The sequence below is a fragment of the Rhinolophus ferrumequinum genome, chromosome X (genome assembly GCF_004115265.2).
Source record: "Rhinolophus ferrumequinum isolate MPI-CBG mRhiFer1 chromosome X, mRhiFer1_v1.p, whole genome shotgun sequence".
Classification (NCBI taxonomy): Eukaryota; Metazoa; Chordata; class Mammalia; order Chiroptera; family Rhinolophidae; genus Rhinolophus; species Rhinolophus ferrumequinum.
This window is the reverse complement of record NC_046284.1, coordinates 46,950,109-47,094,287: the sequence shown is the minus strand read 5'-3', so window position 1 is coordinate 47,094,287 and position 144,179 is coordinate 46,950,109. Positions and strand designations below refer to the sequence as shown.

At 47.1% G+C, this 144,179-nt stretch overlaps 1 protein-coding gene across 6 annotated transcripts; it reads left to right on the top strand.

Annotated features, from left to right (window-relative positions):
* Window positions 1-56,481: 56,481 nt before the first annotated feature.
* Window positions 56,482-134,537, top strand: FRMPD3 (FERM and PDZ domain containing 3). Of its 6 annotated transcripts, XM_033118867.1 has the most exons (15): window positions 56,482-56,537; window positions 72,690-72,844; window positions 75,915-76,017; window positions 79,016-79,061; window positions 90,153-90,257; window positions 94,113-94,220; window positions 97,199-97,330; window positions 98,747-98,866; window positions 103,699-103,835; window positions 104,175-104,301; window positions 106,324-106,413; window positions 108,159-108,338; window positions 118,824-118,968; window positions 128,249-129,070; window positions 130,613-134,537. In XM_033118867.1, exons 2-15 carry the CDS (start codon window positions 72,697-72,699, stop codon window positions 133,648-133,650), a joined length of 5,301 nt encoding a protein of 1,766 aa, XP_032974758.1. In that variant the 5' UTR covers window positions 56,482-56,537; window positions 72,690-72,696; the 3' UTR covers window positions 133,651-134,537. The 6 variants fall into 6 exon arrangements, with proteins under 6 accessions (XP_032974758.1, XP_032974768.1, XP_032974771.1 ...); XM_033118877.1 differs by lacking the exons at window positions 56,482-56,537; window positions 79,016-79,061 and having other exon boundaries at window positions 72,817-72,844; XM_033118874.1 differs by lacking the exons at window positions 56,482-56,537; window positions 72,690-72,844; window positions 79,016-79,061 and adding an exon at window positions 76,547-76,594 and having other exon boundaries at window positions 75,912-76,017.
* The last annotated feature ends 9,642 nt before the right edge of the window (window positions 134,538-144,179 follow it).

Below are 144,179 nucleotides of genomic sequence, written 5' to 3'. Positions count from 1 at the left end.
CGATTGACGCTTAGGCGCCTCCGGGAGCCGGGGCCAGGGCAGGGGGCGCCGAGCGTCCGGCCGCCCGGAGTTTGGGCGGGTATGGGCAGCGGCCAGGTGCGTGCCCATGCCCCAGTGAATCGCCGGCTTGGCGGGCTCGCCTCAGCTGCCGGGGTTGCGGGGTGAGATGTCGAGCGCAGGGGAGTGCCGCTCATTATGGAGCCTTTGTGTGAGCGCCGGAGCCTTGGGCACAGTTGAGAGAGCTGGGGAGACGTGGGGCCTGGCTACTGGGAGGTGGCCACTTAACCGGTGTGCCCGGAGAAGCCCGAGCGCCAGGGCTGCCAGAAACAGCTGTCTGAAGCATGTGCGTGATTCTCGGGGCCATATTCACACGCGGACACCGACGCACAGCCGCACCATATACCCGGCGCTCAGCTACACAGTCACCCCCATCCAAAGACGAAACACACACACACACACACACACACACACACACACACACACACACACAGCTACACTTGCCCCTTTCCACCTGGATACTGATAAAGCGGTCACCCAAACGCATACAGCTACAGCTACACGCACCCCCTCCCCAGCGCCGCTAAACACTGTCTCCCCCCTCTACTCCCCAGCCTGGTGCTTTGGACAGTGTGTATATGAGTGTGTGTGTGTTGTCTCAGAGTGTATCTTAGAAACTACATGACAACTGCACATTACTGCAGATCCAGTACCTGCTGCCCCCAACCCACGCAAACACACAGCCAACCCTCAACCTAAGCTACCGTGGACACCTCCGCCAGGACCCTTAGGAACTCCATTCTGGTAAAAAGCGTTCCCAACTCTTGTAGTCGTGCCTGTCCATACCCGGGCTCCTGAGCCCCCCGGGCACACCCACACCCATACACACACACTGAATCCACTGCAGGGGCAAATGCTTAACACCTTCCCCCACAAGCAGCTGCCACCAAAGAGCCCTTGATTACAGTGCACACTGAATGCTGCCAGACCTGCCCCTGCCCTTGGCGTCTCAGTCAGCTGCAGAGCCCTGGAGTCCTCGGGTGGTCTCAGCCTCTTGCAGCTCTGATGGAGGGTGGAGTAGTCTCTGGACTCCTGCTCACTGGAGAAATTGCTGTAAGACCAAGGCTCCCTTGGGGGCGCCCTTCTGGGGTGGAAGGTGGGGAGGCTCTGCTGATCAGAGAGAAGCTCCAAGTGAGTTTTCCCCCCTGGAAGGCTGGGGTAAAAGGCGCACATTTTGGCCAGGAGGGCCCGGGTGGTGAGGCAGTTCAGCCACCTGGGCCCTCAGCTGGGAGACCCTGCCTCACCCTCCCCTTCCCTGCTGGTCCGGCTCACTGCAGGAGAAGCCGGGGGAACCCAGCTCCCAGCTTCCTGGTTGCTGAGAGAGGCTTCCGTGGAAGCTTTTGCTATTTCCACTGAGCTAAAGGCTCTCAGCTTTCCCCCGAGAGACTTCAACAAGACTTGGCCATGCCTGAGCAGACATGCCAGCTTCCACCTAATTTTATGGCTTATTTTTTTCATGTGAGAGAAGCAATTCAACCTCAGCAGTTTGGCATGAGGGTACCTCTGAGGTGAAATGACCCATGATGTGTGTGTGGAGGGGGAAGCAAGATTGGGGTGTGTGTGGCTAGTGCGTTTGACTGGTTTAAGTAGAGACCGGGAGCCAGACTGTAGCCCTTGGTAAAGTCGTGACAGAGATAGCTTCAACGTCAGAGCCCCTTTCCTGCACCCCTCCCGTTGGCTGCTCTCTGGCGCCTCTGGGTCCCCTCCCCCGCCCACTTAGACCGTTTAGGCGGGGCTTTGCTCCCTGCAGCGCTCACAACTGAGGACTGAATCCCACCCAGTCTAGCCAGTGTTAATCGCTGATAATTGTTGACTGCCTTCACCTCTCAGGTAACATTTGCATGTTTAGAGGAGGCAGAGGAATGGCTCTGTTGGTGGGGCTTTCAGGCACCTGTGGAAGGATCCTGGCAGGGACCTTTGTGGCATTGTCTGCTGTCTATGTCTGGCCCCAAGTTAGGTGTGATGTGTGTGTGGAAGTGTGGATGTGGGAAGGTGGGATGTAATTATGGAGGGCTTTGAGTCCCACAGACAGAAGGTTTAATTTGAGTGAGAGGCAATTGGGAGCCACTGCAGAATTCTGAGAAGGGAGGGGATATGATCCAAGCGGGAGAGAAACAGTCTTTTTGCTGCATGTGAAGAGATCCTCCCCTCTCTCTCCCACTGACACCCACCACCACAGTTGCCTTGCAAGTGTTGGCTGCTGGCCACCTGAGAGAGGAGGCTGGCCAGGATATAGTGGTGGGAGCCCCAGGCATCTTCCAGAACCAGACTGGCGGGGCTGGTGCCCTGAAGCCAGCAAGTGCCCCCATGAACACAAGCTAGTGGTGCTGTTGATATTGTGGCTTTTAGACCATACGTTGGAGCTTCTGCCTCTCTGGGTGAGGGAACTGGGGACCCCTAGGAGGCTGTAGTCCCATTTTGAATGAGTCAGGGGACCTTCCTCTTTGGTGAGTGACAAAGTCCTAGGGTCTTGGAAAGTAAGCTATGCAGCCTGGTTGGGGGATTTTGCCACCAACGAGGTCCTTTGGGATCAATGGTAGGTTGAAAAAGTGCAACAGGAAAGCCCTGGGATTGCTGTTGACAGCAGCAAGCTGGGCAAATGGTGGGCTGGGTGGGAGGCAGCTGCAGTCCTGGGGTGTGGGGGTGAGTACAGGGGGCTCAGGAGGAGAAGCATTTGTCGGGCACTGCCCCACTGCAGTAGTCTGTACTTAGCCCTTGGAGGGAGCCCGGGCGGATGCAGGACAACAGAAGCACTCTGTGCCCACCCACCCCCATGCTGCAGAAATGATTGGGCTCCATGGGCCAGCACTAGACAAGGCACTCTGAGAGGGCAGCACCAGTGCACTAGAAGAAGGATCCTTGTTCTGTCGGAACCTCTAGGCTAGCTGAAGCCATAACACACACACATACACACACACACACACACACACACACACAAATCACACACGCATGCACAAATTACACACAGTACCTACACACACATGTACACACGTACATATACACATGCACCTAGAGCAAACTGGGGGAAGTGTGGTGTATGCAGACAAACTTGGCTTCTGGAGGCTCATGCCTTCACAGAGGTCCTAGAAAACACTTCTAGGGGGACTGGGACAGGTCCCTGAGAGGAAGGCATACCCAAGTTAGCTTCAGCTGTAGACCAGCCTTAAATCTATTGGAATTTGCAAAAGAAAACTGTTCTGGCTCTTCTCTCAAGGACTTCTGTTTTCCTTCTTACCATAAATTCAGATAGAAAAACATTATCTTGCATTATCAGCAGCCAAAATGAAGCAGCCAACTCTCAAAATGGACTGGACCTTGCAGCTCTGCTGAGAAATCCAAGGGCTAGGGGCAGAGCAGGGAGGAGAAGGAGCAAGGGGAGGGAAGCAAGCCTTCTTCACTCCTTTGCAGTCCCCGCTTAGCTCAGCTGGTAAGGAGAGGGCAGGGATCTGGGGGTTCTGTATCATTTCCCACCCATGATAGGCAGTGTCCCCTCTTCTGAGGACACCGTCCTTCAGTGGTGGCACACTAATGCCTATTCCCCTGGGCAGTCAGAAAATGAGCTGGGAAATCAGAGTGTATGTATGACTGGGGGGGAGGGGGAGGAGAGAGAGAGAGAGAGAGAGAGAGAGAGAGAGAGAGAGAGAGAGAGAGAGAGAGAGACTGCCTGCCTGTGACATGCAGGAGCCAGTGTGTCTATTTGTGTTGATGAACGTGGGATGAGCAGCTTTCTCCGTATGCATGCCATAGCTAGTGACCTTTCCTGAGCCCCAACTTCACTTTGGCAGTAGCCACACTGCTAGCCATCCTGAGCTTTTTGAAGAGCTCTCTGCCTGGTTGTACTGTTTGGGTCCCCTTCTACCCCAGTGACTCCTATTTTCTCTGTTTTACTACACCTCAAATCTGGGTATTCTCTGGCTCCTCTTGCTTTCCACTTCTTCTGTTGGCTAGGACATGAAGCCCTTGTCATGGCTTCCCCTCCTACCCTTCTACTGGCCGTTCCCACTTCTCTAGCCCAAACTCAACTCCTCTCCTATACGCGTATTTCAGTCCTATATTTCCAGCTACCTGCTGACCGTTTCCCATTGGATAATCTGCCATCAGGTCAGACTCAGTGCTCACAAACTCATCTCATTATTTCTCAAAGACCTCTCTGTTACACAGGGCTTCTAGCCTCCCAGACTAGAAACCTCAGAACCCTCTCTGACTCTATCCGGGGCCACCCTGCCCCCTGCTACCACCTCATGTCTACACTGCACTCGTCTCTTTTTCCAGTCCACAATACACACACCTGCCAGATTAATATTCCTAAATATCCTTTATTCATGATACTTCTGATCAACATATTTGAGAGGTGATACCTAAGATTTACCTGTGGGATAAATTTCAGCCTCCTTAGCGTGGCATTCAAAGCTCTCCTTGAATGGGCCTAACTCTGTATTCTTCTAACTTCATTTCCTACTCTTTGTCCACATCATGGATTCTCAAAATTTAATGTGTCTCAAAATCACTTGGGGGAACTTATTGAAATGCAGATTCCTGGGTCCCTCCGCCTGAGCTTCTGCTTCAGTAGGTCTGAGAGCTGGAGTCAAGCAATATACATTTTACCAGGTTCCCTAAGTGACACTGATGTACTTGGTATATTTGAGAAACACAGTCCTACATGGACCCTCTACTCCAGCCAAATTTCTTTCCTCAGGGTCTCCTAAGCATGTCTTTTCTACATTTTTTTTTTGCACCTGCTCATGCCCTCTCTTCTCTGCCTATGCTCCCCTCCTATCCAATAACATTATATCTGTCCTTCAACCTTACATTCAAATTCATCTCCTCTGCGAAGTCTTCTCTGATCATTCTAGACTGAAATGATCTCTCTCCCTCCTCTGAACTCCTCCTGCTGCACTTACTTTCTCAAAAATACATTTGGCAAGTACATTGCTGATACACCCTATTATTATTGCTTGAATCATTAATCTTCACATACAAATATAGCTTCTCATAGGTGTATGCCTTATCTACATTATAAGTCCAATGAAGGAAAGAACTTGGTGTTTGTCATCTGTTTTTTACCCCCATAGCACACACAATACCTTACACATAGTAGGTGTTCAGTAAGCATATTTTGGGTCGGAATGAATACTTTTGTTGCTCATGTTAGACAGGGATCTTATCACATCTCCCCCTGCACATCAGTTCAACAAACATTCATTGAGCACCTATTATGTGCAAGGTGCTGTGCTAGTTGCTGGGGAAGATATGAACATAAAGGAGGCCTGTTGTCTTCCTCAGTCTCATCTCAGTCATCTTTTCATTTACAGTGCCTAGTGTGTATAAGAGGTCCTTAACAGATAAGATAGTTGCTGAGTAAATAAATGAATTAATGATTAAGTGGAGGGAATCACTTGAGCAAGGACATAGGACAGCTGTGTCATAGAGAAATGAGGTAGGAGTGGAAGATAAAGCAGGAAGGTACACTGGGGTATAGTGGGTGACTATTGTTTTTGTTCTTAATTATGAATGTTTCTCAAAAAATACAGAAAACAGTATAATAGCCCCATATATCCATTATCCTCATTAAGAAATTATCAGAGCTTTGCCATATTTACTGCATTTATTTTTTTTCTTTGCTGAAGTATTTTCAAATAAATTTTAAACGTCAATCATGTCATTTCACCCGTAATACTTCTCTATGCATCTTTTAAAAACTGGACATTTTCGTATACAACCAGAGCACCATTAATAAATGTAACAAAAGTAACGATAATGCTTTTATATTGTCCATTACCCAGTCCATAATCAATTGTCCTCAATTGTCTCAAAATATGTTTTACAGTTGGCTTATTAGACTCAAGATCCAAAAAAGCTCCACACATTACATTTGGTTGTTATGTCTCTTAAAGCCCTTTGAACAGTCCCCTCTCTTTGACTTTTTAGAGAATGCAGGTTACTTGTTCTGTGCACTGTCCCACATTGTGATCTGTCTGCTTCCTTCTGTCATTTTGCTTGTTCCACTATCCCCTTTATCTCTTGTGAGTGGAAGTTAGCTTTAGGCTTGATTAGATTCAGGTTTATTTTTCTTTTTTTCTCCCCCACTTTAGCAGATTGACTAAAAGGGGGTCATGCTGGAGGCATGAAGACCATCTAGGAAGCTGTTACAATAGCTGGATGTGGATAGAAAGGAGGAGATGAATGGAGGGATTTTTGAGGTAGAAGAAACCTGATTTCCCTAATAATTGGATGAGTGGGATGAGGAGGGAAGAAGAGTCAGAGCCTACATGATGGGGAGAATAATAATACCATCATATGTGAAGGATGGGTTTTTAATGAGAGCAGCAGGAATCATGGTTAGATTAAAAGAGGAACTTTCTCACATTAATAAGCCATCTACTCAATTTTTCCAGATAACACTCTTTCCCAGAAAATGTTTGATTAAATAGCTAGAAATTTGGGCCCTCCAGAAAAAATTCAGAAAAGGACTCGTTTTTTGTTAACTGCCAAATAATTGAATATCCTGCCCCAGAGCCTTGGGAGGAGACTCTGTACACGCATGTACCAAGAGAAGGCAGTGCTGATATCACCCTTGCAGATCAGCCAACTGTCCCATATCATCATGGATATTAGAGTCACCAGTCTGGGATGAAGGACTGAAGGGATAACAGAGTTTGGGATTTCTGTAGACTCAGCCAATGAGCATAGCTCAAAACCCAAATCCTTCTTTCGGGTTCCCTGAAGTCTCCATCCCACACCCACTTCTCTATCCAATATGGAGACTGCAGCTTCTTAGGCCCTCAGTGGACCATGGCAACAATGATCCTGCCAAGGTCAAAGATTGTCTAGTAGCCCTGGTATATTCACTGGGCTCTGAGAAAGCTCCAAGATTATTTTGTTGCCTCAGTAAGAACTTGCTTCAGCTGTTGAGTCTGATCAGGTGGAACTACTCTCAGCTCCATTCTAGGTATCCTCATTCATAAAACCTCTCCCTGTACCTTCCCCCAGCTCATCTTTCTTCCTGCTTTCTCTTCTGCTCCTCCCTCCCTGCTCTGTCTCTTCCAGCATACATTTATTCTCTGAGTTAATCAAACACTGGCCCCTGCAGCCCATTGTGTCTCAGAATGATCACTTAAAGCAGTATTATTGATCTCTCAGAAAGCCTTAGAAGGTGGGAGTGTATTGAAAACTAGAGATTCAACAGCTGATTGGCTGGCTAGGTCTCTCTGGGCAGCCTCAACTCCTCAACCACATGCAACATCTTTTGAGAAAGGGCAGAGAATGGACAGAGAAGATCCTCAGGGGGCCTTCATTCACCTCATTCTTCCTTCATTTTGGAGTTAAGGCAAGGGAACAGGAATCTATTGCATATTCCTGAGGCTAGTCCAATACCAATGTTATGGGGAGAAGGGGAGAGCAAAGGGCCTGCTCTTTAGAAATTCATATTTTATCAGAAAAAAAATACTTGTTCATATGAAGCAACTAAAAATAATACAAGTTGGGAAACAATTACATACTGCATTATATATGCTAAACAGTAAGCACTGCAGGGGTTCAGGGCACAGAGAGAGCCAGCAGCATGGGCTGGAATGGAGGAGAAGACTTCCCAGAAGAGGTTGAACTGGAGTTAGATTTTGAATAATGTGTGAGGTTGCGATTGTTGACTAGAAAAGGAGCAGGCTTCCAAGAGGGAGGCATAGTTAGGGCAAAGGCCGGAGGTGGGAATGGTCATGGCATGATTGACCAAGAGTGAGAAGGAGGTCTGGCTAGAGGAGGGGCCATGTTGTGGAGGCACAGTGGGGGAAAATGACCTACTGGGTAAGGGGTATCTGTGTTTGGAGGGCCTTTGTTGTCAGCATGAGGAGTTTGGACTTGAAGACACGTTGGAGGGCTGCTGGACAATTAACGCAAAGTGTTTTAGGATGGTTAGCCACACGATAGGAAGCAGACTTGATTCAAATAAGGAGGGATTGAGACCAGCTTGTAAAATACTACAGCAATCCAAGTGAGAGGTAATTGGGGTGGTGGCAGTGGGCATAGAGAGGAGGGTTAGATCCAAAAGGCACTAAAGGCATTGGCCTGGCTGTTAAACCACCAAGTAGATTATCTTGACTTGTTTTTGTCTTATCCCCCCACCCCTTCTCTTAGCCTCAATACTTACACATTCTTTGTCCCTTGTTCTCAAGGCCTTCACATGGTAGAATTTCACTGTTGCTAGGACAATGTGTTAATCAGTTAACCAGAACAAGTGCAGTAAATTTGCACCAGGGCCTTGAATGCCTTCTTATGCTAAGACCTAAAGGAGTGAACAATGGGGAATCTGGCTGCAGAATCCAGCTGACAGCTGAGCTGGAATGCTGAGTACTACACCCCCAACAGGGAGGCTGGAGGCTGGAGCTATGTGTTTCAAGCTCCCAAGACCTCTGAGAGCTGCTGAGAGCAAGGAGCACCTTTCAACTTCCCCAGTAGAATCCCTTTAAAACTCTTCTCAGCACTTGGGATTGTCCCAGTGGAAGTCACACCTGTGCCAGGGCATGGCCAGAGCTACTACAGCACTTTAATGCCAGCTGGAACCCCTGTTATCTGGTAAGAGAGAAATAAGTGAGGAGTCCACAGGTGAGTGGAAGGGTGATACTAGAGGCCTCAGCCTGCTCATTTGCTTCCCCCACCAGCTCTCCCCTCTCTGCCCAGCCCCCTGAATTTCGGCCCTGGGCAGAAGTCTGGGCCAAGAGCCCCATTCCTGGGTTGGAGGAGGAATAGAGAACTGCTGCTAAAGGGATATCTGTGAGATTTTTAGCCCCCTTCTTCTTAGTGGTTCTTCTTGTGGGAGGGAATTGTGCCTTCTAAAGATGAATGAGTGGAGAGTAAGTCTGCCCAGACTGTGGGCTTCTAACCACTAAGGGAGCTCAGTTCTGGGGGCAGGACCACCCAAACAGGCCTCTCTTTCCTTGTCATCCAAAGCTACTGGGAAAAAAGGAACAGATGGCTAGTCTGTGGATGAACACACGTGTATGTGTGCATGCACCCACATGTGCACGTGCACGCACACACACACACACACACACACACACGCTGCATAATCTGTCGACCAGTGGTCTCCAGCATTTCACTTCTGAAGATCTCTGTTCTGATTTCCGATCAGTCTTCTGTTGCTGGTTTGAGGTCAGGGTGATGGTTGGAAGGTGGGTGGCTGAGAAATGGACAGGTGTCCCAAATGGAAGATGCCTGTGGAGATGGTCAGGATTGGGAAGAAGGATTGCAAGTCACTGACTAGGACAACTGTCCTGGTTACAACCCTTGGCATGGAAAAGCCCATTGAAAGTGGAAAGAAGAGGGCACGGTGGCGACAATTGGCTTAGGAGTCAACCAGGTAAGTGTCAAGACCTCTCAATTTGGAAATCCTGCTGCAATCTGCTCTCACTGCTTCTCTCCCAAGCTTTGTCTTGCAGCTATACACTTTTCCCTTCAGTAATTGTTCTCTTATCTTCCCACTTCTAACCCACACCCAAGCAAGTCAGTTACAGATGCTTTTCCTGTTGACACAGGGGTAAACTGAGGTACCCAGATTAATTTTTAATAGGACTTGCCTGCGATCCTATGTCAAGATAGCCAGAAGTCTGGACCTGCTGTTGTGGGATGGGACTCACTCACAGGGCTGGCGAGGGTGCTGTGTGTCACACTGCTTCTGTTGCCACCATCAGTGAAATCACAGAGAATGCAGATATGATTAACAAAGTGAGTGTTGTTTCATATTCATCTTGTCACCTACAGTCAAGCTGTAATCTTTCTAATACGTAGGGAAATCACTCACTGATAGAGAAAAAGGAGGGGGATTTTTAAACAGACCCACCAGCCTGCTGTTGCCACACTGTTTGGAGTCTGTCACCTGCAAAGTCCAAATCAGAATTGGCTGTTAGGCTTGCTACTTTCCTTTTTTTCTTTTTCTTCCCTCTGTAGAGGTTTCCACATTCAGTCTAAATACAGCTTGTCTTGCTTTGGAATTCTGGGTGATTGCTAGAAATAATAACACCTGGCCTTAAACCTGAACTCCACTTCCATTTCATTATTCCCTTTAAAGACATTTCCTCTTTGAAGTTTACCATCACTTTAAATTCACCACAACTAAAACTAAACTCAGGATCTCCTCTCCAACCTTATCCTCCACACTGATACCCAGCCCTGAGCCCTTTCTTGAATCTCTGTCTCTCTTAGTGACACCATCACACTTTCAGTAGCCCACGAGCTGAGCCTTGGAATCAGTCACCCGCCCCATCAGTCACCACTTTGTCTTGGCAGTTCATCTATCACAAGTGCCTCATGAGTCTATGCTTTCTTGACTATCCCTCTGCTGCCATCATAGCCCATGCTCTTCTTACCTCATGCCCGAATTACTGCAGCAGCCTCCTACCTGGTCTCTCTGCATGCTGCCTCCCCCTCCCAGCCAAGTGATCCTTCAATGTTGCTGCCAAAGAATTTCCTTAAAACATCTTTCATCATGTCACTTCCCTGCTCAAGAGCCTATAATAGCTCCCTTTTGCTTACGATATTAAATAGAAACTCCTCTCCCTGGTCTCCGAGACCTGCCTTCCACAACAGCTGAGCCTCTCTGACCTATTTCTTCCTGACCCCCAACCTCCACTAGTCGCCTTATTCTCCCTGCCCTGTTGTACCCCACTCAGAGTTTGCTCCTCTCTGTGTGTACTCATCTTCCTGCTGTTCCCCAGCTTGCAATGGCCCCTTTTTCTCCACCTCTGCAAATCCTTCCATCACATCCTCTAACAAGCTCAAGTCCAGCCTCTGCTGTGAAGCCTTTCCTCATCATTTTAGCCCTCATTGGCTGCCCTCCTGTTTTTAATTATCAATTTTCCCTGATTATGGAAGTAATACCTATGTACAGTAGACAACTTTGAGAATACAGAAAAACAGAGAACAATAAAACAGTTGCCCACAATCCTTCCTCTTCCGTTTTGGATTTCAGACTGTTTTTCCACCACAATTTAGCACTCGACTGCACTCCTAGAGCCTTGACTTCCTCTGTATTCATCTTTTTCCTCAGTGAAGGAGTAAGTTCTTCAGCGGCCTCTTGAATCCATGTGTGGTGCTGGACACATGGACACATTGTAGGGGCTCAACAAACACTTGTTAGTGGATGGACGGGAGATGAGCTGTACATCGACATGAGTACACCGTCTGTACTCATTGCCATGGGGAGAAGGGTGCATGCCTGGGCAGCCAGGGCTCTGCTACTTCCTCTTTCAGGTGAGGGATGCACCCGGAGAGAGGGGACTGCACTTTAAGAGAGAGCAGAGAGTTCAGGGTTCATAATGCCCTTGAACTCTGCTGCCTCTGATGACATAACCACTTGTGCTGTGCTGATTTTCCCCCCTCAGAAAGCCTCTGGCTTTGAGGTGAGAGCTTTAATTCATCCTGGTGGCCAGAATGAGCTTTTTGTAATGTGTTGGCATTTATTTGCAAGAATCAATAATTGCCCCCTTTTGCCCATCATTTCAAATCAAAATCTCTCATGCTGGCCTTTGAAGACCATCTGCCAGTTCACTTTCCTTCCCTTTCCCATCTCACAAGGGATCTCTCATGTTTTCCCTAATTAACCCCTCTGCTTGAGCCAAGCCAGCCAGTGTGCCATATACTCAAAAATTAACTTCCCTAATGTAAGGGTGCCTGATGGAAAGTTGTTTGCTACCTACCATCCTCCCACCTTAGCCCCAAGCCCTATGTGGCTTAGACCCTCTACCTTGAATCCTGGTCCTTTCTCTCCACCACTGAGGTTCATGTCCCCATCAACACGTGCTGCCATTGACCTCAGACTCTGTGTAACTTTCTTGGTTTTTGTGGAATCATTTTGTATTAAAATATCAATATTTGCTTTCAATTATATTATTATATGAAAGTGTTCCCCAGCTAGTTCCCATCTGGGTTCTGTGTGAAACACATTAGGCACTGTGTACTCTCAAGCCGGCCTTACCACTTACTGTATTTCATGATTTCAAAAACAGTCTTAACATTCTTAAGACTGAAATGCTTCTTACAATTCATGGTGTATTGTAGTTTAGTTGGTGGCTTCTTTTTTTTTTTTTTCTCAAGAAACCTAAGAAATTGTTGCCTCTGATATCTAGAGTCAGTGAAATTAAGTACTAAGTTGCTTAACCTCTCTGAGGCCCAGCCCTTTTCTCTGCAAAATACTTGCATCGGAGGGGTGTTGTCATGAGGATTCAAAGATAATATTTATATAGCACTTAGCATAGGGCCTGACACTTTGGTGGAGGCTCAATAAATGTCAGCCATTGTAATTCCGCAACTTTATAAACTATAAACCCCTCAAGGGCAGGGACATGTGGTGTGTTTTTTTTTTTTTTTCTCTTCTAGCAGATAATATGATATGAAGTGTAGGAAAAGGTTCTCTTTCCAAAAATATCTCCTTTACTAGAGTGTCAAATCGCTGAAATTTCAACATTAATCACTCCTTTGAGTTAAGGCATTATCTCCTAAAGACCTCTGTTAAAATGCAAATATATCACTTGGGCAGGTAACACATTAACTCATTAGCAGTCATGATCCCATTAGTGCAGATTACTTTGTCAGATTAACTAGCTGGCACCAAGAAAACCCTGAGAGCCCTAGTAAGGGGGCTAGTAAGATACATGACATAGGGTGGGAATGGAGGAGTGAGAGGGTCAGGCAGTCTGGAGCTTGCGGCCACCTCCCATTGCTCTCGCATTTTGGGGTTTGTTTGTTGGCAACATTGTGACTCTGGTCTGTGATAAACTATGAAGGATCTCAGTGACAGAGACAAATACATGAATGGGAGGAAATGTTAATTTGGGAAGAAGGTTGGTCCTTAAAGATCATCTAATCTCCTCAAATTTTTAATTCTCATCAACAGGGCACTCACTGCCTCCTAAGGTAGCCTATTCCATTGTTGAACAAGTCTAATTAGAACACTTTTTAATATTGGGCTGAAAGCAGTCTTTCAGTAATTTCTTCCCTCCTTCTTCTTCTTAGCAGCCACTTTAAAATACAGTCATGGGCCACGTAATGACAGGGATACTATCGTTAAGCGATTTTGTCATTATGCGAACACGATAATGTGTACTTAACACCAACCTAAATGGCAGAGCCTACTACACACCTAGGCTCTTATGGCATAGCCTGTTGCTCCTAGGCTACAAGCCTGTACAGCGTGTTACTGTACAAAACAACATGAAATTAAATCAAGTGCAAGACAGAATAAAAATCAAGCACAATCAGGAGACACAGTCAACACGAGATGTATGAGGCTGCTGCCAGCATTAGACAACATACTGTTTTCCAGCAAACATTTTTTTTTTGTAGGTAGAAAGAGTACACTCTAAAATAATAATCAAAAGTCTAGTATAGTAAATATATAAACCAGTAACATAATTGTTTATTATCATTATCAAGTATTATGTACTGTACATAGTTGTGTGTGCTATACTTTTATATGACTGTCAGTACAATAGGTTTGTTTATACCACAAATACGTGAGTAATGTATTGTGCTATGATATTATGATGGCTACAACATCACTAGATGATAGGAATTTTTCAGCTGCATTATAATCTCATGGGGCCACTGTCATATAATGCCATCCATCATTGACTGAAACGTTGTTTTGCGGCCCATGACTGTATCTGAGTATAGCTATCACATTCAGTTCCTCAAGTCTGTCTGTCTTTTTACTTTTATGTTATTTTACTTTTTTGGCTAAATCTACCCAATTTGTTCAATGATTCCTTTTGTGGTATGATTCCACAGCGGAGCTTCTTAACTTGGAGGTCCCTGAACTTCTGGAATTGTATGTAAAATGTTGGTTAAGTGTACCTACGGGTCTTCCCTCAGGGTTCATAGATTTCAGCAGTGGTCCAGGGACCTAGAAGAGGCCTTGGGCTATTGACCTTATAGCACCTTAGTCTCTTTCCTTTGGTAACACTCCAAATTGTGAAGAGGCCTCCTAGGGGTCCTGGCCAGAACTGAACACAGGTCTTCTGGAGTGCTCTAACCAATATAGAGTACAGTAGACACAGTGCTTTTATGAACAGCTTGGTATTGCACAATTCTCAGTTTTGGAGAGCTCTCAGTTTAATGGGTGGATGAAAACATCTTGTTCTCAGGTAACCAACCCTCACCAAGACTAAGTTACCTTTTTCTAAAGAGCAGTTTGCTGCCTACCCCTCATTATACCATACTGTAGAGCATCTCAGTTCTTTCAACAGGAGCCAGTAAAGACCCCTTGTGGGGACTTGTCTGTCAGGCCACTTAGAAGGCTCGCAGAGCAGCAATGTGACTGAGCACAGCCCTTGAGTTCTCTCCAGTGCCCCCATTTTCCAAATTCTGTGCACTATAAAGAAATGCTTGGTCTACACACATATACCATGTTTCCCCTGAAAATCAGACCTAGCCGGACCATCAGCTCTAATGCATCTTTTGGAGCAAAAATTAATATAAGACCCGGTATTATATTATATTATATTATATTATATTATATTATATTATATTATATTATATTATATTATATTAATGTTATATACCCGGTCTTATATGATAGTACAATAAGAGTGGGTCTTATATTAATTTTTCCTCCAAAAGACGCATTAGAACTGATTATCCGGCTAGGTCTTATTTTCGGGGAAACACGGTATGACACAACCCAGAGAGAACTGGGACTCACAGCTAGCCCTTCTTGAGGCAGCAGGCCCAGGGGTCTTTAGAGGATAGAATTTGGGGGACTGGTGGTATCAGCAGAGAGCAAGGTCACAAATGTTAAATGCTTTAAGAAGGACCAGATCCTCAACATGAGTATGCTAACATGAGAAACAGATACTTCTTGGGGAGATATGCTCTCCTCTCTTCACTCCATACTAGTCACTCAGACACAGCACAAAAAGGCTAAATATTAAAGGTACTTGGGTCTGTATGGGATAGGAGCAGGCCAACTGGTAAATAACAATCACCTACAATGTGTAACATGAGACGGCCATACCACCAGGGTCCTGTGGGCAAAAACATCTCCCTTATAGCTTGGTGGTTAATCCATGCTAACCAACTTGACTGCCTCCACAAACTGTCGGCTGCCTACTTTCCCACCATCACAGTCACTCTTTTAGGTGTAAGTATTAAAGACTGTTGTGAAAATGCAACTCTGTTATCTGAAAAGGGAACTACATCAAATAAAACAGTAATCCTGTAAGCTGCTCTACAAAAAGGGGGGGGGGGGGATTGTGTGGCCAAATACATTTGAGAAATGCTATAACCCCCTCTTAGATCTTCACAATGCACATTAGCATATTAAAGGCTCTGAGAAGAGCTGCAGTAGAGAAACCTGCTAACATTTTTTTAAGGTTTCCAATATGTATTTGATCACAGATCACCATTCTTCTCTTTTCCTCCTCAAATACAATCTATTAACATCCTCACAACAGCTTTGGAGAACTCAATTTTCAGCCGTGACCCACCATTTCATACCTGGGTGCACAAATGACTCGATGCACCCAAAGTTCTGCAGAAGTGAGACAGGGATGGGTGAATTTTGTTGTGGGGGAGTCTGTACTAGACTCTTGGGACAGGGAGAAAGCACTGGGATTCTGGGGGAGGAGACCTCAAGATGGGGAGGAAAAAGAGACAGGGGATGCTGGAGACCAGCTTTCCCCCACCTCACAGTTTTTCCACTGACCAGCCCTGATAGATGCCGTCTGAGCCAACAGTGAACAAAGCAGAGCAGCTTTGGCTGGGCCAGGACCCTGCAGTGCCATTTGTGGTCATTGTCTTCTCACCTGGGGCTTTCCACTTTCATTCCCTGCCCGCTGCTCTCCATTTCTTCCATGGGCCACTGGCACAGTTTCAATTTCTCGGTCTACTAGTTGATCCATTTCAGATGGGTCTTGTTCTTTTCTCTTCCCTTCAGTGAGATTGAAGAGGCATTTGAGTTTTCTGCTGCCAAAGGCAGGAATGAGAGAATGGGGGTGTGGGGGGAAGGCAAAGAAAAGAACATGGCCTCTTCTGCAGGACTTGGGGCAAGTCTGTATTTTCCCTGCACCCACAGAGCAGGAATGGGCACTTCTATAACCATCACTGGACCTTGGGGAGGTGCCAAAGATGCCTCTGGAGGCAGAGAAAACTCCTACCTTTTGCCAAGAGAAACTAGGAGGAGTTGAGGGTCAGAAAGCCAGGGGGTGCCCTCTGGGAACCAGAGGGACATAAGGGTGAAGGAGTGCAGCCGGTATCTGTTGGAAGTGGCTCAGGTTGGAGACAGAGAGAGCAAGAGCAAGAGCGAGAGAGAGCGAGAGAGAGAATGAATGAATGAATGAGAGAATACGTGTAGAGAAAGTACATGGACCACCTGTGTATAAACAGTAGTTCCTTCTTATCCGAGGTTTTGCTTTCCATAGTTTCAGTTACCCACAGTCAACCACAGTCTGAAAATATTAAATGGAAAATTCCAGAAGTAAACAATTCATAACTTTTAAATTGCACACCATTCTGAGTAGCGTGCTGAAATGTTGCGCCATCCTACTCCGTCTTGCCTGGGACGTGAATCATCCCTTTGTCTAATGTATCCGTGCTGTACATATACTCGTAGTACAATAAGATATTTTGAGAGAGAGAGAGACTACATTTACATAACTTTTATTACAGTGTATTGTCATAATTGTTCTAGTTTATTATTAGTTGTTGTTGTTAATCTCTTACTGTGCCTAATTTGTAAATTCATCTTTATCATAGGTATGTATGTGTAGTAAAAAAACATAGACTATAGAGGGTTAGGCACTATCTGCATTTTCAGGCATCCAGTGGGGTTCTTAAAACATATCCCCTGTGGGTAAGAGGGAACTACTGTATGTACATGGCTGTGTGTGTGACTGTAAATCTGCAAAGTGTTGAATCTTTCCTGGCTGAAGAGGCCTAAGGGACACCTGGACCTTTGCAGGAGTACATAAGTGCCTTGTCAGTAGGGAGAAGGGATAAAATCCCTGTAGTGTCATAGCCCTTCCATCATCAATGAAACAGACGAGATGGAGCAGGGTCATTTCTCTCCATGCAGGGTGCAAGAGTGTGAGTATGTATGCTGTTAGTGCATACAGACGTGGTTGCCTTTGAGGACTGACTCTACAAAAGGCTTCTCAGTACATCCATTTGAAACCCCACCTCCTCCCCTACTGCCTGCAGCCAGGAAGGGTTTCCTGGTACTGATAACCTTCCTAGGAGCTGATCTCTTCTCCTTTGAATGCTTGTAATGCCAGTGACTCAACCTCCTTGCTAGGCAGTTTATTCCAATGCCTAACTTCATTAAGGTTAGGAAATGGGCTTTTTTCCACTCACTAAATTCTTTCTATTTTTAGATATGGAGACCCCAGGCACTCTCTCAAACACTCTCCCTCTCCTTCAGCCTTTCCCTCTCCCTTTCTCTCTCCTTCCCCACTCCCTCTCCCTCTCCCACATTAGGTCATTGAGGCTGCAGTAATAGTCCACGTTCCTACTCACACAGAGACCCCCGAGGATTTGCTTTGAAGCCTCAAAATGTCCTGACCACCTTGCAGTTTGGATATTGAATGCCACTTCCTGCTTTAGGACCAAAATTTCCTTTATTCTGACATTTGGGTTTCAGCTTTTGGCCTGTTAGGAGAGCCCCTTCCATCTTTCCTTTTGACTTCGCTGTACCTTCTCCCCTGGAAAAACTCTCTCCACTACCCAGAAACTGCAGAAAACCTGCCAAACACCACACTCCCACCTTTCCCCACCTCCCAGATCACCCCTTTGGAAAGTTCAAGACTAGAACATCATGCAGTAAAAAAAGTCGATGTCTGTTCCACATCTCCCCATCCCAGCAGCCCAATAAGGGAGGGTAGTGTGGTTAAATGGATGAAAAAACTGCGACATGGTGTTCCAACAACTTTATAAGTATGGCCTCAGGACTTGCTTGCATCTAGTGCTATGCTAGATGCCATGGACAACTGAAGACTATGACATGGGCTTTGCCCTTAGGACACTTATTCTCTAGCTAGGGAGAAGCACACAAAGGAACTTCCAGGTGAAACTTCTTTTTCATTCAAGCAACAAATATTCAATGAGTACCTCTATGTGCCCAGCCCTGTTATAGGCACTGGGGACGCAATGGTGAACAGGACAGACAAAATCTCTGCCCTTGTGGAACGTATGTTTTCATGGGAACACATGTTTAAAAAGCAAACAAATACATTTTCACTACTTGTATTAATAAGTGCCAGGAAAGAAATAAACAAGGGGTTGGGATGGAGAGTAATAGCTATTTCAGCTGAGGCAGTCAGGAAAAGCTTTTCTGCAGAGGAGACATTTGAGCTGATAATTGAATGGCCTGAGGACAGTCCACACTGCATGCCTCAGACAGAGAAATCACTTGGGCAGAAAGAAGTGGGAAGGCTTTCAGGAGTAGATGGGGTTTGGCTGGATAAAGTGCATGGCACAGAGCTTTGACCACTACCCTCGTGACAATGGTTTCACTCTGGCAAAACTCAGAGACGCACTTCCACTCCAGTAGCAGAATCATAGTCTTCTGCTTGGAATCGGAGATGACCATTGTAAGAGGAAGGGTCTTCAGGGTTTCTCCAGATGATCTGAGTATAAAACCCTTTCTATGTCACACCCAGTAGTTTCCAATTAGAAACAGTAAGGCCTTCCAGGTAGGACAAAATCAGGAAGACAGCTTAAGGGTGTGGGAAATCAGGGGATTATTGTACACTAGAAGTAGAAGTTACGTGGTAGAGAATAGAGAAAGACATGTAGGTGAGGGCCAAATTATGGTAAGGTTCATGAAGAGGGCTTTGGACTTCTCCAGTAGGCAGCGGGAAGCTGCTGTCAGTTTTTGAGCAAGGAAATGAAGACAGAAGGAAAGAAAGGAAAAGTCCTGACAACTTTTGGTAACCAGAATCCCTCCTTCTGCCCTGTACATGTGGGCTCCCATAGAGGAACATGGGCTCAAATCCCAGCTCTGCATACTGACTCTGAACTTGGACTAGTTACTTAGCTCCTTTGTGCCTCAGTTTCACCCATAGTAGAATGGGCTTATTGTGATGATTAAATGAATTAATCATTGTAAAGTGCCTGATAGCTAGTTAATACTCAATGAACTTTAGTTACCATTATCCAAGGAGGAAACTGGTATAAGGGGGTACAGTCTGGATACTGCTATGAACCTTGAGTTATTCTGGTCACAGTTTGGTCAGCTGGGGCTTCCAAGAAGCTGTGAACATTGCCTGGGCTCAGGACTCAATGTGTGCAAACTAAGTGTGGGCCCTCTGCCCCAATATTCAATTAACCTTCTACTAGCATCTAAAATCCTCATTGTTCTTTAGTGGTAATCCAGAGACTCAAGCATTTTTAACTGAATTAAGGTGTCCTCTTATCTGGCTGTTAAAAATATTGACCATTAGGTCATTGACCATTGTTACCTGGTGTGAAACAGAGCTTTGAAGGAGTAGAACACAGAATGGTATATTAGTTATTTATTGCTGTGTAACAAATGATCCCGAAATTTAGCTATTTAAAACAACAAAGTTTTATCATCTTACGTTTCTGTGGGTCAGGAGTCTGGGTGCATCTTAGCTGGGTGGTTCTGGCTCAAGGCCACTCACGAGGTTGTGGTCAAGCTGTGGGTCAGGCTGTAGTATCTGAAAACTCAACTGCAGCTGAAGGATCTGCCACCAAACTCATTCATGTGATTGTTGGCAGGCTTCGAGGGTTTCAGTTCCTTGCCATGCCATGTAGGCCTCTCCATTAGGCTGCTCACAACAAGGCAGCTTGCTTTCTCCAGTATGACTGATCAGAGGGAGAGAGAGAGAGAGAGAGAGAGAGAGAGAGAGAGAGAGAGAGAGAGAGAGCACGAGCACGTCTGTGCGACCAAGAGAAGGCCAGCCCAAGGCAGAAGCCAGTCTTTTTATAACCTTATCTTGGAAGTTACTTTCCAACACTTCTGTCATATTCTATTCATTAGAAGTGAGCCACTAGGTTTAGCCCAAGCTCAGGAGGAAGGGATACACAAGGGTGTGAGTATCAGGAGGTGGAGGTTATTGGGGCCATTTTAGAGGCTGTTTACCACAGATGGATAAGGATTGATGGTAGATGATAAAAAGACCCTAGTGAAGTGGAAACTAGAAATACCCTGGGTAATCCGGGTTAGCATAGTTACTAGACTTAGTGGTAGCCAAAGATATTGGGTATGAAAATAGCAAAGAGAGGAACCAAAAGGTAGGGGGGATGGTAGCTGGGAGGTGTTTGACCCACATCTGGAGTTGCCAAATGTCCTGGGACACTACTCAGATGCAGGTCCGAATTTTTACAGAGGTATCAGCCTCCCCTGTCCTTGCCTACAATGCCCAATCCTGTCTGCATGGCCAGAGAGAGAGGAGGGAGCTGGGATGAGGATCTGGAAGCCCAGTGGCAGCAAAAGCAAGAGAGGGGAATGCAGGTTCAGCAACTGCATTTGTTTGCAGTTGGGAAAGTTGTTAATTTTAGCTTCACACAAGGGGCTGAAGCAGGAGGGTTTGTCATTTCTGCTGAGCTAGCCCTTGGCTGCCTCCCACAGGCCACTGCCTCCCCATCAGCTCCAAGCCGTTGTTTGCAGGGTGGTGAGTTTGGCTAACAGTAAAGAAGGGTTGTGTGGGCTGTAGGCTCTGATGGGCCTGATGGGTCTGAGGCCTTGGGGAGGGAGCCCAACCAGAGCTGGGTAAAACAACGCTGTGGGCCGGCAAATGCATGCTGGGGCCTCCTCCTCCCACCTGTGTTCCCATCCTGGCTCTACTACTTGCTGATTTTGTGACCTAGGGCAAGTTGCTTTATTTCTCAGTGCCTCCATTTCCTCCTTTGCAAAATGGTGATAAATAATCCCTAGCTTTACAGGGTTGTTGTGAGGAATTGTGAGCTCATGTAGGTAAAGCACCAATAAACAGTAGCTGTTATTATATACCCAGCTCTGACTCAGGGCACCCAGCCCAAATGAGGCAGGTCCCTCCCAGTGCAGGACTCTACTTCCTAAACCAATCAGAAATCCTCTCTAAGTGTTAAGTGTCTTCTCTTGCTGAGGGCTTTGCATAGATTTACATGGGTTAGGTGTTAGGCACTCTAATGATCTCCACCTTACATAAGAAGAAACTGAGGTTCAGAAAGGTGAAGTGATTTGCTCTGTGGCACCCAGCTAATAAGTGACAGAGTTGGGACCATAACCCAGAAATATTGTGGTCCTAAATCTGCCCTTTTCCTATCTTACCCACAGTCGTTTGGACCTGAGTATTATCTCAAGATGCGATGAGGTATAAGGTGGAGCCAGAGATTGGCTACAAAGGTAGAAGGCTTTGGGTCCAGATCACACAACCTTATAGAGCCCCACACACTTGACTTTGCAGTACAGTTTCTACTGCATCTCCACAGGGCTGAGCCAGGAGTAGAGGTTCCAGTTTATTTTATTTATTTTTCCAACTTTATTTTTTTATTAGTTTCAGGTATACAAAACAATGTAATAGACATTGACACCCCTCACAAAGTGATAAACCCCCCTCCCATCTATTACCCCTCTGACAATTCCATTGACTCTATTCCCTATGCTGTACTCCATGAGGTTCCAGTTTATATAATGACACTCTCCTACCCTCACCCCCAACACACACACACACACACACACACACACACACACACACACACACTTTTCTACCAAATGGCTCCTTTCCTTTTGAACACATTTCTGAGATCAAGAAACAGGGAAGCTGATGTGTTTGAGGACCTGTTCAAAATGCTAAGGTCTGAGAGCACAGTCATCCTCCCAGAGATACAGATACCCTCTACTCATTACCAAGGGAAACCTTGGTCCCTGCAATAGGAAGTGGGGATCTGGGTTTGCCTCAGCTTTCCCTGGCCTCACAGCTTAGGGCAGACTCACCCTCTCCTCCATCTACAATAGCTGCAGAGAGGGAAAAGCTTGAAACCCTTGGGGCTAGAGGCAAGGAATAAGGAATCGAGAAGATTCCAGAATTGAGGGTTGGTCTGGAGAGAGGGAGGCAAGGTGAAGAATAGTATATAGATTGGAGAGGTCAAAGAGGTTAAAGAAGAAGAAGCACCAGGATTGCAAGGAAGGCTAAGGGAAAGGGAAGAGGAAATCAAGGAAGAAAGGAGTTTGAGAGATACGAAGGAATGGAGGAAAGATAAGAAGGGCAAACTCAGATTGCAAAAGGCAAAGAGATAATGGAAGGGTGGCCTCCATAATTTTCATACAGGAAGAACGTAGGGGCAACAATGTCCTTAGTTGATGGTTTAGGAGATTTATCTGGAAGCTGCCTTTGCACATGGTTTTTACTTAGGCTGCATATTTCTTGGGGGTAGCTTACAGGGGGGTAGGTGCTTATTAAGAGATTAATGGAGGAGGGTGGTTCTTCCCCAGCCACCGTTTGGTACCACTGCCACGAATGAGCAACATTTATAAAGCACCTACCTACTGTGTGCCAGAGGAAATGACATTGAAGAAAATCAGATAGCAGGAAGTAAAAAGGAACAAAGGGTTAATGAAGGCTACAACAGGTTAAACTGCCCCTGAAAGGGGGTAGGAGGGCAGGATAGAGGCTTTCTGCTCAGCACCCTGCAGAGGACAAGTTGGCTAAATGAAGGCCAACTCCAAAAAGAGAATGGGTATATATTTCAGAATCTTATTTTAGGGAACTATCAGGCCCACCTCCACCAACAGCAGGACGAACTCTGAATTTAGGGTAAGGATACCAAATGTGTCTGAATATATACACGTGCATAAATATACATATGTATGTGTGTGTGTGTGTGTGTGTGTGTGTGTGTGTGTGTGTGTATCTATCTGTGTGTGTTCCCAGAGAGGAACTTTTTCTCTCCTGGTACACAGATGCATTGAATACCTGTGGATAACATACACAGTGTGTGTGAAAAGGATGATGCTGTCTGTCTGCTGTCCAGGTGGCAGTGGATCTTCCCTTGGCTTGTGAAGGCCCTTTAATCCCAGCTTTCTTCTTCCCTGAGCTCCATTCAAGTGTCTGCCCTGCTCTGTGGAGGAGGGGCCCTGGATGGCAATGTGTTTTTGTCTTCCACGTTTCCTTTTTACTTTTCTCCAACCTTAGCCTGAGCTGCTATTTCCTCAACAACATCTGAAGGGGGAATCGATCATTGGTTGGAGAAGAATCTCCGAGCCAATGAGATGTCAGCTCAGCCATTGTTTCCAAATGCCTAAAAGAGAATGGTTCATAGATAGAACGAAACCTCTGTTGAGCAGAATTTGGCAGTTATAATGCAGTTTTCTGGATGATATTTTCATTTCAATTCATTGTTGAAATTGTTTCTAAAGTCTGAGGCCTCTTTCTTGCCTTAGACTATAAGGCCCAGTGAAATGGATTCTGTGTTTGATGACTAAGGACCTTGCTTTATAAATATCAGCCCCGATGTTGAGGATCACAGGATGATGGTAGGCTATATATAGAAATCAGAATACTGAATTCTATAAGTCAGAGAATGTGGGTTCTACTTTCATTTGCAGCCACATACAAACAATGTGACTTTGGATGGTGGATTATTCTTTTTAAGCCTTGATTTCCTCATCTATAAAATGGAGTGGTATTATTTTTTATAAGATAAACTATAGGTGAAAATGTGTACAAAACCCAGACTATCTCCTGAAAATTACTTATTGGAATTATTCCGTCATGCAGGCTTATTTCATTATACTTTGCCTCTTTCTCCAAACTGCTGAGTGAAGAAAAAAAAATGTATCTGATCAACTGATGAATCAAAAGATTGCACTTTCAGTGGCTGAAATTTCACCATTTGTCCCATTTCTTCACCAGAAAGTTAACCCATGAGGACACACTGTGTCCACCCCAAACCATTGAAACCCTTAGCTCCCAGTTTAGTTGTGAGCACCTCACCGAGGCTTAGTCATGTTTGATGATGGTGCCAGTGTTGATGCCTTTGTCGCTCCACCACTGGGCCGGGCCACAGCTTCAGACAGGATCCCTGCTTTGAGACTTCTGGACAAGCACAGGGTCTGGCATTCCAAGAGTGCTTAATACCTGGTGGCTGCTGGTCCCGGTATCATTATTCTTCCGGGGCTACCTAGTCACTGGGGAAGACAGTAGAAATGAACACAAGGTTTTCAATGGCATTGTCAAGACTGCTAGAGTTGTATGCATATTCATGACAAGGGAATATTGGAGCTGGAAGAGACCTGACAGATGAGGAAACTAAGGTCAGAGACTCCTAAATCAGGCAGTACACCAGAAGCAAGTCTAAGCACTCTCTTTTTGGGAGCAGGTAGGAGAAAGGGAGGCAGAGACGCAAAAGCTGAAGAAGGTTGTGGTCTGGGCTCAATCCCCTCCCCCAGCCCTTTCCAGTCTACCCATTAGCTGGAATTACTTCAACTGGTTAGGCTGAGGGTTTGGGATAGAGGAAGGGTAGGAGTCCAGGCTTAGCTGACTTGGGGACATTTGTGCCCTCGAGAGAGGAGAGCAGGGATGAGTGAGGCATGCATGCTAGAAAGACAGCCAAAGGACATCTAGCCAGAGACTGGGGCATGGGATGGCAGCAGTGGCATACATATTGCTCCTTAAAGACATCCAGCCTACTCCCCAATTTTGCCCGAGGATACCAGAGGTATAGGGTGCTGGCCTTGCCCTAGGGAATCTCTTTGGAACCCCTAGTTTGGTGATTCTGCAGAAAGTGCTGAGCTGTGGTGGTGATGGGGGCAACATCTACTGCAGAGAGAACTGTGGGGAGAGACCAAGCCACCGGCTCACCCAGGATACAACTGTCATATAGAAATATTCCCATCTGGATAGTTCTAGATAAGCAAGTCTGGGTAGTGATAAACTATGAATTTTATGCATGAGCTGAACATTGAAAAACTTCAGCCCCAAGCTCCTGGCTAGCATCTGAGCCAAATCCCACTCGCACAGCATTTAATCAGCTTCCTGACAGATCCCAGTAAAAGGGAGATGAATTTATGAGATTGATTAGCTAATACCCAAGTGTTATGCTTACTCTGTGATCCAAGAGCACCAGACTGAGTCCTCTAGACTTTCTACTGCTCAGATTCTGCAGCTATTGCCATGGCAGGTGGGCCTGGGGGCTACCCCTGGGGAGGGGACTGAGCTGAGCTATTCCTGCTCTCAGGGTCCTCAGCCTGGGATGCCCTCCCCCTACCTTCAATCTCAATGCATCTGCTCCTTGGGAAAGAGTTATTCTCCTCTTTGCCCTACACCCCCTATTGTGGCCTCAGCTAGTTTATTGCCCATTTCCACCTCATTCTAACGATGCCCTCTTCTTCTTCCTGCTAATCCGAAGCATGCTAGTCCTTCAAGACCTGCCTGGAGTCTCACCTCCTCCAGGAAGCCTTCCCTGACTATCAGAGCCCTCATTGTGCGTTCCCTTCTCTCAACTCCAAAGGCTCAGTATTATCTGAATTACGGATAAAAACAGACCATGGTGAGAGCTAAACCAGAATTTAGCTAATTCCGTCCATCCCCACTTGTAAATGTTAGATTTTTTTTTAAACCACAAAAGTAATACGTGCTCATTATAACAAGTCAAAAATACAGAGGCTTAAAGAAAAAAAAATGTATCTCCTTCTCAAGCCCCTCTGATCCCATCCCCTCAGAAAACCAATATTACCAGTCTCTCCAATCTGTCTCTGTGCTCATACAGACATATACATGGCCCCTTTGTTTCACCTGTAAGAAAACTGAGGCCCAAAGAGGTGATGTGACTTTTCCAGATTCACACAGATGGCTAGTGGCTGAGCTGGGAGTCAGAACCCAGGTGTCCAGGCTCCCAATTCCCAGACAAGTACTGTTGTGGTTTAGTTGCCTCCTAAGAGAGTCTTGTGTCCCCAAGTGAATTGTAATCTCAACTGAGTGTAAAAAAAGCAAAATAAAACGTGTTCTCTCTTGCATTTCCCACAACACCTAGCATGGTTTTGAGCATCTGGTCCAGGGTGTTTACTAAATGTTTGTCTCCTCGTTTTAAATCCTTTCTGAAACAAGACACGGTATAAATAAAGAAAAAGAAAATGTTTGACTCAGTGCCTGGTTGAGCTAGACTGCAAAGCCGAGCCATGCAATCATACAGAAATTGATTGTTAAGATGGCTGGGGAGAAAGCAGCTGAAAACTCAAGTGATTGGTGACAGATCCAGCGACGAAGGAGCTCAAATGTTTGAGCCAAAAGAGCTGAGAACCTCGTTTGGGACTGGGCAGGGGCAGTGCTGGATGTGGGGAGGGAGGCCCCTTGGCACCCCACTTTCCTTTGCACCTGTGAATACCCCCACCCATGGCCACATTGGCTGCTGCCATTCTCCACATGCTGACAGAGGCCCCCTTGGCTGTGGCCAGGTACTTTTAAGGCTCCTTTCTTGTTTCGAGTCTCTAGAACCTACTTTGTGGCCTTTTAACTTCTTCGTAGTGCCACTAATGGGTTTTGTATAGATTTATTTGATATATTTGTTTATTGCTGATCAGATGTGAGGGTAGAATAGTCTGGGCTGGAATTAAGGGTCCCACCCAGAGGAGTTGAGAGGCACCTCTGGTACATCAACTGATCTGAAGGCAGAACCTTCTGGAAAATCATAAACACTAATTGAATTTTAGAACCAAAACAAAATTTCAAGATTATCTAATAAGGTTATTAATACCTCAATTTATATAGCACTTCTTAGTTTATCAAATGGCTAAATGTGACTCATTCCCCTTATTTTTGTATGTAGAAACCTTTGTTTATGTGGAGAAAAGGGAACCCTTGTGCACTGTTGGTGGGATTGCAGATTGGTGCAGCCACTATGGAAAACAGTATGGAGGTATCTCAAAAATCTGAAAATGGTACTACCCTATGATCCAGTAATTCCACTCCTAGGTATCTATCCAGAGAAATCCAAAACTCCAATTCAAAAATCTTTATGCACTCCTATGTTTATTGCAGCACTATACACAATAGCTAAGACATGGAAACAACCAAAATGCCCATCGGTAGATGACTGGATTAAGAAACTGTGGTACATTTATACAATGGAGTATTATGCAGCCATAAAGAAGAAAGAAATCTTACCATTTGCAACAACATGGATGGACCTAGAGAACATTATGTTAAGTGAAATAAGTCAGACAGAGAAAGATAAGTACCATATGATCTCACTTATTTGCAGAATCTAAAGAAAAGAATAAGTGAATGAACTAATCAGAAACAGTTTTGGAGACAAAGAGGAAAAACTGAGGGTTGCTAGATGGGCGGGGGGGTGGGGGTTGGGGGGAGGGTGAGGGGATTGGAGGGCAGTCAGTAACCACAAGATGGCCACGGGGTTACAAAAGTCAGTTTGGGGAATGTAATCAATAACGTTGTAAAGATTTTGTAGGGTATCCGATGGACACTTGTCTCATTAGGGAGACCACCTCAGGGAAGATGTAGATGCCTGATCACTGCACTGTACACCTGAAGATGAAGCTGAACAATAATGAATGACAACTACAATTATATATATATACACACACAAAATTATATATATATATATATATATATATATATATATATATATATATATATATAGTTACAGGAAGCAGAGTACAGCATTAGGAATAGAGACAATGGAAATGTAACGGGTGTATGCGATGTCATAGGGATAGTGGATGGGGGGAGAGGGGTTGTCACTGTGTGAGGGATATAAATGATAAATGTCTATTACATTGTTTTGTGAAACTAATAAAAAAAAGTTGTTAAAAAAATAAAAAGAAGACCCTGAAAACTGGGTAGTAGTAGATTGCTGTTAAGTGTCTTCGGTGTGAGAATGGCATTGCTGTTATATGGGAATGTTCTAATTTTTAGGAGATGAATGATGACGTACTTGGGAGTGAAGAGTCCTGATGTTTGAAACTTCTAAATGGTACAGTATTTAAAAGGACAGAAGTAGGGGTTGGGGCGGATGGGGAGTTGTTTAATGAGTATAGAGTTTCTGTTTGGGACGATGAAAAAGTTATGAAGATGGATAGCAGTGATGGTTACGCAGCAATGCGAATGAACTTAATGCCACTGAGCCACACACTTAAAAAACAATTAAAATGGTGACTTTTGTGTTGTGATATTTTACCACAGTAAAATTATATGTAAATATGCACACAGAGATAAATGAAACAAAAGTAGCAAAATATTAAATTAATGTTGAATCTAGGCAATGAATATAAAGGATATTATTGTAGTGTTTTTAAGGCTACTCTAGCAGCTCTGTATATTTGAAAATATTTATAATAGAACATAGGGAATAAAAGAAAATTTTAATGTGAGCAGGCTTGTGGAGAAATGGACACATGGCTGTCTGTATCAGCCAAAGATTGTACCAAAGATGAGTCATGGGACCCATCTTTGGGCATGTGGAAGATGCATGATGGAGAGGAGGCAACAGAGAGATGGCTGTGTGGTTGGACATTGTTGGTCAGTTGACAGGTAAGATGGCAGAGCTGAGACAGTTGTCCACTCTGAATGTTATCTGGGGTGGGTGACAGGAAAGTTGTTACGTGGAGGATCCTTAGTTTGTAACATAGCACAGCTCATAGTTAGGGGTATCTGAAGGGCTCTGAGTTACTCAGAGGATGACTGTCTAGTTTGTGCCCCACACCTCTGCGGGGCCATGGTGATGCTTGTCAGTTGTCCACGATTGAATGAAGCAGAGAAGTAGAGGTTGCCGAAACTCTTATCAGTTCATTTGGGTTGGCTTTGTGCCACCCAGCTCCACTCTCGAAACCTTGTCAAATTGCACATCCTCTGGGTGGAGTCAGAAGGGCTCTCTGAAAGGTGACCCGTAATGGCCTGATGGTCCAAGGTTTGGTGAAAGGAGAAATCAAAAGGAAGTACCCGTGATTCAGTCACCCGGTCCTACCTATGTGTGTTCTGTTGGCCACTTGAGCTTTTGCTTATTAGAGGGATGGGGGACGGGGGTGGGGGGCTCTGGCCCAGTGCTGGGGCCCTCCAGATGTCCTTGCCTGGAGTATGAAGGTACCATCCATCTCACTGCTGGCAGGGCCTGAGGGTCAGTTCAGAAGTCAACGAACAGAGCCATTATGGTGTAATCCACCCCCACCCCCTCAACTACACAACAAGCTGTAATTTGTGGGGATCATTTTGTCCCTGCTATTGCTTTGTTAGTCCTGCCCAGCTTCAGTCCCACCAGGGCCTCATCTCTCTCCTCAGCAGACAGAAGGGCTTTTGACTGACCCTCCCAGTACACAAGGGAAAGGGACAGGGACTTAATTTGCATTTTCCTTTGGCCAGCATTTATTTGCCTGGTGTCTACATTAATCACCATAAGGGATAAATACCACCAAGAGAATGGAGCAAGCTAGCAAGATGGAGAGGGAGATGGAGAGAGAGTGGGGGGAGGGAGAACGAGAAAGCTAGAGAAAGCAAGAGAGAGAGAGAGAGAGAGAGAGAGAGAGAGAGAGAGAGAGAGAGAGAGAGAGAGAGAGAGAGAGAGAGAGAGAGAGAGAGAGAGAAAATGTGCATGAGCAAGCAGTGGGGCCTAATGGGAGGGGAACTAGTTGGTATGGAAAAGAACTGGCCAAAATGAATCCCTGGTGAGCTATCTCTTCATCTCCTGGGTCTCTGGGACTCCAGCCTCTTGAAAATTAAATCTCCTTCCAAGTCATGTTTGATAGCCATGTTCCAAAATAATATAGTCTGGGGCTAAAAGAAATCAGGTTGTGAGCAAGGCCTAATGCAGTGTAGCATAACAAATGAATGCAGGTGGGAGACCGGGCAGACGAGCCTAGGATAGAATGTTAGAGATTATTTACTAGTTCAATTTCCTTCCTAATTTCACACATAAGGAAACTGAGACTTGTGAGGGGAAGTTACTTACCCAAGGCTACCCAGCTAATTAGTCCAGGTGGAGCCCCTGAATCCTAATCCAGTTCTTCTTTAATAAATCATAACACACATTGTGCTGGCAAGCCAAAACCCCATGAGCTGAGAGTTCTTTTTCTCTCAAACACCTTTGGAAGGTGGCACTGACAGAAACTCGGTCTTGGAAAAGGTTTGCCCCTCCTCCCTCCCTGTCTTACCCAGCAAGGTGGCCATGCTCTGGAGTCAGGCCAAGCTCCAGTAGGTCCTGGAGCTATCTCCAGTCCACTCCGCCTCCTCCTTTGTCAGCAGAGGCTTACTGAAAGGCCACTCTGAAATGAAGATAATGTCAGTGAAGTGCTTGTTAGTAGGTAGCCGCTGGCTGACTACAGGCTTGGCCATCTCCCCTGGTCTTGGTCCGAGGTTCTTGCTCAATGCTGCACCTGGTCCAACTCTTCTTACCTTGACTCTGAGCAGAGGACTACCAGATTCTGTCCTGGGGCCCATCTTTTCTCCCACCCCAGCTTCCAGGGCCACATAATCCAGTGTTGGGTTGCTGGAGAGGCATAGCGAGGGAGCAAACCTGGGGGCAAAAGTTGTACAGGCATTTTTTCAGTCACAGAATCTCAGAACAGGAAGGGACCTTGGTCTGCTCTCAGTGTATAGATAGGGAATCTGAGGATCACTGTCACAATAATGTAGCCTAGGTTCCACTTTAGAGCAGACCATGAGGGAGCAGGGTCCCTTAAGAGTCTGTTTGCATAGGAGTACCCACTCCTATGCAAAGGATTGGGCAGAGTGCCTGCTTATAGGCAGTCCACCGCAGAGGTAGGTTGGGGGATGCATAAAACATGAGTATTACTTACTTTCATGACAGAATAAAACACAGTAAAAACAAACAAAAAAAATTTGCAAAGTTCTCGATGGGCAGAAGGACCTGGAAAATAACTCTTTCAAAAAGGAAGAGGCATCTCCATCTCGACCTCACAGTGTAGCTTCCTGTTTGTTGGTGCCCCAGCCGGTGTCACCATTGTCCCTATCTAAAGACCCAGCCCTTTCCTTACTTCTAAACCGATGAGGATAGGATTCAGACAAGGCTTTCAGCAGCCCAACCTCCCAGTTATTTTCTGTGGCCACATACAGTTGTGGAGGTTATGAACTGCATAAAGATGCTTGGCCAATGGCGTAAGCAGAGGCAGAAATCCATCCTATGCTCTGCTCCCCAAACCAGGTGCCCCGATGCAGGGCTGAGTCCACGTAGATGAAGGGGTACATTTTTCATCTGACAAAGCCATGCTGTTCATGGTGCTGCGTTCACCCAGAAAGAGTAGCTTTTTCTAAGATTTTTACAGAAAGGCACTCAATAGAGTACTTGTGGCTCTGCCTGCCATCAGCCATGGGCTCTCATGTTCTGTGGTGACCCATCCCTAGGCTCCTGAGTTGCTCACTGAGGCTCTCGCCCTCCCTGTGTACGCCCTGGTCCCAGGCTTTTTCTTCTTGCCGGTCACCTTCTGAGCACAAGGGCAGGAAATCCAGTGAGGTGGGTCTCTTTGGGCCTGGGGCCCACCTCACGAAGACGCCACAATTTCTGAGGTCTTTCAGCCCTGCATCTTCTGTTCCTGTGCTCTGCCCACCTGTTTGGCTCAGCTACCACATCTTGGATGCCCGTTCCCTTCCTGGTAGTCTGGTGCCAACTGTTTATCTGAATCGTGACTCTGACTGCTGTGTCCCCTGTTTTCTGTGCCCTTCTCTTCCAGCTGGCCCTCTGTACTCAGTTGTTGCAGCCAGAACACAACCCCTAGGCCTCTAGGGCCCCAATGGTAGGGGGTGCGAGTGGGGGGGCGGTTCACCTGGAACACACGAACTCTCTCTCGCTCTCTGCCTGCCCATCTGGATGGAGGCCTCCTGTTGGTGCTTTTCACTGCAAAGGAACGAATGTGTGAGGTGGGCAAGGAGGACAACAGTGGCCAGGGACTCTGGGCTGCAGCACTTTGTCATGTCCACAACTGGCTATGTCAAGACCTACCAAACACACACCCTGTCCTCCTGGGCTGTAGGGGAGGGGCTGTGGCCAGGACCAGGTAGCAACCCAAGCGGCATGAGGGGGAGAGGGACAGGCTGGTCCTTGGGATCAAGTAGCCACTTCTGGCTATTCTTAAAGCATCCCCCCCCCCACTTCCTGAGGCTTCCAGGTGAACTCACTGGGCCCTCTCAGAGGCCATCAAATTATGGTGCCAGATGGGCTTGAAGCAAACCGCTCAAAAGTGTGCTGCTGGAGTAAATAAGGGCCTCAGATCAGGACCCGCACTGGGCCAGCCAGGGAGAAGGTGACAGGGAGGGAGCCATGTTCCCTAAACCTCTCTACTCTAACAGGGAGGTCTGCATCTCAGCTGAGCCCCTTAAAGTTAGGACTGGCAAAAGCCCTTGAATCGAGAAGAATGTGAATGGAACAGCTAAGCGGTTTCCCTCTCTACCTCCTCCTTCCTTTCCAAATCCCAGAGCTGGAAGAAGCCAGACAGTGGAAGAAGGGGCGGGGAAAGAAAGCGGAGGGCCTGCCATCAATCTCCTGCCCTGGTGAGCTGCGTCATTGCTGGCTCCAGCTGGCTCTCCTGGGGCAAGGGGGAGGGGAGCTGGGTGTGGGTCCTGGCCAGGAGGAGTAAGGGACACACATGAACACACACGTACTGCAAACCTGGACAAGGACCAGGCAGAAGGCGGGGGTGCCCATCCTTAGAGAGGCCCAGCAAGAGAATTTACAGACCAGGGCATGTCCAACTGCAAATGGATACAGGACAGGGAGCCAAGCTTTGTGGAGTCCAATAACCATCCCTCTCCTGCCTTTCAGGGAAGAGAAGCTGCTGGTTTTCCCAGTGCCTACTTCACCACCACCCACCACCTCTCACTTTTCACACCACAGTCCACTCCCCAGAGACGGGTGCAAATCCCAAAGGACAGAGTTAGCTAATTGGGAAGATCTGGTCATGCTAAGATGTGAGGGTTATAATGAGGAAGGAACCCCAGATCAGTTTGCTCTCGGTCAGAAATATCTGCTTCTTGGTTCTTTGAACTCTCTTGGAAAGAACCACACACCCTGGAAGAATGTTCCAATTTAGTCACGCCAGTGGTCTAAGCCAACCAAGTAATTGGGTGGCAGGGAAGAAAGGGGACATCTCCCTGGAAGGAAAGAGATTCCTGTGCCATGGAGCTTGGGTTCCTCTTATGGTAAGGCAATTCTTCTTCAGGAATCTGGTTTAGGACTGGGTGGGTTGCAGGGCCCACACTGCAGGAACTTGTCAGTTGGGATTTTTTTGGGGGGAAGAAACAGATGGGGAGCAGGGGGAAAGGTTGAGGCAGAGGAGAAGGTCCCAAAAAAAGCATCTCCCAGCCTCTGAAAAGGATCCTAGACCAACTTAAGTGTTTAGTCCTGTCATGTGGGGCGGCCTGTGGGGTCTCTGGTCCCACTCCCCACATAAGAACGCAGGATATGGTGAGGCCAAAAAGGAACACCCATGGAGCCATAGGTAGGGGAGCCATAGGACTGTACTCTCGCTGGCGGCTAGATTGGAGACACAGGAAACCGGAGTCACAGAATCCGCAATCCACACTCTGCCACACTCAGCCGCTTGCAGACTCAGCAACCATCTTCTTGCTAGCCCCCCATTTTCTGCTAGCATAGCCACAGCAGTTATATTAGTGGCCAGTGGCTCACTGGTTACAGCTGACGGCCAACTAGCCACAGCTGATGGCCATCCAATCACAGTTGATGGCCATTTACTACCTGAGCCAGCACTTTTCCACGTGAGGCCAAGAGCCTGGAAACTGCACTCCTGGCTCTGTCCCCACACTCCACCCCTACAGGGTCTCACCTCACAATCTACGAGACAAGCGTCTTCTGTGGGGGGGCCCTGTGCGAGGAGCCTGGAGGTGAATGCAATATCCTGGACACTGCCAGGGTTTCTCAGGGCACCACCTGTCCTTCTGGGCACAGCCAGACTTCCTGGGCTTCTTAAGGTACCACCAGTCTCCCCGGGCACAGCCAGGGCCTTTCAGGGCACTGTCACCGTCCCTGGGCATAGCCAGACTTCCTGGGTTCTTAGGGTACCACCAGTCTCCCCGGACACAGCCAGTCTTCCTGGGCACAGCCAGTCTTTCTCACATATTCTCCATGGCGGCTGGTTGAGACACTAAAGCAAACATCCGCCAGTTCCACTACATGGCGGTACGTTCCCAAGCAGTCAAGTGGTCCATCAAACAGGGATGGAGCCAATTCCCCATAGTCCACAGTCATTCGCGAGAGCTGTGGCCTCACAATGTGTGCCCTCTCCGCAGGGCGAGGGCTCCACGTCCTCCCCAACCTGGGGGTGAGGGCCTCAGCAAGTACTTCCCAGCCCACAGGGCTGCAACGACCTTCGCTTTCTCCGGTCTATGCTGGTTAGGGAACCCTCCACATCTTTCCACCTCTCCACAGAGGTCCAGCTCTCCGGCAGCTGCTCCTCCTGGTCTTCCTGAGACTGAGTGTTCATACGCACAAACTGCTCCACCGCCCTTCGGCACTGTACCCTGCTCGCTGCACCATGTGTCACTCAGGGTGTCATGCGGAGTCTGTGGCCCCGCTCCCTACATAAGAATGCAGGATATGGTGAGGCCAAAAAGGAACACCCCCGGAGCCATAGGTAGGGGAGCCATACCACTATACTCTCGCTGGCGGCTGAGTTGGAGACACAGGAAGCAGGAGCCACACAATCCGCAATCCACACTCCGCCACAAGTCCTGTTCAGATACCGTTGCCTAAAATGTAGTTTTAACTTTTGTTCAATAATGTTAGTAAATATGCAGGTTCCTTATTGAGTTTAATTGGTTTACCGGATTTAGAAAAGCAGCACCCTAGTTCTGTGTTCAATAAGAAAGGAACCTGAGTGTCGTGCAGGAGATCCTGCCGACTACGCCATGTGTCGTGCGGGGCGTCCGGCGGGGTCTCTGGTCCCACTCCCCACACAAAAACGCAGGATATGGTGAGGCCAAAAAGGAACACCCACAGAGCCATAGATAGGGGAGTCATATTACTGTATTCTCGCTGGCGGCTGGATTGGAGACACAGGAACCAGGAGCAACACAATTCTCAACCCTCACTGTGCTGCTTGCAGACTCAGCCACCATCTTCTTGCTAGCTCCCCCTTTTTTTGCTAGCGTAGCCACTGCAGTTATATTAGTGCCCAATGGCTCACTGGTTACAGCTGACGGCCAACTAGCCACAGCTGATGGACATTTGATCACAGTCGATGACCATTTACTACCTGAGCCAGCAACTTTCTATGTGAGGCTGAGAGCCTGGAAACTGCTTTTTGGGGCTCTGTCCCCACACTCCACCCCTACAGGGTCTCGCCTCACAATCTACATGACAAGCGTCTTCCGCGAGGGGCCCTGTGCGAGGAGCCTGGAGGTGAATGCTATTTCCTGGACACAGCCAAGCTCTCTGGTCACAGCCAGGGTTTCTCAGGGCACCACCAGTACTTCTGGGCACAGCCAGACTTCCTGGACTTCTTAGGGTACCACTAGTCTCCCCGGGCACACGAGGGCCTCTCAGGGCACTGCCACTCTCTCTGGACACAGCCAGACTTCCTGGACTCAGCCAGGGCTCTCAGGGCACTGCCACTCTCTCTGGGCACAGCCAGACTTCCTGGACACAGCCAGGGCACTGCCACTCTCTCTGGGCTCAGCCAGACTTCCTGGGCTCAGCCAGGGCTCTCAGGGCACTGCCACTCTCTCTGGACACAGCCAGACTTCCTGGACACAGCCAGGGTTCTCAGGGCACTGCCACTCTCTCTGGGCTTCTCAGGGTACCGTGCTGGAACAACAGCGCTCACAGTCAAGGTGCTTACATATTCTCAATGGTGGCCGGTCAAGACACAAAAGCAAACATCCGCCAGTTCCACTACATGGTGGTATGTTCCCAAACAGTCAAGTGGTCCATTAAATTAGGGATGGAAGGCAATTCCCCATAGTCCATAGTCATTTGCCAGGGCTGTCCTGAGAGTGAGGGACGACCTTGACCTCACCCTCATCTCCCAAGGAGGACTCAGCAAGTGTTTCCTCCTGGGACTACAAGTCCTGCATCCGGCCTGCCTCAGCAAGCACTTTCCAGCCCACAGGGCCGCAACAACCTTCGCTTTCTCCGGGCTCCACTGGTTGGGGAACCGTCCACGTCTTCCCACCCCTCCACAGGGGTCCAGTTCTCAGGCAGCTGCTCCTCCTGGTCTTTCTGAGACTGAGTGTTCATAGGCACAAACTGCTCCACCATCCTTCGAAGAGCTTTGGCCGACACCATACCCTGCTCGCTGCGCCATTTGTCGTGCGGGAGATCCTGCCGACTGCGCCATTTGTCACACAGGGCGGCCTGCAGGGTCTCAGCTCCCGCTCCCCACATAAGAACACAGGACATGGTGAGGCCAAAAAGGAACACCCACGGAGCCATAGGTAGGGGAGTCATACCACTATACTCTCACTGGCGGCTGGGTTGGAGACACAGGAACCAGGAGCAACACAATTCTCAACCCTCACTGTGCCGCTTTGCAGACTCAGCCACCATCTTCTTGCTAGCTCCCCCCTTTTTTTTGCTAGCGTAGCCACCGCAGTTATATTAGTGCCCAATGGCTCACTGGTTACAGCTGACAGCCAACTAGCCACAGCTGCTGGCCATTTGATCACAGTCGATGGCCATTTACTACCTGAGCCAGCACCTTTCTATGTGAGGCCGAGAGCCTGGAAACTGCTTTTTGGGGCTCTGTCCCCACACTGAGTTCTGTGAGGGAAGTGCTCAGCAAATGAACAGGTTTCATTCTGATTTAGAGTTCGCAGTCTACTCAATTCAAGTTCCTGCCCCTGAATAAGTTATCCTGGGAAGTGGGATCTGGGACCACTACCCACTGGTAGCCTCTGGGGCCTCAGGCTCTTCCAAGCCTCACCTTATCTCAGGCTAATGCCTTATCTCAGTGTGGAGGGCAGGAGTGCAGGGAGGGAGGAGTACAAGGGAAAGAGAACTGTTCTTTCCTGGTTCCATCCTGCTTAATGGTTTTCCCACTGAAGAACACTCATTTGTCACATTTAGCTTCAGGAGCTGTGACAGGATGGCCCATCCCTCGAGCCTGGGCCTGTACAAACCAGGGAATTGGCCCCTGCAATCTGCCTTTCCCTGCCTTTGCCTTCTCTGGCTGTGGCTAAACTGCCTTTAAAATGCTGTCTCCTACCTTGTTCGTGATGGAGTAAGCTTTAAACAAGGTAGCTTGGCCTGTGAAGCTTATTTTATTCAGAGCTGCATAAAACAGTGGAGGGGTAAAGAGCTTGAATGGCCTTGGAAGAGTGGGGACCAAGACGCTGGTAGCTGGAGGTGAGAAGAGTCCCATGAGCCTGGGGTATGCCTGGATCTTTCCTAGGTGCCATCTCACCCCTGAAGAATGGGCCTAGCTGTTCCAGACATTTCTCAGATGTGGACTTCGATTATTCAGCTTCATGGGTAGCCGTCTACCCACATGGTGTGCTTTGAGGACCTCCACAGATCCGTTTCACCACAAAATATATTCTCATGCTTTATCATTATTGCTGTGGGTCAAGACCTTGTCCTCCGAAGACCCTTGTTAAAATGTACATATTTTTTGGTCTGACAGAAATTTTCATACATCGGATCCATTGTCTTTTACCAGTCAAAAGCAGGTTCACAAAGAATTGGGATTCAGGGCAAATAATGTCGCATGGGAAGGGGAGAGAGGATATGTTTGCAACAAGGTGAAGCATAATGGGCTAGCTGGGAGAGAGGACTGGACAGCCGAGGGGGGAAATCACAACTGACATCTGTTAGATCCCTGTAACCTGAGTGTCCATGTGGTCACCCTGCAGATTGAGATAAAATTATAAAATTCCTCCCCAATCTATGGCCTCCCAAATCTCCACATTCCTGGGAAAGGCCTCCCTTCTCCTCCTCCCCCACAACCAACTGCAAGCACCTAGTTCTCCTGAGAGAGTTCATCTAGACCAGTCAACTGTTCTAAACCTTGGCTGCTCCTTGAGAATCCCTTGGGGAGCTTTTAGAAGCATTGATGCCAGCACCCACCCCAGACTAATTACATTAGCATCCCCCTAGGGACATCTCAGGTTTGTTTTTTATGTTTGTTTGTTTGTTTGTTTGTTTGTTTGTTTGTTTAAAAAGCTCCCTCAGGTGATTCTAATAGTAGCCAGCACAAACATCTTCAAATGGAAAGTTAGGAATCCTGGACCTAAGGAAGTCCTGTCATTTTCCCAGTCAGGCTCTAGCCGCCCATCATGTTCCCCACTTCCCCTCTCTCTCCTCCATCTACTCCTCTCCCCTCTGCTCCTCCACAGCCCCAAAGTTCTGATCATTTTCACCGCCCAACGTTAGGCTTTCTCCTCTGTTGTCTTGGCTCCTGCCTACCCATGCTGTCGAGGCAAGCAGCGTATCAAAACCTTTTCCTAAAGACAGTCCCAGTTCTCCACTTAAGAGAGATTCTGGTGCCAGCTGGTGAGATGATTGAAAATTCACCTCACATCCACATGGTTTTGACAAGGACCCTGGATGGCCTCATTGTTACATCTCCACGGGCTCTGAGAACCATCACAGACGCACTCTATTTCCATCCAAGGAGCCAGGGCCCACATCTTGCAGGGGAGGCCCAAAGTTGGCAAAGCATTTAGAGAGTGCCTGTTTGTGTATCCACTTGCGGAGTCTTTGTGTACTTGTGGGTGTCTAGCCCTTATGGCCGATATTCAAAGTTGGCCCATTTGCAGACTGATAGGACTTTCCTAAGTGTAGAGAAAAACGTCCTTGATGCATGACATATATATATATATATATATATATATATATACACACATACATACATATATATACACACACACATATGTATATGTATATATATACATATATATGTATATATGTATATGTATATATATATGGATATATATACATATATATGTGTATATATATACACATACATATGCTACAAAACTACTTTGAGATGGAAACATGACGTTTTATTCAGTGGATATTTCTTGGGCACCATCATATGCCAGCTACTGGGCTAGGTGTTTTGGATTTGATAGTGACCCAAACCTGCATGCCTGGTACTTCTAGTGGGTTTTAGTAATCTCTTTTTTGAACTCCTTTTGTTGAGCTAAAAGGCACTTTGGGGAAAAAAAACAAAACAAAACACTGTAAGCTCTGAGCCAAGAAATTTTATGCACTGGAAATTCTCCTCTGCAAACAGGTGGGTTTCTGTATAGGGACCTGAACACATTATTTCCCTTTTGTATGTGTGAAATGGTAATGTGTGAAAAGGCACATGGTGCATATATAAGCCTTTTCTTGGCCTATCTGTGATCCTCAGAAAAGACTGTGAGGGCACCTTGACTCCTGAAATGTTGCTGCCCGGAGCTCTCTAATTCTCAGACACTGGACCACTAGCTACTTGGCTACCAGCTGTTGGTGCTTATAATGCACCAGGCACTGGGCTTGCTACTTCACATGCATTATCTCATTCCATCCTCACAACGGTGAGCTAAATAGCATCATTATCCCCATTTTACAAGTGGGAAAACTTCTCAGTAACTAGTCAGTAGCAGAGTCAGGATTTAAACCCAGGAGTATTTGACCCCAGTGCCTTTCAAAGCTTACCACTTCCTGATGTCAACCGCCAAAATAAAGCTCAGGTAAAGCAACAACATCATGGTCGTCATGGTCATGGTCATTGTCATCCTGTCATCATCTCAGCAATCATTTGTCAAGCACTTTCTTTGTGCCAAGCAACTGTACTAAAATGCTTTTCGTAATAATAAAAAAGAATACAGTGACCCTACCGCCTTATCCACAGTTTTGCTTTCCATTGTTTCTGCTACCTATGGTCAACCACCGTCTGAAAATATTAAAAGGAAAATTCCAGAAATAAACAATACATAAGTTTCCAATTGCATACCGTTCTGAGTAGCATGATGAAATCTTGTGCCATCCCATCCCATCCTGCCTGGGATGTGAATCATCCCTTTGTCCAGCGTCTCCACACTGTGCACGCTCCCCGTCCGTTAGTCACTTAGTAATCATCTCGGTTATCAGATGAATTGCCTCAGTGTCACAGTGCTTGTGTTCAAGTGACCCTTACTTTACTAAATAATGGCCCCAAAGTGCAGGAGCAGTGATGCTGGCTATTTGGATATGCCAAAGAGAAGCTGTAAAGTGCTTCTTTTAAGAGAAAAAGGATGTATGTATAGGAAAAAACCATTACACACACACACACACACACACACACACACACACACACACGGTTGACATTATCTGCAATTTCAGGCATCCACTTGGGGTCTTGGAATGTATCCCCTGCAGATAAGGGGGGACAACTGTAATACTAATAGCATTTAACAGTTATTTAATTCCATTATGTGTCAGGCACTACCCTATCTTACCAGGATCTCCCTAATCATTCCTTACCACGTTGCTATGAGGTAGATCCTATTCTTAACCCTGTTTTATAGAGGAGAAAACTGAAGTTTAGACAGGCTAATTTACCCCATGACCTCACAGCTAGTGAGTAACAGAGCTGGGGTGTGGTCTCTGTCTAACTGCAGAACCTGAACTTTTATGCTGTACTGCCTCCCACGTCAGGGGTTCCCATCTCTCCCCCACCTTTTTTTCTCCAGTTTGGGAGCATTGTCTACCACTGGCTACTGATAATTGGAGAGCTTTCTCGGACCCATCTGCTAACTGGGATAGGGGCTGGAGTGACAGGCCACCATGAGTGTCAGCAGATGCCCTCCTACATGACTGACAACCCAGGCCCTTTCCATCTGGCAGCCAATGCCATGAGAATGAGAAATCTGCTCAGAGAGGGCCTCCTGGCCAAAAAATTTGTACAGCAGAACTTTGGGAAAATACGTAGCTGAGACCTATACAGGCAGAGGCCAGGTAAACAAGATGACTCTTCTCTTCATGTTTTCTTCCTCCTCATTCTATAGAATTGGATTTTATAGAGTATTTATTTTCTCGTCATTGCACTTCCCTGCTCACTAGCGTCTCTCGCTGATGCCTCCTGCTTTTTCCTCGCCCCGACTAACCCCTGAGTCCTTTACTTCCTGCCTACTTTCAGTGTCATTTGCTCATCATCTCATTTCATTCCTGTTTTGAAAATGCCTGCTCCTCTCTGCTCCAAATCTCTTAATTTTTCCCTGTTTTCGTTTCAGCTCAAGCTACATTAAGGTTGTAAAGCACTTTGGAAAGTGGTGAGTATAGCAGGATGGTAAATAGAGTTTTATGGTATTTTGCTGTCATTGAGCTTGGAGTCTTTGAAAACCAATGGCAGTTCACAGCCCTGGCAAACCTTTGTCTCTGCAGGGCTATTAACTAGCCCTAGATGAGGTCTATGGCCATGATCCAAAATGTGTACTTCTCAGATGATGCGAAGTCATTCCAGGTAGAGTAGTATTAGCTTGAGCAGCACTTCCCAAATTGGCTTCCACAGTACCCTGAGTGTGAGGGATTAATAGGTACCATGGGGGAGAAAAAGGTTTCTGGTTACAAATGAGTTTGACAAATGCTGAATTAGATAAGCTAAACTTTACTAAAGGGTTTCACGGAGGCCTTAACATACTAATGAGAATCGTGACTCTCCAAGAGGATGTATAAAGAGCCTTGCCACAAAAAGTGTGGTCTGAGGATTGGCAGCTTAGACATCACCTGGGAAGTTGCTGGAAATGCAAAATCTCAGGCCTCCACTCCAGACTTTCAGAGTCAGAATCAGCATTGTAAGAAAATCCTTAGGTGATTTGTATGCACATTAAAGTTTGAGAAGCACTGATTTAGAGTACCTGGCATTTTCAAAACTTTTTTTTAATCCATGGGACCCCTTTATGGAGACTCTTCTGGGACTGGTATTCCCTGAAACATACCTTGGGGAAATACAGTCAGCACTCCATATCCAAGGGTCATGCATCCATGGGTTCAACCAACCATGGATTGAAAATATATATATATATATATATATATATATATATATATATATATATATATATATATATATACATGCATATATATGTATATATATGTATATACATGCGTGTGTATATATATGTATACATATATGTGTGTGTGTGTGTATATATATATATATATATATATATATATATATATTAAAATCCCAGAAAGTTCCAAAAAGCAAAACTTGAATTTGCCACTTGCCGAGCACTATGCTGAATTCACTCAAATGAAGTGATGTGTAGGCATACCCTGCTGCAGCCCATATGCAAAAATAGGTTATATGCAAATACTATGCCATTTTATATAAGGGACAGGAGCATTTTCGGATTTGGGTATCTGTAAGAGGTCCTGGAACAAATCCCCTGCAGATATTGAGGGACAATCGTACTAAGGCTGCAAAGCCCTTCCATAGGAATTTCTCGTTGTCCACAGATGCCATAGAAAGACTAGCCAAAACAACATTTAGAAATTAAGGGGTAGATTCGTTATACTTTACCCAAAGCCTCACTTTACGGAAGTTTCAAGTCTTCTGAATCTTGTGTTACCAGAAAGTCTTCCCATAACACCATCCCCAATTAACTCATTTCCTGGAGCGTTTTTAAGCAGTGCCACGGCTGTGCTCCTTCATCTGTTCTCTGGCCCAGATCAACCTGTTTGTTTCCTAAATCCAGCAGTTTCTCTAGAGCACTAGAGCTCAGGATCTGAGCCTTTAAAGAATGTGGCATGGTCCCCTGCGGTAGACCATTAGAAAGGCAATTTTATAGAAGCTGGACAACTTTTCAGTCCAGTATGTTCTGTTCTCTTAAGCTGTTGTTTTTCTTTTAGGCCTTTAAGCTATTGTGCCAAACATCACAATAACACTAGCTATTTTGTATTCAGATCTTGTGACTCATTTGGCGGCATGGTTAATATTTTATATGTAAATTCTCATTTTTTTCATTCATATTTGTGATTTTCAAGTGTGTTACTACATTGCATTCATAAACACATTTTTAAATTAAGTCTCAGGGCCCCATTTTTTCCTCAGAAAAATACATCTCCAATTTTATGTTAAAAGTTAAATGGAAAATAGGCTTTGGTATGTGAAATTTGATCTGCAAGAAACTTGTCAGAGATGCAACTATTCTGTACAGGAAAGTATTGACATGCCCAAGCTCTGTTAGGACATGGACGAAGCTCTCATCAAGGTTTCTTGGAGGTTGTCACTAAACACCCTCTCAGTGGCCACTTTCTGAGGCTTACCAGGGTTGTCTGCTCTGAGTGCAGGGAGAAGTGGTGACATGAGCAGAAGGGTGTTGTTGAGAGTTATGTGAAAGTGAAAAAGACATATGCCGTTAGGCCCCTTGGGCTAGCAGGCCTGCCAACCCCAGAGGTTGCCCATTCTGGGTTTGGAGCTGTGATTTTGATTTCTCTCACACTCCAGTCAGAGCAGAAGCAGCAGAGGAAAGAGGAAAGGAGACCCTGGAAACACTCCATGCTGGATCAGAAGATCCAAGGTTTCATTTGAATTTCCCACCTGCTCAATGATGCTGGCAATGCCACTGTTCAGAGCCCATCAGTTTAAAGCTAAACGCAAACCCATTAATGCCAACAGTTCCTAGCTTTTCTAAGTATCAATACCCATTTGTAATGTTAAAAATTTAGGACACTCCCCCAACAGTGATTCTACTTGCATTTTTTTTTTCTCTTAACGGACAACCCACAACTGGTGTATTCAGGAACTTTCCTTGCAAGAAATCCTTGCCTTTCAGGGCACCCAATGCATGTTGATTGTTCTCTATAGTTTCTACTTGAGTATGAATGAATAATATCAGCTACCATTTCCTGAGCATTTACTATGTGCCAGGCACTAGGCTCAGCATTTTACATACATTATCTCATTTAATTCTCCCAAAACCTGATTATCTCCATTTTAAACATAAGGAAATTGAGGCTTAGAGAAGTAGGTGGTGTACCCAAAGAAAGTCACACAGCTAGTAAGAGGCAGAACTGGGAGACAAGCTCAGATCTGTGGGATTCCCAAGTTGTGTTCTTTATTCCTTAGGCTGGGGAACTGGCTATGCTGGCAGAGGGCACTGGAGAGGCCGCAAATTCAGGAATAGGGCAAATAGGTTCCCGAAAAGGCAAAAGGAAGGGCTAGGGGGGTTGAAGAGTGGCAGACACACATGTTTGCTTCAAAATTTTGCCTAAAGCTAGTCCTGTAAGCCATCCAAAGTTAAGGTGGCCCTCACAGGCCACTTGGATATCTAACGACAGAGCCCATTCCTAAATCCACCTCTAAACACACAACCGTTCATACATGAGGTGTGACAATTAAGTTCGTGAACTTGTTGCAGTGATGCTGCTAACCTTTTTTGATATCAGAGGGATTATTCATTATGAATTTGTACCAACTGGACAAACAGTTAACCAAGTTTACTATTTGGAAGTGCTGAAAAGGCTGCGTGAAAAAGTTAGACAACCTGAACTTTTCGCCAACAATTCATGGCACTTGCATCACAACAATGCACCAGCTCACACGGCACTGTCTCTGAGGGAGTTTTTAGCCGATAAACAAATAACTGTATTGGAACACCCTCCCTACTCACCTGATCTGGCCCCCAATGACTTCTTTCTTTACCAGAAGATAAAGGAAATATTGAAAGGAAGACATTTTGATGACATTCAACACATCAAGGGTAATACGATGACCACTCTGATGGCCATTCCAGAAAAAGAGTTCAAAAATTGCTTTGAAGGGTAGACTAGGCACTGGTGTTGGTGCACAGCTTCTCAAGGGGAGTACTTCGAAGGTGAGTATGAATGACTAGTGATATTCAACAATGAGGTATGTAGCACGTTTTCTAGGATGAGTTTGCGAACTTAATTGTCTGACCTCGTGTGTGTGTGTGTGTGTGTGTGTGTGTGTGTGTGTGTGTGTGTATAAATTTTTACTGGGGAATATTGGGGAACAGTGTGCTTCTCCAGGCCCCATCAGCTCCAAGTCTTTTTCCTTCAATCTAGTGGAGGGCGCAGCTCAGCTGCAAGTCCAGTCGCCATTTTCAATATTTAGTTGCAGGGGACGCAGCCCACCATCCTGTGCGGGAATTGAACCGGCAACCTTGTTGAGAGCTCGGGCTCTAACCAATTGAGCCATCTGGCGACCCCCCACCCCCGGAAGCTCGTTGTCTTCAATTTACCGTGTTTCCCCGAAAATAAGACCTAGCCGGACGATCAGCTCTAATGTGTCTTTTGGAGCAAAAATTAATATAAGACCTGGTATTATATTATATTACGTTATGTTATGTTAATTATATAAGACCTGGTCTTATATTATAGTAAAATAAGACCGGGTCTTATATTAATTTTTGCTCCAAAAGAGGTATTAGAGCTGATTGTCTGGCTAGGTCTTATTTTTGGGGAAACATGGTAGTCACTGACCCATGTGGGAATTGAACCGGCAGCCCTGTTGTTCAGAGCTTGCGTTCTAACCAACTGAGCCATCCGGCTGTCCCTGACCTCGTACATTCTTAGAGACAAACTGTTCCAACAACACAGGCCTCCTTTACAGTCTTTAGTCATTCCAGGCGTACTCTATCCGTGACCTTTGCACATGCTATTCCTTGTGCCTGACAGGCTCTTCCCCCAGATAGCTGCGGGGCTCATTCCCTCCTTTCCTTCAGGTCTTTGCTTATTTGTCACCTTATCACTGAGGCCTTCCACGACCATCTTATTTAAAATTGCAGGCACTCATCCCCAATCCCCTGCTTCATTTTCTCCAAGCACTTATCGTTATCCAATATCTAATATAATTTTACCTATTTATTTATTTATTGTCACTAGAATGCAAGCTCCATGAGGACAGAGATTTCTATCTGTTTTGTTCACTGCAGCATCCCCGGTGTCTAGAACAATGTCTGGCAGGTAGTAGGAACTCAATAAATAATGTGTTTAATGAATGATTGAATATGCAGATAGCTTTAGACATGGCTCCCCAGACCTGTCATATCTACAGAGACAGATAGGTCTTTTGAGATAAAACGGAAGGTGAGCAGATAAGGGAATGAGTGCCTTCGCGGGTGAGAGGACATGGGGTGGGAACACTCTTTGCACAAAATTCCCACGGTTCTCAATCTGGCTAAAACCAAGGACCTGTATTCTAGAACCCTCTTGACAGTAATTTTACTCTTAGTATCCACTGATTGGGAAACACATAATAACCACAAACTATTGTGAATGTATGATGTTTTAAAAACGAGTTTTGTTAATCATTATTACATCTGCCTAACGTTTGGAAAATAGTGGTACATACGTGCATAAGATTTTTTTAGGATAGTGTTTAAATGCCTAGTCTCTGGCACCTGTCAGCCAAGGTTTGATTCCTGGCATTACCACATATTACCTGTATAATCTTGAGCAAGTTGCTTAAGCCTCTGCCTCAGTGTCCTCATCTGCAAAACACGGCTAATAATAGTACCAAGCTCACTGGGTTATTATGAAGAATCAATGAGATATTCCATGTCAAGCTCATGTAAAATGCCTGGCACGTGGTAATGCTCCCCACATAGGAACTATTCTCCTCCTCCCCCTCCTCCTCTTCCCCCTCTTTCTCTTCCTCCTTTCCCTCCTCCTCCTCCTCATCATTGTATCCTCATTATGGTGGGATATTGACTGACACACCCACAGGCAGTGTTTCAAAGTGGATGGATGTGCATCACTCTTGCAGTGTGCTGCAGGCCCTGGGGTCCTGGGCCCACAGTTCCAGTATGGTGGCCAGTGTGGTGGACACTAAGTGTTGTTGGCAGTCAAAGAACAGGGGTTGGCAGCTGCGTGAATAGGGGCTTGGTGTGGTGAGAAGGGAAGGTAGACAAGAGGGAAACTGGCCACAGACATAATCTTGGGATGGTGGCTCTGTGCACGCATTCAGAGAGAAAGCCACAAGAGGCCTTCCAACGCTTCTAAAATCCTGATTTAGGTAAAGGTTGCTCAGGAAGACAGATAAAGATAGTTATCACCAAATGGCCCTGGTATGTTTCAAGTGTTTTATCACTTCTGAGTGTTAGCTCTTCAAGAGTGGTGAGGCTGCTGTGATTGTCACCCTGTTTGGCCTTGCATTCTGGAGAATTCTGAGTTCCAGATGGTAGCCCACTAGTGGCAGGTTGGGAATGGGTGACCTGAACAGTTTCTCTACATTATTTCCCTGCTCTTCCCCCATTCCCAAATGGGGGCTCCAGAAAGCTGTTTCTGAGATAATCTGTGGGGATGCAGCACCAAAAGTAACTATCTAAGGTACTGGGGAGAGCTGAGCTGAGAGCAGTAGTGGGTGGGCCCAGTGGGCAATGATCCTCTCCTCCATGCACATCATTATTGTCCCCTGCAAAGCAGGAAGCACAGGGCAAATTAACCAGGGTGTTCAGTGAGCCCTGCTGGTTCAAGAGATCAAACAGGAAGGAGGTCAAGAATGGAGGTCCTTGGGGGTGGGGTGCAGAGGAGTGACCACCCCCTGAAGCTAAACATTATTACAAAGTAACCAGTCCACCCACAGAGAGAGGACACAAGTTGTGCCCATAGGTCAATTGATTTGATGAGGGAGTTGAGTACATTCTGTGATTTTTTTTTTTTTTTTTGCTCAAAATTGGAAATAGAGCCAATTAAAAAACTTCATCTTCCCTGGGAAGAAACAGGGAACCCCAGCTTTTGGTTTTATTTTAGGAAGCTGATCTTTCTGGAAAGACAAAAACTCCAGTGGCACTTGGCAACATGCCACAAGGAGGCTGCTTCTTCCTGACCTTCAGTTGGAAAGCTCAAACTCTTGTGCAAGTCAGGAATTTTTGCCCTCAAACCAAAGGATCTTAAAAAAGTAGCTCTGTCAGTCCTGTGCAAATTGACTGAGACCCAATTCCCGTTTCTCCTGGACGCCTTGACTCCATTCTTGTCACCATGCAAGTGGACCATTTGTAACTGTCCATTCCCTTTCTGAACCTGATGAGGAGTTCTGCTCCGGGGCCTCATTTGCATAGACAAATGTAGATTGGCATCTGTCAGCTTAGCACCTCAAGCCAAGGAGCTGGAGTGGTGAGGGGCAACCTTCTGGGCAAATACCCTGGATATTGGATTCAAAAATGACAGTGTCATATTGGGGCTAATTCGCATAGGCTTATCAGGTTAATTACTACAATGTCTCCACAAACTTGGCAATCCTTGAATTCTTATGCAACCAGAATGCTCAAAGTCTGTTGCTATGAAACCTGGAGTATAAATTACCATGAATACCATTAATCTGTTCACTAGGAGGTTAATTTGCAATTTGTTGGCAAATCACATGTGGATCTTATAGCAAGAGTGTGGGTGGTGTTTTTGTGCCATGGTTTGGCCCCACCTGTGTCTCTGGGTGTGTGTGTGTGCACACGCGCATGTGGCATTGGGATTGGCACTCTATGGGAGCTCACATCCTGGGTTTTCTCATTGCTCCCTGGCTCTCACCTGGCTCTTCTGGCACATCCTAGGCACTAGGGCATGTGTTCTCAGAGTTGGAGGGCTGCTGTACCAAGCCGTCCTTGGCTCAGTGCCAGCTCACGAGACATTAGCTCCTCCTGAGATAGGATTGAAAAGATGTCCATTAATGCTTTAGAATCATCTGGCTTTTCTGAAAGATGTTGTTTTCTGTTAATGGCGCTCAAGTTGTTTTTCGCACACAGGCAGGTTGCTCCTGGCAGAGGAACTCAGATTGTCTACTGGAAACAGGAAATGGGGCGGAGGAGTTGCACTGGGGCAGGACATGGCGACCTGTACCACACTGGTGGAAGTAGGAGGAAGAAAACTGCTGAGCAGGGCTGTGGGGCTTCCATGGTTACCCTGTGTTATTGTTAATGGAGGGTGGCAGGATCGATGATACAAATCTCACCCCAGCTGAGTTAGTCTGCTCTCCCGTGAAAGACTCATACTTATAACAAAGTGAGAAAAATCCACTCCTGTGTTACGGTACAGGCTGTGGGATGTTACTGAAGGGGTGTTAGAACCCTACTCACCCAGAACAGCTCCCTAGCTAGCCTCCCAGGGCTGGGAATCCACTTTGGGTGGAAACATCGGAGATAAAAATATATTGTCTGGGAAGGAAGACCTAGTGGGAGAGCAGGGCCTGACAGAAATGGGGACACGAAACATCTCAGTTTTAATGCTCAGAAGGGATCCCCAAAGGAATGGTCAATGCTTTGGGGGGCCCACTGAACAGCCTGAGGGATGGAAGTTTGTGGGTCCATTACAGTGAAGCGTTGTTCAACAGTGAAAGGACATAGTGAAAGTTGGAAAAGGCTCCAAAAAGAGTCACATTCACCTACCTTACAGGTAAGCCTTAGAGTAGGCCTGGGAGGGGCAGGGATAATTTGTAACATTAATTTGAAGAACTTGGGGGACCACTCAGATGCAGACTTAGAAGGTCTGCTGGAAGCCAGAGAGCCCCAGAAAATGTGGCTGCTAGAATGTGCTCATGAACCTTTCTCTTCCCCACATACACCTCCTCCCAGTTCATTCAACCAACGTTTATAGGGTACCTATTCTCGCCCCAGGCACTGGGATTACAGTAGACAAGACTTCTGCCCTACCCTGCCCTCCACAAATGCACATTCTAATGGTAGGGTAGACTTTTAAATTAATTCTGCCTGGGGAGGCAGATGGGGCTCAGAGAGGGTTTCCCAGTGAAGGTGACTCGAGCTGAGTCCAGAAGGATGTGTAGGAGGTTTCTGGTAGACAAGGTAGCTGAGGGCATTCTGGGTAAAGAAAAAGCAAGTGTAGAAGTATGGAAGTGTCAAACAGCTTGGTGTGGTTCCCATGAGCAAAGGCAAGACTGCCTTCTCCCTAGAGTAGGAAATGTTGTCTTCCTTAATAAAGTGTCCCCCAGGACCTCCACTACTCGCCCTCGAAGGAGACCATTTCTCCAGGAAGAACTAAGAATCTGTAAGATTCACCTCCCCCTGTAACACTGACCCATCACAGAGGTCCTTTAATATTCCACACGATTGTTTAGATCAGGCTGAAACTTTCAAAGAAAACCATGAGTTAAAGGCTAGGAGATAACAAAATAGAAACCAGCATGGACAATAATAATAAAAATAGCTACCATTTGTTGAGAACTTCCTCTAAGCCAGCCACTTCTAAATGTATATGTAATATATATTAATTTAATTAATCTTCATAATAACCCCATGAGGTAGATGTGGTACTACTATTATCATTATGCCCATTTCACAGATGAGGACCAGGAAGATAAACTACACAATCGGCCCTAGAAGGCATCACTCAGTCATATTTCCTTGCAGGGGTCCTTGGGGACCCATTCCCCTTTCCTAACTCCCAGCCTGCCTCCATGGGCCAGAGACCACCTAGAGTCCCAGCCACCAACAGGTGCTCTCCCAAATGGATGCCCAGCCTTCCTTCTCCTTATGTTAAAGAGGCAGTGGAAAGGAATGGAGTAGAGGGATCATAAGCTCAGATGCCTACAGGGCCAGACCCAAATGAATAAATGTATTCACAAGGGCAAAGTCAGATGTATGCCCAAGAAATGTTTCGTTCTCTTTATTATCCTTTAAAAAGAAAACAGCAACACAACAGTAGAAGGACAATATTAAATGACAGGGGACACTTGGCCCCATGATGACGGTACAGAAGGAGTGGTGGGGTCTGGGGTGACCTGGAGAGCCCATCCCTCATCCAGAAGGGGCACTGCTACTTCGTTCCAGCTGATCATTGTTGGATGGGACTTTAAGGCCCAGGGTGGCCAGCCAGAATTTTTCGAGAGAAGCCAGAAATATGGATTCTTATATGAAATCTGAGGATTTTAGATGTTAGCAATGAATTTTTCAAAAAAATTGAAAACACTCTGCAGGTCAAACAAAACACATTTGCTTACTAGCTGGGTGACCTTTGGGCAAATAACTTCACCTCTTGGGCTTCATTTTCCTAATATGTAAAACAGGGATAATAGCAATACTTACTTCAGAGAGGGAGAATAAGGATTAACGAGGTCATAGAAGTGAAATGCCTGTTACATAGTAAGTGATTAATGCATGACAGCTATTAGGATGATCATTATGTTCCAGTCTCTTACCTGAGGAGTATCTCTTTCCAGGTGACTGAAATGAAAGAATCTACCCTTCACCTCCAGAGAGACCCCATGCCTTATTCAGGGGAATTGAGCTCTACTCTTGCCAGCAGAAGACACTAAAGATAACGCTTACAGAGCAATTGGCCAGCGTGTGTGTATGGGGAGTGGGGTGCGTTTCTTTCTTTATACCCCTTCACACAGCAAACCCAGTGGTGACTGATTTACAAAGCCAGTCCGGGGCTGGGGAGGGGCTGAGGAGGCCTGCGGAATATTTTCCTTTAGGCAGAAAGGAGGAAACTGAGGCAGGGAAGCTAGGCCAGAGTTCACATTCCAGTCTACCTTCAATTCTTGCTGGGGATGCCCAAGCTTTTTAAGAAAGTTCTCGGCTGCTAACGTGTTTACGCTCTCATCTCTTCTTTTCACCTCTTCCTTTCAAGCAGTGGTTCTCATCCCTGGCTACACATTAGAATCACCTGGGTCCTTTTAAAATAATACTGTGCAGGGGCCTGACCCCAGGGGTTCTACGACCCCTCACACAGTCATAACCAAAATTGCAATTGTGTGTGCACGCGTGCACTTTTCTCAGGACTTGGTTGGGGCCTCAAAGAGCCGTGCCAAAGGTAAAGATGAGTGTCATAAACGTGTGGTTACTATGGGAAAGAGCTGTGGTTAGGCCCACTCGGCCAGCACACAGTATCTATTCTCGCAGGCAGGCCTCCTCACCTCCTGGAGCCCTGGTTTCCTCACCCATCTGGTAGGGATCAGTAATCACGCCCACTTCCTTTCCGATGGAGGTTGTGAGGATGTATTGAACTACTAAAGCAGGTACAAGAAAGGGCTTTGAAAAAGCCCAACCCCCTCTCCACAGGGGAGGGCCCATTATTACAAGGTTAAAAAGGGTGTGGGTGGGGGAGGTAACAGAGGCAGCAGGGAGCAGCACTAAACATCTAGGAAAGGCCATGCATGTTAACAAAGCAGCTCACGAATGGGAGCAAATTAATACAGGGCCCAGCGAGAACAGAACATTTGCACCGCAGGGGCAAAGCACCCATTGGAGCAGCTAGGCCTTGGCAGAGAGAAGGAAGTAGAAGAACAGAGGGAGACAGGAGCCAAGGGGGTGGGGGGTGGTTTCAATGCTACAGAGGATTGCTCTGCCTAAGAGTAGAAAGCAAGGGGTCAGCCATGAACGAGGGAAAGAAAATGGTGGTAAGTACCCCCGCGGGCCTGGGGAGCAGGCAGGAGCACCTGACAGCCCTTGGAAGCGCGGAGCCAGTGGGGGTACAGAATCAGTGACCGGGTCAGGTAATAGTGGGAAGGAGGGTCCCTCCAACTTCAACACATTTGGTGTCATCCTCTGGCAACTGGATCCAAACTGCAGGGCAGAGGGTCATGAAGACAGTGGCTACTAACTACAGAGCCAGCTCCCCACCCCCTGCTGCCTTCTGTTTTTTCCTTCTGTGAAACAACCAGGGCCCACCTGATTCAGAGGCAGGGAGTGGGGCATAACTCAATTCAGAAAGCCCTTGACAAATCATCAGGGACAAATGGTCTGGAAAGAAATGACTCTAGAACTGGAACAGTGTCCTGGAGGGCCCCAGCATTAACCCTTTGATTGCTGGATCGGAAAGCGGTGGGGACAGTTGGAGGGCACTCGGGTTCTTGGAGTAGCAACTGTTTATTGATCACTAAGTCGGGAATATCAGATCTGAGTAGTGTGATGGTGGTAGAGTGCTCACTGGTGGAATGGCAGCCTAATCCTGGAGCCGCTGGAATCAGTCCTGGAGGACATAGGGGATTCGTGGGCAGAAAGCTATTGCTGGGCAACGGAGGGGTCCTGTCCCCAAGATGGGGTGGGGGACAATGAACAATTCTCCCTTTTCTCCCTAGCAGAGGTAGGTCAGACACTGGCTACATTGTTGAATAACAGTGCCAGGTTCATGCCCATGGTGCCAACCTTTCATACCCTTCTAATTTCTGTGCATGCACAGAGCCATGCCCAGTGTCCTGGAATGAGGGCCCATTCTAGAGAAAACATCAGCGTGTTTCAGAGCCATATAGCCTAGAATCTGAGCCTGTTAGAACAGGAAGGGACCCTGGCAACCAGCTAACCGAGTGCTCGCTATTGACATATGGGGAAATGAGGCCTAGTAAAGGGGAAGTATAGGGTCATAGATCTAATTAGTGCCAGAGCTGGGATGAGCAGCAAGATATATCCGTGTTCCTAGCCTGCTGTATTTCCTGTTGCTTTCTATGCTATTATTCCAAGTCTTCATTGTAGTCGAGGGAAAATGCCAGAATATCCTCAGGGCCAGCCTTACACATAGGTAAACACAATGTGATCAAATATGTCTCCTCAGTTGCCTGTCATCGTGCCTGAAATTTCACCATCAGTGATTCATTCCTTTGGATCTTGAAGCTTTCTAGTCTTTCTAGGGGATAGAGATGGGGGATTTATTGACAATCATTGAGAGAAAGGCACTGCAAATTGGACTCGGGATATATAGCTGGGAGAGAGCAACAGCAGCTGGCCCAGGGAAGAATATGCAGGCTGAGGTGGGCATGGGAACTCAAAGTGAGAATCTGAATCCAGGGCCCCAGACCACCCAGATGAGGCAGGGAAGGAGTATTTGATACACGCACACCCAAAACTTCTGTCATGCCCTGGCTGGGGTGCGCACAGGAAACTGTCCTGTGACCTGGGAGGCCTGAATCACTGCTGTGTGGCCCATGCTGGGAAGAAAGGGCAGGAGATTAAAGGATAACATCAGACTGGAGTGTCCACGGGGGCACTTTATTAAGAGGAGCAGCCTGGGCGAGATAGATGTGACAAGGGAATCTATGAAGACATTGAGAGGAGCCTCAGCCTCAAGAGGGATGGGCTCCGACACTGCCAAGGGGGAGGCTGGGTGTGGAGTCTGTCTGTTCTGTGCCTGTCCCAGGGACATGCTGGCTGAAGGTGCCATGGCCCACGGCTGGGCTCCTTTCTGTGGCTGCCTCTGACTTCCGTTCTAGTTCGGCTCCAGAGCTGTGCAGTGCAGCTGTGGGCTTAGCTGGCCATGGTACTCAGGCTCTGAACCCTTCCTGTTCTGCATCAGTTCTAGCATTTTTATATCAAAGGGGCTTCAGGGTGATAATCTGGTGGGGAAAGGGAGAGAAAGGAGGGAGGCTAGCAGATTTGTCTGGAAACTGTTTACCTGGCCAGACCCCAAGTTTCCTTAGAGTGTGTGTTTACTTGGGGTAGGAGGGGGTAGGGGAGAGTGCTTCTGGAAATTGTGGATTCATCTTGAAGCTACGTTTTGCATAGCAAGAATAGTATTGTAATTTAAGATCGTAGGTCTATTTGGGATGGCTTGCCAGGGTGAGCAGAGCAAGCCAGAGACCCTCCCAGTGGCTCCACTAGTTCTGTTGTACATCTAAGCTAGCTAGGGTGAACCCAGAACTCCCAGCTTCCAAAAGAATAGAGCATCTACCCTCAGGGCCACCTTCTGCTGTCTGGCATGAGCCCTGTGCTTCCTGCAGGGGTGTCTCTGGGGGCCTCAAGTGGTTTCTACTTACACACATGCAGTCCTTGGCTGGAGGGGGGGGAGGATGCTGCTGTTGCCAAGAATTAGACACCCGGAAGCCAAGACTGCCCCACTGGTTCCACTCAGGCCCCCAAATAACCCCCTGGCTTAAGGCCAGCTCATCACTAACCCAGGTGTCATGGGCACTGCTGAGGAAGACGATATTTCACAGAGCAGAGACTCCTGCCCAGGTGCAGGATCAGTGATTCCGGGAAGATGGAATCCAGTGCAATCAATTTGGAAGTCAGCCACAATTTCTTTTAAAATTTACTTCCCAGCAGCCCCCTCCCACTTTGGAGACAAACTAATCCCTAACATTTGTCTAGTGGCTTTATACTTTTCAAAGCTCCTTCTCATCTATTACCTCCACTGATCCTCAAAAACACCCCCATGAAGTAAGACAGGAAGGCGTTATTAGTCCTGTTTGACCAACAAGAAAACTGAGGTCCCAAAAGGATATGTGACTCATCCAGGGTCACACAGCTATTTAGTCAAAGAGCTAGGACTTAAAATGTGTTTCTTAACTTCCAGCCCTGTGTACTTTCCGCCTCCCATGTAAACTTCCACACAGAACCATGGAGGTGCCCAGCACCTAGCACCGTGCCTGACACATATTACGTAGATGCTAATAAATATTTGCAAAATGAATGACTGAATGGATAAGTGGGGGGCAAAGCAGGAAGAATACAAATTCTCAAACTGCTTTTTTCATGATCAGAAGACAAAGGCAGGAATACTGTGTTATTTCTTAATTTTGACAAGGAAGGAAGGAGTAAGAGATCTTTCCCATTTCATAGATGTCATTGCCAGGGCACGGAGGTTAGGATCGCTCCCATAGAACAGCCACAGGGCTTAATTTCCCAGCAAGGCTGCTTTCCACTCATCCTTTAAATAGGAATGGGTGGTGTGGGCCCTCACTCCAGTACCAGGAAGGAGTCAGAATCAGCCCTGTGGGAAGAGCACCTTCCCCATGCTGTCCCTGCCAGCCCCTTCTCTCTTCCCTGCAAATACCCACCAGTGGCTGCCCCCTGCCTTAGGGCCTCTGCACCCCACTTTTGACCCCTCTAGCATAAGCCAGACCACACAGGCTCAGTGTCTCTCCTGGATGGCCCCTGGTCCAAGAGTACCTCCCATTACACTGTGGTGTGTCTCCTGCAAGGCCTGGCACATCCTAGATGAGGTAAAGAGGGAGGGCCTCTCCCCGCGCGGCACTAGGTACTGCAGTCAGCATCCTGCCTCCCATGGCCCCACCTCCACCTCCACCAAGCTGCCACTTGTCCCTACTCCTGTCAGAAAAATGGGGAAACAAGAGATTGAGACATGGGTATTCAGATGTGCTTTGCAGTAGAACAAAGTGGCTTTTGAGGCAGGCAGCGGCCAATCTGAGATCCCTCTGGTTTCACATCTTGGCCCCACCATTTATTACTAGCTCCTGTATTTGGGGCTATTGGTTTTGCTCCCCTGAGCTTCAGTGTTTTTTGTTTTTTTTTTTTTTGTTGTTTTTTTGTTTTTTTGTACAATGGGGAGGATGCTGGGATGAGAAAATGGATGTAAAGCACAGTGCCTGGCAGCTGGATTATCTGCCAGTCTGTATAGTTGGAGCCCCCGTTGACTTCCGGCTCTCCCGGGGTGGGGTGGGGGGGTCCCGTCCAGTGTTGTGGGGGAGCTCCTCCGCCCCGGGATTGCAGGCTGGAGGGCAAGAGGCAGCAGACGCGTTGTTTACCAGCTGCCTTGCTAGTTCGACACCGACACCGACACCTCGTCCGCGGCTTTGGGGCCGAGCCAGTCGCCTCCTTCTTTAAGATTCTGGTCACAGCAGGGGCTGGGTTTCTAAGGCAGGCGTGATTTCTCTCTTCCTACAGACACCGCTGCCGCTGCTGTCGGAGCTGGGCACAGCCAGGGGCAGCGCGAGGGGGAGGCGGCCCGGAGAGGTCCCGACAGTAAGTACCAAGCTCTGAGCAGTTGGGTTTTGGGCTCACCTGAGGAAGGGCCACAAAGCGGGGCGCCTGGGCAAGTGAGGCTAGGGTATGTGGGGTTGGGGGTCGGCAGCAGTGTTGGGGTCCTCCCCAGCTCTTCAAAGTGACTCGCGGCGGACGGAGTTGGCACGTCCGTAGCCCACATCCCCCACCCCCAACCTGAGCCCCCAAGGAGCAGTTCAGGGGGTCAGACCACCCACAGGCCATTTCACGGATCCTCCTGTGAGGAAACTGGAAGGCAAGATGCACAGTGCTGAGGTTTTGGATGCCCGTGAGAAAGTGACAGCGTGAGCGGGAAGTTTATTGCTAGAGGGGGCAAAAGGAGAGCTAGAAGCCTGGAGGGCAGCCGGGTGACACCCTACAGGCCTGGCCATGTCTTCTTGGTGGTCCCTGCAGTCCCAGCCCCGCCCCAAAGCTCCACCCGGGGGGCGTAGAGGGGGTAAGCTCTGAGTCGGAAGTGTAGGGGCTACTAGGCGTTTTCTCCCAGCGTCAAGGCGTCTTCAAGTCCAGGGTACCCTGGTGGGCCTGCCCTGGCATGGCCTCAGCCTTCACGAAGCCTCACGGGGCAGAGAGGCAAGCCCACTCTGTGAGGTGGTTCTTCACTTGTAAAAACCTTGGCAAATGGGAATACGCGGGCCCATACCTGTCAGTTTCTTTTCTCGAGCTGTGTGAAACTCAAGGGATGGGGGCCTCTGAGATCACAAAGGTGAGTTTATCCTAAGTCACTTAGTCCCCCTTTTAGAAAGACCCAGATCTCCTGCTCCTCTCCCTCCAGCCGCTCATCTTTACCTAGTGTGCCGATGATCATAGTAGCTGCTATTACTATGTGCCAAGTTTGTGTTAAGCTCTTTAGGTGGTAATAAGAATTCCTATACAATAACAACAGTAGCTGGCATTCACCCAGCACCTTCTGTGTGCCAGGCATAGTTTTAAGTGCTTTACATGTATTAAAATATTTAATCTTTGCAATAACCTGTCAGGTAGTTCCTGACATTATCCCCATTTTACAGATGAGAAAATTGAGGTGGTGGAAATTGAGACGTGGACAAGCCCAAGGTCCCACAGCTAGTGAGAAGCATAGCTGGGATTTCCATCCAGTCTTACTTCAGCACCCCCACTGTTAACCACTAGAAATAGGATGAGGAGCTGGCTTAAATGTAGTAGTCAAATAGAGTTTGTTTTCCCCACAGCAAAACTTATTTGATTCTGTAAATATGAAGTCCGGGCCCAAGGTCCAAAGAGATTTGAACCAATTTTCAAGTCACCCCCATTACATTCTGTGGAGAAAGACAAACCCAGTGGGCTGTATCAGTACAGCAAATCCTTTTTGTAGGTGTCTAAACATGGCAATGATAATAATGATTGTTAATAGCCATTATTGATTGAGCACTTACTTTGAAGTAGGTACTATCATGAGCCCCATTTTATAGATGAGGGAACTGAGGCTCAAGAGATTAAGTAATTTGCCACAGAGTTGGGATTCCAGCCCAGAGCCACTGCCTCCAAAGCCCAGGTTGGAACTAAATGTTGGCAGATTGATGCCATTGCCTTAGCCAGCTGGGCTCCTTGAACTACCCCCTCCCCAGCCATTTGTCCGGAGCTCTGCACTATTCCCTCCTCTCCCAACCCCCTTTGCATTAAAGAAGGGATTGTGCAGACTGTAGGAGAAAGGGTTTCCTAAAGAACACGGAGCGTTCTGTGTAGACTGGGTTTTGTTGTACTAAGTGCCGTGCCTGTAACATCAATAAGTTGTTCTGCTTTATAAGTTTTATTAATTAGACAAGTGTCTGGTCTGCTGGTTTGGAGTTGCTAATCTGACATTATGGCTCTATCTGAGTACGTCTGTTAGGAATTATTTTCTAAAAAGTTTTTAGAGCCTTGCAATGCTGAGCAAAGCCATCTTCCCACCTCCTGGGGAGGGAGAAGGGGTTTGTTTCTTGGCCAGGACTTCAGTAGCAGGAACTGTGGCTGATTCTTGAGTAGTGGTATTGCTGTGCCTATTGAGTTTCATCCTTTCCTCCCCGAAGCTGGCCCCTGTGAGCTGAACAGAATGTGGCCAGATCCCCAGGGGCTCTTCCTGCATCACACCTGGTCCTGCACTAGGGCTGTTTATAACTTCCCACCGTTTGCCCTGGCCCATTCGTAGAACTGGCTTCCAGGGACCCTCTTCAGTGTGGGCGAAGTGGGGTGCGTGAGCTTCGTGGCTTTAGTCTCCATTACTGTGGCTGGATCTCAATGCATCTGCCGGCAATCTGTCCTTCTGGCCTCTTTCTGTGATGTGAGAGGGAGGCCTTCCATGTGTAACTTTTGGGGGGTACGTAGGCTGTATGACTGGTAACCCCAGTGCTGGGCTGTGTCCCTGGTTATATCTGTGGCCTCTTCTGAGTGCACTACATCATCTCACAAGGCCACACAGAAGAGGCCAGTGGGTAACACAAGTCCTCTGCCGTCATTCGTGCAACCAGAAATGAAAGCTCCCCTTCACTTTTGCCTGAATGTATTCTACGATTTCTTCTTCTAATTGCAGTGGCTTAAATACCTAGAGGTTTCCGTCTTTACAGAATCTTCCTTATAATTAGTTTGCTATCATGTTTGACATTTCTTTCTTGGAATGCCCTTCTCAATGTTGTCCATCTACTGGGCTCCTATTCACCTTGCCCACTCATCTCCTGGTCTGCTGGGAGTCAAGAGGTGGGGGGAAACGGGCCCTCCCCTGTGCTCCTATAACATCCTCTGCTGCCAACTTGTGGTGCCAGGTAACACATGGTTTTATATTTGTCTGTTTATATACCTGTCCCCACCTCAGACTGCAACCTCCCTGAAGGGAGAGACTTGGCCTATTTTATTATCTCTGTATCTCCAGTATCCAGAACCATGCCTGGCACATAGAACGTGCTCAGTTAAATTTTATTGCATATGAATGCTATCTAAAAACTGGTGGAGGGAGGCTGTGACTCACAGCAGGGGACTCCGATATTTGTTCCCCATACAAGAAGGGAGATGGGAGCTGAGTTTGCATTATTCTGGAATAGAATCCTAGCTCTGTGGATTTTAATCACTGGAAAAAAAAAAAACGCAAATACAGTGTAATGCCAAAACCTGAATGCTTGGCTTTTCTGGTTAATAGAATGTTCTGGGTAACTGAAGGTTAAGCAAAAACAAACAAACAAACAAAAAAACCCAACAACAACAAAAAAAACTCATTGTTTCCTTACCCTTTTTGGTTCTTTCTAAAATGCCTGGGCCTGCTTTTTCTACCTTAGTGAGTCAAGTCTGGGGTCCATCTTTGAATCCGTGTTGTCAAGTAGGAAGCCTGCAACTTCTTGGGATCCCTTGAGAGTCTGTCTCTTCCTAGCCTGGTTGCAGAGTAGAGTACAGTCTGCTTAGTACCACCACCACCGCCCCCACCCCCACACAAAGACAAGCCCACAGGCCCTTTGAGGTTTGCAGTTTTACTGGCACCCACCTCCAGGAAACAAGATGTCCAGACTAGCAACATAGGGGAGATGCAGTGTTTGGGTGCCAACTCATGCCCTCTGAGATAGTAACTCAGCACCTGTTCCTGCCTTTGGCTTTTATTCCTAGGGGGAAGGTTCACCAACCTCGCTCTCCCTTTTGTGATCCCATAGTCTCTTTCCTATTCTTTAGGAAAGACCTTATAATTCCTTCCTCCTTCTCAGCAGGAAGATGAAGTTGGGCAGAATGAAAAGTGTCTCATTGTCCTGAGGCTGTAGGTGGCATCTCTGGATACCTCCAGATGGGGTGACATGAGTTTACCAGGCCTCTGCTTACATAACCTCTTTTGTCGAGTTGCTTCTTGGCCTGATTTCTGCCCTGCCCCCACCCAGTACTCCTGGATGGATAGCTTGGAGATGGTACACCGGGCGGAAGCCGAGGGTTCCTCCTGTTTGTACCCTCACAGGAGGTCAGCCTGGCGCCTGCTGGGCATGGTGCCTAGGCTTCAGATACTACTTGCATCATCTCAGGCAAGGAGGGGGCAGATGGGCATCTCAGCAAAGCAGCGGGATAGATGTGCGTTACTCTGTCCAGCTATGACAAGACTGTCCTGCCCGTCTCCACACAAGCTCCCTGAAAGGGCTCTAGGGAGAGGACCTTGTGCCCTAGCAGAGCCAGACATGAGAAGAGGGAGCAAGGAAAAGGTTTACTCACTGTCTCCCTGGGTCTACTCCAGCTCCTTGCTTCTTAGCTAACCTCTCTCCGGCACCCTGCCCCGCCCCACTCAGGCTGTAGTCTTCATGCCTCCTGCCACAGCCCCTCTGCTACCCTTCTGTCTCTGGGCCTGTTCTCCATGTCCTCCCTCGCTATTTGCCCCAGTCTGGCCCCTTCTGTAGTACCCAGCTGCAGCCCTCTAGAAAGCCTCCCCCAGCTGCTTCTGGAAGCCAGCAGAGGGTGGACAAAAGTGAAGTAAATAAACTTCCAAGGTCCCTGCCAACTCTGGGATTCTCTAGCTGTTTGACCAGTCAGGGGTTGGGGGCATCCCAAGCTGGGGGTTCAGACCATCGATGCCTGGTACCCTCACAGAGAGGAGGGAGACAGCACAGCCAGCCAGCAGAGTAGTGCTCATTTGGCTTCAGAAGGCTTTGCCCAGAGTCCTGTGCAGCTGGCGACTGCCAAGTAGCCCACAGAGGGACGCTATTTGAGGGTCTTTGGCTACTGGAGGCAGCTACTTGTTGGGATGTTCCCAGCAGCTCCTGCCCACACCTGCTCCCCCTGTCCAGCCTCCAAGCCTTGTTTACAGTTCACCCCTTGGCAGACTAGAGGCTAGGACTCAAGAGGAGAAAGAGATCTGGGTGGCCAGGGACCCTCTCCTGGCTTAGTATTCTATGCCAGAACTCTGCAGCCCAGTCTGGCCTCGGAGAGATGTATTTACTGAGGGGGAGAATTCAGGCCTGCTGCTCCCTTCCCTGCCAACTCCACTTTTCCTATCATGACCATTCCCTTTCCCACCTTCTGGAATGTTCTCCCTTTCTTGTTTTCTCCTCTTGATCTCTTTCTCTTTCACAAGAAAGATATAGCCTCTGGTAACTGGGGAATTGGCCTATGTTGGGACAGTGGGCGGGGTCTCTTCTCCAAGCCGCTTCCGATTTGCCCCTTGCTTGCCACATCCCCATCTGTGAGAGAGGGAGGGTGCTGTAATGCTGTTGGTATGGTATGTCATAATCACAGTGCCCCTCCCCAGAGAGTTTGACCACTGCAAGCCCTATACCAGAAGGCTCTTATTATCATGTGGCCACTTTCCCAGTAGCAGGAGCCTGAGGGCAGAGCCCAGGGGAGGGGTAGGGGCAGTGCAAGGGCATTTAGAGAACAGGAGAGGCACTGGAGTGGGCCTCCAAAAAGCTAACGCAGAGCAGAACGGGCAGGCACAGGTTCTCTGTAGGGCTTGCCTTCTCCAAGCCTGTCCTTTCTTCTTCAGTGTCTCCAAGGCCCTCCTCTTGCCTAGTTTCTCTGCTGCTGTCTGTTTTTTTCTGCCTCACCTCACCTCTCCTTTCCCTCCCGGCTCTGGCCCCCTTTCCTGCTCAGCTGTCTTCCCCTCCATTCCTCATCTCTCCCCCTCTGAGTTAATCTCTGTCTCTTCCTCCCTCAGAAAGATTTGGTGTGGTATATGGAAGGTGGGGGCTGGGGTGCCCAGGGCTCTTTGGAGTGACATGACAACTCCTTCAAGCTCTCGTGAATATTTCATTGCTCCAGTTCCCCCTCACTGCCTCTGCCAGTGACAGGTGAGTGAGGGCTAAACTGCAGGGATCTCTGCACTAACTCTGCCACAGCTCAGTGGCAGCAGCTTCAGACCTTGTGACCCACGGTGCCATATGGCAGCAGCTTCACATCTGGCACAGCCCTCACATCTGTCACCAGGCTGGCAGCTCCAGCAGGGAGAGTTTAGGAGTGTGTCTGGGCCTATTAGACAATGTGTCTGAGTCTATTGGATGTATAGCCTCTGAGGGGAGAAGTCTGGAGGAGAGGCAGCAGCTGCCAAGTGGGTCCTCTGCAGTGTCCTCTTGTCCTGTCCTCTCGGAAGCATCATGGGGGTTGGTCTTTTGGGAGGTTACTCCAGGCTCCCAGGTATTTGTGGAAGGACAAATGGCTTTGGTCTCTCCACCTGCTCCCTCGTGACTTACTAGAATAGGTGACAGGTGTCTCCATTCCAGCCCACTAGGGGAAAGCATCGGGTTAGACAATACAAAAATGAATCCAGATACCAGGAGGTTTTCCAGAAGATGCCTCTCCAAGCTTAGCTGAGGAGGAAGTTGCAGGGCCATGCAGACCTGGAGGGAAAGAGGAAGGCAGCCCTAGTAAAGTACCCAGATTGTCTACACAGAGACTTTCAGGAGTGGAAAGGACTATCCAAAGTCATCCTGCCCCCACCCCAGCCTCAGGCCATTCTGAAAGAAAAGTTCTTTGTCCTTTAAAGAAACATTTGTTCCTTGAGAAGGAACAGCTGTTAGATTTCCCACCCTGGTATCCCTAAAAGGACTGGAGCCATTCTGGCTCCCATTTCTTCTTAGAGTATAACCCTCCTCGTATTCTTCCTTTCACTCCATTTTCTCCCAACTTTCATCTTTCACCAGAGATGTTGAGGGATTTCTCCCACCGACCAGGTTCCCCATCCAGAAACCTGTCTTTCACAGACAGGCAGAACCAGTAGGCATTTGATAATGAACTGCATTAGAATGGCCAGAGGATTCTAATCTGTATGCCTCAAAATCATTCCTATCCGTGCATCCATTGAGCCATTTAGAAAATATTTATTAAGCACCTACTATGAGCTGGGTACCATACTAGGCAGTGGAGATACGCTGTTGAACAAAAGAGACATAGTCAATACTATTACGGGGTTTACAGTCAAATAATCACATAAATGAATATACAATTACAGATCATGATGAGTCTCATGAAGGAAGCAAACAGATTGTAGTAACAGGGATAACCAGGGTAGAGTTCTCAGGGAAGACCTCTGTGAGGAGGTGATATTTAAGTGATGACCTGAAGGATGAAAGATCAGTCATGTGAAGAATGGAGAGGTTTCCAGGAAGGAAGAAATACCAAGTGGGAAGGCCCTGATGTGGCAAATAACTTGATGTGTTCAGAAGTTGAAAGGAGGCCAGTGGAGCCAGATTGTTCTAGGCAAGAGTTATTAACTTGCAGTGGGAAACATCTACAGGGTTGAAGCAGGAGCAGTAGGATCTGATTTGGATGTCTGCAATATCTGTAGAAACCAAACTTAGAAGGGGACAGCAGTGGCTACAGGGAGACCAGAAAGGAGGCTGCTGCAGCAATCCAAGGGAGAAATGGTAGTGGCTTGAACTAGGCGATAGTCATTGAGATGAAGAGTGTTGGTCAGATTCTGAGCGAACAACTATGAAAAGGGATCAGAGATGGGGGCTGAGGGAAAGAGAGAGACGGGACTTGAGAATAACTCTGAGGTTTCTGGCTTGAGTCATTGAAGAGATGATGGTGCCCTGTACTGAGGTAATATAGGCTGCAGGAGGCCTAGACTTGTGGCGGGGGCGGGGGCGTAAATCAAGAGTTCAGTTTTGGACATATTACATTTGCGATTCCTGTGTGACATAAAAGCGGAGACTTCAGAATAAATAGTTGGAAGATAGGAGTTTGGGAGCTCACAGAAGAGGTGTGGGTAGAATGCAAATTTGGGAGTTGTCTGCATATAGATTATATGGTATTTAAAGCCTGGGTAGTGATGAGATCACCTGGAAAGAGAGTAGAGAGAGAAGAGAAGGCCTGGGACTGAGTTGGGAAGAACTGCTGTGTCTAGTGATGAAGCAGAAGAGGAGAAGCCACAAAGGAGACTAATAAAAACTGTGCAGAAAGGTAGTTGAAGAGTCAGGAGATAGTCACAGGAGCCAAAGGAAGCCAGCATTCCAAGAAGGAGGGAGTGGTCAACTCCGTCAAAAGCCAGTGAGAAGCTGCCCAAGATGAGGAGTGAGACATGATCTTGAAGATGATTCATGACCTTAAGAATGGCTCTGTAGAGTGATAGAGATGTGGAAGCCAGATTATAGTGGCTTGAGGAGCAAGTAGGAGATGAAGTGGAGACAATATGTGTAGAAAACTCCTGAGCAATTTTGCTATGAAGGGGAGCTGGACAATGGGGCACTGTAAGGTAACTGTGGAGTGGAGGGAGGTGGTTTCTGTTTGTTTTCTTAAGGACGGATAATTTCCATTGGCATGCTAGTACGATTCTGGACAAGGGGAGAGATTGATGATTTAGGTAAGAGAGTGAATGCCGAAAGGAGCAAAGTCCTTCAGAAGATGGGAGGGGATGATACCAGAGCAAATATGAATAGATCTGCCATTGATAGAAGAAAGATCCTCCATTTTAAAAGGAGGGAGAAAGGAATCGTGGATACAGATGCAGACAGGGTAGAGTGTAGATTTGGTGGTAGTCAGATGAGAGAGCTCTCATTTGATGGCTCTGTTTTATCAATAACATATGGAAAAATGTCCTCAGCTGAGACCTGTTGGAACAAATGGGAAGGTGAGGAAGATCAAGGAGAGAAGCGGAGCTATGAAACAGTCATCTTAGAGATTGTGAAAGTGGTAGCCAGACAGCGTTGAGAACCCATACCAGGTTTGAGACTGTGAATATGAAGTGAAAGCCATCTACACAGTTGTGAGGTTTTTCTCCAGCTGCCTTAAGCTACTCAGATGCAGGCATGAAGAATGCATATGGTTGAGTTCATCAAGGAGTGAGGTTTTTGCATTGAGTATAGCAGAGGAAGAGGAAGTAAGGGAGTTGAAAGTGTTTGCAAGAGAAGGATCATAATGATAGATCAGCAGCTCTAATCTGGACATGAAGGGAAGTGAAGATAAGGAGTTTGAAAGGGAGTAGAAAAGTAAATAATTAGGGGCAAGTGCTTAAGGAAAGCCTCTCTGAGGAGGTGACATTTAAGCTGAGACCTGAAGGGTGAAGAGTAGCCTCTGCAAAGAATGGAGGAAAAGATTTCCAGGAAAAGGAAATACCAAGGGGGAAGTGAATATGTGATCATGACCTGTTCTGATGATTCCTGCGGTAGGAATCCTTATGAAAGGTAAACTGGTAGGGTAGATGGGGATGCTGGGGAGGGAGATTGGGAGGTAGTGTAATATCTGATGACAGCCCCAAATCTAGGTGTGACAGTGGTGTGAGGGACGGAGAGATGCGGAGGAAGCAGTTATTGGAGCCCTCCTCATCACCGTATGGATGTTGAATTCACCAATGATGATATCAAAAGTTGGAGAGGGTGCACCCATTCGAATGACTATTATTGGAAAAAAAAGAAAATAGAAAACAATAACAAGTGTTGGCAAGGATGTGGAGAAATCAGAACCCTTGTGCATTGCAGTTAACCATGTAAAATGGTGCAGTCACTGTAGAAAACGGTATAGTGATTCCTCAAAAAATAAATAAATAAATAAATATAGAAATACCATACGATTCAGCAATTCCACTTCTGGGTATATATCCAGAAGAAGTGAAAGCAGGACTCAAACAGATATTTGTACACCCCTGTTCATAGCAGCATTATTCACAATAGCTGAAAGGTAGAAACAACCCAAGTGGGTACTGACAGATGAATAAAATGTTATATATATAGTTCAGATTTTAAAAGGAAGGGAATTCTGACACATGCTTACATCATGGATGAACCTTGATGATATTATGCTAAGTGAAATAAGCCAGTCAGAAAAGGACAAATATTGTATAATTCATGTATACGAGGTTCTTAGAATAGTCAAATTCATAGAGATAAAAAATAGAATGGTGGTTGCTAGGGACTGGGTAGAGAGGGGAATGGGGAGTTAGTATTTAATGGGGACAGAGTTTCAGTTTGGGAAGATGAAAAAGTTCTGGAGATGGATGGTGGTGTTGGTTGCATGTATTTAATGTCACTGAACTATACACTTAAAAATGGTTAAAATGGTAGATTTTATGTTATGAATATATTACCACAATAAAATAAAAAGAGTTGGAGTAAAGGGGAAGATCACGTGTGACTGGGAACTAAAGTCCTCAGTGAATGTGGGGACTGCCCAGGAGGTTGTAGATAACAACGAGGAGGGAGGAAGAGGAATAGAGTTGGGAGGTAGGCATGTTCCTCAAAGGAGCAGGATGTGTTTGCAGAAGGAAGGAGTAATGGCTTGGAGGAGGCATGGCAAGCAAGGAGGACACCTGACCTGCCTACAGGTCCTGAAGGTCTTGAGATTTGCGAGGGGAAAAAGAAAAAACAAAACACAGCTTCTACTTGAGAAGGCTGATGGGAAAATGATGTCATCAAGGAATAAACCAGGCCTCCATTGGCAAAGAAGATAAAGGGCACTTTCAGAGAATAAATTAAGGATATAGGGGAGTTTGTTATTGACTAAGAGTTCCAGCGGGCACAGTGGAAGGGTTTGAAGGGAGGAGAAGGTTGACATTAGATTATGAACGCACTACTGTAGGGGTGAGAGTCTGGCCTCTGAGGGATGACCAGAGGCGAATAGACTTCTTGATGGTGAGTGAAGTTAACAGACAGGTGAGGCCTTATGGGCTGCATCTCCCATATAGGAAAGTGGACTTAGAGGCGTTGTAGGAAGTCTGTTCTGGGGCTGGGGTCTCCGATATGTGCCCTCTGGTGTGGTGACTCAAGGGAGGACTGCTCTGACAGACAGCACTGGGGTGGCCCTCAGTTTACCTACTCATCCTCTGCTGGGCAACTGCTTAGTCCACAAGTGCTTGGCAAAAATCACATAGGAAAATTGGCTCTAGAGTCGGCCAGACCCGGATTAACATGGTGATTCCACCAGTGTATACAGGTGTGTGTCCTGGAGCAAGTTACTTAATACTCTTCCCAAATCTCAGTTTCCTTATCTGTAAAATGGGTTGTTGTCAGGCTGGAGTGAGGCAATATGTGGATAGAACCTGGTGCACAGTGAGTCCTCAAGAAATGGCAGCTATTGCTTTCTGTACTGCCCTCTCTTTCAGCATCTTCCTTGCCTTCCTCCCAGATGTTTCCCATCCTCAGGCTGTCCTTTTGCTGACCAAACTTTTCAGTAGGGCTTAGTAGTACCCCATCTTTCAGATCTTTCTCTCCTTTCCCCTAATGCAACCTTATCTGTCTTATTTCATTTTGTTTCTAGCCCTCTGTATTCTCTCCTGGGGTAAATCTCATTCAGCCAGTGAATCCTTTGCATGAATTTGTATCCTTTCTCCAAGATAGCATTTGTGTTTTAACGGGGCCTTCAATGCCATACCCCAATAGTAAAATCTCAGTCCTCCCACCTGATTGTGGCCCTCCCATTGTCTGAGAATGACACTCTTTTAGATGCTTGCTTCTCTCAGTGTGGTCTCTGGGCCAACAGCATGGGCACTGCCCTGGAATTTATTAGAATCTCAGACCTTACTCCAGACCTACTGCATCAGAATCATTCTAGCAGTACCCTTAGGTGATTCATATGCACATTCAAGTTTAAGCAGCAGAAGTGAGGGCTCCTTTACAGGAAGAAGGGTTTGTGTTCAAGCTCCTTACAAGAGGGCTCCCAGCGCAGCTACTTCAGAGCCCCGGAGATGGGGCTCCCATCCCTGCCACCAGAAGATGGCATCTCCTGAGGTTCCAGCTGCCATGCTGGATCCCTGGAGTTTCCGGGAGAGTCAGGCTCCTGACTCTAAGGCTAATTGGCTAATTGGCCCCACATGGCTCCAAATCCTGCCAGTTGTGAGAGGAGTGACAAGACTCCCCAAGGAGCCAACCAAATGTAAAGAAAAAGGAGCCAAAGGCAATGAGGGATGGAGAACTGAAAGCTGATGCCTGGGAGCCTAAGCTGTTATATTTCTACCTTCCTGCCCAAAAGTGCAAGGGAGAGAGCATCAGCTCAGATCTGATCCATCTTCTTCTCACTTCACTTGTCCTTTAGCCACATCCTGCCTAGCAACAGTTGTCAGTGTGAGCTCCAGCTGCCAGTCCCTCCTTGGACAGCTAGGGAGGGGATCAGTTTAGCCACAGAGGAACTGGAGTCAAGGCATCTACAGGGAGCCAGGTCCACTGATAGTTGGGTCAGAGAAAACTGCCTGGAAAACAAGGGGACAGAGCACATTTTGGGGCTGCCTCTTAGAGGCAAGGAGTTGATGGATGAAGGGCCTGTGTTGTGTGAAGCAGGCGGAGTTTATCTCCAGCTCTCTTTCTCTGCCTCTGTGGCCACTCCAAGTAATGCTACCAGTAAAATCGCCACTTCTGCATCTGCGTGATACGTTTAACCTTTCAAAGTGCTTCTGTAGCCATGATCTCATTTCAGTCTCCCAACAACTCTGAGTGAATGGGCTCGGAGACAGGTTAATTAGGATGTGGGCTGGCCATCCAAACCTTGCTGGGACTCTGGTGCTGCTGGCCACAGGGTTGGGCCAGCCCGGTGATGAAGACTCAATAGCCAGAGGTTCCAGGCCCCTGAGTGGGTGAAGGTGGGGGTACCAGGATTGTGGGCTCTGTCAGAGAGATCTGGCTACAGCTGGGCTGCTAATGTGCTTCACCTCTATAGGTCATTTCTTCCTTGCCTACCTTGGGAGCTGGGATGAAGGAGGAGCAGTCCCCTAGCCTATTTGGCAGGATAGTTAGACACTGTGAGGAGATAATGGATGTAAAAGCACCTGTTCTTGGATGAGGTAATCGGTGTAAAAATGAAAAGCACCACATGGCTATGAAGTGTTGTTATCATTAGGCAGAAGAAAAAAGCTAGGCCTTTACCCAGGCCACTGACTAGAGAGGGCAAGCCTTGCACGGGGTGAGGGGCTATCTTTGGGGGCCTTGGGTAGAAAGGGGACAGAGCGAAGGCACCATGTGCTTTGGGACAAACAACAGAAGAAATAGCAGATCCCAGAATCAATTCCGGGTGGGATGGGGAGACCATAAATTTCGATTGCTTCATAATTTTGTTCAGGGTTGCCCTGTTTGAAGGTACCAGAAGCCAAACGTCTTTCAAAGTCAAATCGTCTATTTCCCCCAGGAGGGAAGTCACGTGACCCATGGACAGCTCAACTCCTGTCATCTGTCACTGCTTGCCTTCAGTGTCATTCCCAACTCTCCAGGCACTTAGCAAATTTCAGAGGAACTGAGCTGCAGGCATGGAAAATGCAAACCCCAGGAGGGAAGGGGCAACTTCCATTTGCACTGTAAAATGGCCTTCTGGTCTGACAATGCCGGTGTTTCTTCCCTGACCACACAGGCCTGGAAAGGCCCAGGCAGTGTGAGGAAAGGACTGCTTGCAGAATTTGTGAAGGATCTAGTTAAGGACACTTTGTCCAACTCAGTTAGGGACAACCCAGGGATGAATGTGCTCCAGTCACACCTGGAGACATGTCTGTGGCTGTGGGACAAATAGCTGGGTCCCTGTGGGAAGATGGGGGCTGCCCATGCACAGAGCTTGGCTTCTTGTCTCTCTTCCCATCACTACCCTTGCCTGGCCATTTAGCACAGTGTCTGCCTGTTCCATGGCGCCTTCTCCAGTTCTTCCACCCCCTTCTCGGAACACACAGCTTGGATCTTAATGATGGATTTCATATACTGTTCTCAGTTATCACTCTGATTCTCTTGTTCAGTATACACTTGTCTCTTCTCCCTGCACTAGACTGGAAGCTCTTTGATGGCAGAGACCTGTGACTTCTCTTGTGTCCCCTGGAGCTCGGACTATCTGAGTAGGCATTCCACAAATACTTGTTGATGGATTAACATGAGTCAAAACAGTAAAGCAAAACACTTGTGTCACAAAAGGCTCTTAACGTGTTGGTTCTTCTGGCTCCAGGAGTGTCTGTTTTAATCAATATTAGTAGTACCTGAAGGCCCAATGAAGACTAAAGTGTCCCCAGATTCGGAAAAAGAAAAAGGTGGCAAAACTGAGTCTGCAGTGGCCAGGGGGCCCTGAGTACTGGACAGTGTATGGGGTGCTCCCATGTGCGCCTGGATCTTCCTTGCTGGTGTCCCTGCTACCCACGCCACAGTCAGCACAGCCCCACAGGCTCTCATCCTCTGGCCTGCCCTGGCTGGTGCCCGTGTCAGAAATGAGCTGGTGTCATCCCAAGTAGAAGCCTCTTTTGTGCCAATAAGGTTAGTTGACAGGAGGCAGAGGTCTCATTTCAGAAGCATCCCCGAGGGTGACGCAAGATGGCAGCTGCAGGGAGATGTTCTCTGGCTCCCTTCAAGGCCAAGCTCCTGCCTGCTACTGGGAGCAGAAATGAGAGAGGTGCCAGCCTGAGGCCACCCTCCCTGAACCCCTGTCCTGGGACAGTCCCTATCCAGGACACCAGCCAGCCATGTTCCAGCTTCTGAGTGACTTTCTGTTGAAAAGGGACTATTTGTCTTAGCAGTGTGGGAGGGAAGAAGCCATTTTCTGAATTTACCTTCAGGAAGCTTGACCTCATCATAGCAGCCCTTTGTGCCTCCCTAAGGGGCAACAGACAGACCCTCCCCCCCCCCAAGCAGCTAGACTTGATGTGGCTGGATTCAAATCAGCCATGGTCTGTCTTTCTTCCCGAGTTCTTCTACCGTGTTCCCCCGAAAATAAGACCTAGCCGGACAAGCAGTTGTAATGTGTCTTTTGGAGCAAACATTAATATAAGACCCGGTATTATACTACATTATATTGTATTGTATTATATTATATTATACCCGGTCTTATATTATAGTAAAATAAGACTGGGTCTTATATTAATGTTTGCTCCAAAAGACGCATTAGAGCTGATTGTCCTGCTAGGTCTTATTTTCAGGGAAACACGGTATGCTAGAGACAAGCCCAGGACTATGAATTTCAATTTTATGCAATTACTCTAAATCTTTTCCCCCCATAAATAGTCCTAAAGCTCCTCTCTAATTACTGAATTTGTGTCCTGATGTACGACCTAATTGCTTGAAACCATTTGCTGCTGATGAAGTTGGTATTCTTAGCTAGTCAACAATCACTCATAGTGTCAGAACCTCCCACTTCTTTTACAAACCTTACACTAGCCTGATTAACTAGCTCCTGGCCCTCTGTATCTTATTCAGAAGGGCTCACCCTGGAACCTTAATTTTCAAGATACACACAGTGAGGCTAGGGAACTCAACCGATGTATTAGGCCAGAAATTCAGAGGGTAGAGTGGTGCCAAGTCAGGGAGCTCAGGCTCTGGGTCTCTTGACTCTGTTCCCCTCTCTTCTACCTCCACCTGTCCTGCCCATTGGCCATTCATTCCCCTCTTTAACTCCTTCCCTGCCCCCTGGGAAGTGTCCTAACCCCCTTAGGGCTCTTCATTCAAATACTGTGCTCAGACCCGCCCTTGCCTGCAGTATGCCTCACCCTGGCCCTTGCTGTGAAACCTTTATAAAATCCTTGTGCAATTCCTGAGGTTCAGGAACTTAATTTGTGAGCATCAGAAGAGCTCTCTGTAATCCCTCCCAGATAGTGGGGCAGCGATTTCTCTTCTCCCAGCTCATCTGGGGTTCAGCTCTGCTGGCAGCCACAGGATGCAGCTCCCCTTTTTGCCCACAGGAGTCATTTTCCAGTTGTCCCATTCACTGAAATAAGTTGGCATATGTACAGTTGTGTAAGGCAGCGGTCCTCACACATACACCATCTAAATAGTTTATTGTTGTATATGACCTAAAGGGTATTCAAGTTTAAAATCGCACAAAGATTTGATGAAGGTGCCCCACATCTGGAAGCGACTTCACAGTCCTTCCCCATGGACTTGCCTGTTTTGTAGTCTCTTTCCTCAAGGTGTTGGTTTCTTTTGAGGAGCTAATAGCCAATTCAATGGGTGCTACCAATTAACCTTCAGAATAACATACTTGCATTTAGGCTCCTTCTAGAGTCCCAATATCTTGAGGAAAGGATTGACTCTAATGTCAGGCTCTGTGGCACCAGTTTCCTCTGTTGTCTCTGGCTGTGTAGACTAGCAGCTTCTCCTTTCTAGACTTCTATTTCTTCAACCTGAAATAGGAGGCGGTCATTGCCTCTGCTGGTTCCAGAGGATGCAGGAATCTGAGAGTGTGAATTCTCGGGTGCATGGCCAGCACCCTAATTGGTGTCCCTCCCAGCTGGTTCTGAGGCTTAGTTGCCTTTGCATCTTGTTTTGCTCCCATCTTCCCCTTCCCCAGTAATGTGATGCAGGAAGAGAGCGCAAATGCTATGGAATGTGAGCAGCTGCCAGCAGAGACACTGCGACAAGTGACCATTCACCGAGACCCTATATATGGCTTTGGCTTCGTGGCTGGCAGTGAGAGGCCTGTGGTGGTGCGATCTGTGAGGCCAGGTAGGTGTCCCTCAGGGTGTACCCCTGGCCCTGGCTCCTATCCCCCAATACCAACACAGCTTCCCTAAAGAGCAGAGCTCCTGAGTATACCGTGTTTCCAAGGAAGTCGTGAAGAGTAGGTGAAGACTTACAAGCCAATCACTGTGTGAGGGACCTGGTCTTTTAAGATGGATTGACACAAATCACTGAGGCTGCTTGGGGCTCTAAGGAAAAGGCTGCAGTTGATGGTTTAGTAGAGCTTGGGTCTTAATAAAGCTTCCCTTTGCATAGAACCTTCAAAGAAGAGCCACAGTGCCTTGGATGAGAAATTTAATTTCAATTCTACAAGTATTTTTAGATTGCCTACTCTAAGCCCAGCAAGGTTGTCAGGAAGTACAAGACAGTTCCCATTCCCAAGAATCTAGCCATCAGGCTGTAGAGACTGGTACGCATTCATTAAATAGGTCAGCAATTGAAGAGTGGAATCAGGATACCGACCATAGGTGGGAGGGGAGGGGAGAGGACAGGAGAAGAGAGGAGAGGAGAATGAAATCTCTGAATGCTATAGTGACAATAACAACAGCTACCATTGATTAAGTAACTACTGTGTGCTTTACATCATCTTGTTTAATCCTCACAACCAAGCCTGCAAGGTAAGTAATATCATTCCCATTTTACAAATGAGGAAACAGAGGCAGAGACAAAGAGAAATGACTTGTCCAGGGTCACTCAGCTAGAAAGCAACAGAGCCAGGATTTGCACCTGAGCCTGTGTGGGAGAAGTGGAGCTTGAATGGGCCATGTGGGTTGGAACAAGTGAAAGCCCTACCTGAAGTGTGAAACGTGACATCATGAATGAAACGGGAAAGGGCCTAAGCACTGTTTTGTTCCAAATCTGCTAAACATTGACAGAAAAGACATAGAGAAAGTAGCTTTATTCCTGACTTTCTGGGCCTGAGGCTTTAGATGTTTACAACAGTTTCTCGCTCAGTCAAGAGGAGCAGCCAGAGTACAAACTGGTCTAGCAGAAATTTGATGAATTTTGCAATCGTCAGAGGAAAAGAAAAAGATTTTTGTAAGCTCTCTCTTCAACTAGAGGGCATAAAGGAAAAAAACAAAAACAATTCAGTACAGGAGTTGGTGGCTGACCTAAGGCTCCCAAGTCACTCAAGCAGTTTGGCAAAAGGTTTTTTAGTCTCCACTCAGAAAGCAAATTTGTCCTCGGTAAGAGGAACCAGGTAAAACTTAGTAACAGACCACCTGAAATCCCTTGTTTCACTTCAAAGGAGACAGAATTCACAGGGCAGAAGGAAGCCCCCAGACCTAGACCAGGGCTTCAGCTTGTATAATGAAGAGGAAGAGATGGAAAAGTGGAGAGAAGGAAAGCCACAGGTGAGGGCCACAGAAAGCTATGGAGCTGGCAGGCCTAGCCCTGTGAGGACTTGGGCTGATTCACAGAGCTGTTCTGGCCCAGGTGGCTCCCAAATGCAGAAGACTTGTTTGGTTCTGTATTTGAGACCGTAAGACCAGAAGTATCCTATAGAAGATCGATTATAGTTGAGCATGCCAACAAACCAGTGTGTGAAAGCACCTAACCACTGCCATCAGAGAGTTGACTTCCATGAGAACCATTTCCATTAAAAAGAAGGAAGGCACAAAGGGAGGGAAGGAAGGAGGGAATAGGTACAGTGGCCTTCACCTAAAAGATTGGCATTTTTAGCAGAGGTAGAATTAAATTAGTTGAAGGAACTGTCCCTTGGAGGATACAACAACTACCATTTATGAAATTCTTACCAACATCAATCAACTGTTTTAAGTGCTATACACTTATCATCTCATTTATCTTCCTAACATTCTTATGATGTGTAGGTCCTGCTATTTTCCCATTTTACAGATGAGGACAGAGAGATTAAATGTCTCTTCCAAGGTCACCCAACTAGTGAATGGCAGATTGGGATCAGAGTGCAGGTCTGGCTGGCTGCAGAGTGAATTCTTCACCACCACGCTCTCTGCTCCTGAGGTCACTGTGCTGTTGAGAGAATTACCTGAGTGGGTTGAGAACTGTTGCAGTTGGAGTGGTGAACCCTGCTGGCTGAGCCAGCATAGCCACCCTCAGCACACAGGCCCCACATTCCAGAGCCACTGAGCTGTGTGCTCAAGTGACGTAACTGCTTGGTTTTTGTTCATGTTTTTGGAATTTGCACAGCACACTTCTTTGTAGAAAGAAGGAGCAGTTGGGATCTAGCCCTTTAAAGTGGACACAAACAAGAGTCCAGGCTGGTTTGAGATTGGGGCATATCATTAAACATTTCTTTCAGGTTTGAGTAAGACTGGGTCTGACTTCTCATTCTCCCTGAATCTCTAAAAAGCTTTTCTCCAAGAAGATCTTTGCTAAACACCAGAGGCAGCACTGCCTGTACCCCTCCACCCCCCACCCTTTACCCCAACTAAGAAGGTACATCCCTCAAATAGGTCTGCTTTCTTAACCTCAACAGTAAAGATGGGAAGGAGAGAAAGTAAATTTTGAACTGCCCGTAATTTAGGGTCTGTGCCTTTCCCCTCCACACACACACTTATTGGAGAGGAGCATCCCTCAGAATTGAAAGAAAATAAACCCTTTGGGTCTTTTAGTTGATCTGCCTGTCTCCAGGCAAGTGAATGCCTAAGTCATTCCAGAGCAGTGAGTATCAATAATGTTCAAGTAAGAAGATTCCTCCAATCCCCCGTACCACCTCCAGTAGTCTGGAAGTCATTGTTTGTGCCTGAGCAGATGCCTCCTGCTGAAATGAAAGTCTGTGTTCTTCTCTAGAACCAACCAGGAGAGCCCTCATTAACCTCATCTGAGCACTTTGCTACCATACTACTCCCAACCAAAGGAGGGCCGCTCCATTCTCTCTTTCTTCAGTCTTCTGCCCTCCAGCTGCCACAGGCAGCAGCAGCACAGAGCTCAAACACAACCCACACCACTAGCACCATTCAGCCTGTGCCATCTGGGGGTCTCGGCTCCCTTAGACACTGGTGACTGCTGCCCAGACCTGTGCTTTTCCAGCAGTGGCCCCCAAGCCCTCACACCTCTCTCCTCTCCTCTGCAGGAGGCCCCTCTGAGGACAAGCTCCTGGCTGGCGACCGGATTGTGGCTATTAATGAGGAGGACGTGAGTGAAGCCCCCAGGAAGAAGTTCATAGAACTCATCAGGTAATAGGCCTTCTGGGCCTTGGTAGGAGCTGAGCACTGCCCCGTCCCCTGACTGGCATAGGGCTTCCGCACTCCTCCCTGTCTCGGATAGAGGAGCCCTCCCAGGAACAGCAGCCCTAGCCAGGGCTCCTGGCTACCCAGAACTTCAGGGCCCAGTCCTTCTGGGGCCCCAGGGGCCCTCACACACTCTGGCTTAGCCTTCTCCAGGGATGTGAGCAGACACAAAGAACAGCTTCCTGCCAAAGCTCACCTCACTCCCTCTGCCCAGCTACTCCCCTCACCCAGGCCCCTTGGTTTTTGACTTACTGTGCAGTGGGACAGACCAAGTGACTAGTGAGAACCAAACATGCCATTAGAAGACCAGTCTGAGATAAGCACAGTGTGAGCAAGACATTGTTTCCTACCCACCCCGCCAAAGAAAAGAACCAAGGAGAAGAAAATCTGAATCCCTGGCCAGTGGGTTGAGGAAGGGAACCTGCCATTGTGGACTTTGTTCATGGTGTGTGTGACCCCTTTGTGCCCTCTACAGATGGGGGCAGGTGAGAGACAGAAAGGAGTGCCTGGACCACCACCATCTGTACGTAGGAGTAATCACATTGACTTGCCCCCTCCCTTATCCCTACGTACACCATGCCACTAGCTACCACACACACCACATACACACCACGCACACCACGTACCACACACACACAACACACACACCACAATGCCACCACATAGAACACACACACACACACCATGCATACCACATACCCCCACACACACACCATACACACTTGTTTACCTCACAACCCACCTCATGCACACACACACACTTGCATAGACTTGTTGAGAAGGAAGGAGAAGATAGAAGTGAATGTTCTAAATTCCATGGGCGAACCTCAGTTTAGAAGACCTTGGCTATCTCTCCCCGAATGGAACCATGTTCTCTCTCTCACTCTCTTTCTCTGCCTTGTGTAGTCTTCTCCATCTCTGCATCCATCTCCTTCAACCCCTCTTGGTTCAGAGTGGTTTCATCCCGCTCATCTTTCTTGTTCTCCCAAAGCCCACCTGCCCCCAAGCCCCTGCCTCGCTTTCAAAGACAGACTTAGCACTCTGTGTATGGAACAGATACTCTTGCTAGCTCTGGAGGGGTTTGGAATGCTCCCTCCTGAAGTCAACAGCCGGTCTTCCTTGACATGCTCCCCCTTTAGCTCAATGACCTTTAATTTGTCTCTTCTGCAAGTTCGGTTGTCCATTGCAGTACCCCACCCTCCAGCCTTTTCCCTCCACCACCACACCAGGGCATGTTGTGGTTCTTTCAGTCCAGCTCCTCAGAAATTTTTGCTTTGCTTCTAGTGGATATCTTTGCACCCTAGTACAAGGTAGCCCAATTTTGTGAGGGTGTCCAGAGCTCCTTCAGGGTCAAAATAGAGCTCACTCATGTGGTAACCTCAGGGGCTAGTGGATCATTCATTCGTTCTATCATTCATTCAGTGAGTATTTATTATTGAGTGTCTGCTGTGCACCAGACACTGTTACAGGCACTGAATATACAACAGCGAATAAGACAGGCAAGATTCCTATGCATTAGCATTTGCATTCTAGTGGAAGAAGACAGACTGTAAGCAATAAACATGATAAGTAAGTCATTGTACAGCCTACTAGAAGTTGATGGATGTTATTGAAGAGTAGAAAGCAGATCAGGATAAAGAGGATCAGGAATGCTGGGCACAGGGGTGCAGAATGCAACTTTAAATAGCCTGGCCAGTGTCAGCCTCACTGAGAAGGTGACATCTGAAGAAAGATTTGAAGGACGTGAGGATGTTGGAGAGAGAAGAGCCAGGGAAAAGGCCCCAAGATAGGAGTACGTCTGGCATGTTTGGGGAGCAGGAGAGAAGCCAGTGTGTGGAGTAGGGTAAGGAATGGGGAGAGTTGTAGCCACTGTAAGGATTTTGGCTTCGTTCTACATGAAGTAGTGAGACATGGCCGGGGCCAGAGCAGATGAGTCACATAATCCAACTTACTCTATGCCCCTGTCCTGTTCAAGAGACATGTTTTTCTGTGATGTTTTCCCTGGAACACAACTCCTTCCTTCTCCTAGGAGCTTCCCAGACTCTGGAGCTGATTCATCCCTCAACTTTGCCTCACTAAATATGGGCAATGTCCTAAGTCCTTAAGCAGGGGGCTTTGGCCTTTCTTGAATACCTAGAACCAAGGGCATCCTGAGCCTGCTTCTTGAATACCTTTGTTCCCAGAAACATTTGAAAAACACCAGCAAGGAGACAGGACACTTCTTCAAGGCGAACTCTTTCCAGTACTTTTAGTTCTTTAAAAAGATTATATACTCATATTTCTGGGAGAAAATGATCATACCTCATAGCCTGCTTGATCACAGGCATAATTCTTGTTGGAAGAATTTAAATTCTTCATCCTTTTGAATATTTACTATCTGGGGAGTCTTGGCTTCCATCTGTGGCTCTCTGGCTCTCATATTGTGGTCCTTCAGTTCAAACAAATCTGCTGAGTATGAGTCACGATGACCAAATGACCTCCTCTGGGTTTTTCCTGTGAACTTCCCCTCTTACTTAAATACCAAATTGCCAATAATTGTGGCACATGGTTCCCAAGACTCTGACTGTGTGCCCTTTGAGTTCCATAATTCAGGCCTTTAGTTTTCCTTGAGAATTTCTCAGTCTACAAATAAAATTTCTCCTAAGGTTTGGGGATTTCTACAGAAAGAATGTGATACGGAATATAAAAAGAAGACCTGAAAAATGACAACCTCAGAGATAACAGTAATACCATCTTCAGATACCTGGGTGAATCTATATGGATGGTTTATGTCAGCTGCCACAAATCATGGGAGGCGAGGCAGCCATGCAGATACTCAGATTGCCCTCTGTCCTAATCTGTATACCTGAATGCAGCCCAGGGGAAAATTCTGGTGTTGCTTCTTGTGCCAGATGAATGCCTAGTGCATGATACACTACTCTCCTGTTCCCTCTTTTCTCTGTAGGAGCTCTAAGGAATCCATCGTTCTTACAGTTCTGCACACTCATCAGGTGAGTGAGCCTCTTTGCCATCTGCCATTCCTCCTGAGACGAGAGGACCCCATATCGGAAAGTGACAGTGATGGGAGAGAGGGTGGGAGGAGAGACTAGAACCAACATTTTGGGAGCCAAGTGTTTAGGAGTGAACTTAAAGCATACCTTCTGAACATCTTGTCTACTTTCACATCCATGACTTGAGGATTTTGTAGGGCTATGGAAGTGTTCTGTTCTGCCCTGTGCCTTCTGCTTTGCCCCACTTAAGCTGTCCACTGCCACAGTTCCAGACGTATTTTCTACATCGTTTTTGCTGTGCCCCATCAAAATTTACTTGTCTAGTGTCTAACTTCCATAAAGTCCTTGCAGACGGTAGGTGCTAATCTTATTCATTCACTCATACAGGTATTTACTAAATGGACTGCAATGTATGAGACCCAGCACTGTGTGTGGCGCATTTGACCTAAAGTTTCTGGGGAGGTATAGTTGCACAAATAGGCTGAGCTTTGTCCTGGTTTAGTCACTAACTGGCTGTGTGACCAGTTAAAAGGTCAGTTCCCTTTCTGAACCTGTTTCCTCACCTGTAAATTGAGGATTTAGACTAGAACGGTATTTCCCAAACTCGCCTGACCATATAGTCACTGGGACTACTTACTAAAAATAAAGATTTCCCAGGCCCTCCCTTCAAGGGTTAGATTCAGAAGGCCTAGTGTCCATTACAAGGTTACATCCTTCTAGTAATTTTGACTCAAATGCACAAATCCAGGTGCAAAACTCAGAGCCCTCCTTCCACCTCCAGCCTGGTTGTCTTTTCCCAGTGTCCCCAACACTCCTCTGCACCCCAGAACGGATGTCCCAACCCCATCCCGTAGCCTCAGGAGAGGTCACATCTGTTGGGGATGAGGAGCATAAAATCTGGGGAGGCTTCACTGAGGAGGATGCACCTGAGCTGGACCTTGAAGGATGGGGCAGGGTTTCCCAGAGATAGAGGCAGAAACAGACGGAAAGATTTTCCAGAGAGAGATGATGTTTCTGTGCAAAGCCAGGGACAGTGCACAGGTGCGAGACAGGGGGATGGGGTTCAACTCATGTAAATGGCCACCAGTTCTCCCCTAAAACCATGCTTGTTGTGTGGTTAGAATGTACTGCTCTGATCAGAGACCTATTGTGGGTTACTTTGTTAGGTCTCCTCAAATGTTACCCTCTTCTGGAAGCCTTCCTTGACTACCCTTTCTAAGATAGCATCTGTCACTATCTCCTGATACTGCTTAATTTTTCCATCATAACTGAAATATTTTTAACTTTTTATTTTGAAATTGATTGTAGATTCACAGGAAGTTGCAAAGCTAGTAGAGACATCACTGTGTACCCTTAACCCTGTTTCTCCCAATGGCTACGTCTTATATAACTATAGTGCCAAATCAAAACCAAGCCAAAGCCAGGACATCAATACAATGTGTGGTTATGGTTCCGTGTCAGTCTATTATATGTGTGAGTTCATGTATCCACCAACACAGTCAAGATACTGGTCAGTTCTTTAACTAAAAGGACCCCTCAAGTTGCCCTTTTATACCTACACCTACCTCCTCCCCACCCCACAATCCTCGTCAATCACTAATCTGTTCTACAGTTTCTGTAATTTCATCATTTCAAGAATATTGTATAAAAGGAATAATAGTAACCTTTTAGGATTGTTTTTTTTTTTTTTCACTCAGCATAATGCCCTTGAGATTCATCCAAGTTGTTGTCTGTATCAATAGTCTATTCCCTTTTACTGCTGAGTAGTAGTCCATAGTGTGGCTGTACAACAGTTTGTTTAGTCATCTACCCACTGAAGGACATCTGGGCTGTTTCCAGGCTTTGGCTAGTTAAAGAAAGCTGCTAGAGACATCCGTGTACAGGGTTTTTGTAGAGACAAATGCCCAAAAGTGTGATTGTTCGATCATATATTAAATGTATGTTTAGTTTATGAAGGAAACTACCAGACTATTTTCCAGAGTGGCTGTAACGTTTTAAATTCCCATGAAATATTATATTTATATGCATTTATTGTCTATCTCCCTCATTCAAATGTCAGCTCCACAAGGATAGGGATTGTGTTTTGTTCATTGCTGTATCCCCAATGCCTGGAACAGCACCTGGCACAGAGTAGGCACTTGATCAATACTTGTTGAAGGAATGAGGGAAACCCAACTTCCAGCCATCACAACAACCTGAACTAAACTCAAGTGTCCAAACTTAGGTGTAGAATGAAGAGCTTAACACTCCCCTCCATCTCTGTCCCACTCTCATCCCAGTGCCCCCAACACCCTTTTGCCCCCCCACTTCTGATGCCCTACTGTCCCATCCCATGGTTTTTTTGCTATGGCTAGGATGATTTCCTTCTCCTCCTTGTACATTTCTTAGTCCTTTTTGCCCTGAGGACTTCTGTCCTTATACCTGTCCACATCTCTTCTAATAGATAGCCGTTTCCTTTAAGACTTGGCTTGAGACTCGTGTCTTCCAAACACTTTAGCCTGACTAACCTCTGTGAGAGTTTCTAATTCATTCATTCATTCATTCATTCCTTCATTCATTCGTCAAACATTTACTCAATGTCTAGTAATTTAGGTGTTCTTCTAGGCTGGGAATGTAGCAGTGCATGGGACAGACGTAGTTCCTACTCTCAGAGAACTTAGATTCTAGTTCTTGGCCTTGCGCTCTCTAAACCCTTGGAATATAGAAGTGGGGGAGCACATACACACAGGGATGACAATCAAAACAATTAGCAACCTATACAATAGGGGCCATCCAATCAGAATGTAAACCAGTCATAGGTACTGGAGCAGAGTCTTGGAGGCCTCCTAACTGCGCCAGGTGTTAACGCTTTAGTTGGTCATTTAGAAAGAGGTCCCAGGGGAGAGGTTAGGTGGCACCCAGAAAGCTTAGGGCAGTGGCTACTTACCAATCAATTTGAAAGAACCCCTCAATATTGTACAAGTGCGGCCATACCAGTGTATCCTGACTGAATGTCAAACTTGCCTACATGTACAGTTGACCCTTGTTATTCACAGATTTCGTGTTTGCAAATTCGCCTACTTTCTAAAATGTATTTGTAACTCCAAAATTAATACGATGTTTTCCTGGTCATCTGCGGACATGTGCAGAGCATGAAAAATTTGAGTCTCCCAATGCACACGTTTCCAGCTGAGGTCAAACAAGGCAATGCTCTGTCTTCTTGTTTTAGCTGTCATACAGAGGTGTCCAGAGGATGGAGATAGTAGGGGGCAGTGCAGTATATTGCAAGAAGCTCTGGCTCTGGGGACAGTTGGTTGGGGTTTGAATCTCAACTCTGGCCCCTGTTAGTGGGGCGGCCTCAGGCAAATCACTTAATACTTCAGAACCTAATTTTCTCTAGGTGAAATAAAGAAAATAATGTCTACCAGGATGAGTTATCTTTAGAATTTAAGATTATAACCTGTAACACACACACACGTGGGCACACACACACGCACTTCCTCAAGGAATAACTGTTCAGTATTCATTAGTTAAGTTTTCGAAGTGACTTTACAGACCACAACTACCGTGAAGAACAAAAATCAACTGACAGAATCTTCTCCCTAAAGCTACATATAGTGAAAGCTTCTTGAAGACCCCCAGCATGTTAAGCGTTACAGTCCCTGTATCACAGAACAGAGTACTGTGTCCATAGCAGGCACTTGGCATCTCATGGGTGCATAGAGACTGCTGCCTCTTACCAAACCCTCGTCGTGTTCAAGGTTGATTACCACTTTTCCAGAAGACAATCTCCTGATAGGTCCAGGATGTGGCCCAAGAATCTCTATTTTTTTAAAATTGGGGAATAGTGTGTTTTTCCAGGACCCATCAGCAACAAGTCAAGTCGTTGTTTTTGTTTTTCTTTTTTTTTCTTTTCAATCTAGTTGTAGGGGGCACAGCTCAGCTCCAAGTCAAGTCGTTGTATTCAATCTAGTTGTGGAGGGTGCAGCTCACTGGCCCATGTGGCAATCGAACTGGTGACCTGGGTGTTATGAGCACTGTGCTCTAACCAACTGAGCCAACCGGCCGCCCCAAGAACCTGTATTTTTAATAAGAGCCACAAGTAAATCTGATGCTCATTAGAATTTGAGAAACATTGGACCAAACAATCTCTAAGGTTCCTGCCAGCTCCAACATTCCATGGCTGATAATGGCCTAATACAGTGGATCTTAACCCTGACTATGCATTAGAACCACCAGAGAAGCTCTAAAAAAATATTAATACTTGGGCTCTAGCCCAAGTATTAATTCAACTGAATTAGAAACCCTGGGGATGGAGCCCAGGTACTGGTGTTTTGAAAAGTCTCCCAAAATGATACTGATATGCAGCCAAGGTACATATCAAGAACTACTGGTTTAGGGGCGGCCGGATGGCTCAGTTGGTTAGAGCGTGAGCTCTTAACAACAGGGTTGCCAGTTCGATTCCCACATGGGCCAGTGAGCTGCGCCCTCCACAACTAGATTGAAGACAATGAGCTGCCACTGAGCTTCCGGAGGGGTGGCTCAGTTTGTCAGAGTACGAGCTCTCAACAACAAGGTTGCGGGTTCAATTCCCGCATGGGATGGTGGGCTGCACCCCTGCAACTAAAGATTGAAAATGGCAACTGGACTTGGAGCTGAGCTGCGCCCTCCACAACTACATTGAAGGAAAATGACTTGAAGCTCATGGGCCCTGGAAAAACACACTGTTCCCCAATATTCCCCAATACAATTTATAAAAAACAAACAAACAAACAAACAGAAAACAACAAAAACTACTGGTCTAATATGTAGTCTCTTTCAGATGACATTTTCTTTCTAACAGAGTGACTCTTACCATGGCAGAATATTTGGGGGTATTTGGGGCAGTCACAGGTGTCCTTTCCCAGAGCCCCTCAAACCATTCTGCATAGATAGCCACTTATTAAGCCTATATGTATTTAAGGGTGTTTGTTCCTTAATCTTTGAGTGACAAACTATTCCTCGTGATTGAGTGAATATGTATTAATTTTGGTACCTTTAGACCTTGGTACATAGTATGTCGTCAGTAAATATTTTAAAATAGGTTAAGTACTGAGCTGTGACCTAGAATGGCCCTGGTGTAAAGCAAGTAGACAGCCCCTTCAAATGAAACTGTAATTTTTTCGTTCTAAAACTTAGCCTGTACCCAAAAAATCCCCTCTGCATGGAGCCACCTGGCCAGAAAAAAAAGCCAAAATAATGGGAACCACTGCAGGAGAACTGTTTTCCCACAGTGTTTTTTGAAATACAGTGGTTGGCGGATGGTAGGTACTCAAACAATATTTACTGAATTGATTAAGTAATTCATTATTAACCTTAGCAATCAACTATTATGTTTTTTCCATGCTATTCTGTGCTTGGTGCTAGGGGGAATATAGTAAAATAAAGTGTTGTCTCTTCTTTTACATCTTGGTTGGGAAATTGAGCAATGGCCACGTGGATTAATGAGGAGTACTATAGGAAATCCAGGGAGGGGAATGGCGGAGTTAGAGAAGGATTCAGGACCAAGGTAGAATTTGAGCTAGGGTTTAGAGATGTCATTTAGCTGAGCTGAGCAAAAGGGACAGCAGAGGCCCTGAAGGGCAGGGGTGGTGAAGAGACAGTATGAGGTAGGCACAGAAACAGAAGAAGCCCAGTGTGTCCAGGGAGCTGTGGGCAGAACAACCTGACTAGCTGTTAGATGAGGAGTGAGGGTCACATGTGGCTTGTGAGGGGCCTTGGAAGCCAGGGAGAGGACATGCTCACCTCTAGGCAGTCCTGAGTGAAAGAAGGAAAGCCCCTGGGTCCCTTATCAGTGGGTCCATGAAACCAGGATGGCCCTCCATTGTCCCAGGTTCCCATAGTGGTTGCTATGGGTTTGCTTATAAGTAGGCTCAGGCATCAGAGACAGTGCGCCAATAGAAAGGAAAATCAGGAGGCTGTCAAAGCTTCAGGAACCTCTTAAAAGCTCCATCCTCTTAAAAATCTTTTTATAGTTACAAAAGTAGGGCTCTATCATGCACTAAAATGTTTGGCCATATACCCGACTTTGGCAAAGATATGAGTGAACACAACCCTAATATCTGTACTAGTAGAGCCGCTAAATTTAAAAATGCCCAAAGAATCAACAGCTGCTGAATTCAGTACTGAGAGAGAGGCGGGCTCTCTCCTCTACTGCTTATTCCACCAAACTGCTGGCTTCACATTTGCTTCAAGTGGCTTGCAGTGGCCCCGGAGGTACTTAGCAATGCTAGTCCTGTGTTTCAAGCCAAAATTCATTTTAGCCAGAAAGGGTGCCTATTACAAAATGAGACTCCCAGCTGCTTGAAAGAAAAATGGGTCAGTGAAGAGCTCAGATGTCCCAGCTTTAAGGTACTTAATTAATCTCTGCTTAATGGGTTAGGACATTTTCAACAACATAAATTCCTGGGTCCTGCCCCCCTCAGAGATTCTGACTTTTTAAGTCTGGTGTGAACCTAGGAATCTGTGTTTTAACAAGCACTCCCCAGTGATTCTTACCATCAGGAAAGTTTTAGAAACAGTGGGTGACTACATGCTAATTAGTTTGTGCAGGGATCGTCAAATTTTGTTCTGTAAAAGTGTTCGGACTAAGTCCACATTGTTCCAACATTTGTGCCTGAGAAGCCACAGGCCCAAAGAACACACCAGGTAGCCCAGTGCAGGACATAGGTTTGTTGAGACTTACTGACCAGGGACAGTCTCCAGTGGCAGCCGGCCAGAGGGGTAGTGATCCACATGCAGGTAGAGAAGAAGCAAGTTTATACAGATACAGTAAAACACAGAGCATTCCATGGGAGACATCATCTGGCAGACACTGCAGGCCTGCTCTCATTCACACAGTGTCCCAAGAAACCAGAAAACCTTGACTGCTGGGCCAGTGTACAGAACTGGGTGTCTAATAAGCAGCATTCCCATGGAGCCGGGAGAACTTGACTGCTGGCCCGCTCATCTGCCTGTGCACCAGGTCCCTACAAAAAGGTCATAGAGTAAGTATTTTAAGCTTTGTAGGCCATACGTGATAGCATAAAAACAGCCATAGGCAATATATAAATGAAGAGCATGGCTGTGTTCCATTACAGCTTTATTTATAAAAATAGGTGGTATGCAGGATTTGGCCCATAGTCTGTTGGCCCCTAAACTGGGTTCGCATTTTGACCAGAGCTCTCCCAATTATCAATATTCTAACTCAAATAAGTTGCCCCAGTATGAAGAACTTCAGGCCCCATAGCTGAGCTTTGAAGGTGCTTTGGGACAGGGTGACCTTTGAGAGCTCCTCATATCCACACTGCGAGGCAGGTGTCACCTATGTTGAAGCATAAGGCTAGACCTGACTCTGTGACATGTAGCAGAGACCAGCTGGCAGTGAGTGAGTCACCATCAGCGATGAAGGCTGAAGACTGAGAATAGGATGGAGCCTTAGAGACCAACAGGATAAGGGTCAATGAAGAATGAGGCTCAAACAAGCTGAAAATAACTCTACAACAGACACCAAAAATTATTATAATCCCTGAAAATACAGGCAATTCTACTCCTTCATGATTTTGCTTCTATAAATATCTGAATCTTTTGTTTGTAGTCGTATCTCTAGGATGGGATCTAATCTTGGACTTTTGATAGGGATAGCAAGGAGGCTGTCCCCTCCCCACAGGTGAATACATAAAAGGATACCAGTTGGGGTTCTTCATATGTTTGAATCCATTCAATACAACCAAAGTAGAACCAGAACAAGTGGGTGAAAGATCAGGAATGGGCTTTCAGCTCTAGCCTGCTGTGGGGAACAATCACTAATCCAAGACTCAGGGTTGTAGTTTTGGCTCCATTACCAAATTATTTTGAGTAAACCATATCCTCTTCCCAGGCCACTGTTTTCACGTGTGAAAACCAAGGGTGGACTGCATGGCCCATTCAGGTCTCTAGAGATGCCTCATTCCATGCTGTGCATGAGAGTATCTGATGACAGATGATCACAGAGAAAGGAGAGGGTGTCAGTCAGGTAGAACGAAGATTTCACCTTCCTCATGTCTGTGGCACCTCGAGTGGAAATTTGGACTACTGTAGAAATGGAGTCAGAGAGCTGCATGAACATAGCTATAGATCTTTCTCTCTTGCCCCTTTCTTTTGCTCCTGCCGCAGCCTACAACACCCACCCAGGATTGGAGCACCAAGCTGTACAACACACAAAGGCATTTCTTGAGCAATCAATACTGTAATCACTCTGCAACGATCTCCAGCCCTGGATTTCGTTGTGCTACATCATCTGCTGCCAACAAATTGTCCCCGTGGCTCAGAATGAGAAGTCTAAGGTTCCTTTAGCTCAGTGGTTCCCAACCTTAGCTGCATTTTGAAATCATAGGAAGCTTAAAAGAATACCAATATCTGGGCCCAATGCCCAGGAATTTGATGTAATTGGTCTGGGGTGGGGTTTGAACATCGGGTTTTGAAAGGACCTTCAGTGTTTCTGCCATGCAGGCAGGACCGAGACCCACTGCCTGAGATTCTGCTGGACTCAGGTTGAAGAGGTGGTGTTGTGCGGGGCGGCCTGCGGGGTCTCTGCTCCCGCGCCCCACATAAGAATGCAGGATGTGGCTAGGCCAAAAAGGAACACCCACGGAGCCATAGGTAGGGGAGTCATACCCCTATAGTCTCACTGGAGGCTGGATTCACACGACGTGCGACCTGCTGTCCGCTTTTCTACCAACCGACTGACTCCCTTGCTAGCTGCAATCCACCGTGCTAACTGCAATCCGCTCTTGCTAGCTCAGCCACCATCTTCTTGCTAGCCCCCATTTTTCTGCTAGCGCAGCCACAGCAGTTATATTAGTGGCCAATGGCTCACTGGTGACAGCTGACGGCCAACTAGCCACAGCTGTCGGCCATCCAATCACAGTTGATGGCCATTTACTACCTGAGCCAGCACCTTTCCACGTGAGGCAGAGAGCCTGGAAACTGCACTCCTGGCTCTGTCCCCACAGGTGGCTTTCTGAAATCTTCTCTCTCCGGGGAATGAGATTGCTGGCTGCAGAAGGAAACACAGCTGGGACCAGGGCCCCAGACCTGAAGATATTTGTTTCTGGCGTGTCTTTATCTTAGGGCCCTGCCCTCCTGTGGCTGAGCTGGTAAATGAATCTCAACCACAGCATTAATGGCAGAAAATAGCTTAATGTACGGCCTTCCCAACTGGCAGCGACCTTCAGGGCCTTTACACAAAGGTATTCTAAACCGAAGGCCTCGCAGGCTCCACGGCAAGGCTGGTAGGGGAGGTGGTTTGAAAGAGCCCCAAACCTGATTTCCCCTAGTCTGCCTCATCTCAGAAAATGGCAACCTCATCCTTCCTGTTGACTCTATTTTTCTCACCTCCCACATCCAATGCGTCAGCATATTGTCTTGGTTCTATTTTCAGAATGTAACTAGGATTCACTCACTTTTCATCATCTCCATTATTACCATCCTAGCCCAAGCCACCACCATTTTTTAACTGCATTATTGAAGTAGACCCCTAATTGGTCTCCCTACTTTGGTCGTCATACTGCCACACTATTTTCCACACAGCAGCCAGAGGTGTCCTCTTGAAATGCAAGTCAGACCCTATCTGCTCAAAACTATCCAGTGGAGTAAAATCCAAAATTCTTGCCACAGCTTACGAGGCCCTACGCGACCCAGCCCCCAGCTGCCTCTCTGAGGATGACCCCTCTGGGTTCCCCATCAATCATTCTGCTGTGACCACACTGGGCTTCCTTGCTGTTCCTAATGCACCCCACTCCAACCATGTTTCCCCGAAAATAAGAGCGGGTCTTATATTAATTTTTGCTCCAAAAGACGCATTAGGGCGTATTTTCAGGGGATGTCTTATTTTTTCATGTACTACAACAATCTGCATTTATTCAAATACAGTCATCTCATCTTCTGGAACATCATCATAATGTACTAAATGCATCCATCTGGCTGACGATCTTAACTGGGGCTTATTTTCGGGGTAGGTCTTATTTTCGGGAAAACACAGTACTCCCACCTCTGAGCCTTTTTTGTTCTTTCTGCCTGAAAGGCTCTTTTTCAAGATATCCTCATGGCTTCTCTCCCTCACTTCCTTCTGGTCTCCACTTAAATATCACCTCCTCAGAGAAGTCTTTCCTGACCATCCTGTCTAAAATAACTCCCCCATTACTTCCACCCTCACTCACTCATTCTCTCGTGTAGTCCCTTACTCTGCTCAGTTTGTTCTCAGTCCTTATTTGCTACCTAAAAGATACTTGTTCATTGTCTTTCTGTCTCTGAAGAATCCCTCATCACCCAGAACAGTGCCTGGCATATAGTAGGCCCTCCCTAAATTTGTCACATGAATGAAAAAATGCCCCCAAGGACATGACTCCTGCATTCCACAAACCCAAGGAAAAACTTAGTTTCAGCATTTGATAACCATGCATCCCACTGAATTTGTGGGACAGTTTTAAAAAACTAGAGAGCCTAACTGATTCTTTGGGCATTTCTTATAGAATTGGATGAACAAACTGGTAGCAAGTCCATAATTAGGAAGCCAGGACACCTGGGTGAAATCCCCAATGCCTCTAGTCCTGAATAGTGTGAAAATTGTGGATAAATCATTTTGGAGTGGTAGGCCCCCTTTGACCCACATCTAAAATAATATTTTCTATGAGCCGTCTTCCTAGGGGCATGTCATAGCTCTGAGATGAATAAGATCATTTTTGTAAATCCTTTGAGATGCCTGTATTCAGATGTAATAAAAGCCACCATTTAGGTATGTCTCATATTAAGAAAATCAAATACATAAACATTCAGTGTATGTTATTACTAAAGAAATTTTGCAAACTCCCTTAGGCCTAGAGCATTAATAATAGCACTCAATTTACTCAAATTTGATTCATGCCCAGGTCTTTCAGAACATACCAATCATTTAGCACATTGCCTTGCACCCAACTAGGGGATCAATACTTATTTAGTGACTTATTGGTCAGTAAGGGAAAGTACCCGTACTGAGACATCTTAATTCTAGCATGACAAAGGTCTGGTTTTTCCCAGGGATGGCGAACTTACCAGCCCTCTGTTCTTTTTTTCCAGTCTCCCAAATCTGCCTTCATCAGTGCTGCGAAGAAGGCCAAGCTGAGATCCAATCCTGTGAAGGTTCGATTTTCCGAGCACGTGAAAGTTGGAGAAACAGATGCAGTAAGTGCAGCTTCCGCTCTCTCTCCTCAGCCCTTGGCCAGAATTGGCCTGGCCATGGAGGTCTCACTCTGGGGCAGTTGCTCATCAACTGCTCCTCAGAGTGGACAGCACTACAAAGAAGTTTTGGAGGACCTCAGTGCTCTGGGTGGGTAGCAAGTGAGGGGTACGTGGCGTCTGGCGAGGCCCTGGGCATTGTGGGAGAAATAACACATATCAGTTTACTCAAGATCCTCGTGGTGCTTAGAGAAATTTCATCTTTAGCACAGTAGCCTTTTACACAGAACAAGTGCCCCATAAACATCTCTTGGCTACTTGATAGAAACAGGAATGAAGTAGTGGTTTTCTGACGATGAGGAGGGAGAGCGTCTGGTGAAATTGCACTCTCTTCACATTGAAGTGGTCCTGCAACTCTACATCTTGACTGAAGAAGACTGTGCAGTGAAGGGTGAAGCAGCCTAGGGGAAATGATCCAGACTCTCATTAAGTCACAGGGCTTTGATTAGGCACCTGCTGTGTTCCCAGCACTACAAGGGATGCAAAACAAATACCTGTTCTCTGCTACTGGATACCTGTCAGTGATGTTAGGGGTTGGGGGGAGGAGGGAGCAAGTGGTTCAGATTGAGACAGTACGAATCCCCTACTGAGTGGTATGGTTTCAAGGAGCAGGTGATGCTTGACAGTCCATGCCATGTACTGGCCAATTTGGCGGGTCATGGCCAGCCTGCAGTCTTTCTCACTGCTTTGTGGGATTTACATGAGCTGAACTGTCTGCACCGGATAAACCAATGAGAAGTGGTGGGTGGAAAGCAGAAAGATGTGTGGTAAGCAGTCATGGATTATGGCCAGGGTCCCCCAGGAATCTGCTGAAGTTGGTGATATCTGGTGGCGGTGGGGGTACGGAGGGGCTAGTCAGAGCTACCAGGCACCTAATTGCTTTTGCAGGCTTTCGTGGGCTGGGCTCTCGGGAGGCCGCTGGCATGTATGTGCTGAGACACAGCTGCAGTAGAGAGAAACTAGCAGGCCCAGCCCAAGTGGTGAAATCAGCAGGGTGCCAGGCACTTCTATAGTCCTTTGAGGCAGAGCCACTGAGAAGAAGGGATAGAGGACACAGGTGTCTTCTGTCTCCATTTCCCTGACTCTCATCCCCAAACTGAACCCAGGCCCTCCTCCATCCCTGTTTGAGGAAGGCTGCAAAGCCCAAGGTACTACAAGGCCCGACTGGTAAGCTGTCTGAATGATTGGTGGTTAGGCTTCACATCAGTCCTAACAGAAGAGGTTGAAGAGAAGTGGGGCTTGGTAAGCAGAGAGGAAAGGTAACAGTATGGAGTTCCTGCAGATCAAGGTGAAGCAGACCCTGAGGTCCACGTCACTAAGGGGATGTTTATGTCCTGAGCCCTTGAAAATCCAGAGGAAATGTGACTTGAATTTGAAAGTACAGACAGGTGCAACCTATCCCATCTCAGCATTACAGAGTAATCACCAAGGCTGAGCCATCCCGTGAAGAACTCCCTGCCCCCCCCTTCCTTCTTCCCCTCCTTTTTTCTCCCCTCTCTTCCTCTCCCTTACTCTCTCCCGTCCCCACTCTCTCCTTCCTCCACTATGACTTCCCTTTCCATGTGTCTCAGTTAGCCATAGGCAGAATCAAGCTCCCAGTCCAGACCAGCCTGAATGCAAATGCCCCAGAGTAGCTAGGACCCACCCAGGTTATTTCTGTTGCTCCTGGATCCACCACTAGGCATGGGGCCCTTATCTGGGAGAGACACAGACACCAATCTAGGCTCAGGAAATTGCCTGATGTCACAGCAGCACCTCCCCACCCCTCCGCCACCGCCACCACCAGTGTGGACCATAGCAGCCTCACCATTGGTTGGGACCTGGGGGAGTCCAGGCCCAGGTGACTCCAGCCTATCCTATCATCCCTTTTTCTTCATGTTCCAAGGCTTTATTAAGCAGCAAGAGCAAAAATAAATCCTGTGGGAGTTCCTTGCCAACTCTATTTTAAGCAAAATCAATTAAGTAATTATCTGAGTCCAACCCAGCGTGCTAAATAAAACCTGCCACCATTGACTGTCATCAGTCTGGGGATCCAAGGCCTCTAGGCTTGGCAGGAGCGAGGTGTCTCAGAATCAGGGAAAGAACCAGGGAGTCACACTTTTCCAACTCTGTGTCCTATGACTTCCCACCATGGCTTGACTCCTGGCTCCCTGCCACCGCCAACCACTCCCTAACTCAGGAGGACTTGCTTGTTCATGTTTCAATATTTTGTCCGTGACAGTCCCTAGATCTGGACTCTTCTCTTCTGGCCTCTTTAATAGTCCACACCCACCATGTCCTTCAAAATCAAAATCCAATTCACTTCGTCTAGGAAACCTTAGCTATCTTATACATGTTGGTTTGTTTTGGTTTTATAATTGTTCTGTAATGGATTCATGTTGGGGTGCGGCAGGTAGGTGAGTATGCGTGTGTGCCAGGTCACTACAGCAAGAGTGTAAGACTACATGCAGGGCCTCTATTTTTTGCCATAGCCTTCATGGGGCTTAGCATAATGCTGGGCATATAGTAAGGGCTCAGCGAATACCCATCGGCTTAAGGAATCTGGCCATCTTATGTAGCTTTTAAGTTCCTATAGAAATGATGATGTTGGCCTGGGGAAATGGTTGGATTCTCCTGATGAGTCCAGTCATCCAAGTAAGCACATATGAAACACCTAATGCTCATATATTCAGCAGCCATTTGTTGAGCACAAACTGTGTGCGAGGAACTCTGCTTAATGTTGGGACTACAAAGATTGAATAGGACATGGTTATTGTGCTCTGAGTTCACTGTTTGACTGTGAAAGACATTCTTCAAACTATGAGAAGAGCACTGGAAGAGATATGTGTAAGTTGCTATTGGAACACATGGGAACACCAGGTCCAAGTACCTGACGATATTGGGCAAGGCTTTACAGAATTCGTATCTCAGCTCGATTTTGAAAGTTGAGTAGGAGTTTGCCAAGGAGGGAAAGAGGAAGACAGAGGGAACAGCCTTTATTTAACAAATATTTATGAAGAACTTAACATGTGCCAGTCTATAAATAAACACCTGTGCCAGGAAAACTTTTGCTAAAGAAGTTATCAGGTGTTCAAAAATGAGCTTTGTCAGTGGTTCTCAATCAGGATCAGTAGTGCCCACACTCAGAGAACTTTTGGAAATGCCTGAGTGTGTTTTGGGTCATCTCCATGGTTTGGTGTGCGATTGGCACTTAGCGTCTCAGGGTCAGAGATGCTAAGTATCCTGTAGGGAATGACACAGTCCCTGAATGATAACTTGTCAGTGGTATGGAGGCATGAAAGAGCAGTTTGGATACCTGGAATGGCAAGACATGACTCTGGGGAAGCTAGCAGGGGCCAGGTCAGAAAGGACCTAAGATGCCACATGGGAGGGAGAATGGCAAAGCAAAGGCATGGATATGGAAGTGATCTTGATGTGAAAAGGGCCTGGTGGAAAGGAAGGTGTCATGAGATAGAAGCAGATGAGTGAGGGGGGCTCCTAAGGAGGCCTCCCATAAGCCCTTCAGTGTGTGGTGGCCTCTGTGGGCCAAGCGCCACTCTAAGCTGTGGAGCCACAGGAGAATGCAGGTGCACTGTGACATGAAATGATGAACTTTGATATGGTCCCGTATCTTGGAGAATTTGGTTCTGGTCTCCATGTGACATTATTATTGATCTGCTCTTTCCTTTCTTTGTCCTTCCATACCTTTGGCTTCCTGTCTCCTTCACTCGCTCCTTTCTCTTCCTTTCTACACCCTTCCTCTGGCTTCCCTCATCCTTCCAAATGAGCTCCTCTCCTTGTCCTTCCCCTACCTGTTCCCAGAAAATGATGAAGAAAGAAGCTCTTCTCCTCATCCCCAATGTCCTGAAGGTTTTTTTAGAAAACGGGCAGATCAAGTCGTTCACATTTGATGGCCGGACCACTGTTAAGGTACATACAGAGTCTCCTCTCTCGGGGCAGCGTTGCCCTCTCCGGAGCACACATAGCTGCTGGTCCCCAGGTTCCTTTGAGTCTGCACAGAGCTGCTCACTGCTGAAGCAAGGTGGCCTTTGAGCTCCTGCTTCTGTGAGCACCAGGCTGCAAAAATACATACGTAGTCCTTGGCTGAGGGTGGTGGGGGAAATTTGCCCAATTGTATGAAAGCGATTGTAAATGTGTATGTGTGTGTGCATGCATGAGTGCGTGTGCACGTGCATGCATGCACATGCGCACACACATCTACTTATGAACTGCTTTGTGTCAGTGTTACACTGGGTCCTTCAAGACACTTAGGAGCTGAGGAGAGTGAACATCATTAAACCACTTATAAAGCAAAAGTGATTTATATTGATACAATAACACCTACGCAAGTTTACGCACAGAAATCAGCAAACACAGTCTCTTGGGAGATTAGCTTAGCCATGCCTTGCTTTTTAAATAACAAGCAGATCTTAAATGAAGCACTGAACCAAGATTTGAAAACTCCAGCAACAGTTCCTTTGACTATTCCTTTCACAGAAAGAGCAATTACTGAGCTGTGATTCTTAATGGCTCAGCCAGGTGTCTAAAAGTTGTAGTGATTCCCTTAGTCCTAAGGAGAAGTGATGATATCGTGTTTCCCCGAAAATAAGACTTGGCCAGACAATCAACTCTAATGCGTCTTTTGGAGCAAAAATTAATATAAGACCTGGTCTTATTTTACTATAATATAAGACCGGGTCTTTATAATAATATAATATAATATAATATAATATAATATAATATAATATAATATAATATAACATAACATAATATAATAATATAATACCGGGTCTTACATTAATTTTTGCTCCAAAAGACGCATTAGAGCCGATTGTCTGGCTAGGTCTCATTTTCGGGGAAACAGGGAATTAACCTTCAGGTTCAGCTGTGCTCTGGGACAGAAATATCCACTCCTGTTTCTTCTGAACTCTCTCCAGAAAGAGAATGCCATTTCCAGAATGAACATTTTCATGTATCCAATGCTGGAATCAAAACAACCCTATAAATCAAGAAACCCCTGGGTCAGGAAACTTTCCCCAGGAGTTACCACGTGTTTAGAATTGGCCTTGCCAGTGGTTCTCAACCAGGGTTGGCACTGCCCCCTACCAGACAGTATGGGAATGTCTGAGGCTATTTTGGGTCACCTTTATGGTTTGGCATGCTACTGGCACTTAGTGTCTCAGGGTCAGAGATGCTAAGTGTCCTGCAGGGAATGGGACAGCCCCTGAATTATGAAGAATTGTTTTGGCCAAAGTGCCAGTAGTACACGAGTTGCAATACACACTGGTCCTATCCATGTTGATTGAATGAAGAGTTTCTTTGGAAGGGTTAGGCCTGGGTGGGTCCCCCATGGGATCAAGGACCAAAACAAACTCCTTAGGGTGCCTGGGATGGTCTCTTGTCTGTTGAATGTCTCAGTGTGTGGGGGGGCGGGCATTGAAATGGAACTAGGCCACCCAGGGGAGTCTAAATGCCCCTCCTCCAGATGTGGATATCTCTCTGTCAGAATTCTCCTTGGTGTTTATTCATGGCCAGTATGTCCCCTGTAGACCTGTCCCCACACTGGACCCTTTACTCCTCTCTTTCCCCTTGGCGCCTTCTCCACGTGTTCCCCCACCTCACAACATCGCCACCATTGTTGCTTCCAGATACCCCCAGCCTTCTAGGACAGCAGTGTCCCCTGGCTTGCAAATCTCATCCTGACTTCTGGGAGGGTGCAGTGGCTATTCATTGGAACTTGGACAGGCTGCCAAGCCACTGTCCCAGAGAGGTACCTGAATGAATTGACAGCTTGGCACAGGGGCTGTTACACTTGTAACACCAGTTGGCACTCACCAGCTTGGCTGTCCACAATCCCAATGCAGCCGAACTGCAAAGAAAACCTCATTTGTTCCTGCCAGAGCTCTAGCAACACTGGCGCCTCTGTGACTACTTGGATAATACAAAGATATTCTCAAGTACCCACCAATTTGCAGCTGAACATTTGAATGGCTCAATGTTTTTTCATGTTCACTGAGGGGCTTCTTTGGCAGCCCTGGCTGTAAGGGATCTTTGCATTCCCAAGCCTGCTTCTTCCCTGCCTTTGGGGGCTAAGCGATGCTGACTCCACGAACACACACACTGGAGCCCCGTGTAGGCTGAAGTCACAGCAAATAGATGGCAGAAGTCTCAAACTGACTTCTGTGGGCAGCCCCCACAGATATGTTTCCAGACACCCTAATATTAAAAAAAAGTAGGGCAGCAGAGCAGACAGAGCCCAGAACTAGTCAGATTTATGACTGTACACAAGACACGTGACATAGTTCGTCTGCGTGGACACATTTTTCAAGTTGCTAAATTAATTTTCTCTACAAGCCAGCTACGATCAAAAATGAACATTTTGCGAGTAACTCAAGTCATTTCATTTAGATTTTGAATCCAGAAGTAGTCTATTTTTAATCATAATTGTGGCTTTTCCTTGTGTTAATTCCTAAATAAAGAATTGACGGACAGACCACAGCAAACATTCTGACTCAGGTGAGAAGAACCAGCACTTAATAAACACTCAGGAAATAATCTGTTGAAAGGAAGGAGAGAGAGGAAAGGATGGACAACCATGATCTTCTTTTGCTATATATACCTGGCCAGGTCAAGTTCAAAAACACTTCCCTCCCTCGCCTCCCAATGTACCTTTGGTATTCCTCAGCGTCCAGGCCTCTGAACAGCACTCATGCACCACTCTTATCCTGGAGACGTTGCCTGGGCCACCACAAAGGCTGATGTCTCTGTGTGGCCCACTTTCCCAGCTTCAGTCTTTTCCCCAGGACTTCTCTTTCTTGGGTGTTCAGTTCCCCCCTCCCATGGCTGGTGCTTGGAGTAGGTCAGAGCTAGAATGGATCTCCCTCTCAAGGCTCTTTTCTCTTCCACAGGATGTGATGATGACATTACAAGACCGTCTTTCCCTGAGATACATTGAGCACTTTGCTCTTGTCCTTGAGTATGCTGGGCCAGAACAGAGCCACAAATTCCTGCTTCTCCAGGACAAGCAACCCCTGGCTTATGTAAGTAACTCTTTTATCCTGGCTTGATAGCTTTGCATGTGGCCTCTGCTAGAGAAGAGGACCCCAGGTACTCTCTTTCTGGAAAAATTCATAATGATGTGCTCGGCCAGAAACTCACAGGTCTCAATAGCGGTCTATACTACCCACCTCCAGAGGGCTTTTGGCAATGTCCCTTGTGACCTAAAAAGGACATGAAGATTGTTAGTCTTGGTCTCTAGTGGGAAAACTTTGCGGTGGTGAGTCACTGCATGGCTCCTGAATGCTGAGTTGAAGAGCAGTGTCGACTCTCCTGTCTCCTAGAAGCTGTGCCTGATAGACATTTCTGCCTCTGAAAGGAAATAGCCTTCAGATGAAGGCTGTAAAGGAAGGGTCAACAAGTGGAGTCTAGCAAGATCAGTGAGGCCAGGACAAGTGTGGTCTGAGAATGGGCTTAGTGGGGCCAAGAATGGGTAGCATGTTACCCACATCAACTTCCAAGGCAGAGTAGGAGAAAGCATCTTATCATCCTAGCCTTTGCCATATGGAAAAAGGCTGGGGAAATTCAGCTTTGCTGCATAGTATTTCACCAATGGTGAAACACCAGAAGAGCCAATCAATATTCCCAGAGAGGGAGGGAAGGAGTTGGAGAGGGACTGTTGGGAAGAAATGCATAAATGGAAATGAAACAAAAGCCAAAATCAGACACAAAAAATTTGTGGATTTTGGAAAGAAAAAGTCTTCAAGTTTAGCTCTCAGACAAATGCAATCCAGGGACTCGTGAGTTCCCCCCTATGAAGGGAAGGTTGTGGGTGTCCTGCTTGGAGGGCGGCCTACGCGCCTCCCCACCGCTCAACAGGTCTTCTGAATCCAACTGGTCTCTTGTTCCAAATGGGATTTTAAACTTTTTTATTGCAAAAAAATCAAATATACAAAAGAGTGGAAGGAATTGTATAAGGAATCCTCATTACCCATGCCAGCTTCAACAGTTAGTGATACATTGCCAACTTGTTTTATCTATACCTCCAAATGGGATTTTAAATCTTTGATTTAGCTTCTAATCAGCAACTTATTCTGCTTGAGGCTGAGCCCCTCTGCAAGGTAAAGGCATTGGTCCCACAGCAAGAAAAGAGCCAGAGAAGTTCCCAGGAGCCCTCACTTTCTACCTAGTATCTTGGGCCTTAGACCTAATTGTGGATAATGGCCATGTCCTGGATAAGTGATTCAAAAATTCTGGTCACTTACGTCAGAAGAGCAGAAAATACCTGGGTCCTCATGACTTTTCTGTAAGGGTAGTCGGAATTGGCCGGCCGGGAGACAGAGTGGTAAACAGCACCCTTGCTCAAGCCTCCCTTTGAGGAGCCACGGAGCTGGCTCCCACCAGCACAGCTGTTGATTCCCAGATCTTTTTGCCTCCAACCTCTCATCCCTGGGATTCAGGTGGTGCAGCGGACACACTATCAAGGAATGAAATGCCTCTTCCGAATAAGTTTCTTTCCCAAAGACCCAGTGGAGCTGCTACGTCGGGATCCCGCTGCTTTCGAGTACCTGTACATCCAGGTAGAGTCTGATTGGGGATACATAGACAGACAGACAGAAAGACCAATGGACAAACAAGCAGGCAGGCTGTTCTGCCATCACAATGAAGACACTATGTAAGTTTTTCCAATCTCCAGGTAGCTCTGAAGGCGCTTTCATTTTCTGTTACCATTGTAGTCCATGGCCAATTTGGTTGGTCTGGTGACCTGAGCTGGCTGTGGTTCAAAGTCCTGTCTGTTTGTCTAGACAGATTTCATCAGTTTTCAGGAGCAAACACCAGTAGTTCCAGCACTATCACAGGATCCCAAGGTTTAACAAGTCAGTTTGAGTAACAGGGGGACCCAATCCCCAGTGCCTAGTAAGGAAATGATTCCCAATTCAGTTCATCCAGAGACATTTGCTGAGCACTTACTCTGGGCCAGGCCCTGTGCTCAGTGCTATCAATCAAGGTGAACAAAGAACTGTCTAACTTGCTAGAGCTCGTAGACATGTACACAAATAAATATAAGATAGTGTGATAGGCAGTCTGATGATGACAGGGTGCAGTTGTCAGTAGGGACACCCAGGAAGCAGTTTGCCAACTCTCCATGGAAGGGGGATAATGAAGGCTTCACAGAGGGAGTGATGCACGCATGCTCTTAGCTTTGAAGAATGAGTAGATATTTGCTATGTGCACAGATGTAGTGGAATGGGCACATTCTAAGCAAAGGGACTTGCATCTACAAAGGCTTCGTGGCATGAAACAGCACAGCATGATGAGAGAGCTGCGAGTAATTTATTATGGCTGAAGTGGAGAATGTGAGGTAAGGAGCAATAGGAAATAAAATGGGAAAGACAGGAAGCAGGTGGTGAAGGTCTTCACAGGTCATGAAAAGTACAGGCTTTAAAATTATTTAGGACAGTGGTTCTTAAAGTGTGGTCCCTGGACCAGCAGCAGCAGCAGCAGCAGCAGCAGCAAGCTGAAAGTTGTTAGAAATGCAAATGCTTGAGCCCCAGCCTAGTCCTACTGAATCAGAAACTGCAGGTAGGGCCCAAAAGTCTGTTTTAACAAGTCTTCTAGGGAATTATGATGCCTGATGGAGTTTGAGAACCACTACTTTAGGACAGTGGGTCTTAACCCTAGCTGCACATGAGAATTACCTGGGAAGCTTTGCAGAAAAAAGAATGTTCTGTCCCACCCAAGACCAAATAAATCAAAATCTATGGGAATTAGGTCCAAACAGTGACATTTTTTAAAATTCCTCATGTGAATCTAATGTGCAGCTAAAGAACTCCTGCTGTAGAGTGGGGGCACAGAAATGCTGAAAGGAGAGTAGCCTCGTCAGATGAGCAATGTTAAAAGATTGCAGACTGCTGAAGAAGTACACCAGCTAGGGAGCTATTGCAGTTATCCAGAGGAGAAATGGTGGGGGCTGGAATCAGGGCAGTGATGGAGGAGGTGGGATGGGATTCAAGAGATATTTAAAAGGAGAATCGATGGGCTTTGACTCGAGTGGTAAATGTGATATCATTGCCCAAGGTAGGGTATATAGGTAGTGGAATGGATTTCAGGAAAAGATGAGTTCATTTTGAGATGTGTTGAGTTTTAGGTACCAATAGGACATATAGAGTGCTTGATGAGAGAGGGGGTAATACTCTCCAAACTCATCTCTGATGATGTCTCTGATGGTGACACCTGGAGCTGTGCTATGGGACAACATGGTTGTCCTTGCTGCCCCTTCTGACAACCTAAAATGTTAGGAACTTTTCTCAAACAGCCTTGGGTTCCTTTATCAGCACTCTACGGGGCAATGTGTTGTGGTTTCTCTATGAATTTTATAAGTTTAGTTCTTATTTTATTTGCCCTACATTTCTTCATTCAAGCTACTGGTGGTCATCTTGGTTCAAATGTTTTACAATTTGGTGATAAAACATGTCCACCCTCTCTCTCCCCTTTGTGATGATATGGATTTCAGCTATATTGTTTTTTCCTTTTCTTAAATCATTTTTAGATTGTTTTTTAAATTTATTTTTGATATAGTTCACATACAATGTTAGTTTCAGGTGTACAACATAGTTATTCAACATTTATATACCTTATGAAGTGCTCATCTTGATAAGTCTAGTACCTGTCTGGCACCATATATAGTTATTGGAATATTCGTGACTGTATTCCCTCTTTTTTTATATTAAGCAGCTTTATTGAGGCCTAACTGACACATAAAAAACTTCACATATAAAGTGTACAATTCGATAAGTTTTGACATATGTTTATGCCCAGGAAACCATCACCACAATCAAGATACTGAACATATCCATCACCCCCAAAGGTTTCCTCAGGCTCCTTTGTAATTTGTCTCCCTATTCCTAGGCAACCACTGACCTGCTGTCTGTCACTATAGATTACTTTGCCTTTTCTAGAGTTTTATATAAACAAAATCATAGCAGTAGGTACACTTATTTTGGTCTGGCTTCTTTCACTCGTCATAATGATTTTGAGATCCATTCATGTTGTGGTGTGTATCACTAGTTCATTCCTTTTTATTCCATGGTATGGATGTAGCAAAATGTGTTTATCAGTTCACCTGCTGATGGACATTTTGGTTGTTTTCAGGTTTTGGCTACTCCAAAAAAAAAAAAAAAAAAACTTTTATGAATATTCACGTACAAGTCTTTGTATGACATATACTTTCTCTTCCCTTGGGTAAATACCTAAGAATGGAATGGTTTGATCATGCGGTAGATCTATCTTTCTTTAATTTTTTACAGAAACTCCAATACTGTTTTCCAAAGTGGCTGTACCATTTTACATTCCCACCAGGCATGTATGAGAGTCCCAGTTTCTCCACATCTTCATCAGCACTTGGTATTGTCAGTATTTTTTTTAAGTCATTCTAATAGTATACAGTGGTATTTCATTGTGGTTTTCATTTTCATTTCCCTAATGACTAACGATGTTAAACATCTTTTCATGTGCCTATTTGCCATCCTGCATCTTTTTTTGGTTAAGTTTCTGTTCAAATCTTGCCCACTTTTTTTTGGGGTTGTTTGTTTTCTTGTTATCAAGTTTTCGGAGTTATTTACGTATTGTGGATACAAGTCGTTTGTTGGTTATGTTATTTGCAGTTATTTTCTCCCAGCCTCTCTGGCTTGTCTTTTCAGTCTCTAAACAATGTCTTTCACAGAACAAAAGTTTGAATTTTGATAAAGTCAAATTTGTCAATTTGTTCTTTTATGACTTGTGTTGTGGTATCATATCTAAGAAACCTTTGCCTAACCCACAGTCACAAAGATTTTTCTCCTATTTTTTTCTGGAAGTTTTATCATTTTAGGCTTTACATTTAGGTCTGTGATCCATTTTGAGTTAACTTTTATGTGTGGCACAGGGTATTGATCAAAGTTGGGTTTTTTGCATGTGAATATTTAGTTGTTCCAGCACCATTTGTTGAAGACTATCCTTTTTTCATTGATTTTCCTTTGCACCTTTGTCAAAAATCAGTTGTCTATATATGTGTGGGTCTATTTCTGAACTCTCTCTTCTGTTCCATTGATCTACCTGTCTAGCTTTATGGCAACATCACACTCTTTTGATTACTATAGCTTCATAATAAGTCTTAAAATCAGGTAGTGTTTGTCCTCCAACTTTGTTCTTCTTTTTGAAAGTTGTTTTGGCCATTTTAGGTCCTTTGCATTTCCGTGTGAATTCGCTTGTCAGTTTCTACCAAAAACTTGCTGTGATTCTGATTGGAATTGTGTTAAATCTATAGATCCATTTGGGGAGAACTGACATCTTAATAATATGGAGTCTTCAAACCCATGAACACAGTACACTTTTACATTTATTTAGGTCTTCTTTAATTTTTTTCAGCAATGTTTTCTAGTTTTCAGTGTACAGGTCTTTCACATATTTTGACAGATTTATCCTTAATTATTTCATATTTGTGATGCTATGCTAAATGGTTTTGATTTTTAATTTCAGTTTCTGATTGTTGCAAGCATGTAGAAATATAATTTGCTTTGTACATTGTTCTTATATCCTGCAACCTTGCTAACTCATTAGTTCTAGTAGTTTTTCTTTTTCTTTTAGATTCCATTGGATTTTCTGCATAGATGATCATTGATGAAGCATTCCTTTTCCACTCTCTCCTATACTGTAGTAATACCACCATGGCTTTCTAGTCCCTTAGCTCATTCACCTCAATACAATGGGCAACTGGTCTAACCAAGGCTGAATCAATGATAGCTGAGACTCTGACCCTCAGGGTTTGGGGATTGTCATATCCTTGGCCAGTAACTCTAGGGGACCCCTTTTAGGATAGCATAAGGAAGACTGACTCATCACAGCTTTTGATCTTCAGACCCCAAAGAACAAAATATTTGCTCCATCCCTGCAATCCATCTCTCACCCTAGGCTTCTGGGCCAGAGCCCTATAGAAAGCCCCTCCCAATGTCTCTCTTCCTTTGTTTCCATCTGAGCTAGTAGAGGAACCCTGTATGGCTGGGTGTGTGTGTGAGTATAGCCCCCCTCAGAAAAGGCAGGGAGGGTCTCTTGTAACAAGAGGAAAGAAAGAGAGTGTTGCCATGTCTCACTTTTGCAGTGACCTAGATGTTCGGCCCACTTGTGCCTTGCCTCTGTGTGCACCCATCACTGGGAAGAAGGCTGTCCAATATCCACTGAATGAAGTGAATAGTGTCTCTGAGAAGCAAGGTTTCTCTGTTACCTCTTCCCCAAAGGCAGGATCTTCCTCTTCCCCTTGACCTAGGCTGATTTACTGATACAGGGTGTTTTTCTGGAATGGAAGGGAGTAGAAAAGGGTGGGGTAGGGAGGGAACATCTCCTTTACTTGACAGGTTTGGACTGCCCTCTCTCACAGAGTCGGAATGATGTTATCCGAGAACGCTTCGGAATGGACCCCAAGCCGGAGATGCTTTTGGGCCTTGCTGCCCTTCACATCTATATCACTGTCTCAGCCACTCGACCTAGTCAGAAGATTTCGCTCAAGAATGTAGAGTGAGTTGTGCTGGGGCCCTTGGGATGGGAGCCCTTCTAAAGCTGTGTAGGGAAAAGATGCAATGGTTGAGCTATGCTATGCTTTTCAGGAATGTAGGTCTAGGATGGGGGTGAGAACTGGATTGTCTCATACCTAGACCATGATGTACTTGAGCTACAGCTTCTACTAGGGTACTGTGGCCAATGTAATTCTCCTGCCCCCATCCCTCTTTCTCTTTCTCTTTCTCCCAGGCTCTATTCCTCCATCTCTGCCTCTCAGATTCATTCAGTTTGTCTTACTATCTTCCTTTCTCTATCCCAGTTTGTCTCTCTCACTAAGTTCTTTTCTTTTGCTTTTAGGAAGGAGTGGGGCCTGGAACCCTTTCTTCCCCCCTCCCTCCTGCAGGGCATCAAAGAGAAGAACCTCCGAAAATCTCTCTCTCAGCAACTTAAGGCCCACCAAACACATCCTTCCAGCAGCACCAAGGTACCCAGAGTAGGCTATTGGACACCCTGCTCAGGCACTAGTGGCCATGGGGGCTCCTGCATGATTCCCCCACAGCTCTGGCCTTCTGGAGAACCTCCCCTACTGTGTTCAACTTGGGTATACATCCAGCTTGGCCAGATATGAGGGACGATTGCAGAAACGGGTTTTCCCCAAGCCTGAATCTCCCCGAGAGACAGCTCAGTGGCCAATCACTGAGCGAGCCCAGGATCCTCAAAGCAAAGGGGCCAACATGCAGGAGGAGAAAATTCTCAGGTCATTTCACCCATTTAGTCAGTGCTGGTTGAACACCTGCCATTGTGGACATCACTGGACCCCGAGGAGGTACATGTTTTCCATAGAAATGACTGGTCTGTTCCTCATTAGCTTTCTAATTCATCAGTCCTGGGACAGGGAATTCTGGCAGATAAAAGCCTAGCCCAGTGCGAGAAAGCCTGACCCAGAGAATGGGTGACTGGGTGGCATGGAAGGCTTAGGTCACTGCTATGCTCTCCAGCACTTTCTCAGGTGCCCTCAGAAGGGCTCCCACTCCCTGCTCCCCTAGCCCTGGCGTTTGTAAGGCTCAGTCTGCTTGTGCCCAGGAGTCAGGAGGGTGTTGAGAGGCACTGGAATCAGCATGCAGATGTAGACACAGGACACAGTCACCCCATATATTTCACCCATTCCAGATTCCTTGCGTTGCCAACTAGCTTCTCTTTTAGGATGCAGATTTCTCCAGAGAGTTAAACCATTCGTACCTTGCTGTGCATATTTAATCAGATTGTTTTCTTCCCAGAGGAGAATATCAGTGCTCCCAACAGTCTCCTCAGCAAACACTTTTGGAGGCCCCCCAGTGCTTGGGCTGGAGATACAAAGATAAAGAAGTCCCGGTCTCCGCCCTCGAGTCAGGCACAGGCTAGTGGGGAAACACATAGTCGCAACACAGTGCGACAGGCAGTGCGTGCTCTGGAAGCATGCAGAAGGAACACCCAACCCCGCCAGAGGGAGGTGGAAAAGACCAGGAATCGTGCATTTGACACCAGAGCTGGGTCTTGACAGACAGATGAGAGTTTGGCTAGATGAGCTGCGGGGAGGAAGACTTTCCCAGGCAGGGAGATCTGGCCAAAGGCCTGGGGATATGAGAGCACATGATATGTGGAAAGAAATGCAAATAGTTCAGCATAAGCCAGGAGAGAATGTTCAAGGAACATTCCTGTGGCACTGGGGTCGGGGCAGTGGGTGCAAGAGAGGAGGCTGGAGAGGTTGGCAGGAGCCAATTCATGGAGAGTCTTGTGTGCCTTGGAAAGGAGTTATATTTCACCCTGTAGGCAGCAGGAACCATTGAAGGGTTTAAGCAGGCAGCTGATGTGATTAATCTAATGTTTTAGGATGCTCCCACTAAGCAGTATGGAGAGGTTGAGGGAAAGGAGTGTCATACTGAAGGTAACCTGGCTGCCACCCTGACATAGGTTGGGGGGCATCAAGGCAATGAGCGTGGGGCTAGAGAAAAGGGGTGGATAGGTTGGAGAGACACTTAAGAGGTGGAATCAAGATAATTTGGTAACTGGTGGCTCTCTCAGGTAAGAGGATGAGGGAGGAGTCCAGTGTAACTCCTAGGTTGGACTTAGGGGGGCTCAGGATTAAAGGTATTGAGAGGGACCCCCAGTTGGGGATGGCCAGTATATAGAGGCTATAGGGGATCTCAGGAGAGAGGTATAGATGAGGTGGGGTGTCACAGTTGGGGAAAGTGTTGGAGTTAACCCAAGAACAAAATAAGCAAGCTGTAATCTCAAGGAACGAGGATCAGGAGGAAGAAGCAGGGTATAGAAAGGGAAAGGGAATACTAGAGGCAAGAGCTGTCCAAACCAGAACCTTCCTGCAGTTTTGCCCAGGGTCTCCTCACACTCCCACAGTGTGGCTTGCTGACTAGTGCCTGTCCTAAGATGATGACACTCCCTCCTGAGAACATGGTTTGCTTTTGTGTGTCTCAAGTTTCTCATATTTCTGGGTGGGTTGTTTCTACAGGGCTCTGCAATTCAGGCAAAGCTCCAGTATCTTCGAATTCTGAATGAACTTCCAACCTTCACTGGCGTTTTGTTCAACACTGTGGGCCTGGTCAGTGAGGGCAGTGGGAGTGTGGGGGGGAGGGAGCCCTCTGTGTGTGCTGTGGAGAGCGGGAGGGATTCCATTAGAGCTTTAGGGGGGCATTCTCTCTCGGCAAATATTTCTAAAGTCCTTCCCTCCTCTTCCTCCTCCTTCTCTCTCTCCCCTCCTATGGTGCTCTGGTCCTGCCTCTGGTAAAATCATAAAGTAGGAGGCGATATTTGTTTTCAGTATCCCTCCATGACCCTTTTGTGTCCCCTTTCCTCCATTTCAGGGGTTGGCAAACTTTTTCCATAAAGGGCTAGGTAGTACATATATTAGGCTTTGCAGGCAGGTCGTGCACATGTCACAAATATTCAGCCCCGCCATTGTAGCATGGAAGAAGCCACAGACAAATGTATAAACAAATGAGTGTGGCTGTGTTCCACTATCCCTATTTATGGACCCTGAAATTTGAATTTCGTTTGATTTTCACATGTCACAAATATGGTTCCTTTGATCGTTTTCCAACCATTTAAAAATGTAAAAACCATTTTTAGTTCATGGGCCCTCCAAAAACTGGTGGTGGGCCAGCTTTGCCATGGGCCTGAGTTTGCTGACCCCTGCTCTGTTTCATTGCCCTTCCTTATACCGCCTCAGCCCCAACCCCAGGCTTCCTAAGTTAGCATACCTCCCCCTGTCTGCCCAGGGCCTCCATTGCAACAACACACCTCTGCGGAGTGGGAGGGAGTGCTGGTCCCCCTAAGACTGTGCGCCAGGCTAGTTTTCCCTGGCAAGCTGTAGTGAAAGGACAGTCACAACACCATGCTGAGTGGATCCAGGTGCTTGTCACGCTCTGGGAAACGTGCTGTTGTGTTCATGCTCGTGGGGCACACCAGTGGAAGGCTGCCTATCAAAGAATCTATAGCAGATGGAACAGGTTCCTCCAGGTGATGCTGATACCAGGGAATAGGCCCACAGAAGACTCAGGCCCGATGGAGCCAAGGAACCTATCGGGACCACTTAAGGGAATTCCGTCCATTTGGTGCAGAGGTAGCCATTTACATACTGGGATTTGAGGATCACTGAAAGCCCACTGCCCCCTCCCTCCACTCCACCCCCCACATTTCTGCCACTGTTGAAATTCTTATAGGCCATTCCTTTGGGTTAAGACTGCTGTTGTGTCTATTAAGGGAAAATATCTTCTTAGGGAGGGAGACCCATCTCCCCCGCCCCACATTAAGTACCCAATCAACCCTTAACACCTTAGGCAGAGATACTTCTTTTTCACTTTAGCTTTTGGCACCCAGTGAGAAGTGCAAGTTTGAGTGGCTGTTGGTCCAGCGAGGGATAAAGACCAAACACAGGATGCCACCTGTTCAGGCAGAGCATTGAGTGGAGGCCTTGAGTGGCCTGCAGCCACAAATGGAAAGTCCTTGGGATGTGATAGGAATATGATGCTGTAAAGGCACTGAAACAAACCTCGCTTACTTCGTGATTTTGCTAGAGCCAGCCCTGCTGCTGTTCACTTCACTCAACCTGGTGCTGACACTAACGTGTCCATTTGGACTGATGATCTGGGGCCCTGACCTGAGAACAGAAGCATCCCAGATCATTTTCCCCTGCAGGTTGTCCTTCTGCCCTGACACTGAGCCCCAGATGTTTCCAGACCTCCCAGCAAAACTGGTTCAATGCCTATTTTCTATTCTCTCCTCCTGCTTCCTCTCCCCGTCTCTTCTGCCTTCCTGTGAATGCTGCCCACCACACTTGGGCACCAGGACGAGAAGCAGTCAGCCACCACTCTCCTGGTGGGACCCCGTCATGGTATCAGCCATGTTATTGACCTCAAAACCAACCTTACCACTGTGCTGTCCGAGTTCAGCAAGATCAGCAAGATCCAGCTGTTCCGGGAGAACCAGGGCGTGGCACGGGTGGAGACCAGCATCATGGATGCCAAGGTAAGCCCAGCTTTGGGCCCCACTTCTCTCCAGGGACAGGCCTTGGGGACAAAGAAAGAAGTAAACTTGAGAAAGGGTGTTTGAGCCTATCAGGTGAGGTTCAGTTGTTGGTTCAGACCCTGAGCCCCTTTGGGCTCATCTTTCTTTCCCTTCTCAATCCTGTGGGATCTGGTATCTTCTTGGCCACATATTAAGGTCAGCCAGTGCTAGGGAAAGCTAGGGAGTGTCCAAGCAACCCATAAGAGGTCTTTAGCAAAGAGCAGAGGAACTGGAGAACTTGGAGCTACACCCAGGCCATTATTTCCAAATCTTTCTTGTGTCATAGCACACATAGGAAATTGCATTCATGTGGAATACTGCAGTAAGTGGACCAGTCCCCAGATACCCTGGGCACCCCAGGCGCTGCCTGGCTGCCCCAGAGGCTGAAAGGATATGTGCACACCATTTGGGGAGCCCTGCCATAGGCACACCCACTTGGAATCATGGAGAAGGGGATGTCTGAGTATGTGGCCAGAACCAAGGGGGCCTGGGGAAGTGGTGAGCAGGTAGAATGTAGTCCCAGTTTCAACTCCCAGAGTCCACCTCTTCCAGAACCTTAGAACATTTCCCATAGATCAGCTCCTTCAGCCTGGCAAGAAACTTGTGCAGAGTCTGGCAGCCATGGTCAACCACCTCCTCCATGGCTCTCCTGTTTGCACACCCAGTGACCAGTGTGGGTGGGGAGCAGGTCTGCCAGCTGGTGAAAGCTATTAGAGGAGGTGTAACTTTTCTTCCTTAAAGGATTTCCCAGTGGGAGATGTTGTTAGCATATTAAGAGGTTTAGTGTTTGCTGTGTCTAAAAGAGCAAATTATTTATTTTTGTCTTTGTGAAACCCCGAAAGCTTTAATATGTTAATTTTTCCACCGGAGCTGATATTTAATTGGCTTGTGGCCACTTCCTCAACCAATGATTGCTGCCCTCCTCAGATGTTGTTGGGTAAAAAGCCAAATAGATAGGTAAGGAAGGGGGAAGAAAGACAAGACATGCGCAGGAGATGTGGCTTCCTGAGAAATAAAAAGGGTTTGAAACAGAGAAACATCTTTCCAACTGAATCTTCTTTGCTCTGTGACATTGGCTGCAGAATAGAATTTCCTTGAGAGCTTTTGAAAAATACAAATGCTTGGGTCCTACTCCCAGAGATTGTGATTTAATTGATCAAGGTACAGCCTGGGCATCAGGATTTATTTATTTTCCAGTACCCCAGGTGATTCTGTAGTACAGCCAGGTTTGAGAACTACTCACCTCTAGGTCTAGAGCTTTGGGAGGAAGCAGACCAAACAGGGTCAGTGTTGCCTGAGTGAGGAGCACTGTTCTTATTTCCAGGAGCAATCTAGCCACAGTTGTGGGCATGAATGCTGCCCTGGAGGGCTACACTCTTATTGGGGAGACTTAGATTCACAAAGACATATGAGCTGCCTTGATAACACAACATCAGAACTTGTGTAGAGCTCTGGAATCAGATAGACCATGTTCAAATCCCAGCTGTACCACTTCCTAGCTGTGTGACCTTGAAAAACTATCTTAACCTCTCTGAGCACTGAGTTCCTCAACTGCAAAATGGAGTACCTATCTCAAAAGGTTGTCATCTAGGATTAAATGAGAAAATGTACATAAAATGTCTTAGCACACTGCCTGACATAAGTACCCAACAATGAGACCTGTTATTTTTTTAAAAAGCAAAACAGCAATAAAGGAATTTAATATCAAGTAAATTTTGTAGATAAGTATAGCATGGAATATGGAATGAAAGAACAGGAAGGGGTTAACCAGAACTGGCTTCCCACAAGAGATTGGTTTTAAGCTGGATTTTAAAGGTATGGATTAGCAGAGAAAAGTGGGATGTATTTACAGGCAGAGAGCAAGCATGGAAATAAGCAAGCCATATGTGCAGATCGATAAGCATACTTGCTTGGCTGGAGAGAATAACAAGAAAGGAGATTGGAGAGATTGGGGGTGGGCAGAACGAGTCAGTTAATAAGCTTTGAAGGCCAGTCTGAGGAATTTAGATTCAATGTGATAGAATAGTGGGAATCCACTGTAGGCCCTGGAGCAGAGAAGTGATGAAATGAAAGCTGATTTGGACCAGTGTGCCTGATGGATGGGAGCAAGGCTAATGTGAAACCAGGCAGGTAAGGAGGGGATCATGGTGCTAGAGCAGGAGTGAAGTGATAAAGAAAGGGCCTGAGCTGGAGGAACAGCAGTGGTAATGAAAAAGAAAGATGAATGTAAAACATGTACAGTCATTAAGAGTGGGCACGCATATCCCTACGTACATTCCTTTCTTGCACACACGGTGCACACATAACCTCTATTGCCTGCTGCATGTAGCCTGAGTGCACTGAAGAATGGCACTGTACATGCAGCACACAGAGGGTCCACATCATGGGTGGGTAGAGAGATGAGAGACTACATTAGGATATAAATGGAAGATCTTGTTGATGAATGGAGGGGAATAGGAGAAGGTTGCACTTTGCTGAGTGGGAAACAGCAAATGGTTAGGTAGACGATGCAACCATGAGGTGGCAGATGATTCAGGTAGGCCCTACTTTAAGCAACCACTAAAATGCATATGAAAAAAACACAAGAGAATTATCCACTTTGCATTATAATGTTTCTACTTTGTAAAAAGAGTTATCATGTGCAGCAGGCAAAATAATGGCCACCCAAAGATGCTCATGCCCTAACCCCCAGAACCTATGAATATGCCATGTTATATGGCAGTGAGGAATTAAGGTTGTAGATGGAAGTAAGATTGCTAATCAGCTGATCTTAAAATAGGGAGATTAGCCTGAATTATCCAGGTGCATCCAGTGTATGAGGTGTGATCAAACAGTACAGTGAATGTTTTAAAAATTTATTACAGTAAAAGACACATTGCCATTAAATCCCCCTCACTTCTAACACACTTATCCCATGGATCTTGCCACTTTCTGAAGCAGTTCTGGAAGTCCTCTTTCATGAGTGTCTTTAGTTGTGCTGTCATGGCTGCCTTGATGTCCTGAATCATTTTGACTTTGGGAAAGAGCCAGAAGTAGCACAGTGCCAGATCCAGTAAATAAGGTGGATGACGACACCCTGTAATGTTTTTATTTCACAGAAATTGCCATACCAGAAGCGATGTGTGACACGGAGCGTCGTCATGATGGAGGATGATGCACACGTTAAAACACACCTTCTCTCAACCGTAGCTCACACCCAACTGACTGCACCAAACAAGTTGAAACGTGTCACACTTGCTGTTACTAAGGTTCAACGTGCTGTTACCTGTATTAAAGATCCCTGTCTTTCCATTGGATGGCACTCGGCAGCAGCAGTCACCGTATTTTGTGATCACAACGAGAAAGGCTTCGTGTCACACATCACTTCTGGTATGGCAATTTCCGTCAAATAAAAACATTATGGTGTGTCCTCATCCACCGTATTTACCAGATCTGGTACCGTGTGACTTCTGGCTCTTCCCCAAAGTCAAAATGACCATGAAAGGTAAACGTTTTGAGTTGATTCAGGACATCAAGGCAGCCACAATAGCACAACTAAAGATACTCATGAAAGAGGACTTCCAGAACTGCTTCAGAAAGTATCAAGAACGATGGGATAAGTGTGTTCGAAGTGAGAGGGAGTATTTTGACGGGGATTAATGGCAATGTGTCTTTTACTGTAATAATTTTTTTTTAATTTAAACATTCACTGTATTTTATGATCACACCTTGAAATCATAAGCATTCTTTTAAGTGGAAGAGGGAGGCAGAAGAGGTCAGAGCAATGCGATGTAAGGACTCAGCCCAACCCTGATGGCCTTAAAGATAGAGGAAGGTGCCATGAGCCAAGGAATGTGAGTGGCCTTGAGAAGCTAGAAACCCCATTCTCCCCTAGAGCCTCCAAAACGCAAAGGGACACATCCCTGCCTACCGTTGATTTTACCCTAGTGAGACTCATGTCAGACTTCTCACCTCTAGAACTGTAAAGAGAATAGATGTATATGGTTTAAACCACTAAGTATGTTAATCTGTATAGAAGCAATAGGAAACTAATATATGGTGAGATTCTTTCAAGTAGGAAGCTCTCATTAAAGATATGATTTGATTGATAAATATTATGTTTATGCCCAACTTTTGTTACATAAAGTCAGATCCATCTATAATCAGAGATGTCTGCTGTGTGCATCAGTAGTTACAAGTGCCCTATGTAATGGACAGGGCAGTATTTATATCTTTCTCAGGTAAATCTGCTGTCAGATGGAAACCTGGATCTTTTATCTCCCTCAGTCTTCCTCTTTTCCTACCACTACTCTATCATTTAGTATGAACTTACTGTTGCTAGGAAGCATGCTAAACCCATTGGGAGATACAAAGATGAAAAATAAAATAAAATAATTAAAAAACAGGGAAAAACATCCTTGACCTCAAGAAACTTACTGTCTTGTAGGAGAGACAGTAATAGTTTGCCAATTCATGGCATATTGAAGGGGTTACCGAAGGATAGGTACCAAGAACATGTCAGAATACAGAGAATTAAGGAAACTTCCTGGGGGCACTTGATATCAGCAATACCTGTGGTTGCTGAACGGTGCCTCTCTGCATATGTGTGCACAATGGGAAGGATTTCGCAGCACAGGGTCCGGGAAGCTCCTTACTGGAGAATGGCTTCCCTGGGCTTTAAAGATAGGAGTCTATCTTTAGGGTCAGTGTCATGCTGTAGCCACCTTGTACAGCTGCATAAGAGCGAGTTGGACACATCTCTACCAACTCTGTTTTCAGTGACATCTCAATGATAACTTGAAAGTGGCCATGGTGGGAGTATGTACACCGGGGAAATTGTCAAACACTACAAATCAGGACTTCAGAGAATTGGTTGTTAAATGTTTACAAGCACACATTGCAGAGGGTACATGAAAAAAGACTGAATTTCCTTAACAAGGAGCATGGAGGTTAGAAGCCAGACTTGGCCCATTTCTCCCTAGATATGCCACTCTGGTCTGGGAATATTCTGGAAAGACCTGGTAAAACTAAGATTATTCACTTAAAGCAGTAGTTCTCAGCTCTGGCTGCATAGTAGAATTGTGGGAGATTTAAAAACCACTGGGTGTCCAGGCCCTTCCTCTCAGACCATTTAAACCAGAATGTTTGGAGGTGAGGCTGGGGTATATAGGTTTGTAAAACTTCCCAGGTAATTCAGATGTGCATTTGACCTGAGAACCACTGCCTTAAAGTGATATTTTGTCTTACCCCCAAATTGTCTGGCTCTGCCCAATTAGTCTTTCCCAATGCCATGGAGGCAAGAACCCAAATGTACTGGTCGTACCCTTGCCCCCTCCAGGCCCTTGGATTCCCATCCTTTTCCTGTTTTCAGGGATGTTAGGGTAAGCTGAGACTACCTCAGGACTAGTCCCATTTCTAGTTGGCATCCCAGAAAAAGTACTAGGTGCCTTCAAACTCCCAGAGCACCCCAGGAAGGAGATGGGGCTGGAGCATGTCAAACTAATCTCCGCTGTACCTTTTCATAGGTGGCTGGCCATGCCTCCAACTCCATTCTCCTATTCTCCTTCTCCATTTGAAGATGGCCTGGGACATGCTTAGTTACAGTTTTCACTCAGCTTATTTGGTTTTAGTGGAGCACATGCGAAGGAGTGTGCAAATATCTTTCTTTCTCCAAGAGACAGCAGTCTGGTACTGAGACAGCACTGGGCCATTACCATACCCCATTACCAAGGAAGCACACAAGGGGAGAAAAGAAGCCATCAAAGGAATGTCCCAAGGGATCCCTTGTGGCCCAGTGTGTCTCGTATTCTCTTTTGAGCATTATTGCTCTAGTGCTTCCTGTAGGGATAAGCATTACATTAGACATAATGATCATTAAAATCCTATTTAAAAGAAAATGTTGGTTTTGAAGGGTTCTAAGAAAACTAATCCAATCTCTTTGCTCGCCTACCTCTGATTTGAGTTTTACCCCTTCTGGCCAAAAGTGAATTTGTGTTCCTTCTCCAAGCTGCATTTGGCCTGTGCTGGGGCCCAGTTGGCTGTGCAGTGATACAGAGGAGAGGTTCCTGACCTGCTGTGCTGAGCCAGCTGGGAATGTGCTTGGCCCTCTCGGAGCACAGGATTTTGCTTTCATGCTGCTTTATTACTGATATCGGGTTATATTGGGTTAAGAAATAAGAGGGGAAACTGAAGCCAGGCAGTTAATTTAATCAGCCAGTTAGTCACACAGCCTCCAATCTGTCCATTAGCCAGCCGACCAGCCAGACAGACAGCTTAACCGGTCAGGATGTCAGGCTATTAGCATTCTTCCGGCATTCTTCCGTCCTGAAGCCAGCTTGTCAGCCAGGGAATGAGTGGGTCAGACTGCCCTACAGCCAGCTAGTCCATCAGTTTGTCCAGCAGTCATCCTGTACTTTGGTCACATGGTCCTTCATTCTATTCATCAGCCAATGCCATTTCCTCAAGGAAGCTCTCTCCAGCTTCTGAAACCAAATTAGTTACACATGCTCACATTCTCACCCGCCCACACACAGATCCAGGGCATTCTATGTTCTGATAGCTGTCTGTACTTTGCCTTCATAGCACTTATCACACCTTGCAGTCATATTCATTTTTATGATTATTTGGTTTATGTCCTATTTCCTGCTAGATTGTAAGTGCCATGAGGTCAGGAAATGTGTTAGACCTGTTCTGGGATGAGTGGCTGCAACTTTCAGTGGGTAATGCTGCCCATGAGCCATCTAGCCAGTGTGTAGCACCTTGCTGGGTGGACAGAGTGGGGTGTGGGAGCATTTCAGCTAGAGGGACCAACAGGGGTTAAGGTATGAAGGGGTACAAGAACGTGGCTTCTCTGTCAAACTGTCAGTAATGTGCCATTGCTGTAGCATAAGATGAGAGACTGATGGAAGGAGGGCACAGGCAGAGTTTGTGGGAGTTATGCTTGGAGGCTTGGAGCTGTAAGTTGGGTCCAGGTCCTGAAGGGTCTGTGTGACATTGGAAGGCAGTGCGTTTTAGGTGATGAGCTATATGAGATTTTAAGTGACAGGGAGAGTCGTATTTTAGAACATGACTCAGGCAGCAATATGGAGGTGAAGTGGATAGAGACTGGAGACAGGGAGGCCAACCAGGAGGCTATCTGGAGGTCATGAGGTAAGTGTGTCCCCACCTTTTCCATATTACAAAAAAATGTCATGATTTGTATGGCACACTGGAATAAACAGATGAGGCAGCTTGTGGGCAGAGGCAACAGGACCTGAAGGCTGCGGGGTTCAGGATCTCAGTTCACTTGTCACCCATTCACACATACCTTCAGAGTTTTGGCCTTGAAGGAAGATAATGAGGGCCTGAAATAAAGCAGTGGCAGCAGGAATGGCCACGATGTCTGTGAAGGCTCCTGAGGCAAGCCTAGTGAGTCTTTGGCCCTCATAATATGGTGGTCGCAGCTACTCACTCCCAAACCTTGGTGTATCCTTCTGCCATTGGTGACAGGCAATGAGGCGGGGGGGGGGTGTCTCATTCTCTCCCCCCTCCCATTCCATTTCATTCCCCTCTGTCTACCTTGTTATACACAAGATTAACCATTCTGTTATGTCTGAGAAACATCCATTAACTGGAGGTACAGACATCCCCTCAGCTCCTTCCTAATAATTACTAAAGATAACATCTCAGTTAGGTCCCTTTTTCACTGGAGAAAGGAGCCATTGGTCCTTGGGTACAGACCATTCCTTTTCTTGCTGATGGTATTGCCTGACCTCCATAGGAGCATCACTAACTCATTGCCGAAGAGGCAGAATCCAAATGCCTTACTGTGGCATGCAGTATAATTGGATGTACAGTAACTATTAAACAATTCAAGATAGGATTCAGTTCAGCACAAGATTGTGTGATGTAGACATAGCACTGTACAAGTTCTGAAATACGAAAAGAGCTCAAGGTGGAAATAGACTGGAGATGGTAATTTGGGAATCCCCAGCACAGAGTTGAAAGTTGATGCCCTGATGATGAAGAACTAAGGGTTGAGGACTGAGCCTGAGGTATGGATAAGGTGGGGAGGTTGTGCAAGAAGAGCCCGCCAAACAGCAAGATGGAGATAGCCAGAGATTACAGAACCAGAACACAGTATCACTTCACAGAAACAGAAGCCAAGAGAAGAATTTCCAAAGGAGAAGAAGATTACCGTTGACAAATGAAACAAGCTGAGAAATGTGAAAATGAATACAAACTACTGTATTTAGCTGGAAAGAACCTTCACTTCTAGATCAGGTGGCAAACTATGACCCATGAGCCAAACCAGAGCCAATCCTGTTTCTGTAAATAAAGTGTTGTTGGAACACCATCACATCCATTTGTTTAGTTTATGGATTACCTATGGCTGTTTTCACACTACAATGGCAGACTTGTTGCAACAGAGCCTATATGGCCCGCAAGGCCTGAGACACTTACTATTATCTAGCCCTTTATAGAAAAAGGTTGCCAATCCCTGGTTTTTATGAACTGCAAAATATTCAATTCAAGCTATGTGTCGGGATCCTAGGAGATAGCAAACAAAACAGGTGCAACTTTAGCCAAAAACTGAGCTGCTATGGATTCAGAATGGTTCCCAAGGTGATGATCCAGCTAAAGGAGGCTAGTCTAGTTGGTGACCAAATTCCATCAAGTCGTCATGATGTCCCTTTTTATTGCCAGTACCCTAGTGGAGGCCCTAATCACCTCACGCTTGGACTTCTCACCAGTCAGAGAAGGGACTCATTCCCTCCTTCTGACTCTTTTAAGCTCTTAATTCCCAGTCTGGGAACCCTCAAAAGTCAAGGAGACCTGTGGCCCCATGATTCCCTCTTCAGCCAGTCTTCAGTGGTCTTGATCTGGAGGTGACTGCCCTATCCCAGGAGAATGCTCCCATGGCTGACTTCCATCTGATCCATACTTATATACAAGGCATACTTTTAAAATTACAATACAGATACTGGGAAGATTTATTGAAAAGGTGCTGATTTTTAATTTTTTACTACATCATTTTTTGGTGTATCATTGCCAGGTCTCTGAAGCAGTCAACTATTTAATCCCAGGATTAATTTGACTGATTTAAGGTCAGGAACAGAAGTCAACAGAGCATGCTAGTATTTCCCAAAGTGGGTTAAAAAAAAATCCTGAGAACACCATGAGATGTTCTATGAAAATAGACTTTTTTAATCAAGTAATTTAGAAAAGTTGGAATACTGAAGTCTCCCTCTTGAAGTTTCACAATGCACCTTAATACAGAGGGAGCCAAAAATACGTATACACATTTTAAGAAAGGAAAAAACTGCATTAAAATTGTAATACTCAATATATACCAATAACAAAAGATGAATACAAGTCACATTTGACTTCTGCGATTACAAGAGGTGCTCAAAGTGGTTACCATCGCGTCCAGACACTTCTGATTACCTGATTACGGCCAACACTGTTTGGTAGACTTCTGTGGAGAACATGTAAACTGTTCCAACACCACAGCAGAAGCAGCAGGACTTGTTGCTGTGTGAGGCCTCCCAGATCTTCCCTTGTGCACATCACACACAGTACCAGGCATCTCAAACTCATCATGAATGCATGCGATTGTTAGGTGTGTTGGAGGTTCTGTTGCATACTCACACCTCCATTGTCGTTGTACTTCCACAACGTTCTCAAATTTCAAATACCACTTCAAAATGGTCTTGCACTCCTCGAATGACAACCATGCTTCCTCCATTTTCTTTGACTGTCCTGCCTGTTGCATGGTGACGCTAGCATTCATTTGATTAACACCATCTTTTGAACGAACGTCATACTGCACATTGCCACTGTAACTCAATTCAACTTCAAAAAGTAATACATAGGCAAGCCTGGTGGCTCAGGTGGTTGGAGCACCATGCTCCTAACACCGAGGTTGCCAGTTCGATTCCCATGTGGGCCAGTGAGCTGCGCCCTCTACAGCTAAGATTGTGAACAATGGCTCTCCCTGGAGCTGGGCTGCCGTGAGCAGCCGAAGGTCGGCATGAGCTGCCGTGGGCTGCTGTGTGCTGCCATGAGCGGCCGGTGGCCAGGGTGAGTGGCCGGCAGCCATCAAGAGCAGCCGGCGAGAACTGCCGTGAGCTGCTGTGAGCAGTCGACCGAGGACCAGCGACCGAGGACCAGCGACCGACTGCCTCAGCTGGGGGGAGCACAAGGCTCATAATACCAGCATGGGCCAGGATGCTGTGTCCTACACAACCAGACTGAGAAACAATGGCTTGAACCGTCGTGGGGGGGAGGTGGAAAAAAGGGGGGAAAGTAAATAAATAAATTCTTAAATCAGAAGAAATTTCTCAGGCCATGAGCCTCAATTTTTGGTTCAAAAACTATGGTTCCTATAACCATGCAAGTCATCTTTTCTTCACTATCATTCTCCAGAGAATTGAATCTGTATCCTTTCTTCCTGTGTCCTCATGTTTTTTCCCACCTATCTCCTAGCCTCTGGTTCTGTTGATGGAGTGGCCTGAAGCCACCAACTTTGCCTGCCTGATTGCGGGGTACTGCCGCCTTCTGCTGGATTCCAGGAAGATGGTCTTCTCCAGGCCCACCAGCCAGCCTCTTCCACCTCCAATGATCAAGGCAGGTAGGGCTCAGCCTCGGTTTTCAATGTGCCGGAGGCCCTTTGAACCCTGGAGACATGGAGGGAGGAGCTCCACTGTTTTAGTGCTCACTCCATTCTGCCAGCGCCTGGTTTACCAGGAGCCAGCCCTGTACCACTGCGTCCCAGTTGGCACAAGCCAGTAGGAAAGACAGCTGGCCTTCAGATGGGCTTGTCCCACAAAGGATGTCTGTGACAACACATTGTGATTGAGTCAGTGAACGACTGTAAGATAAAAATAGCAAACAAGCAATAAATAGAACCAATTAAGGAATCACACTGAATCTAAGGCAACGCTTTAGAGGTACATTGATCTAGAAGAGATGCATGGGTGTTCTGGCTTAGTTGAAGTAGAGGTTGAAAATAAAGATAAAACCTTTCTTTTGTTCATCATGGGGGGTTGACAGCTGCCTGAAGTAAGAAGCCACAAAAGGCTGGGGTAGGAAAGACTGTGCAGGCTCAGAGTATAGTCCAGCAGGAGGCTTGGAGATAAGAGGGAACACCACTAAGAACAAAGTCAAGTACAGCCCCCAAACAGCTCAGTGCAGCCACCCCTCAGAGCTGTCTTGATGATGGCACAAGCAGGGGCCTTGGGAGAAATCAGCCCAGTCCAGGTATTCCTGCCTTGGACCAAAGTGGGAGGAGGAGGAAGAGACCGAAAAAACAGGTACTCCTGGTATACACATTAGACCTAAGGCTCGAGTACACACAGTAAGTGCTCCCCCCACCCTAGCACCCAAACATCATGGGGGGAAGCTGAGACTTACCACGCAACAGGCGCCCTCCTCACATGCTGAAGACCCTTCATCCACTTGCCTTGCTGCTTAACTATTTCTTTTCTCTTCAAGGCTGTCTTGCCTTGCAGCATGATCACATCTGATCTAGATCGAAGAGTTTGAGAGTAGAAGCACATACCTGATAGATATCCTAGCACCCAGTGGGCTATGTACCCACACACACCCTCTCACCTCATGATCTCTTCATCACGAACATCCTAACAAGCCCATATTAACATTTCATAACATTGTCTGCAGGAATTAGAAGACAATCCACCAAACACAGATTTTGGAAAGGATAGGTGGCCCCGAGTCATATGAAGTAGGCCACGTAGAGAAGCAAAAGAACTGACTTGGAATAGAAAGAACCCAGAGGGCCAAATTGCCACACATCTCCAGGCAAATGGCTGTGAAGTGAGTGGCCATAGGTACCACCTGTGATGGCCAAATGATGGTAAAGCCAGCATTGTCAGTGTCACCTGTGGACTTCCTTTCTGTCATCACACCCAAGTAAATTATACCTCTTACTGAGCAGGATAGAGATGGAGAAAGGAGAAAGGGAAGGCAGAAGGAAGAGCCTGGAGCCCAGCTGAGGACCAGATGTGGAAGTGAAGGTTGTTTGGGGGGGTCCATTTTAAGAAGGTCCCTGGAGTGGCTCTATAGTCCCACCCTGCCTTCCAAAGGGTTTCTGTCATCCTATTAGCACCCTTGCCAGTGCTGTCATTAAGTATTCCCCTTGCTGTGGGGATAGTAGCACCACGTGAGGGACACGGGCTTCCTGTGTCCCCTCAGTCTCACTGAACACATTGCATGTTGCATCCATTTTGCTTTTCTATTGCGGTTTTTGCTATTATTTTTAACCTTTTAAACTGCAAGTACTTTTGCACCAACCTAATAAAAGCAAATCAATTTTATTGGATTCTCTTGGAGGTATTGCAGTCTGGAAAGGAGGCTTCTATAAATGCTAGGCATGGCTTTAGAGCCCCTCCCTGACTCCTGAGAGATTCAGTCCTTGGGCCTGCAGTTGTGGGGGCTCAGGCTGCCTCTAGCACAGGGCCTCTCTCCACGCAGGAGCCAGATGGACCACCGTAGTGTCCCGCTGTTTATAGTGCTTGACCTCCCTAGGGGCTTGGGCCAATGCCTGGGCCCAGTACTTGGCTTTTAGTTGCTGGGTTGACAGCAGATATCCAGTGCCCTTGGTGGGAGGTCAGAGTAAGCCTCGTGGCTTTGCCTGTCGGAGGGCTGTTAAGCATATCTTATCTCATGGCCCCAAGGATGGGAAAGGTGGACAGCAAGCGGCACCACTGAGGAGACCTCCACCCAGGTTACAGCGAGGGGCCGTGAGTTCCTGGTACAAAGCTGAGATCGGATTCCTCCATCAGCCCCTACTTTTATCCCAGAACAGAAGCCCCAGTGCCAACTGTGGTTTAGGAAAAGCTTATATATAGGGAGCAATCGTCCTTCCAACCTCATCTGGGCTTTTCCTTCAGGGGCTAAATCTCCAGCCCTGGTCTCTCATACCCTGGTCTCTAGCCAGGTGTATATTCTTGTCCTATAGCAGCTGCTGGCTACCAGCTAGCCCAACTCAATGCTCAGCCGACTGGGCCTAAAGGATGCTATTAAACCTGCAACTGGAAAAGAGAAAGCATCACCTCTCCTCTGAGACCTGGAGAAAAAAGAAAATGGGGACATGGAAGGGAAGAGATTACTTGTTGGGCTTTATTAGTAGTTTTTCCAAAGTAGGTATTTCACTTATTCACTCAACAACTATTTCTGAAGTACTCATTACGTGCCAGGCACTGCAGGTCAAGCTGTGAATAACAGACCTGGTCCTGGGCCTCACAGAGCTTACAATCTAGTGGGAAGAATACAGACAGACAAAGGGATAATGCCAATGCAGTAAAAGCCTTTACATTTAGATAGAGGCAATTCAACAGAGCAACACCTGGTGTTGAGGACACGACTTAGAGAAAGTCTCAGACAAATGCCAACTCTCCACCTGTACTGGGGAAATAGGAAATCCAGAGGCAGCTGCTATCTCTCTGCAGCCTTGGGCTCCCTATATCCTGGGGGATCCAGGGAAATAAGGCTTTGGAGGCCCCAACTGAGGTAACAGTTGGAGGAAGAACTCACTCTACATTCTCTCCTATTGTTAGAAAACAGTTTGGTTTGGTGAATGGCATATTCTGGTTATTGGCCACTATATATTCCAATGCATGGCTTACCGATTTTCATGTAGTTAAAACCCAGCAACATGCACAGAGTCCTAAAGCTAGACTGAACATAATGGACTTTTTTGATGATTCAGAAAGGACATGAGGTTCTTTCAAGGTCTCTAGGTAATTTGACCTTGGGGCCAGTAATGATCATTGGACTGTAGAATACAGCAAGGCCAATAGAAACTCAGTTGCATCAAAGTTGTGTTGACTCTGTGTGTGTGTGTGTGAGTGAGAGAGAGAGAGAGAGGGAGAGGGAGAGGGAGAGGGAGAGGGAGAGGGAGAGGGAGAGGGAGAGGGAACAAAGAAAGAAGGAAGGAAAGAAGGAAGGAGAGAGAGAGAGAGAGAGAGAGAGAGAGAGAGAGAGAGAGAGAGAATTTAATATAGCTCCAGTTGGATCACCGTCCTGTTCTTTGCAACCTTTTTTTTTTTTTTTTTAAAGTCAATCTTCTGAGTGAATGAGTACAGAGGGATACTAGGGCATCTCCCTGGCGAAAACTGATGAGCAGTTTACAGCAGATTTGCAATCTGCGAGGAATGCTGTCCCAGCCATCAGCCCACTGCACCTGGCTTTACTGGTATTACTAACCTGTCTGGAGATTTAGAATTCTCCTGGGACATTTCTCCTCTGCATAGCCCCATGCTGCTTCTCAGATCTGGAAACCACAGTACCAAGTGGTGGGCTGTGCATCACTTGGCCTTGACAGCCTGGTGTTGGGAGATGTTTCTGTCTTGCAGGGAGGGAAGCCACCCTTAGACCTCCAGCCTTTTTCTGAGAGGAGTCACCACCTCCTTATTGGACATGTCCCTAGGAGCCACCTCTAGTGGCAGCCAATTGAGATTGTTCAGCTGTCTCATAGGTAATTAGCACCTAGTGCATCACCCAGACCTGTGAGCAATGTCTAGAAGTAGAGTCCTCCTGAACTGATAATTCGAGCTCCTGGCTCAGTGCTCCCCTGGAGCACTTTTTCCCTAAGCCTCAGAGGATCATTACATACTATTCCCCCAGCTGATCCACAGTTCCCTAGATATAGCCACCAAGGCCTAAATTGAATCCACACAGTATAGTTACATTGACTATATTTACAGGGGCAATGTGGTCTATGGAAAGCAAGCAAGGGCTTGGGATCTGAAGTCAAAAACTTGTGTTCCAGTCCCTACTCTGCTGTATTTTAGCTGTGTGATCATGAGCAAGTTCCACAAACTGAGTCTCTGTTTCCTCATCTGTACATTGAGGATAATATTACTTAACTTGTGAGGGATTGACATGATCATGTGAGGTAAACCCCATAAAGTCCTTTCAAGTGCAGAACACATTTTTGCTCTTTTTATAATGATGGAGAGTTCATCATGTGCCCAGTACTGTGTTTCTTTTGAATAAATAGCTTTAGTTAGATGTAATTCCCAAGCCATAAAATTCACCCATTTATAGTTCACAACTTAGTGTTTTTAAGTCTATTTAATATATTCACAGGGTTGTACAACTTAATTTGCCTGTCATTGCCACAACTTAATTTTAGAACATTTTTGCCCCTCCTAAAACAAACTCTGTACCCATTAATACTCATTCCCTATTCCCCTCCTAATCACATGCCAGCCCTAACTAACCACTGATCAACTTTCTGTCCCTAGAGCTTTGCTTATTCTGGACATTTCAGATAAATGGAATCATACAATATATATGGTCTTTTCGTGGCTTGCTTTTTTCACTTAAGCATAATGTTTTCAAAGGTCATCCCTGTCATAGCACATACCAGTGCTTCATTTCTTTTTATGATAAGAAATATCCATTCATCAGTTGATGGACATTTGGGTTGTTTCCAACTTTTGGCTATTCTAAATAATAATGTTATCAACATTAATGTGCAAATTTATATAGGGATGTATGTTTTCATTTCTTTTTGGTATATACCTAGGAGTGGAATTGCTAGTCAAATGGTAACTCTAGGTTTAACTTTAAGAAACTGCCAAACTATTTTACAAAATGACTGCACCATTTCACATTCCCATCAACAAGGTTGGCGGGTACAATTTCACTATATCCTCATCAACCCTTGTTATTGTCTATCTTTTTTATTACATCTATTGTAGTTGACATGAAATGTATCTCATTGTGGTTTTGATTTGCATCATCTTGGCTGATGACGTTGAGCATCTTTTCGTGGGCTTCTTGATCATTTGTATATCTTCTTTGGTGATATATCTATTCAAATCTTTTGCCAATTTTTAAATTAGGTTATTTGACCATAAATATGAGGGTTTATTTCTGGACTCTCAGTTCCATTCTGTTGATCTATATGTCTATCCTTATGCCAGTTCCACACTGTCTTGATTACCATTGCTTTGTAGTAAGCTTTGAAATAGGGAAGTGTGAATCCTCCTAATTTGTTGTTTTTAAAAAAAATGTTTAGTTATCCTGGGTTCCTTGTGATTCCATATGAATTTTTGAATCAGCTTGTCAATTTCTACAATGTCAGCTGGGATTCTGATAGAGACTGTGTTGAATCTGTAGATCAATTTGGGAAGTATTGCCATCTTAACAATATGAAGCTTTAGCTTTCCAATCCATGAACATAGAATGTCTTTCCATTTATTTAAATCCTTCTTTAATTTCTTTCACAAATATTTTGTAGTTTCCAGTATACAAGTCTTGTGATTCTTTTGTTAAACGTGTGCCTAAATATCTTATTATTTTTGGTGCTATTGTAAGTAAAATTGTTTCCTATTTTTATTATCAGATTGTTCTTTGCTAGTGTATAAAAATACAATTGACTTTTGTATATTAAGCTTTCATCCTGTAACTTTGCTGAGCTTGTTTATTTCTAGTAGTTTATTGTTAGTGGATTGCTTGGGATTTTTATATACAAGATCATGTCATCTGCAAATAGAGATGCTTTTACTTCTTCCTTTCCAATCTGGATGCCTTATATTTCATTTTACTGTCTAATTGTCCTGGCTAGACCTTCTAGTACAATGTGGAATAAAAGTGGTGAAAACGGAAATCCTGGACTTTTTTTCTGATCTTGGGAAAGCTTCCAGTCTTTCACCATTAAGTATGATATTAACTTTGGGTTTTTCATAGATAACTTTTCTTGTGTAGAGGAAGTTCCCTTTTATTTCTAGCTTGTTGATTTTTTTCATGAGAGGGTAGGTTTTCACAAATGATTTTTCTGTGTCCATTGAGATGATCATATGGTTTTTGTCTTCTATGCTATTAATGTGGTATATTACATTAATTGATTTTCAGATGTTAAACCAACCTTGCATTGCTACGATAAATCCCATTTGGTCATGGTGTATAATTCTTTTTAGATGTGGCTAGATTCTGATTGCTAGTATTTTGTTGAGAAACTTTGCATCTATATGCATAAGAAATATTGCTCTATAGTTTTCTAGTGATGTCTTTGTCTGGTTTTAGTATCAGGGTAATATTGGCTTCACAGAATGAGTTGAGAAGTGTTACTTCCTCTTCTATTTTTAGAAGGGTTTGTGAAGAATTAGTATAAACAATTCTTTGAGCATTTGGAAAAATTCACCAGTAAAGCCATCTGGACTTGAGCTTTATTTTTTGGGGGGTAGGGGGGGATTTTTAATTACTAATTGAATATCTTTTCCTGTTATTGGCCCATTCAGATTTTCCATCTTCTTGAGTCAGTTTTGATTATATATTTCTAGAAATGTGTTCGTTTCATCTAGGTTATCATTTCATCTAGATTTTTGGCATAAAGTTATTTATGATATTCCCTTATAATCAATTCTGTATAGAGTCAGTAGTGATGGCCCTTTTTTCATTCCTGATTTTAATAATTTGAACCTTCTCTGTTTTTGCTTTATCTGTACAGCTAAATGTGTGTCAATTTCATTGATCTTTTCAAAGAACCAAGTTTTTTGTTGCTTTTTTGTTTGTCTGTTTGTTTTTTGTTTTTTTACTGGCAGCTCAAAAGAGAAACTTTACTGTCATAAATCACATGACACAAATATAATTTGTACAGGGAGAAGGTTCTTTTACAATCCTTATATATGGCAAGCTCTCCTTGGACCTGGAAGAGCACAGAGAAGGGAACTTCACACAGCCTCACTGGCTGTCCACAGATCTCTCCCTCCCAGGTCAGGGCTTGGCCAGGTGACTCAAGGTTCTACTGAAACTGGCCTGTCTTGGGCCTTCCATGCCAGAGGTCAGCACCTAACCTGGCCATTCTGCTCTGAGGGCGAGTTACAGAGAAACCCTGTGTGAAATTGAAAGTGGAACGAGCGTTTCCTGTAAGGTAATTGAGGCTGACTCCAGGCATCCTTGACCTTTCCCTCTCAAAGAACCAACTTTCAGTTTCATTGATTCTCTCTTTTTCTATCCTTTATACTATTTCTTTCCTTCTGCTTTCTTTGGGTTTAGTTTGCTCTTCTTTTTCAAGTCTCTTAAGGTGGAAGGTTAGGTTATTGATGTGAAATCTTTCTTCATTTTTAATGTAGGCATTTGCAGCTATAAATTTGTCTCTTAACACTAATTTAGCTAGATCCCATAAGTTTTGGTACGTTGTATCTTCATTTTCCTTCACCTCAAAATATTTTCCAATTTCCCTTGTGATTTCTTCCTTGGCCCATTGGTTATTTAGGAACATTTTATTTAATTTCCACATGTATATGAATGTCCCAGATTTCCTTCTGTTACTGATTTTTAATTTGATTCTGTTGTGCTAAAAAAATATATATGATTTCATTGCTTTTAAATTTATTGAGGCTTATTTTATGATATAACATGTAGTCTATCCTGGAGAAAATTCTAGGTGCACTTGAGATGTATGTGTATTCTGCTGTTAGGTGGCATGTTCTATAGATTTGTGGGTTTACAGTGTTGTTCAAGTCCTCTATTTCCTTGTTGATCTTCTGCCAAGTTGTTCTATCCATTATTGAAAGTGGGGCATTGAAGTCTCCAACTATTGCTGTTGGATTGTGTGTTTTTCCTTTCAATTCAATCAGTTTTTGCCTCATATATTTTGGGGCTCTATTAAGTGCCAGCACCATGACTTCGTGCTGGCTGTAAGCTATAATGGAAAGCAATGCTGACACATTAAGCCACAGAGGACAAACTGGAATTTGAAAGAAAGGCATTTTGAAGTTTTGTTTTCCAATATTTTGACCACCATGAGGAATTATAGGATAATGGTTAAAAACATGGGCTTTGTGGTCCCTCAGGCTGCCATTTATGACTCATGTGACCTTGGATAAATCACATAACCAACTGGATGAGTTTCTTCCTCTGTAAATGGGGGTAATGATAGCACCTACCTCACTGGGTTGTTGTGAGGATTAAATGGGATTATGTGTGATGACCTTAGCCTAAATTTGTGCTTGCTTGCCACATGTCTATCTGCTGATAGCAAAGTGATTTGGCGTTGTCTGAGCATATTCTCACAGATAAGAGAGGGACACCATTCAGAAATGAAGCATTTGATATGGACAATTCTCAGAGGCACAGACCTACCATCATTAAAAGCTATTGGCTAGATTATTTTACTACATGTATGTGTAGCAAGTAGGCAGGCTGACCCTGCATGATGAATACAGAGAAATAATGTGATTTGAGGAATTGTAAGAATGCGCCCCCATCCTTTCCCCCATATATACATATCCCAGCATATCTCTTATACACTCTACACTTTCAGATGCCCAGAATTCTACTAGTATTGCTTTATTATTTTAGGGTCCCTCTACCAACAGTCCTCTTTGAAATACAAACTCTCAGACATTGTACATAGCCTGTTTTACACTTTCCCACTAAAGCACTAGTAACTTGTCAGATTTACTTCCTTCTGCTAGAAGACATCCTACATAACACAAGAGTGACAGAGTACTGAAGGTTGGAAATAAAGAGCACTGTGGGAGCAGGGACAGTTACAAGGACATAAAATAAATCTCACTTCTTTAAGCACGCTTACAGCTGACTCTCAGACCAGACATACCCATGTAAGAGTCCAGCTGTGTCTAGATACCAAGGTGTTCGCCCCATCCCACCTCACCCCATACCTTTTCCCCTTTCAGAGGTGATGGGGCTATTAGCAGCTCAGGCCGTTCTAGTCTACTCATTCTACTTGCAGGGTTGGCAACAATGTGGCCAATTGACTTCCCTTCCCCTAATCCGTAGCAGCCAGGTAAGGCTCTCTCTCTTAGTACCTGCCACCCAACTGTGCACCAGAGATCCAGGCCAGAGATGCCAAGAGAGCTCAGCCACAGTCCTTAGCACCAGGGCTCATCTGTTGATTCTCTTTCTGGGTTTAGATTACATGCACAGCGCCCACCGCCCTGTCACTGGGGGCCACCTGGGGAAAAAGGAGAGTAGTTATGTGGGCGGCGTGGGCACCAGCCCCAGGAAGTCGAGCCGCTGCACGCCCCCGCCTGCCGACTCTGAGCTTGTCAGCTTTTGCTACCTCCACATGCGGGAACAAAGGAAGGAGCAAGAAAGCCGGACAGATGTCAATGAGAATTTAATCTTCTTTGAGGAGACCAGGCCCCGGACCAAGTCTGACCCCACATCCAAAAGCTCTGGCCAAGGTTACGATATGGTCCCTGATGACTTTGACGTAGCCAGCCTAGACCACGAGCCTTGTGCCAGCAGGGCCCGGTCCTATACCCTGGACAATTCTCTTGGCGCTGAAGCCCTGAATTTCTACTGTGACTCTTGCAAAGCCAAACTCCAGGATCAGCTGGGTCCTCGCAAAGGTGGGAGGTCTGGATCCTCTCGTGACAACATAGTAGACTTGATGTCCCTCCCACCCCCTGGGAGTGAAGAGGAGGAGGAGGAGGAAGATGAGAGCACTTCACTGTTGCCTGCCATTGCTGCCCCACCTCCTGGTTTCCGAGACAACAGTTCTGATGAGGATGACCCCAAGCGCCGGGCTGTCCAAAGCCAGGAGCAAGGACGTCACCTGCGTGGGCTCCTGTACGATGAGATTCCAGTGACATTGATTGACAGTGTGCAGACCCGGACAGTCCGAGATCATGCCCAGGAGCTAGATGATGCCCTGGTGTCCACTCTGCAGGCTCTGGAAGCCCTGGCAGCCTCAGAGGATGGACCACACCCCCCACCCCCACAGACTGCAGGTAACAGCCTGTTCCTCCGCCCTCTCTTGCCTCCCCTTCCAGGCAGGGCCAGCAGGTGACACTGCTTCTTCTGAAGCAGAGATCAAAGTCACTGTGGTGTCTCAGAGCAGTGGATGGGCCAGAGGCAGTTCAGAAAGGATCAGGGAGCAATGACTCTGTGACAGGGGTCTGCTACTGAGCTCCAGCTAGAGCTCTGGCTCTCGCCATTCCATCTCTGGAAATGTCTTCCAGATGGACCCCAGTGATTAGGGCCATAGTGGCTACAGAGCCAGACCAGGAGAGAGGATCAGAGCAAAATTGGGAGAGATATAGAAGACATCCAGCATGCACATGACTGGAAGAGAAACAAAACGGCCAAGTAACCACCTAGTGACCTGTGATCATTGTAGCCAGGAGCCATTACTGCTCGAGGCAGAGGTGTTTATCCTGCGTAAGAGCATGGGCTCTGAGTCATACACACCCAAGTCCTGGCTTCTTCGCTCACTTTCAGTGTGACCTTTGGCAAGGCCTCTCTGAGCCTCATGTTTGTCATCTTAAATGGGTTTGATAACAGTAGTCATATCACATATGGTTGTTGTGAAGATTAAATGAGATCATTCACGCAAAGCACTTAAGCACTGCCTAGCACATAGGAAGGACTCAGTACGTGGTAGCTATTATTATTATTTGGTGTGAGAACCATACAACATGCATGCTATTCCCTGTTACAGACACACATACATACATCTTATAGCCAAACACGTGTCAGACATGCACCCATAGTCATACATACATACCTCCATAGACATACCCCTTACAAGGAAGAAGTCAGTGATACAGCGACAGAAAAGGAATAGGGAGGAATAAGGCGAATGAGAAGGCATGTGAGGTGGAAAGTGTGGACAGAGAGGGTGAAGAGGTTGGGGTCAAAGGGAGCCTGGCTGACCAGGGTGAGTACCAACCCCTGCCTTTTTTATATGTAAAGGCATCCTTGGTGTGAGACAGCCCCCATGTGTTCCACCCCCACAGCTGGCATTTCTCTTTGTTCAGAGTCTGGAGCTCCAAGAACTAACTGCTCCCAGCCTAGAGGCTCATGTGGCAGCCAGAGGGAGGACAAGCTCAGCTAAATGTGCTCAGCTGCAGGGACTGTAGGCAGGCCTGGCCAGATGAGGAGGCCCAGATCGAGAGGACCTCTCTTTGCCAGCTCTTTGCAGGACAATTAACAAAAATTTCCTAGCTGTGGAATCTAAAAATAATGATGATTAGCATGTTGTTTTGCATGTGATTTGCATGTTAATTTGCCATCAAACTGCCCAGATCTTCTCTATGCCTCCTTTGTTTCTCTTTTGGATTCCAGCCTTTCATAACCCCTCTCCCAGCTTGACTTTCTTTGTCCTCTCCCCTCTACTCCTCTCACCTTCAGGCCTGCAGTCCCCACAGGCCTGCCTGGTTTTCCCCAGCTTGCACTACTAGCTAACGTTGGCCCCCATAAACTCTCTGTATATGGTTGGGAAAGGACTTGATCTGAGTTCAGTGCAGCAAGCCCTGTCCCTGTTCCTCCAGGTCTGATTGTGCTGGCCACAATCACCCCCGAATCATCGCTGGACTCAGGCCATGAAACCAACTCTTCAGAGCTCACAGACATGTCGGAGATGATGTCTGCCATGAAGCAGCACCAAAACACCACCTACTTCTTGGCCCAGCACCTCAATAAGGACAGTCTCCTGGCCCGCAAGGACCTGCCCTTTCGGATCCAGAGCTGTGCAGCCCAGGCCGTTCTCACAGCCCCTTACTCTCTTGGGCGCCCGGATCCCAACCCATCCCTCCATCCAGCTGTCCCAGGCCAGAGTCCTGGTCCCCCTGGCACTCGCAGGAAGCTGCCCCAGTCAGAGGCCCAGCCACAGCGAGAGCGAACATATGCCCTGGCAGTGCACCCAGCACTGTCCCCACAGCTTAATGAGCAGAAGAGTCTGAGCCTGCTGTCCCCAGTTCCTGAGAACAAAGGGCCTGGCCACACTAGGGCAAGTCTAGAGATGTCACTGAGGGCGGCCACAGCATCCCTCAGTGAAGAGCAGGTCTCTGAGCTAAGGGAGAACCTGCCAAAGGAAGTCAGGTTGAGCCCCAAGCTTATCCTGGACCCAAAGGGCAGTGTAACCCCAGCTATCATCTCGACCACCCTACCGCAGGTGGTTCACACCAAGAGTCTACCCACCCCTGGTGGGGCTTTGGGGAACCCCCCGAGCAGTGGGGAGAGAAGGCTGGAGGCCAGCCTGGGGAGGCCGGAAGTCAGCATGATGAATGGCAGTGCCAGTAAGAATCTGAAGTTCAAAATGAGCCCCAGTGCTCCAGAGACCTCACGGAATTCCCAGCATCAGCTGAGCCCAGAGGTCTCTTCCAGCTCCAGAGCACCCACAGGCAGCCGGGCTGACAGCCTGCATCTCTCCCCACAAGGGGACAGGCTGCCTGTTCAAAGTTTCCCTCCCAAAAGCTATCTTTTGCGAGCGAGTCGAGAGTCAGTGAGCAAGCAGGCTACAGGGGAGGTGGCAGGCAAGGGTGGGCCAGAGGGTGCTAAGCCTTCCCTGCACAAGCAGGGCACTGTCTCTGGCCAGGGAGAAAAGGGACAGCTGGAGAGCACGCCCCAAAGCAGCAAGCTCGAGGAGAGCAGCCTGGTTCCCCGGGCTGCCTACCCCATGGCTCTGCAGAGCCCCAGTTGCCACTCTCGAGGACACAGCCCCAGCTGCCAGCTGCGAGGCCAGAGCCCCAGCTGCCATCCTCAAGGCCAGAGCCCACTGAGGTCCCAAGTTGCCGGCCGGCAGGTGAGCACCATGCCCTCTAGGAAGCTTGAAACAACCCTGGATGGAGCCCACCCGACCTCTGAAGGCCCCACAAAGCCCAAATCATCTCGAGGTCCTTTCCGACTACGCAATTTATTCTCTGCCACCTTCCCAACCCGCCAGAAGAAGGAGACTGATGAACGGCAGGCCCAGCTGCAGAAGGTAAAGCAGTATGAGTTGGAGTTCCTCGAGGAACTTCTAAAGCCACCAAACCAGGGGGAGCTGCCGGGCACTGAGTACCTGCAACCCCCAGCACCAGGACGCTGCAGCTGTCAGCTACGCAGCAGCCCCGTGCAACAGGGGCCTGGCATGTCCCGCGAGCAGAGGCGCAGCTGCGATTGTAAGCGCATCTGCCGGGGGGGCCGGCCACAGGCCCCCCAGACACCAGTGCATGGCCTACAGGGGAGGGAGAGGGACAGGATCCCCCCTACCCAGAGGCAGCCTGAAGCTGGCCCAGACTTGAGCCTCAGCAGTCCCACCAATGTCCGACGCATCCGCTCCACCAGCCTGGAATCCCGAGAGTGCCGATCGGACCCTGAGAGTGGTGTTTCGTGCCTGACCACGTGTGCCTCGGGGGGCGAGTGTCTGGGAGCTCCCAACTACAGGAAACTGATGCGCCGCTACAGTATCAGTGAGCTGGACCAAGGTGACAGGGCCTCGCTGACCTCAGACGTCTATCCACATCCACCCTTAGGCATGCTGCCCAGGGAGGCCAAGGAGGTAGAGGCAGGCCTCCCCCTAGTCTTGGGTCCCAAAAGCAAGCCGCTGGAGTCCCCAACCCTGGGAGACCCCTCATATGTCCAGGTTGCCTCTGAGACCAAAGGCCCCAGGCAGATGGCCATGTTCTCATTGCCAGAAGAAGTGTACCGGAAGCCTGCTGAGCTGGACGAGGACAGTGAGAGCAGCAGCAAGTGCTGCTCCATCCGCTACTGCTTCTACTACCGCAAGTGCGACATGGCGGATGACACCAGTGATGGCAAAGATGAGCTCTCCTACTCCATCCCCATGAAGATTCTGCCAGGCATGAAGCTGGATGAGCAGGTGGTACCTGTAGTGAGTAGGACCCTGCAGGTGCTGGATGCTGCCACCTGCAACAGCAGCAGCCCTGAGGCCTCCCGCACCCAGGAGATTGACCTGCGGGTGTCCACCTTCGAGGGGAGCCTGGCCAAGATCAATGCCCTGCGGGCCCACGCCTATGGCCTGCCTGACGGCTTCCTGGCTGCCCGGCTGGACACCAATGAGCTGCTGACAGTCCTGCGGCAGTGTGTAGCCAGCCCTGAGGCCCGTGCCCCCAAGCCCTACGTCTCCCAGATCTCTGAGTACAAGCTTGAGCTGGCTCTCAAGTTCAAGGAGCTCCGGGCCTCCTGTCGCCGTGTGGCTAACGTGGACAAGAGCCCAACTCACATGCTGGCAGCCATCACGGGCAGCTTCCAGGTGCTGAGCAGCCTCATTGAGACCTTCGTGCGGCTGGTGTTCATCGTGCGTTCAGAGGCCCAACGCCAAGAGCTGCTGGCCAAGGTAGAAGAGGTGGTGAGGAACTACACCTTCCTGCTGCGTGCTGCTGAGGAGTCCACAGCCCGGAACCTTAACCAGCAGCAGCAGCTGCAGCAGCAGCAGCAGCAACAGCAGCAGCAGCAGCAGCAGCAGCAGCAGCAGCAGCAGGTGGCAGCAGCTATAGGGGTAGCCCTGGAACACCCACCAGGCTCCCCAACTTCGGCGACTGTTATGAGCACATTCACCCGCTCCTTAAAAACCCTTATTAAGTAGGGCATCTGCCCAGGCCTCCCCCTTCCCCTTCCTAGGCCCCAGGTTTGAGATTTGCGGTCCTTATATCCTGTGGTGAGTGTATGTCTCTGCTGGGCCAGTCAGGGTCCAAGAGCCTTCAGTCTCCAGGGAGCGAAGACTCCCTGCATTGAGGCTGTCCCTGAGGACTCGGGACCACTGCAGCCCTGGGTGTCCTCACCTCTTCCCTGGCCTTTAGGTGCCACTGTGAGGGCCCAGGCTCCACCTCACTACGCCGGCCACAGAGCTGTATTTTATCTCTTCTCTAGGGCTGAGAGGTGACATCAGGCACACTTCCTGCTCCATTTTTGGGGACAGGGAAGCCAGGGCCTAAAGCAGGCAGGCCCAAGGGCCCTGAGCTCCTCTTGGCATCTGTTCCCCTCCAGGGAGCAGTGGCAGTAGCAGCAGGCCACAGTGCTAAGTGGAGGGGAGAGGGCACTCAGCCCAGATGTGCCCACCCACCCTGGGCTCACATTCACTTGGCAAAGCCACCCCAGAGGGCCCGTGCCCAGGTGGTAATCCTGCAGAAAACAGCCACACGGGGCTGTTTGCAGCCGGCCCAACAGGCTGGCAGCCTCTGGAGCCCTCGCCCCCAGGCCTAGTAGCTCCACACCAGCCATCCCCAAAGTGCCCTGCCCCTCAGTGACGGGCAGGGCAGCTCAGTCCACTAGGGAGCAAGTATCTGGGACCACCCCACTCGTTTTGGATAAGGTACCTGGTGGAAATGTCTGCCCTGGGGAGACCCAGAGCAGGCCTTGGAGCCTGCCTGGCCCAGCCCAGCGTAGTGCACGGGCTGTGGCTACAGGTGTGCAGCTCCTCTCTCAACATCTCTCTACCAGACAGACTGTCCTTAGGAGTTCGACTTAGCTATGGATTGGGGGTGGGGGGTGGGGGGTGGGGGGAAGGGTAAGGGATGGGGGGTGTTGATGACTATATCTTAAACTTCTGGAAGCTAGCGTGATATGTTAATCCTGAGTATATGCTTTTGGCTGTGTATTGACCCTGTGGATTTGTCTCTCTAAGAAAAGAAGCTGAGCGCCTTACCCGGTGCAGTCTGCACCTTTCTCTCTCTCCGGACTCATCTGGAAGGGAATTCACACTGTTTAGCATCCTCCTTGACACACATCTACTGCTGCCGTCACCACCCCCCTATAACCTTCCTAGGAGTGAAGACACGGAGTCCCTATCAATTGTCCCATTGTAGGGAACAAAGAAAGCCAATGTTTCTTCTGTATAGATTGCTTCTTGTCCACCTCTCCATACCTCCCCATTTCCCATACACTCATGCCCTGTGTCTCCCTCTCGTCGTCACTATGTGAGAGGCCCATGTGAAATCTCCCATTCTTATGTGAGTTTTATAAAGATGTACACTGTGCTTAACTCCCGCCCATCCTTGGTATCCCCTAGTGCAATAAAGACCCCTGAGTGGTGATTTCTCCCGTCAAGGATTAGGGGAGTTCCTTCTGCAGAAGCTAGCTCCCCCCTTCCTTGCCTCTCCCCCCATAGGACCAAGTTGTTTAGTGGGCCAGAGATGCAGCCAGTGGGGAACCCTTCCCCCTTGACCACTGCAAGCCTGAGTGCTGACGTGGTCTTCCTCTCCTCCCAACTTCTTGATCCTGCACCTTCGCCACTCAGGCTCCACCTATGTGTCATTCTACCACCATCCTTCACCTCTCCCTTAACCTCACGGAGAGGACACATTTTCTAATGTCTGTATATAGTATATATACTACATAAAATATATAAATTATATATATATATATATACTAATTTATGTCTTGTTTTTCAAACAAGAATGATTAAATCTATTCATCTTACTATCCCAATAAGTCTTGGCGGTGCCTCTTTGTGGGTGTGTCCTTGTGTCCTTGAATTGTTGGTTGGTGGCGGCCCTCTGAGTGCTTGCCCTGCACCTCTCCTCCCATGTACTTGGGCCCCAGTGGGTGATGAGGACTCTGCCCCTCCCGCCTCCCCTCTACTCCTCTCCTGTTGCTCACAGGAGTTGGATACTCTTGAATCCTTTCTCTTGACCCTGTGGCATCTGCCTTACCTGGTCACCATGGCTGTGACCTCAGAGCTGCAGAGGGCAAGTGGGTGGAGTGGGGGCAGAAACACAATGTGCTCTGTGCCAACTGCACTGGATGGCCTGGGAGTCAGGAGACAGGGTTTTAGGCCAGCTGTAAGGTTAGAATTGGGAAATAGGACCTCTCCCTCTGAAGTGTGCCCACTTGCCTCAGAGTATAGCCCAACTGCCTTGTGGTTTAAGCTAGCAAGTCCCTTGCAATGGCCTCTGACAATTTATTGGGGGTGTGGGAGGTCGATAAGATAGAAGCAGCAGGACCCTAAGCAGGGTTGACTTCTCTGGCATTTTGTTTCTCTGTTCTTTTATTTCCTTCTGGTAATCCCAGGTGCCTACTAACTTATGAGGTGCCTTTGTGCCAACTAGGAAAAGGTTCTCTGCCGCCACCCCTCCGTGATGATTTTGATAAAAGTATCCCTGGGTGATTCTAGCCCTGTGGGCACATGGCTTGGTCATTTCAGCTCCACTCAGCCCCAGTGGCCTCATTGGCCGGGTGCAGAAACCAGACAACCATGCACAGTGGCCCTGAGGAGTCACTTCCTCCCAAAGATTGAGCACAGACTCTTTTTCTCATGTCTGCAAAGGTGGTGGCTAAACCGGTTTAGAAGCAAAGCACAGAGGAGGAGCCAGAGACAATGCAGTCAGGCTGGGCTGCTCTGCGTGTTCCCCAGTACCAAATCCAGAGCTCTGCTCTGCGTGCAGGACACCAACAGAGGTGACAGGCCTAGCCTTGTTGGCAGAGTTCTTCTGCAAGCAGCCCACCGGGGACCCTGTCCCACAAGGCTGGCACTCAGTAAAAGGCAGTGCCAGTGCACAGTGAGGCCTGGTACCCCTCAGAATGACCCGACTGAGCAGTCCAGAATCTTGGACCCTGGTCCTGCACTACACTAGTAGCTCCTTACCGTCAGAAAGCATGCTTATTTGGTTTTGTACCCAGGGTACACTCTCACACAGTACCCAGCACATAGTAGGTCTTCAGTAAATATTTGTTGAATAAATGAGTGTTGAATGAGATGACTGCCAAGAAACAGCCCTTCTGGACCTCTGGACCTTGTGAAAAGGGCCCTCTCTCCTCTGGGAATGGTTAATCCAGGGCAGTGCAGTTGGACAAGGCCAGGCAGCCTGGCACCTCCCAGCAAAGGAGAAGGAGTCAGGTCTGTAATCCAGCGTCCCGCTGACTCAGCTGAGTTTTACCAACACATTTCCAAAAGCTTTGGAAACTCTTCTGAGGTGACCAATGGTCTCCTTTTCTGTGCACCCAGGGCCATTCTCTGCAGTAACCAAAAGTACTGGAGGAGGCCATCTCCCCACCAGCATCTTCCTCGCCATCTTTGGCCTGAGCCAGAGCCTGAAGCTGGTACTCTCCGGCCACCCCACACTAGACACACGTCCCCAGAGCCTGACTCCTGCTTTTCTGATTTCAGCCAATTAAAGGGAAATGGGTTAATGCTATTGGCATGGGCCCCAGGATGCCTGTGGTGCTGGCACAGTCACATTTTTTCAAGCTGTTGTCAAAGCACTGTGGATAATGGGCAATTTCATCAGCAATGAATTGAAAAAAAACTGCCTCAGCCAGAACTTGTGCTGCCAAAGGGGCAGGGGAGAATCAGCTGCCAGCATTGCGAAGAGGTCATGAATTTATGTCTTAGGCTAAATTTCTCCAAGCAGTCACTTCGGATGGGAGGAATAACTGCATCCCATTCCCCATTCTGTAGGCTGGAAGCCAGGCTGTGGTGTGTGTCTGGAGTCAGGAGGAGGTTCTTCATGGAGTGGGAGGAAATGACCTTTGAGGGTTCAGTCTTGGGCCCTGGCAAAATGTCCTGGATTCCAAGTGGGTCTCTGGGTTCCAATGCCCCAACCTGCTGGAAGCCACTGTTAGGTGGAAATTATGGAAACCCTCCTTCTCACAGGGACAGAACTGCTTGTTTCACTTCAGTGTTTTAGCGACTCCTTTCCACCGTGGGTGCTACCCATGCTCCCAGCATCAGGGGGATGTGCTCTGGCACCCACGCTGACATTTCCAGCTGCAGGTTCGGGACCTATCACTTAGGAATGAGCTCAATTTTAGCTTCCCTTCCCTCCTGTCTATGTCTGTCTTTCCCTCTGGGTGTTGATTCCTCATTCTTATTTTCACGGCTTTGATTAAAAGGAATATGCATTTGTACTATGTTGGGAGCCTTTGACATTTGATCCCTGCCCTTAAATAAGCAAAAAAAAAAAAAACTGTATATGAGCACTTGCCATATGTCAGGCACTGTTAAGTACTTTACGTGCATGATCTCATTTAATCTTCTTAAACAATCCTTTGAGAGAGATACTATGATCAGATACACTTCTCAGAGGAGAAAACTGAAGCCTAGAGAGATTAAGTCACTAGCCCGAGGTCACACAGCTGGTAAGTGGTAAGCCGGTGAGTTTTCAAACCCAGCCCAGACTTTCTACTGCTACCCTACAGTACTCAGTCCAGCCCTACCTTTGAAGCACTTCCCCTGGAAATAGGCATGGATGCAGCCACATTCATGAGAAGATGGCTTGTAATTGTGGCTTGGGGTTCAGGCAGTATATGGGTTGTAACAGGTCCTTGGGAACATTGGGATGTGAGGTACAGGATACTGCAAGCCCACCTGAAACCTCCTCCGCCACCTCTCTTCACTGGACTGCCCTAGTGCCACACGCATCTGGGAGCCAGGGAAGGAGCAGTATATGTGTATGGAAATTTGTGGGTAGAGCAGTTGTGTCCAAAAAGCCACCATCACAATTATGGGCCCCCACCACAGGTTCCTCAAACTGGAGTCTCCCAGAGAATGTGGCTGTGTGCCAGCAGACGCAAAAAGCCATGGTTACGATGTCGCCCATACTCCTGGTGCATTTGCATTTTTTCAAAAATTTGGGAGGAAAATATGTGGGTGATACATTAAATATTTTTATGTACACCTATAAAGAGGAATGCAGCAGTTTCATGCCTTGTAAATAATACATATCATTTCACAGACACTTGAGACTCCTGTCTGATACTTCTGGCTGCATTCCCATACCCACCTCCCAGCATCCAGGTTCACTCTCCTCTATCACCAGACATATTTTGGTGGAAATGCGGGACATGCTCAGGGTCTATCGGATGAGCTAACTGGTGGCCTGGGTCCCAAGGAGAGGACATCTACGACTGGCCTACTTCCATGGCTCTGGGCACAGGTGGAGGTCAGGCACTTCTTCAGGGATATACACTAGGAGACCTGGCATGATGGGGTGCCAGGAATGAATGTTAGGAGGAGATGGGGCAGTGTTAGCAAAGGCTCCAACCCCTCCCCCATCCCACTGTGGCCTGTTACACACTTTGGCACAGGGTCAGCCCCGGCCACACACAGAGGGAACCAGATTCTCTCCAAGCCGGAGATTTCTGCATCTGTAATGAGAAGCAAAGCAGGGAGACCGTGTGGGCTAGGATGAGCAGCTCCCCCCCAGATATAAGGGCTCAGTTCTATTTTCAGCCCAGCCACTGCCTTGCCATATGATCGGGTACAAATCATTTCACCTCTTTAGGCCTGTTCTCGAAAATGAAGATGACTGAGTCTCTGGCCTCCGTCTGTGCTTCTGAGGATTAATGAGGTGGTGCTGGAAAGCCAGCTATAAAAATTCTGAGTTCCTGGGTGGCCGGATGGCTCAGTTGGTCAGAGCACGGTGCCCTTAACAACAAGGTTGCCGGTTCGATCCCCACATGGGCCACTGTGAGCTGCGCCCTCCACAACTAGATTGAAACAACTACTTGACTCGGAGCTGATGGGTCCTGGAAAAACACATTTGAATAAACAAAAAAAGTTAAAAAAAATTCTGAGTCCTAGCTGTACAAGCTTAACGACTACAAATAGAACTGCCCCATTTGCAGCTGGTCCACAGAAACTAATGAAGCTTGCACCATGAGCCTGGAACTGGAAACTTGGAGGCCTGTTTTCTTCAAATATCGATTGTTGTCAGTCAAAACCATTTTCTGGTCACTTCCCCTCAGAAGGTATATGCAAGCTCTCCTGCGCGAGCCTGTCTTTTGAAATTGGGAAGCCTGCCTGCTACCTCAGTGGATAACCCCTGTCCTGGGGTGAACACAGTCAGGTGGACCCAAGGCTCTTCTTGGCCTTCAGCCAATAGCCTGACTTGCTTCTCTGACATTCTCCTCTCCTCACTTCATTCTCATCATTCTTGCTGGAAGCAGCTATCATTGAGGGAGGCTTGAACTTCAGATATTTCTTCAACATTTAGGCTTAGCTCTCAGGAAAGGGCTTTGAACTCCAAACTCAGCCAGCTCCTAATGACAGCTTCAAGTTCTATCCACTGTGCCCAGTGTTTAGTTGCCATGCATCCCACTCCCATGCTAGCAGTTTGCCAACCCATGGCAGCAGGCCCAGGGCAGCAGGAGAAATTATTTTCAAAGACCCTCAGGGAAGGGGGTGGTTCAGCTCTCAGGATCATGGCAGAATGACTGTGGGGACAGAGCCAGGGGTGCAGTTTCCAGGCTCTCAACCTCACATGGAAAGGTGCTCACTCGGGTAGCAAATGACTATCAACTGTGATTGGATGGCCATCAGCTGTGGCTAGTTGGCCGTCAGCTGTAACCAGTGAGCCATTGGCCACTAATATAACTGCTGTGGCTATGCTAGCAGAAAATGGGGCCTAGCAAGAAGATGCTGGCTGAGCTAGCAAGAGCGGATTGCAGTTAGCAAGTGAGGTGCGTTGGCAGAGGGAAGTGGACGGCGGGTTGTGGATCGTGTGGCTCCTTGTCATGCAGGGGACCCTGCTCGCTGTGCCACTTGTCGTGCAGGGGATCCTGCCGACTTCGCCATGTGTCGTGCGGGGCGGCCTGCGGGGTCTCTGGTCCCGCTCCCCACATAAGAACGCAGGACATGGTGAGGCCAAAAAGGAACACCCACGGAGCCATAAGTAGGGGAGTCACACCACTATATTCTCGCTGGTGGCTTGGTTGGAGACACAGGAAACAGGAACCACACAATTCTCAACCCTCACTGCTCCACTTGCAGGCTCAGCCACCATCTCCTTGCTAGCCCCCATTTTTCTGCTAGCCTAGGCACGGCAGTTATATTCATGGCTAATGGCTCACTGGTTACAGCTGACGGCCAACTAGCCACAGCTGATGGACATTTGATCACAGTCGATGGCCATTTACTACCTGAGCCAGCACCTTTCTATGTGAGGCCGAGAGCCTGGAAACTGCTTTCTGGGGCTCTGTCCCCACACTCCACCCCTACAGGGTCTTGCCTCACAATCTACGCGACAAGCGTCTTCCGCGAGGGGCCCTGTGCGAGGAGCCTGGAGGTGAATGCTATTTCCTGGACACAGCCAAGCTCTCTGGTCACAGCCAGGGTTTCTCAGGGCACCACCAGTACTTCTGGGCACAGCCAGACTTCCTGGACTTCTTAGGGTACCACTAGTCTCCCCGGGCACAGCCAGGGTTTCTCAGGGCACCACCAGTACTTCTGGGCACAGCCAGACTTCCTGGACTTCTTAGGGTACCACTAGTCTCCCTGGACACAGCGAGGGCCTCTCAGGGCACTGCCACTCTCTCTGGGCACAGCCAGACTTCCTGGACTCAGCCAGGGCTCTCAGGGCACTGCCACTCTCTCTGGGCACAGCCAGACTTCCTGGACACAGCCAGGGCTCTCAGGGCACTGCCACTCTCTCTGGGCTCAGCCAGACTTCCTGGACTCAGCCAGGGCATCTCAGGGCACTGCCACTCTCTCTGGGCACAGCCAGGGTTTCCCAGGGCACCACCAGTACTTCTGGGCACAGCCAGATTTCCTGGACTTCTCAGGGTACCACTAGTCTCCCCGGACACAGCGAGGGCCTCTCAGGGCACTGCCACTCTCTCTGGGCACAGCCAGACTTCCTGGACACAGCCAGGCCTCTCAGGGCACTGCCACTCTTTCTGGACACAGCCAGACTTCCTGGACACAGCCAGGGCTCTCAGGGCACTGCCACTCTCTCTGGGCCTCTCAGGGTACCGTGCTGGAACAACAGCGGCTCACAGTCAAGGTGCTTACATATTCTCGATTGGCGGCCGGTCAAGACACAAAAGCAAATATCCGCCAGTTCCATTACATGGTGGTATGTTCCCAAACAAATAGTCAAGCTGTCCATTAAATTAGGGATGGAAGGCAATTCCCCATAGTCCATAGTCATTCGCCAGGGCTGTCCTGGGCGTGAGGGATGACCTTGACCTCACCCTCAGCTCCCACGGAGGACTCAGCAAGCCTTTCCTCCTGGGACTACAAGTCCTGCATCCGGGCTGCCTCAGCTAGCACTTTCCAGCCCACGGGGCCGCAAGGACCTTCGTTTTCTCCGGCCTTTGCTGGTTGAGGAACCGTCCACGTGTTTCCACCCCTCCACGGGGTTCCAGCTCTCAGGCAGCTGCTCCTCCTGGTCTTCCTGCAACTGAGTGTTCATACGCACAAACTGCTCCACTGCCCTTCGGGGAGCTTTGGCCGGCACCGTACCCTGCTCGCTGCGCCATTTGTCGTGCAGGGGATCCTGCCGACTTTGCCATGTGTCGTGCGGGGCGGCCTGCGGGGTCTCTGGTCCCGCTCCCCACATAAGAACGCAGGACATGGTGAGGCCAAAAAGGAACGCCCACGGAGCCATAAGTAGGGGAGTCACACCACTATATTCTCGCTGGTGGCTGGGTTGGAGACACAGGAAACAGGAACCACACAATTCTCAACCCACACTGCTCCATTTGCAGGCTCAGCCACCATCTCCTTGCTAGCCCCCATTTTTCTGCTAGCCTAGCCACAGCAGTTATATTCATGGCTAATGGCTCACTGGTTACAGCTGACGGCCAACTAGCCACAGCTTATGGCCATTTGATCACAGTCGATGGCCATTTACTACCTGAGCCAGCACCTTTCTATGTGAGGCCGAGAGCCTGGAAACTGCTTTCTGGGGCTCTGTCCCCACACTCCTGCTTCCTGTGTCTCCAACGCAGCCGCCAGCGAGACTATAGTGGTGTGACTCCCCTATCTATGGCTCCGTGGGTGTTCCTTTTGGCCTCACCATATCCTGCGTTCTTATGTGGGGAGCAGGAGCTGAGACCCCACATGCCATCCTGCATAACATATGGCGCGAGCAGGGTACGGTGCCGGCCAAAGCTCTCCGAAGGGCAGTGGAGCAGTTTAAAGGTATGAAAGCTCAGTCTCAGGAAGACCAGGAGGAGCAGCTGCCGGAGAGCTCGACCCCCATGGAGGGGTGGGAAGATATGGACGGTTCCCCAACCAGCACAGTTCCAAGAAAGCGAAGGTTTTTGCGGCCCTGTGGGCTGGGAAGTGCTTGCTGAGGCCCTCACCCCCAGGTTGGGGAGGACTTGGAGCCCTCGCCCTGCAGAGAGGGCACACATTGTGAGGCTAAAGCACAGCCCTTGCGAATGACTGTGGATTATGGGGAATGGGCTCCATCCCTGATTTGACGGACTGCTTGACTCTTTACTTGGGAACCTACCACCATGTAGTGGAACTGGTGGATGTTTGCTTTTGTGTCTTGACCGGCCGCCGTCGAGACTATGAGAAACCCTGGCTGTGCCCAGGAAGTCTGGCTGTGCCCAGAAAGAGTGGCGGTACCCTGAGAAACCATGGCTGTGTCCAGGAAGTCTGGCTGTGCCCAGAGAGAGTGGCAGTGCCCTCAGAGGCCCTGGCTGTGCCTGGGGAGACTGGTGGTACCCTAAGAAACCCAGGAAGTCTGGCTGTGCCCAGAAGGACTGGTGGTGCCCTGAAAAACACTGGCTGTGCCCAGAGAGCCTGGCTGTGTCAAGGATACTGCATTCACCTCCAGGCTCCTGGCACAGGCCCCTTGCGGAAGACGCCTGTCGTGTAGATTGTGAGGTGAGACCCTGTAGGGATGGAGTGTGGGGACAGAGCCAGGAGTGCAGTTTCCAGGCTCTCGGCCTCACGTGGAAAGGTGCTGGCTTAGGTAGTAAATTCAACTGTGATTGGATGGCCATCAGCTGTGGCTAGTTGGCCGTCAGCTATAACCAGTGAGCCATTGGCCACTAATATAACTGCCGTGGCTATGCTAACACCGAAAATGGGGGCTAGCAAGAAGATGCTGGCTGAGCTAGCAAGAGCGGATTGCAGTTAGCACGGGGGGTTGCAGCTAGCAAGTGAGGTTGGTTGGTTGGCAGAGGGAAGTGGACGGCAGGTTGCAGTTCGTGTGGCTCCTGCCTCCTGTGTCTCCAACCCAGCCGCCAGAAAGAATATAGTGGTATGACTCCCCTACCTATGGCTCCGTGGGTGATCCTTTTTGGCCTCACCATATCCTGTGTTCTTATGTGGGGAGTGGGACCAGAGACCCCGCATGATTCCCTGCATGACAACAGTTACAACCCTCTAGGCCTGCCCACTCTTCAAAATGACCTTGTCCTTCTCTTCCTCTTCGCGAG

What these genes read in the sequence shown, in the direction of transcription:
- FRMPD3 (XM_033118867.1), top strand. Translation starts at nt 72,697, where the DNA reads ATGCAGGAAGAGAGCGCAAATGCTATGGAATGTGAGCAGCTGCCAGCA. An exon ending in AAGTTGGAGAAACAGATGCA is followed by an intron (nt 90,258 to 94,112) that starts GTAAGTGCAGCT and finishes ACCTGTTCCCAG; the next exon opens with AAAATGATGAAGAAAGAAGC. An exon ending in TGTTCAACACTGTGGGCCTG is followed by an intron (nt 106,414 to 108,158) that starts GTCAGTGAGGGC and finishes CTTGGGCACCAG; the next exon opens with GACGAGAAGCAGTCAGCCAC.